Here is a 144,179-nt window from a genome sequence, read left to right as displayed (position 1 = left end):
ACAGACTGCAGTTATAAAGACCATGATCCAACAGAGAGCGCCTTATACACACTTGAGAATTTTTGTGCAGTGTGTTCCTATGCAACTTTCCTCCAACGTAAGCCCCACTGAGTTCAATGGAGTTTACTCCAAGTATAGTGTGCATAGCAGCCTCTCCCAACCTGGCACCCTCTGAATGTGATCGAAACCTTGCATCATCCCCTGCCATCATGGCTGAGCATGATGGGGGCTGTAGTCCAACATGTCTAGAGGGTGCAGGGTTGGGCGAGGCTGTTGTATAGGATTACAGCCATAGTCCCATTAAGCATGCTTTGATGTCTTTCAATGAAAGAAATGCAATTTAAAATAAGTGCTCCATTTTGACAAGACCACGCCTAGAATTAAGCATGTGTAAGTTCATTGATTTCATAGGATTTAAGTGTGCATAACTGAGCACTGGAGGCATTTGCACTTATTCTTTAGTAACTGTGTTTAGGACTGAGAAAATACATTAAGGGTGCAAACCTATGCATGTTTAGACAAAAAAAAAATGCAGAACATTACGCTCTAAGAGGTGCTTCCAGACAAGCTCTGATCATGCAAGTCATCTGTTTCACATAATTTTTTTTAGGGGTGGTGGTGGTTCCAGACCGTTGTCTTCCAGTTATAACCCTCATGGGTTTTCCCACCTATTTCTCTTTCCTCGCACGCACACACACGCACACACATTTAAAGAGCAAGACAGCATTTGATTGGTAATGCTAGCTGTCCCTCAAAGCACCTGAAGTTTTAGTATCGTAATATAAATGCCTGTCAAGGTGTTAGAAGAATGTCAGTGTTTCATACAGAGCCCCCCAGCTGACAAGGGCTGGGCTGTGTGGAATCCTAGTTGAAGGAGCACGTTTTACCCTGGATAAGTCACACTGGAGACTCTAGCTCAAAGGTATAAGAAAGCTTGCATTTTATTGCAGGAAATGCATGTTGTATATAGGAGGGTCTGCAACCCAGGATGGAGGGAAACCAAAGGAGATATCTCCTCTCTGAGAGACAAGAGCATGAAGAAGTAGGAAGCAGGAAATGAGGTCAGTAACCCTAAGAGTATCAGTCTAGCATCAGAAGGAAGGTCAGTACAGATTAGAGTACAGTCTAGAAAACTTGGAGGTCCTCTCTCTCTCTCTGTTTTTCTTTTGAAGCTAAGTTGCACATACACTTCTAACACCTTCCACTATTTCCATATGCATAATTGCAACATGAGCATTTCGTAACGGTACTCTGGGATGTGCAATACAGACACTTGTCTTTACCACTTATTCCGAAGGAATGAAAACTGCGAATCCAGCCTAGAGGGCAATGGGACTGGAGAATTACGTTACCTTGGGGCGAAGAGACGTCTCTGGTCAACCAGGTAGACCAACCCTCCAACATGAGGCTCCCATTTTAATCCACACAACCACCCTGTGAGGTAGATTAGGCTAAAGGAGAGTGACTGGCTCACGACCACCCAGTGAGCTTCATGGCTGAGCGGGGATTTGAACCTAGATCTCCCCAGTGCTAGTCTGACTCCCTAACCACTGACACTGTCTTCTACATAGCTGTTAAAAATACAACTGGTAACTCCCTGGCACCAATCACTGAAACAATATTCTAGAATGTTCTGCAGGGCCCAAAAGAAAGAAAATGTTAAATTATTAACTGGGTCTGGCATTAGATTATTGAGGGGATGAAGTGAAGTGATCTCTTGGGCCCCCAAAATTCTAGGGGTTTATATCTCAAGGGTACTTACATCTGTGAGTCACCTTTCTTTCATTCCTTGCTATTGCCCCGAGTCATAATGACCTCATAGGCAGCCACAAATAATTTTGTGAGAAATTTCGCAACAATTTGCACATTACATTTAGCATAATGTCCCCCATTCCATTCGACTATTTTCCAGCATGGCATATGTCTTAGCAGAAACATGCATACATTTATTTATTTATTTATTTATTTCATTTACATCCCGCCTTTTTTCCTCCAAGGAACACAAGGTGGCGTACATAATCCTCCTCCTCTCCATGTTATCCTCACAACAACAACCCTGTGAGGTAGGTTGGGCTGAGAGTCTGTGACTGGCCCAAAGTCACCCAGTGGGTTTTCATGGCCTAGTGGGGACTAGAACCCAGAACTCCCGAATCCCAGTCCAACACCTTAGCCACTACACCACACTGGCTCCTGTGAATGAATTTGCATAAATTTGGGGAAAGAAAAAAACAATCCGGAAGTCCTCAGACTGTGCAGCCTGAGGAGGCTGATCCATAGCAGATTCTGCAAGTTGCATTCTTAGAAATCCTAACTCATTTTACTCCATTTCGGTTTTCTCCAGCATGCCCCCTTGGGAGTAAAAGAAAGGGTCAGCTTCAGGCTACCAATTTAACACATAATATAGTTTGACTCTAAAATTACCTAGCTGCACTACTATAAGTATGGCCACATCCCATGATGCTTCCAGTCTTCCACTGACTGTGCCTCTCCCAAAAACTACTACTTTTATTTTTATTTCTTTACACACACACATATCCTCTTAGGTTCGCCTCTTCCCATTAGCTGGGGTGGATCGGAGTGTGTCATGAGGAACAGCTTCTTATGAAAATGCCACACAATATGATCAAACTGCCCTACATGTCAGGGAAGGACCACCACTTTTGGTCGACAGGCCAGATCATACCCACGGACCAAGTGGGTGGGTGTGGATGATGTCAAGGGGGTGGAGCCCCACCCCTCCAAAGACATCACCCGCCCCACCCACTTCCTAAAAAATAAATTCTCCATGCAGAGAGAAAGGAGAAAGGACCTTGGCGGAACTTGCAGAAGCTAGCTCTGGCTTTGGTCGAGTTGGGCTGCTCCTTCCTGCACTGCTCACATCCCCGACTTCTTTCCATTCTCTGATCCCTTTGTGCCAATCACTTGGGTTGGTGGGTGGGTGGGGGAGAGGAGGGGAGGGTACCAACTATCCATGGGCCAGGTTGGGCCCCAGGGCACGATGGATTAAGTCTGCAGGCCAAAGAGTGCCCTCCCCTGCTCTACAGTAGGGTGACCATATGGAAAGGAGGACAGGGCTCCTGTATCTTTAACAGCTGTATAGAAAAGGGAATTTCAACAGGTGTTATTGGTATGCATGCAGCACCTGGTGAAATCCCCTCTTCATCCCAACAGTTAAAGCTGCAGGAGCCCTGCCCTCTTTTACATCTGGTCGCTGTACAAAAGAGGGCAGGGCTCCTGCAGCTGTAACTGCTGTGATGAAGAGGGGATTTCACCAGGTGCTGCATGCATACAAATAACACCTGCCGAAATTCCCTTTCCTATACAACTGTTAAAGATACAGGAGCCCTGTCCTCCTTTCCATATGGTCACCCTACAGTATAGGGTTTATGTCAAAGTGGATTAGACAAGGTAAACTCCTTTGCGTGTATTTGTTATACTGCTACACCAGGGGTTATGGCAAATCAATAATAGTTGTCCCATTGAAAACACACCAGTTCTTTCATAACCATTACATGAAGTAACATTGGCCAGTCATCCTTTCCCATTAATCAGTAATTTGCCTAACAAAAAGATGCCCTAGCATCCATGAAACAACCCAGGTATTTATATCAATTTAACAGTACAGTTGAAATCACATCCAGCCTTATTTGGGAATAAATCCTAAAGAACTCTGAAGAATTTAATTTTGGATAAATATGCCTGAAGACTGCATCCATTGTCAATCGTATTGAAATGACAGTATTGGGGGAAGGCAGCATATAAATACAACAATAATAATTAATAATAATAATAATGTATCATTTATTTATTGTGGAACAGTACAGATAGTGGAGGCTGGTGGCTCTGATATCAGTGGGGTGGGGAATGTGCTCTGGATATCGGTCAGAACCCTAAAGGACCTATCCAAGTTGCAGTGAATCCTTTAAAGTTCTGGCTGGTTCTGACTGAAACCCGGAGCGGATTCACCACCCTACTGGCATTGGAGCCAGCAGCCTCCAGCTCTTGCAGATCTGCAACAGATGTCATTTATTTCAGCTCTGCAACTGCCCTTCTGTTGGAAACTATAATCTTGACATTCCTGGACGCATCAGAACTTTCTGAGCTGGTGGATGTTTGCTGTTGTTTTCAGTTTTAGGAGAGAATAAACATTACTGCCACATGATTACAGATTAACAGTCAGTGTGGGTTGTTTTGTACTGTGTGTGTTTTGAAGGACACACACACACACACACACACACACACACACACACACACAGAGGCTTGTACACTTGGGAAATCCCCACCAGGTGACTCATGCAGAATTACCAGTCATTCATGTCTCACTATAGCCCAAACTATTTCACAGTGTTACATCTGCACAGCACGTTTCGCACATATTGCAGCATATGGAAAGGAAAAGAAAGAACGAGAAACACACCCTACCACTCATCCTTGGTGTTTCAGAATTTGCATCATAGTCAAGGCATCCATGAAGGGTTTTGTTTTTCACTTATTCCTGTTGCTTTAATGTTTAAGAAGCGTGGAGAATTAACCCAAGGGTGCTAACAGCAAAGAATCCAGTTCCAGGGACAATAAGGGGATTGCAATGTCGGACCACAACAACGTTCCCCCACCCCCATTTTTGAACAACAAATTGCACAAGGGAAAGGGGTGATGAAATGTTTAGGCAAGAGAGCAAGTGTTGCGATGATGGGATCCGCTCAGATCCATGGTGCCGTTTGAGGCGGGACATCACAGTTACGCTGCTATCAGGAGATAAGAAATACAAGCCTGTTACGGCAGTGTTCTTCTATTGATTTACGGCATTTTGTACCCTTGTACTCTTTAGCCAAGACAGACTCCTAAGGCTCATCTACACCAAGCAGGAAATTGCACTATGAAAGCAGTATATTATTATTATTATGATTTATTTATTTATTTATATAGCACCATCAATGTACATGGTGCTGTACAGAGTAAAACAGTAAATAGCAAGACCCTGCCGAATAGGCTTACATTCTAATAAAATCATAATAAAACAATAAGGAGGGGAAGAGAATGCAAACAGGCACAGGGTAGGGTAAACAGGCACTGGGTAGGGTAAAACTAACAGTATAAAGTCAGAACAAAATCAAGTTTTAAAAGCTTTAGTAAAAAGAAAAGTTTTTAGCTGAGCTTTAAAAGCTGCAGTTGAACTTGTAGTTCTCAAATGTTCTGGAAGAGCGTTCCAGGCATAAGGGGCAGCAGAAGAAAATGGACAAAGCCGAGCAAGGGAAGTAGAGACCCTTGGGCAGGCGAGAAACATGGCATCAGAGGAGCGAAGAGCACGAGCGGGGCAATAGTGTGAGATGAGAGAGGAGAGATATAAGAGGCAGGAGCCACACTACTGCTTTATAGTAGTATTGAAGTGCATTGACCACTGTTGGGGCCCATTGGCACAGACCATATGCCGCTTTCATACTATTATTATTATTATTTATTTTTATAGCACCATCAATGTACATGGTGCTGTACTGCTTTCACAGTGCTATATCCTGCTTGGTGTAGATGTGTCAGTGGGCCCCAACAGTTGTCAGTGCACTTCAATACTGCTGTAAAGCATTAGTGTGGCTCCTGCCTTTTATATACCGTTTTCATACTGCTTTCATAGTGGAATATCCTGTTTGGTGTAGATGAGCCCCTAGAGTGGCTAACAAAGTCTAATAATAAGACAGCACCTGAGCTCAGGCGTGCAAGCGAAAAGACACAACACAAACGGAAAAGAGATTGGGAGGGAGGAGGAAAAAAGAAAAGCAAAAGTTCTTAGTTAGGGTGACCACATGAAAAGGAGGACAGGGCTCCTGTATCTTTAACAGTTGTATTGAAAAGGGAATTTCAGCAGGTGTCATTTGTATATATGGGGAACCTGGTGAATTCCTTCTTCATCACAACAGTTCAAGCTGCAGGTGCCCTGCCCTCTTTTAAATCTGGTCACTCTAGTATAGCTCCTGCAGCTTTAACTGTTGTGATGAAGAGGGAATTTCATCAGGTTCTCCATATATACAAATGACACCTGCTGAAATTCCCTTTTCTATGCAACGGTTATAGATACAGGAGCCCTTTCCTCCTTTCCATATGGTCACCCTATCTTAGTTCTTATAGGTGTCCTTTCTGGCAGGGAAGGGGAAGGGCAAGCCCCCTGCAGCTGTTCCTCCTCTGGCCGATGTATGGGGTCAGGTTGGTCTTCCCCTGGGTATGATAGTCTTCCTGGGGAGCAGAGAGTGCAGCCTTCTCAGGGGGCCTTGGTTTTTTGGGCAATGGATGAAGCCAGAGTCTGCAGTCCCAGGGAACTGTCAGCTGGAGCTGCGTATTCCTTCTGGCAGGGAGGAGTGAAACAAGCTCCATGCAGCTGCTCCCTCTCTTTACTAAAAAACAACAACAACACTGCTGTGAAAAGAGATGTACAGTCGTGTGAAAAAGAAAGTACACCCTCTTGGAATTGTATGATTTTACATATCAGGACATAATAACAGTCATCTGTTCCTTAGCAGGTCTAAAAATTAGGCAAATACAACCTCAGATGAACAACAACACATGACATATTACACCGTGTCATGATTTATTTAACAGAAATAAAGCCAAAATGGAGACGCCATGTGTGAAAAAGTAAGTACACCCTTACTGCTTCCATAGGAATTAAGACACTAAGTAGCAGACAGGTGCTGCTAATCAAATGCCCGTGATTAATTGATCATCAGCAAGTATGACCACCTCTATAAAAGCCAAAGTTTTTTTTCAGTTTGCTGGTCTGGAGCATTCGGGTGTGTGTTAACATAATGCCAAGGAGGAAAGACATCAGCAATGATCTTAAAGAAGCAATTGCTGCTGCCCATCAATCTGGGAAGGGTTATAAGGCCATTTCCAAACAGTTTAAAGTCCAACATTCTACAGTGAGAAAGATGATTCAAAAGTGGAAAACATTCAAGACTGTTGCCAATCTTCCCAGGAGAGGACATCCCAGCAAAATCACCCCAAGGGCAGACCGTGCAATGCTCAGAGAAATTGCAAAAACCCCAAGAGTTACATCTCAGACTCTATAGGCCTCAGTGAGCAAGTTAAATGATAAAGTTCATGACAGTACAATTAGAAAAAAACGGAACAAGTGTGGTTTGTTTGGAAGGGTTGCCAGGAGAAAGCCTCTTCTCTCTAAAAAGAACGTGGCAGCACGGCTTAGGTTTGCAAAGTTGCATCTGAACAAACCACAAGACTTCTGGAACGATGTCCTTTGGACAGACGAGAGCAAAGTGGAGATGTCTGGCCATAATGCACAGCGCCACGTTTGGCGAAAACCAAACACAGCATATCAGCACAAACACCCCATACCAACTGTCAAGCACGGTGGTGGAGGGATGGTGATTTGGGCTTGTTTTGCAGCCACAGGACCTGGGAACCTTGCAGTCATTGAGTCGACCATGAACTCCTCTGTATACCAAAGTATTCTAGAGTCAAATGTGAGGCCATCTGTCTGACAGCTAAAGCTTGGTCGAAATTGGGTCATGCAACAGGACAATGATCCCAAGCACACAAGCCAATCTATAACAGAATGGCTGAAAAAGAAACGAATCAAGGTGTTGCAATGGCCCAGTCAAAGTCCAGACCTCAACCCGATTGAAATGCTGTGGCGGGACCTTAAGAGAGCTGTGCATAAACAAATGCCCTCAAACCTCAATGAACTGAAGCAACGTTGTAAAGAAGAGTGGGCCAAAATTCTTCCACAACGATGTGAGAGATTGATAAAGTCATACAGAAAACGATTACTTCAAGTTAATTGCTTTTAAAGGTGGTTCTACAAGCTATTGAATCATAAGGCGTACTTACTTTTTCACACATGGCTTCTCCATTTTGGCTTTATTTCTGTTAAATAAATCATGACACGGCGTAATATGTCACATGTTGTTGTTCATCTGAGGTTGTATTTACCTACTTTTTAGACCTGCTAAGGAACAGATGACTGTTATTATGTCCTGATATGTAAAATCCTACAATTCCAAGAGGAATTCCAAGAGGGTGTACTTTCTTTTTCACATGACTGTAGTTCAGTGATAAGAGCACATGCTTTGTAGGGAAAAGGTCCCAGGATGGCTTTAATCCCTGGCATCTCCAGACAGGGCTGGAAAAGACTCTGGCTGGGTTCACACAACATGCTAACCTACCTGGTCATTGTGTTGTCTGAATGCAATTTTCCACAGGGTGGGTTACCGTGTTGTTGGAATGCAGAGCTTTTCCCACAGGTTCGGTTATTGTGTTGCCAGAAGGCAGAGCTTTTTCCGCAGAGTGGGTTATCATGTTGTCAGAATGCAGCTCGTTTTCCACAGGGTTGCTTGTTAACCACCCTGAACAACCCAACAAGCCATGGGTTCTCAAGGTGGCTTGTTAGAGAAAAATAAACCACACTGCATGGTTAACCTGCCAGAAACACGCTGCGTTCAGACAACACGTTAACCCACCCTGCAGAAAAAGCACTTCATTCAGACAATACGGTAACCCATGATGGGTTAGCATGTTGTTTGAACCCCTGACCTGGTTCACTCAACACAACAGCCCATGGTGGGTTAATATCCCCTTGAGGAACTGCAGCATGTGCTGGCTGCCATTGCAAATATACAACTCTCGACTGCGGGTTGTTGTGTCATGTAAACCTGGCTGGTGGAGGTTATTTGAGGGCTATACAACCCTGGTATAACCCTACAACAGACGGCTTGCTTGAAGGCTTTGCTGTGTCGAACAAAGGGCTATCCCACCCCTGCAAAGCTGGTTCTAGGGTGTAGTTCAAGGGACAGAGTTATACGCCTGCTCACTCTTCCCTGTTGGAGGGCAAGGAAAGAAAAGGGCAGACCTCTTCCTCAGGGGGCCATAGGGATGCACCACGCTGTGGGCTGTGACCTGGGGTGCTAGTGGGCATGGCCTCCCTCAGATGGAGCAGGCATAATGTGTCCAGATTTCATCAAGAAAAGAATTAACCAGCTTGCCATTCTAGGAGGAAGTTAGGTGCAATAAGGGCACAATCCTATGGATATTTGCATGCTGGCTGGGGATGCTGGGAGTTGTGGGACTTTTTTTCTGTCTGAACACACATAGTATTGTGCCATCAATAATTGGAAGCCCCTGAACTTGGAGGCTTCTGATCATCCAGCACAGGGTGGGAGCAGCAGAGGAGGCAATTAATGCCTCCCCGTCCTCCCACTCTGCAGATTTTGCTGGATGGGCTTTGTAGCCCATCTAGCGACGTCGTTTCCGAGAGAGAGAGAGAAAGATCCTGGAAGAGGCTCAGCATGGCTCTCATCCTGGCCTCTCCAGTCTCCTACCCTTCCACCAGAATACTCGGACTCTCACTTCTGAGGCCGGAGTGCTGTCTCTGACCTCAGAGGAGGAATCCCCAAGTATCTCAGAGCCCCTCAGCCAATACCTAGGGGCCATAGGATTTCTCCCTAAGAGTGTTTCTTTTAATGTGCTGTTTCAAGCTGGATGCAATGTTCACTTTTAGGAAGGCTTCGTGCCATTTGTATTGCCCCAGAACCAGATCATATTCAAAAATTCCTCTTTCCCCACCATGTCTTCTTTGCCTGACACAACACATTGTGGCCACCAGAGCCACAACTGGGGGGTGCCCAGTTCTGCCTGCCCTGCATCCTCCTGTTCTGATACGAGGCAGGCTGACGTGATTCAGCACAATGTGATGGATCACTTGACTTGTGGAGGGGAACAATGTGCTGTAATTAAGGAATGTTTTATTTCCTCATTCTCTCTCTCTCTCTCTCTCTCTCTCTCTCTCTCTCCCCTAATATCAAAGAACACGTTCACATAACTTCATGCTGGGTGAAAGGGACCCAAGAAGAGCCTGAGCTACATGTAGGAGACCTTTTCTTTTTCCTTACCTTGTGGCAGTTTCAGTACAGCTGGGGAAAAACTGCCTGGTCTTTCTTTGTAACTGACAAGCCTGGCATAGTCACACAACTGTTGCCCTGTTGATCTCAGGTGGCCTTCCCCACACTGGGCGTCCTCCAGATGTGATGGACTACATCTCCCATCACCCCTAGCATGGCTAGGGATGATGGGGGCTGTGGCCCGAGATATCTGGAGGATGGACGGTTGCCAAAGTCTAATATGAGCCTTTAAAAGCCGCAGCTTTTAAAACTCAGCTAAAAACTTTTCTTTTTCCTAAAGCTTTTAAAACTTGATTTTGTTCTGACTTTATACTGTTAGTTTTACCCTACCCTGTGCCTGTTTACCCCACCCTGCGCCTGTTTGCATTCTCTTCCCCTCCGTATTGTTTTATTATGATTTTATTAGAATGTAAGCCTATGCGGCAGGGTCTTGCTATTTACTGTTTTACTCTGTACAGCACCATGTACATTGATGGTGCTATATTAATAATAATAATAATAATAATAATAATAATAATAATAATAATAATAATAATGTTGATAGGTCTGCCTGCTCTGAATGGGCTGGGTTTTGGATGTGAAACCAGAGGTTACAGATAACCTGCAACTTCGTGGGTTGGGCAGGGCACTCTCCTGCCTGCATGGGGTGTGTCAGCTCTTCATATGTGTCAGCCTCTGCCATGGAAAGGGACTGACTCAGGTGGATGAGCAGCGCTCAGGCTGGAAGCACAGCAATCCCAGAAGCACGGCAATCCCAGAAGCACAGCCCGTAACCACCTCTGGCTTCTTCCCACGTGGCCAGTCAGCTGTGACATGGTGGGCTGCATATCCAGTCTACGATGCCTCGGCCATGCACTTCCTCCACCTTGGATAGCAGCACCCACCCTGTTCTCCATTACTGGAAGGAACGCTTCCATTGAACGGGAGCCTTCTACTCGTCCAGTGTAAAGAGCAGACAGGCAGCCCCAACCAGCCCCATCCAGGAGAAAAGGATGACAGCCCTCCTCCCTCAACCTGAATTTCGGGCCCCACCCTCCACGCCCATTGTAGGTACTTCTTAAAGCAGTTCACCCAATTGTGAATTGCGTGAATGATGTCGTATTTAGCTTGGCGCAAAAACCAGGTGCCTTAATCAAAAACGAAACAATAGATACCAAAGAAGTTATTATTATAATAAATAATATTTAATACATAGTGTGATTTTAATATTAACACTTCATATAATTTTCAGAGAGCACGTTTTATACACATTCAATACTGATAATATAACAAAAACCGTGCTCAGGGATCACAATAAGCATATTGGATATGCTTATATTGGGTATGTCACTTACCAGTCCTGTATTCGTTTATTTTAAAACTCGAGAGAAATTCTAGAGCCCCAGAAGCACCTGAAATCTGCCGCTGAAGGCAGTAGCCCCTTCACCTTACCTGGCGTTGCACAGATCATTGTACTGCTTATCTCTGTATTAATGATGCTTTCAAAGGATCTCAGACTATTCCTCCATCCCACCTAAATGATCTGTTCTGATTAGAAGCAGCTCTCCAGGGTCTCAGGCATGGGGGGTGGGGGTTATCTTCCATCACCTTTGAACTAACACTTTTTTTTACAGGAGATGCCAGGAATTGAACCAGAGGTCTTCTGCATGCAAAGCAGGTGCTGTGGCACTGAGACATGGTCCCTCCGCATACTTAGGGATTGCATCTTAGAGACCACCTATCTCAGCATGAACCTGCTTGGTTATTAAGATCAGCAGCACAGGGCCTTTCAGAGATCTGTTGCTTTCAGAGTTCCATATGTAAGGAAAAACCTTTCTTTGAATTGCTCCCATACTCTGGAACACCCTAGCTTTGAACTTGCGATTGGTCTCTCTGGGTCAAGACATACCTTTTAACTTGGTTTTTTACATCGTTGATATGGTTATTATGGGGGGTTTCCTGGACTTTTTTTTTTCTTTTAGAAAAATTACTGTCTTTTTATTGATTACAGGTTTTATGCCCTGAAATCTTTGCAAACCACCTTCATTGGATTTGCAAAGGTAGATAGTGTAGAAACACAATAATAAATAATAACTAAATTATTCAGAAAAGCAATACACTGTGGAAGCAATATTGTGGAAGCAAAATGTGTACAATGTGTTTCCGTGTTTGAGTGTGAAAGAACTTTTGGCATTGTTTTGTTTTTCTAGATATGCATATAAAGATGAAGCAGCGTTCCCCAATATGGTGCCCTCCGGATGTTTTGGACTGCAATTCCCATCATTCCTGCTTTTGGCCATGCTGGCTGGGAATGCTGGGAAATGTAGTTCAAAACCACTGGAAAACACCGTGTTGGAGAAGGGATACCATAGAGTTTACCTGGATGTTTTTCTCACTCATCTATCCTAGGTAATCAACACTTATTGAAATGAAAAGAGCACAGACTATAAAGAAAATCTCAATTCTTTAAAACTAAACTAATTTTGCCACTCTCCCACCCACACCAATAAAATCTATCCTGTTTTTTTTAAAAAACACATATCACTTCTTATATATAAATTAGGCCATTTACATCATGAGGTGCAGCCTCTTTAATTTTTAATTGAAGATGCATTTTTCTGGCAAACATGAATACCCTTCCAATAAAATGAACCGGCACGATATGGTTAGCAGTAGATATGTGTTTTCACTTTCATGATCCATTTCCATCCACCTGATTTAGGGTTAGGACCGAGCCCTTCAAGTGCAGTGCGGAAGGGGGCTATGTAGGTGCTGGGTGGAAGGGCAGCTGTCTCTACACCGCTCCAAAGACCACTGCTCTGTGAAGGCATTTTTATACAGCGGAGGGCGATGCCTGCAATTTCATTGGGGATGTGAATCCATTCTGGGTTTCAATCAGAACCAGCCAGAATTCTAAAAGAACCTGTCCAAGGTGCTGAACTTGTTTTGGGGGGGATTGGGATCCGGCACCTTGGAGAACTCCTGTAGCATTCTGGCTGGTTCTGACTGAAACCCAGAATGGATTCACAGCCCCACCAAAAAAGGAGCCACCAGCCTCCACTGCTTTCCTATCTATCCAGATATAAATATCACTGCTGAATGGAGGACATATGAGCTTGTTGGCTTAAGCATAGGACTGTTGCTTTGGGTGCAAGAGATCCTGGGTTCAATTGCCAGACAAGCCAATGGATCTGGGAGGGTCCACATGTTTAGCATACACGATTCCCATTCTCAAGAGCTGAGTTCATGTCTTGCTTTGTACAGCGTCTTGCCCGGGATGGCTGGCATCTTTAAGAAAGTAATGGGACCCTGGATCAGTGGTAAAGTGCACACACTTTGCAGGCCAAAGGTGCCAGCTTCAGTCTCTGTCATCTCCGGATGGGGCTGGGCAACAGTTGGCAGCTGGTGGCTCCAAAGCCAGTGGAGTGGTGAATCTTCTCTGGGTTTCAGTCAGAATTCTAAAGGAGCTCTCCATGGTGCCCTGCAGTGTCAGAGCCACCTGACTCCACCACTGGGAAAGCTCCCCCCCCATCTGAAAACTTGGAGAGCCATTGCCAGTCAGCGTAGCCCAGGGTCGTCAACTGTTTGGGGCCTGTTGGCACATTTGAAAAGCTGTCTTGGGTACCACCACAAAATGGCTGCCATGGAATCATAGAATAGCAGAGTTAGAAGGGGCCTACAAGGCCATCGAGTCCAACCCCCTGCTTTGTGGCTAGTCACAAAGGACAAGTAACCTGCCCAAGCGACTGTGTACAAGACAGCAGAAGTCTGAGCCAAAACACACAAAACAATGTGTTTGAATCTATATTTTTCAGTGCCTTTTTCTTTTCCGCTTCCAGCTGGGCGTGTTGCAAAGGAAAGCATCAACTTGCAGCCACCCATTGTCTTCGTTTCTTAAGAACGTCTCTGAGCCCTGCCACGGAGCCCAGAGGCATTCATGGGAAATGACAAAGGTGCAGCGGCAGGCCCTCACTTTGCTTAGAAGGGATCCCAGCTGCCGGTAAGAAAATGAGTTAATTTTTTTAAAAAAAAGTTGGGAGAGTTCGGACACATCAGCCAATGCCAAGAAAGGTGTCTGAGTACATTCGTGCCTCCAGGCACCATGTTGCCTACCTCCCCCCTGCTGTAGACATTACTGAGCTGGATGGATGACTCAATCAGTGAAGGCTGGTGGCTCCAATTTCAGCAGGGCTATGAATCCTCTCCGGGTTTCAGTCAGAACCGTTCAGAACTCTAAAGGAGCTATACAAGATGTGGTGAATTGGCTGACTGTATTTTTCCAAGGCCAATTCAACATGCTGGTTTTAACCTATAAAGCCTTACACATACCTGAGGGAGCACCTCTCCAATCCCCAGCTGTCAATACTATTGTCTTGAGTCACATTGCCCTCTAGTGGCACAAACGTGCCTGCACATTGCTCCCAGCAAAAATCAAAGAAGATGCTTCAGGTGCATTCTTTGTTCTGATTCCCAAAGCAGAACATTTCACTTTCTTCACTGACACCAGATGCTTCCGATGACATCAAGTGCTTCCGACACATCTGCACCAACATATTTTCCAGTAAAGCTGATTTAACATTGTGCTTTGTGACATGACCCTGATGCAGAGATCAGTATCCAACATATACTGTAACTGCGCTAAAAAGATTACAAATTAGGGTGACCATATGGAAAGGTGGACAGGGCTCCTGTATCTTTAACAGTTGTGTAGAAAAGGGAATTTCAGTAAAGAGTCATTTGTATACATGCAGCACCTGAAGGTGAAATTCCTTCTTCATCACAACAGTTAAAGCTGCAGATACAAAAGAGGGCAGGACTCCTGCAGCTTTAATGGTTGTGATAGAGAGGGGATTTCACCAGGTGCTGCATGCATGCAGATAACACCTGCTGAAATTCCTTTTTCTATACAACTGTTAAAAGATACAGGAGCCCTGTTCTCCTTTTCATATGGTCACCCTACTACAAATATGCTTAAACCCAGTTTCTTCATAGAACGTAATTGCAAATCTGTCCTCCTCCCCCTTCCATTTCATATCCACCCAACATTAATCACTAGCAAATTCCTCAAGAATTCCTCACGATCCAGTGTCAAAAGCCAGGGGGAGATTACGAATAAAAAAGGATCACAAGCCCCCAATCTATGAAGACTTTGAAGACTGCCAGGCCTGAGTGCAATGAATCTAGATAAACGACGTCATGCAGGCCCACCTGGAGTTGCTTCACCACCACCTCCTTGTCCAAGAGGGGCAGATTAGTTCCCAGTGTTTGGAAAGACAATCATATACACCTACCATTTGTCTGGGTCTGAATGTAGATGTGTGTACAAGGACAGCTGGAATGTAGAATTTTTGGATTTTGAAGTCACTGCTGTAAATGTGCTTCTGCATTTTTATCTTATCTGTAAATAAATACATTATTATAACGATATAAGCTATGCCAGGCTTAAGGCATTTGGGGATTTTTAATTAGTGAGGTTGAGTTACGAAACTTAAGGAACAAAGAAACAATGAAAATTATAATTACAGGAGCTTTTCTAAGTTTGGCACAGTAAATAAGACGAGATCTACATGACTGCTTTATAGTGGTATTGAGGTGCACGGAAAACTGTTCAGGCACATTAAATGTTCCATGTTATTTATTTTATTTATTTATTTATTTATTACATTTTTATACCACCCAATAGCCGGAGCTCTCTGGGCGGTTCCTTTTTATTCCACATTATCCAAAATAACGCAACAAATGGTAGTGTGTGTCCTACGAGATATAAATTCGTAAGAGGGATACAGTACTACCACGAAGGGGGCGTAATGATTTGACATAAGGTACAGATCTGGCCCAGAATTCTGGAGTATGCAACTGCAGGAGGTCCAGGGGGCATTTTTGATCCTCCAGCTCTTCTCCCACAAGCTGCACTGGGTAGGAGTTTTGTAAAATTATAATAATACAAAAAATCACAACGGTTTATTGCCGAAATGCGGTGGTAAACTGCTTCATAGCACTCAAAGAGTTAAATTTAAATTTGGTGATTTGCAATGTTCTTGGGCCACAAACCCTCACAATTGGCTTCTAAGGAATGTCTCAGAATATCTTCGCAGCCGTTGTGTTCAGAAATGGGATTAAGTGCTCTGGACATTCCATTCCATGTATGATCTCCTCCTTTTGCAAAGTTGAGGCCTTGAACTGAGCTGCTTGTGCTGAGTTTCGCTTGCACGAAGCAATGCAAATTTCTGCTCTGCCAGACCTCTTGAGAGAGGAAGAGAATCTATTCTGCTGATGGGTACCTCCGACTTTAAGGGCTTGTTCCCATGAGCAAAATAAAGCATGCTCGTGGCTGGCCATTCCCGGAAGTTCACGCCTCCTTTTGATGATGTCAGCATCAGCCAGGACATCTCCCATGGCTCCACCACCACCCCTTATTCCGTTTATAAAATAGATCAAAGAAAAGCCGGAATAAACCCTAACAGTGTGCTATGAACTTGCCAAGGAAGGAGTTTCCCGTGCCTGCGAACGGGAAAAGAGAGTAAAATGCTTCTGTGCAACAAAGGGAGGCAGATCTGATCCTCCACCCCACCAAGATTACCCCTTTAAGTTCAATGGGGTCTTATGTCTCCCCAGAAGTAAGTCCTGGCTTTCCTGGGGGCTTTCCTGGGGGCTGCAAGAACAGCAGACGTCCCCTCGCCTCCTTTGCACACAGGCCAGGGAAGGAGGGAGGCGCTCCCTGGATCCAAACCTTTAAAGGAGTCAGCAGGATCTTCCGCCTTGTCTCCTCTGGTGTAATCGGCTCATATCAGTCACGCCAAGAACCAGGAAGCACAACAGTAAACAACACATTTTCCCTTCATGTGGCGAAACTCTAAGACTGCAACCCTATACGCAGTTCCCTGGGAGTTTGTCCCATTGAATTCAATCAAACTTACTTCAGAATAGACCCATACAGGATTGCACTGTAAAATATATATAAGCTCTGGGGCACAGAAGACGCCCTCTCCAAACTTACAGAAAACGATACAAGATTTGTCACATCACCAAGTAGCCCTTTGACGGTACGTCAGACTCTGTCAAAGGACTGACTAGACCACCTTTCTCCAGCCTGATGCCTTCCAGATTTTTGGACTAAATAATACCCATCATCCTTGATCTTGGCCCAGGCTAATGGAAATGGTAGTCCAAAGCATCTGGTGAACACCTGGCTGAGCAAGACTAGCCTAAGCTCTGCTTCCGTTTACTCAGGGATGGACTGTATAACAGAAGAGGCTCTAGCTCATAATGGCCCAAGTCACAAAAGGCATCTGCATTACACAAACGTGAGAAAGGTTCGAAGTGGCTGAGTGAAAGGGGTCAGTGTTATCTGGAGACTAGAAGCGGGCTACAAAGGAACTCGTCATCTTATTTATTTATTTATTTATTTATTTATTACATTTTTATACCGCCCAATAGCCGAAGCTCTCTGGGTGGTTCACAAAAATTAAAACCACAGTAAAACACCCAACAGTTTAAAACTCAATTACAAAATACAGTATAAAAAGCGCAACCAGGATAAAACCACACAGCAAAGTTGATATAGGATTAAAATACAGAGTTAAAACAGTAAAATTTAAATTTAAGTTAAAATTAAGTGTTAAAATACTGAGTGAATAAAAAGGTCTTCAGCTGGCGACGAAAGCAGTACAGTGTAGGCGCCAAGCGGACCTCTCTGGGGAGCTCGTTCCACAACCGGGGTGCCACAGCGGAGAAAGCCCTCCTCCTAGTAGCCACCTGCCTCACTTCCTTTGGCAGGGGCTCATGGAGAAGGCCCCCTGTAGATGATCTTAAGGTCCGGGTAGGTACATATGGGAGGAGGCGTTCCTTCAGATAACCTGGCCCCAAACCGTTTAGGGCTTTAAATGTTAATACCAGCACTTTGAATTGGGCCCGGACCTGGACTGGCAGCCAATGAAGTTGTAAAAGGACTGGCGTAATGTGATCTCGCCGGCCAGTCCCTGTTAATAACCTTGCTGCCCTGTTTTGCACCAGTTGAAGTTTCCAGACCGTTTTCAAAGGCAGTCCCACGTATAACGCATTGCAGTAATCCAAACGAGAGGTTATCAGAGCATGGATAACTGTAGCTAAGCTATCTCTGTCCAGATAAGGGCGCAGCTGGTATAAGCCTGAGCTGATAAAAGGTGCTCTTTGCCACTGAGTTCACCTGTGCCTCAAGTGACAGTTCTGGATCAAAGAGCACCCCCAAACTACGGACCCAATCCTTTAGGGGGAGTGCAACCCCGTCCAGGACAGGGCAAACATCACCTCGCCGGACAGAAGAACCACCCGCTAACAGTACCTCCGTCTTGTCTGGATTGAGTTTCAGTTTATTAGCCCTCATCCAGTCCATTACCGTGCCCAGGCACTGGTTCAGAACAGCCACTGCCTCACCTGGGTTTGATGAAAAGGAAAGGTAGAGCTGGGTATCATCCGCATATTGATGACACCTCAGTCCACATCTCCGGATAACCTCCCCCAGCGGCTTCATGTATATGTTAAACAGCATAGGGGATAAGATAGAGCCCTGTGGAACCCCATGGCTTAGGTGCCACGGCACAGAGCAATAATCCCCCAGCACCACCTTCTGGAATCGGCCATCCAAGTAGGAGCGGAACCACTGCAACACAGTACCTCCAACTCCCAGCTCAGACAACCTATCCAGAAGGATACCATGGTCGATGGTATCGAAGGCCGCTGAGAGGTCCAGGAGAACCAACAGGGTCGCACTCCCCCTGTCTCTCTCCCGACAGAGGTCATCCCACAGGGCGACCAAGGCAGTTTCCGTTCCAAAACAAGGCCTGAAGCCCGATTGAAATGGATCTAGATAATCCGTTTCATTCAAGAGTGCCTGGAGTTGTCCTGCAACCACCCGCTCAAGCACCTTGCCCAGGAAAGGGATATTAACCACCGGCCTGTAGTTGTTAACATCCTCCGGGTCCAGATTAGGCTTCTTCAGGAGTGGTCTAATTACCGCCTCTTTTAAAGAGGCCGGCACCACTCCCTCTCTCAAGGAGGCATTTACAACCTCCTGGACCCAGCCGGCGATCCCCTCCTTATTTGATGTAATGAGCCATGAGGGTCAAGGGTCAAGCACACAGGTGGTCGACCGGACTTGGCCAAGCACCTTGTCCACATCCTCGGGCCTCACTAACTGAAACTCATCCAATAAAACTGAGCCGGACGGCGCTCTGAACACCTCTACTAGTGGAGCTGCATTAAGTGTGGTGTCCAATTCATGACGAATCTGAGCGACTTTTATCTTCAAAGTGCCGTGCAAATTTGTCACAGCGTGCTACCGAGGGTTCCACCATCTCTCGCCCTGGCCCAGAGTGTAACAGGCCGCGAACCACCTGGAAAAGCTCCGCCGTACGACACTGAGAAGACACAATGCTGGTGGAAAAGAACTGCCTCTTTGCCACCCTCACCGCCACAGAGTAGGCTCGATAGTGAGCTCTAACCCGTGTTCGATCAGACCCAGCACGAGTCTTCCTCCACCTGCGTTCTAGCCGTCTCCCCTCTTGCTTCATTGCCCTCAGCTCAGGTGTATACCAAGGAGCTGACCGGGCTCTGCTCAGAGGGAGAGGACGCTTGGGTGCGATCGTGTCAACCGCCCGAGTCATCTCTGCATTCCACAGAGCAACCTGGGCTTCGACAGGAGCACTGGCCATATCAGCAGGAAAATCCCCCAGAGCCCTCTGGAATCCATCAGAAGGATTCCAGAGGACCAGCCAGATTGCACTGGAGGCCTCAATACTTCACACGCTGGGCTGAAATTTTTAGATTAGCTGCTGTGAAGGCTAGAATAAGGGAACGTTCTTATGACTTCGAGATAGACTTGATGCGGGATGGGTGGGAATAGGATAATTCGGATTCCTGGATCCATCGTCAGAGACTGTGCTCCCCCGACTGTGGATCCAGGAATCCGCACTCCCCTTTGCAGCCGGCAAGAGAAACATGCTGGTGACCTTGGAGAGGGGGTAAAGGGAGCGGGCCAGTGGGCAGGGAGAAGACGTATCTCAAGCCCACCCTGGCCTCCCACTGCAATGCATTCAGCTAGACAGGCAAAAAAGCCCGTCTAGCCAAATTACAGAGTGGGAAGAGTGCAGAGGCAAAGACTGCTTCTGCCGCTCCTCTCACTCTGTGTAGGATCACAGCCTAAAACTTTTTTGTTGTTGTTAAGCAGGAAACAGCCTGCTAAGAGTTGACTCAAAGTGCTTTTGAAACCAGTCAACAGTACAGCAGCATAGGTGTATTAGGGGAGGAAGAGAGGCTGGAACGGAGCTTGAGATACTGCATCTCTAAACAAAGCGGGGAGTGAGAACATAAGAAGAGCCCTGCTAGATCAGACCAAGGGTGTGGCTAGTCCAGCACTTTGTTCCTACAGTGGCCAACCATCCGCCGATCAAGAACCCACAAGCAGGACACGGTGCAACAGCACCCTCCAACCTATGTTCCCCATCAACTGGTGCATACAGGCTTACGGCCTCTAATACTGGAGGTAGCACATAGCCATCAGGACTAATAGCCATTGACAGCCTTCTCCTCCAGGAATTTATCCAACCCCCTTTTAAAGCCATCCAAATTGGTGGCCATCAGAGTTTTGAGAAATACAGTCAAGGTGACATTGGAGAAAAATACATCCAAATGCACAGATCTATTATTTCTTTGGTATTCCCCAATGGTCCTTAGAAGCTTACTCCAGGTTTCTTAGGAACCCAGAATGAGAGCAAGGTGCAGGTTTAGTACCACTAGTTCCTACCAGGAGAGGGCAAAGAACAGTAGCAGCCCTTTGTCTTCCACAACATCTAGTTCCACCCAGAGAGAAGGGAGGCTGGCCTAAAGCCCCTTGGCGAGTTTATTGCAGTTCTGAGGCGTGCCACATGGGGGCAGCAGCACACAAGAGTTTCAGCTACCCTGCCTTGGAACTTGAGACCAAGGCAGGATAGCAGCAGAGCACGTGCAGAAGGCCTCAGGTTCAAGCCTTGGCGGTGGAGGCTGGTGGCTCCAAGGACAGTGAGGCTGTAAATCCGTTCTAGGTTTCAATCAGAAACAGCCAGAACTCTTAACAGTGCTATGCAAAGTGCTGAACTCAATCCCCAAACTAGGGGTTGGTTGATCTTTCAGGACGTGCCCAGGTGGCTTTCATGATGAGCATCAGCATGTCAACATTTACCACGATACTCTGGCATCTCCAGTTAAAGCACAGGCAGTCAAATCTGGCACCTTCCAGATGTTTTGGACTGCAACACCCATCAGCCCCAGCCACCAGTTAGGGATTGTGGGATTTGTAGTCCAAAACATCTGGAAATTATTATTATTATTATTTATTTATATAGCACCATCAATGTACATGGTGCTGTACAGAGTAAAACAGTAAATAGCAAGACTCTGAGTTAAAGGATCAGTTAAAGGTGATGGGAAAGATCAGGTAGTCGGGATAGGTGCAGGCACGGCTCCCTGACTCTGAGCAGACGGTGGAAGACCGAGCCAGCGAGGAGAGCTACCCCAATGAAAACCTAGCAGTGTTTACAACCGAATGAGATTCGCTGGCTTTCCTAGAAGTAAGAGTTTGATGTATTTCCAGTGTATACAACCTTTTAAAAAGTAAGTTTCCAATACTCAGGCTATTTTTTTGCTGAAATTTTCAAAAGGTCTCACAAGGTAACCAAAAAACCTCCCGGAACATATTACTTTAAGTCAGACTTTCCCAACCTGGTGACCTCCAGATGTGTGTTAGGATACAACTCCCATCACCCCAGCCAAGCTAGCTGGGAATAATGGGATTTGTCATCCAGCACAACCGGGGACAGTAGGTCAGGAAGGCTGCCCTAGGGTACAACACTTACTTATTTTCATTTATCTAGTGTCCTTAGTGGTATGTTTTTCAACCGAGTGTACGAAAACCCTTGAGAGGGACGATTGAATAAATCATTTTACTCTTTGAAAGAAAGCAGCGAGTGGCTTAATGCAACAGAACAAATTAACTTTGGAGAATTGGGAGCGGCTGCTCAGCACCATCCTGCTAATTCATCCTGTCAGGTAAATCAACATAACACGACATAATCTCCTTAGGCTACTGCGGCGAAGACTCCTCCGTGGTTGGCATCAATTTGTCTAGCAGAAGCATTAATGTCCCCCAGTAGCTATGCAAATTAAGGCCTGGGAGATTTGCTAACAGGAATCTGACAGACGGATAAGGGCTTGTCTTCCCTTGGTAGAAACTGGAGATAATGTAAATGAGGTTAAACAGGAGCAAAAACAGAAGAACACACAGGGCTTTCTCCCCAGGGAAGTAAAGTAAATAAAACATGACAAGGCCATAGAGATGCAGTCGTAAAGCAGAGGCCCCAACGTGGCATTCTGTGATGCTGTGTAGTGTTTATAATGTTGTGGTTTCTATTTTTGGGGGAAAGTTATGAATCACTCAGAGAGCCTCAGCTATCGGGCGGTATAGAAATAAAATGAATAATGATGATGGTGTAAGGTTACAAAATCTAAATATACTTAAACCAGGCCCACGGGCCAAATCCACAGGGGCCCAATCCACCTGTCCAGGATACCCTAGATGGCTTTGCTATCTCCCTCTTTTCCCACCCCCCTGTCCCTGACTATCATTTATTTATTTATTTATTTATTTATTTATTTATTTCCAAAATTTGTATACCACTCCATATCTAAAACAAATACCGAAGCTGTGAACATGAGAAGTAAAACACACACACACACACGCACAAACTTAAAAGATTAAACCACCATATTAAAATTATACTTTTTAAAAACAGAATGCCAATAAAAACCACAGGCTGTCAGTTACAGAATACTTCCTGGAATGGAGCTGTTTTCAGGAGGCACCAGAAGCAGCCTAGAGTTGCTGCCTGCCTGACTCCAGGGGCAGGGGGTTCCAAAGAAAGGGGGCCATCACACTGAAGGCTCTTCTCCTGTGGATGCCAGTTGGGCCATAGGTCCTGGTGGAACTACCAGGAGCTATGCTCTCTAGTGACCTCAATCACCAGGCAGGATGGTAGGGGAGAAAGTGCTGTACATTAGTCCCAAGCTGTACATTGGTACCAAAACCTTAAACCAGGCCTGGTAGTGAATAGGCAGCCAGTGCAGTTTCCTCAGCAAAGGAGTTGCTTGCTGAAAGGGGGCAGCAGCCGGGCTGCTGCATTCTGCACTAGCTCCAGCTTCCTTAGCAGCCTTAAGGGCAGCCCCACATAGAGCGCATTGCAGCAGTCCAGTCTTGAGCTTACTTTTAACTACTTTGGGGATATGGTTCAGCACCTTCGAGAGCTCCTTTAGAGTTCTGGCTGGTACTGACTGAAACCCAGAATGGATTCACAGCCCTGCTGAAATCGGAGCCCTCAAAATTGAGAAAAATACACACCACTATAGGAGCAGGCTATGATTTGATTTTCGGGTGTTCTCCCTGTTGGCAGAAATACAGCCAGGGTTTGTCTATTTCCAGTTGGAATCCCTTGATGCCTCGGACTGCAAAGTCATTGGTCAAAACTCGTCCTTAATGGTGAAATGTGGCTGATCTTCAGGTTTGAAGTCTGGATTGGGGCTGCCATCTTCATTGAGAATTCTTCGGGCAGTGTAGCCAACAATAGGATATTTCGCTTTGTAGACATTATTGAAGGTCTCGTCCAGAGATTGCAACTCTTCTTCTGCGAGTCCCATCTCAAGGAAATACAATTGTGTAAAGAGAGACAGATGGGCGGGGAAAGAAAGGAGAGAGAGAGAGAGAGAGAGAGGAGGGTAGTGATAAATGTTGACGTGCAAGTGCCCATCATGAAACACCCCATAGAATCCAAAGATGCAGGCAGGTTTGTTGATCCATTTCATATCAAAAAACAACTTCAAGCAGTCCATCTCCACCATTACCTTTTTGTAAATTGCATGGCTTAGTTCATACGATCGCTGCGTGGTCAACAAACCATGGCAGGCTTGTTAACCCCGCCAGGCACGCCGGACGGATTTCCCAAACAACCCTTGCTCGCCTGGCTTGCCATGTCATCCAAACCTGGGCTGCATGACTTGTTTGAGGGGGCAACAGCCCTCAAATAACCCACGGCCTGTTGTTGGATTATTTGTGAGCTGCTGCCCCCCACCCTACCTCCAAATAAGCCATGCTGCCTGGATTTGGACAACACAGCAAACTGCATCAGCAAGGGTGATTAGGGAAATCCACCCTGGCATGTGCAGTAGGGTAAATAACCCACCACGGTTTATTTCGCTCATAGCAAGCCCGCAAACCGGATCAAGTCTTATTTGTTTATTTATTTATTTATTATAGTTATATACCGCCCCATAGCCGAAGCTCTCTGGGCAGTTTACAAAAGTTAAAAACAGTGAACATTTAAAACAAATATACAAAAATTTAAAAGCAGAAAAACACTGAAAAAATTAATTTATTTAATTGTATTTATTTATTTATTTATTTATTTATTTATTTATCAATCACATTTAAGTCTTAATAGCCGGTTCAAGACCAAGCTACCCCAAACTACTTTGAATTACAACAGGGATAGCTCATAGCAATGTACTGTTGCTGGGAAAATCCATTTCCACTCTTGGTACTGTAAGGACTGCAGCTAAGCTCCAAGGGAACAGAGATGCCTGAGGGAAGTGGCAGATGATACCATCATCCACGCTAATCAAAAAATCCTGGCACTTTGAGCCTGCAAACTCTGACCCCACTACAATACTGGTTCCACGACCATGACTTAATGCACATAGGGTAGAAAGATACATTGATGAGAGGGTTGTTGCTGCCCTGACCCAGGGACCAAGGATTCATCTGCCTTTGGCAGTTCCTTTTTTTGAGACCCTCCCTCGACCACTACCTGTCTCTGGTTCTGCATATATTTGGGCGAGGAGACACCACCAGCACTAAGAGGGCCACATATTCAAAAATGGTTTAAAAATTGGAGGCCTCAGCCTGCAGCACACAGAACAGATCTCTCTCTCTCTTGCTTACTGTATCATGCGTGAGATCCGCTGGATCAAGGGACATCTTTGCGATTCCTCGGGTCGAATCCTTGCCAACCAGGGCATTGTACGGTGCTCCTTTCCCATAAAACTCTGTCCAGGGAGAAGAAGAAAACAATATAGCAATGAAGTCCAAATCAATACACTTCTTAAAACTCTCATAGCACTTGTAATGTTTGACATGATGCCTGGGATATCTCAAAGTTTGACATACTTCATTTGAGGAGTTTAGAATCAGGAAACTGTAAACAATGCTAGAAAAATCTCTAGCATCATCTCATTCCTCACAAGCCTAGAAATTTGACATTTGCACATCACATGTTGGGACTTTTATATTTGGAGGTTTGTTTGGTTTATCCTAGGCTGGTACAGCGCCGAAACCTAAAGATTTATATTCCTCCACCAAAGACCTTGAAACATTTTCTTAGCCTTTTCTTTGATGGTACAATAAGAGTAACATGTACGTCACATCCGCCCTGGTCATGAAAGTGGTAAGCATTGTATTTTATGAGGCACAGTGCACAGAAGGAGGCAACAAGTCGCCACAAGCCAGGAATCATGGACAGGAATCCCCAACCTTTTTGGGTTGCTGGGCGCATTTGGAATTTTGAGAATGTGTCATATAGGCACTCCAACAAAATGGAAGCCCCCAGGGGGATTCTCATTAGAACACTGCACGGCAAAGTAGCCCCAGCAAAGGACCTACGCCAACTCAATTCACTTCCCCAGCTTTAAGGAACTTGGTGTGATGCAATAAAAACCCCTAGGGCAGCAAGTGTTATCCTTGAATTTCTGCTCTGCCTCTTTAAGGCAGCCATATGGCTGAGACTGCACAGCACTGAGATTTCTACCTCTGAACCTGAGCCAAAGTGAGGCTGAAGTTGGGGGGGGGGGGGCAGGCGAGGAGAAAAACATGTTTTGCTGCAGGGTTAACTCACCTTTTCCTGAACTGACATCAAACACCACACCTTTCACAGCTATGTAAATAGGCTGATCCTCCTGAAAAGACATTTTTCAGAAAGTATGTGCTTTTAAGAAACAAGGTATATCGATATCTTTAAAACATTTCCATCATCAATATATTTTAAAGCTATTAACCAGCTTTCCCCCCTAAACAATCAAAAAGTGACTTACAATAAGTGGAAAGAAAGGTATCAGATGCATTAGCATCTAAGGCTAAGCTATGGTTTATGTTAATTATGGTTTGTTCCTTTAGCCATTAGATGTCTTGCAGATGAGCAAACGAATGACAGCTTGTTTTCCTGATTTCTGATTTGTTTCTCTCCCGCCCATTTTGCCAGCCTTCAGAGTAGTTTCATCTTCAGACTACTCTTGCCTCTGTTTCAGGTTGGATGGCGGCACAAAGAAGCCAGGGATATGCCACAGTTCTGGGTTCAAAATCAACACAACTCATGGTTTCATCAAGCCAGATTCTGTAAGTCATCAACAAATCATGTGTCCTATTTGTGGTTTGTAACTAGTTAATAAACCATGATTTGTGGGGATGGATGAGACACAATGACAAACTAGATTTCCACAAACCATAACCACGGCTTACTGTTATGTGTGAACCAGACCATTCTTGTCTATCAGCCATAAAACCAGTCAATATCACTAAAGACCTTTGGCAATGCCCCGTAGTTGCCCCCTTTTGGGAGGAGGTTATAATAAGGATGAACTTTGTACTGAAACAATCTATAATATGGAAGAACGTGCACAGCCTTCTAAATTATCTACCGGTTTCCTGGAAGTTTAACGCATGGTCAGCGCAGATGGATCGTCAGCGCCCTTATGACAGCCAAAAGACTTATATTATCACATTGGAAGGACAAATTTACACCTCCTATAATGCAATGGATCGAGGACCTAATAACATTATCAACTTTTGAACGAGCGTTATATAGACGCAATTTGCAAGAGGATAATTTGCAAGAGGATAATTTGGTCTGCTTTTCTTGAAACCTTTGTATAACTCACTCCCCCTTTTTTTTCCTCCTTCAGTTTATATGATGGAAATGATGATAATTCTACACACACAATCTATGGTGTCCCCCCCTCCAGGGTTTTCACAATGTATTTGTTTTGTTTGTTGATATTCACAATAAATAATAATAATAATAAACTAAAGACCTGCTATAATGGGAAGGTTTGCCCCTACTTATTAAACATAACCTGGGAGACCTTTGGCAGGTTTCCTTTTGGGGTGAAATGCCATAGCAGTGGAGACCGATGGCTCTGATATCAGTGGGGCAATGAATCTGTGCCAGGTTTCAGTCAGAAATCTAAAGCAACTCTCCGAGGTGCAAAGACCTCAGCCTCCGCTTCTCCAGAGCTGCCATGGAAGAGGTCTTCCTCCCTATGTAACCCATATAGCTTCTGTAAGTCACTTTATTAGTTTTGAAATCAAATTACCAAACTGTACACCTTTCATGATTACATACCATGAGCATGCAAATGACTGCTCTGAAATAAGAAGATACACTGGTTCACTTTTGCACAATCCTGCTTTTGGGGTGGGGGGGTGGAGAGAGAACACACTACTTAACATTCTGTCTTTATATCCATACATTAATGTAAAGATCTGAAATTCTTACATATTCAGCTCTGGAATCAATTGCATATGTTACTTATTTATTTTTGGAGGATCTCTCTCTCTCTCTCTCTCTCAGCGCAAGAAACTGGCCTTTTCTAGCCACTGGAGCGTGAATCCGCTCAGCTGCTCTGGCTTGTTCACACATTGAGAGCTCAGTTCCTGTATATGGAACTGAGAGCCAGTGTGGTGTAGTGGCTAAAGTGTCGGACTGGGAGTTGGGAGATCCGGGTTCTAGTCCCCACTCGGTCATGGAAACCCACTGGGTGACTTTGAGCCAGTCAAAGACTCTCAGCCCAACCCACCTCACAGGGTTGTTGTTGTGAGGATAAACTGGACAGGAGAATTATGTATGCCGCCTTGGGTTCCTTGGAGGAAAAAGGCAGAATATAAATGCAAAAATAATAAATTGGTAGACAATGGACACCTTTAATATGCTGAGCCACAACATCCCCTGTGATTTTAGAACTGTGTCCCAGGGAATCCTGGCTATCCTTAGAAGTTTATCAAGGATTCTTCAAGGGTAAGCAACATTAGGCAGGTTTCCACAAAGGACAACGCACCCTCAGTGGAGGCTGGTGGCTCTGTTGTCAATAAGGCAATGAATTTGCTCTGGGTTTCTGGTTCTAACTGAAACCTGGAGTGGATTCACTGGACTACTAACATCGGAGCCACCAGCCTCCATGGCTTGCCCTCCATGATCATATCCTGCAATATCTAACCACAAGCACAGGAGCATAGAACGCTGCTGTATTACTGAGTCAGACCATTAGTTCATCCAGCCCAGTATTGTCAACACTGACTGGCAGTGGATCACCAAGGTTACAGGGAGGGATTTCTTTCCTAGCCCAACATGGAGATGTGGGGGATTGAACCTGGGACCTTCTGCATGCAAAGCAGGTGCTCTACCACAGAGCCACAACCCTAAGTGAATGTTAGGTGTGTTGCAGGGTCTCCTCCCGGAATAGGTGTGATCATAGAATCATAGATCATAGAATAGCAGAGTTGGAAGGAGCCTACAAGGCCATCGAGTCCAACCCCCTGCTCAATGCAGGAATCCACCCTAAAGCATCCATGACAGATGGTTGTCCAGCTGCCTCTTGAAGGCCTCTAGTGTGGGAGAGCCCACAACCTCCCTAGGTAACTGATTCCATTGTCGTACTGCTGTAACAATCAGGAAGTTTTTCCTGATGTCCAGCTGGAATCCGGCTTCCTTTAACTTGAGCCTGTTATTCCGTGTCCTGCACTCTGAGAGGATTGAGAATAGATCCTGGCCCTCCTCTGTGTGACAACCTTTTAGTGAGGGGGTGGTGAGGTCCAAGGAGCACCCAGAATATGCAAGACATAGGGGTTCTAACCCTAAAAAGTAAGAACGGTGTGGAAAAAGGTTCACAGGAAGTTTGTAAAATCACTGCTCTATTCGAACACAAGTGTGACATGAAGCTTGGACAAAATGTAATTCCGCAGGATCTACAAAGATCTGTGGCAATTACATTTTCACACTTTAATCCAGCTTCCCCAATCTTGTGTCCTCCACTTGCGTTGGACTGCATCTCCCAGAATTCCAATGGCCATACTAGCTGGGAATGATAGGACTTGCAGCCCAACATATCTGGAGGGCAGCAGGTTGCAGAAGGCTGCCTTAGCATACAGATGTGTGAAAAGAGTAACAGGGAGCATTTTTTTTAGTTTACCTGTTTGGTTGATCACAACAGGTTTAAGCAGGAGAAACAGCTGCAATATAAGTTTCACCGGCAGTATTTTTTCTAGAATTCCTGATAGAGTATAAAAGGCCCCAAGTTTCAAGGTTTAATGCTTGAAATACAAGGCAGTTATGCAGAACTACAAAAATGAGGGAAACATTGTGAAAACTCCCAAAGAAGTCAATATCTGAAGTCAATATTTTCACTCTCCAGAAGAAAGGGGTGGGTGAGGGAGGAATCCTGTTCTGTCCCAGAGTTTGTTTAGCTAGAAAGGTATGTGTGTGGGAGTGCTGAAGAGTTTCTGAACAGCACAACCAAGTTCCTACTGATATAATACTGAAAAGGGCCACTCTGAATCAGTTGCTTTGATTTTCTTGTACATTCAACAGATGAGGAGCAACAGCAGCTGGTGACAAAGGCAGCGAGAACATAGATTCACTGAAGGAGGAAGATGTCTTCCTCAAGGGCGTTCCAACCTGGAGCTGGCACCAAGGAGACTCATTGAGTTCAATGGGATTGCCTCCTAAACAAGCATGCACATCCAGTGTTAGTCCTATGTAGAGTAGACCCAATGAAACTAATGAGACTTCAGTCAGTTGTGACTCACTTAACTCCCATTCATTTCAATGGGTCTCCTCGATGTAAGACTAACCCTGGATATTACCCCGTTTCCCAACAGGCATTTGAGGCAATCACATACTTCTACCGCTGCATTCCCTTCTGACCAGGATACCTGAGAGAGCACCTTGTCCCTTACCAACCTGACCAGTTACTGAGCTCGCGCTCCTAGTGGTTTCACATGGACCGTTGACCTGATTGGAGTCCACCAGGAGAAGAGCCTTTAGTGTGGTGGCCCCTTCTCTTTGGAACTCCCTGCCCCTGGAGGTCAACACTATGCTGCTTCGGGTGCCTCCTGAAAACAGCTCTTTCCCAGGAAGCATTCCTCAACTGACCAGCCACTGTTTTTATTGGTCCTTTATTTTAAATTAGACAATTTTAATTTTCTGTTTTTAATCTTTTTCTGTTTCATTCTTATGTGCACCGCTCAGGAATCTAAGTTAGATATGGAGCGGTATAAAAATATTGTAAAATAAGAAGAAGAAGAAGAAGAAGAAGAAGAAGAAGAAGAAGAAGAAGAAGAAGAAGAAGAAGAGGAGGAGGAGGAGGAGGAGGAGGAGGAGGAGGAGGAGACAACAACACGCTGTTGCTCGAGTCCGACTTCGACCAAAGGTGCAGACTTTTTCGTTTAATGGCGAGCCCTTTACTTTCTCATATGAGTTGGAGAGAGAGAAAGTTTGGCGCGCGAAGTGCCTGCGAACAAGACAGCACAGAGGTGCTCGCCTCAGTCGCCGCTCCAACGAAACGGCACAATCCGGTTTCCGCGTCCTCAAGAGCCGCCTCCGCCGCCAACCTTGCGCGTTAGCAGCAGCGGCAAGCCGCTCCCTGCCCCACTGGCCTGGCCCGCAAGGGGGCAGCCCGCCCCGGCCGGCCTCGACTGGCAGAAGCCTCCCCGCACCGTACCTCCTGCCCGTCGTATCTGGCCAGCTCGGATTCGGTGAAGAGCCGCACAGGCCTCTCCCGCGGGGCGGGCTTGAAGCGGAGCTCTTGCTCGCCCCGCGTGTCCTGGGAGCCCGCGAGGGCCAGCGCTAGCAGGGCGAGCGCCAGAACGAAGCCGTCGGCCATGACGCTCTGCGGGCGGGGGCTGCTGCCGGGTCCTCCGGGGCGGGGACAAAGGAGCCCGGCGAGGCTTGCTGGAGCAGATGCGATCTCTTGGAAGGAAACGCCTTCCGGTCACCCTTCGGGCTTGCCTTGCGGCCCCTCCACGTCCTGCTTCTTATCGCCCGGCGCCTTCTCCCAGTGTCTTTCTTTCCTTTGGACGTTTCCTCAACCCCCAATACGTAATTTCTAAAATGAGAGCTACTGGTTCCACTTTCTGCCCTAGACTTAGCCTTAGTGTGAGAGACTGTTGGTTGTGGCTATCCAATAGTGGTGGTTGTGGGGGGCACTCTGCACATGCACCGAAGAGCAAACATTTCCTTTATATTAAGGTAGCCAGTCATGATAGTGAGTCATGGGGACTGGTGGCATGCCGACTTGCTCATAAACTTGCCCTTACATACAAACAAAATGCACATTACCATTTAGGTGTCATAAATATGTGATTTTTTTAATTGTCCGGTTAAAACACACGTACACAAATAGAATTATGAAATTTAGTATCTACCAGGGCAGATGCCTTATGTACCATAGTAGCAGTATCCTAGACAATTGGTACGGTTGGTAGGAAAACCCCAGTTTTCGGACTTTTGAGCGAAAAACGGCTGAATTAGAATCAACAAGTTTAATTCTATTGCCATAGGCTTGAACTGGAAGAATTGGTTTTTGTCACACTACATGTTAACTGGCATACCTAGTGCCCAAGTGTTGGTGTAATCAGCGGCAGCTACACTGTAAATCACTTTTAGTAATGTGATTGTTACCATCAGTACTTTATGTGCTGAATTCTGACTTCACTGTTTACAATTCTTCCACCCAACACCAAAATATAAAAGATATGAAATTCTCCATAATATCACATGCATCTGATGAAATCCACGAAAGTTTATGACAGAATACATTTGTGGCTGCCACAAGACTTGTTTTTCCAGTTTTACGATAAAAGGCTAAACAGATGGCATGTGTGAGAATCCAGGCTTCCTGTGTTTCCACACCGGTCACCCTTGGTGGCTCCAGGCATAAAGCTTGATGTATCGACTGAATAAAACAATCCATAGCTTGCAGCTCTAATAGGTAGTTCCTTAGGCAAATATAACGTTTAGCTGTACTCTTTCTTGCTGGCTGTGTTGGATAAAGAAATGGCTTGAGACATATTGGCACTTTAGGCAGCAAATGCAAAGAACACTCCCAGGGTGGTAGAAATATAATATTAAACTTGACTATTTGCTTTCATAGTACTCCAAAAATCTGCCCACCTGCCCCTTTCATTGGGTTACTGCATTTTTACTTGCTGCTTAGTCATCTCAAGAGGAACTGAGAATTGTAATTTCTCAGATGGCTCTGGTGACCAGGCGTAATCATTTGTAATATTTAAATCTTTAATAATAATAATAATAATAATAATAATAATAATAATAATAATAACTTCTTACCCACCTCTCCATTCTGATTGAGGCGGGGAACAACAACAGACGATAAAATACATAATACTCATGATAGTGTAAGGCTTATTTCTCGAGATCTGCCAGACCGATTTTGCTCTTTTTTGTTTTAAACTTAAGCTTGAGCAGTGCAGACAGGCAGAAAATTCTGAAAGTTCAAAGAAGTTCAAAGCTCAGATTTTAATAGCAATTAATTTCTTCCATGCCAAACAGGCAGGGCAGCCCCTCTGGCAATGGGATGATGGACAGCCCTGCTCGGCCAATCACTGGAATGTGTATACAGGCCCTGGGCACAGTCGCATGGTAACACTGTCACCTTCAACAGGGAGGGAGGGAAGGAGGGAGGGCGCAGAGTCATACTGCATGCTCATTCAGAGGGGGATTCACTATGCATGAGCCATATCTGCATTATTCATGAGCCCCTCTGTAGTGAGAGAACTGAAGGGCCAAAAAGCAGGAAAGGAGCAGGACTTCTAGCACCTATGGTAACAAGGGCTTTACACTTATATTTATAATATACTCCTTGTTTTTGTCTTGTTTAGCCCTTTCAGGATTTGTTAATAAATATTGTTAATGAATAAATGTTAATTTGGTCAAGTCTCTTTTTGTCTGTAAACTACCAGAGTGGCTAGTCAGGGAGCCATCAACCTGGCCACATCAGAAGGCCCATTTTCATTAAGTGTTGCCTTAATCTTAGGCTGTAATCCTATACCTACTTATCTTGGAGTAAGACCAATTAAACTTAGTGGGGTTTACTTGTGAGTAGACATGTATAGAACTGTACTGTTGGTTGATTAAACATATTAATAATATACACAGGAATGGGGGTGTGCATGTTTGCAGGCCTATTTTTTAAATGCTGTTTTACTCTGAACACTAATCCTTGATGCCTGAAAGTTTAGAACATTTTAAAAGTCAACTTCTTCCAAGGAGAGGTGTGTTAATTTACAGTGTAATCCTCTGCATGTCAAAAGTAAGTTCAAAGCGAGTTTACTCTCAGGCCGGTGGATATACTAGGATTGCAACTTAAATCCAAATATATCCAAAAGTGGAAGATTTACCTGGAGTAAGCCCAATTGAACACAGTGGGACATTCTTCCTAATAAAGGTGCACGGGATTGCACTGTAACAGTGCGTAGTCATTTGTTCAAAATGACTTATTCCCAGGTAAGTTGGTATAGTATTGCCTCTGTAATATGTGCAACATCAATTTGTTCCCCTGCCCCCAGCAAAGATATCCATGTTGATCATAAGAAAACATCCAAAATCCAAATTAGTATAATACCTTTATTAGATTAGCCAAAAGATCACGAAAAATGTGCAAGCTTTCAGAACTCCAAATCTCTTCAGACCTGCAGAACACAATTTGAATGTCTTTAGAGTTGAAGGCCAAAACATCTGAAGGGCCACAAGTTGCCCACTCCTGAGGAATGTGATTCCCAGTAACTTAAGTCGAGCAAATTCTGCCTGAAAATAAACTACATTTCCCAGCATGCCATCCTCTCAGGCCCCGTTGCTTCTCCGGCGTGCGTAAGTAACCGATCGCTCAGATGCAGAGCCGTGGAAGGGGGCAAAAGTTAGCGGTATTTAGCGAGTCGTGTGCGGCTGCGCTGTATGCAGCTCCCGGCCGGAGAATGTCTGTGCACTTGACGAAGCTTCTGATGTGGTCGGCGTGTTTGCGCCGCCTGCGCTTTGATCAACCGGTCGTTTTCGCGGAACTCCCGCGCCAGCTTCTTGTGTAGCTACTGCTGCTGTTTGATCCAACTTCTCCGCCGATGCCATGATCAGGGCCGAGATCTCGTCTTCTTACCAAGAGGTATTGGGAGAACGCGCGTCATGGGAAGCTGAGTGACTTGGGGCTTCTCTAGTTCCTAAGGGTGCAATCTATGCACACTTAGACTGGGGGGGGGGGGGAAGTCCCACAACTCCTACAATAGCCGGCTGCGGGATGCTGGGAGTTGTAAGACTTTTTTCTGTCCAAACTTGCGCCCTAAATTTCCATCGTCTGCACGCGAGGCGTTTAGGCATCGACGCGCTTCAATTGTATTGCTATTTTGCTGAGCAACTTTAGTTTGTTTGTACCATGCACCGGAAAGACAATTCCTCTTTGCGGCTGGGACTTCAGTTGCAAACAAGACCTTTGAAGGCAACCCGATTTTGTGCAGAGTTTTACTGCACTTAATAAGTCCCATGAAGTTCAGCGAGGCTTACTCTCGAGTAATAGTGCCATCCCTTGACTCGGAAATAAGACTCGATGGCTTAGACTAGGGGCTTAGTTGCACCTTCGCATCACAGTCCTAAACAGGCTTACGCGGAATTAAGTCTCACTAACTTCTGTAGGGTTGCTGGTGCATAAATCCATTGGAATCGGTGGCTTGAAGTGAGTCTAATTCTAGTAAGAGTGGCAGGCTAAAAAGAGGAAAGAAACTGCTACATGCAACCAACCTATGCAAGTGTTCGTAGAATCATAGAATAGTAGAGTTGGAAGGGGCCTACAAGGCCATCGAGTCCAACCCCCTGCTCAATGCAGGAATCCACCCTAAAGCATCCCTGACAGATGGTTGTCCAGCTGCCTCTTGAAGGCCTCTAGTGTGGGAGAGCTCACAACCTCCCTAGGTAACTGGTTCCATTGTTGTACTGCACTAACAGTCAGGAAGTTTTTCTTGATGTCCAGCTGGAATCTGGCTTCCTGTAACTTGAACCCATTATTCCATGTCCTGCACTCTGGGATGATTGAGAAGAGATCCTGGCCCTCCTCTGTGTGACAACCTTTCAAGTAAATTCCATTGAACACATTGGGGCTTACTTCTGAAGAAAGATGCATAGGATTGCACCATGTAAAGACCAGGCACTAAATGTCCTATGCACATTTACTGAGAGATAATTCTAAATATGGTAAGCAGCATATACATCTATTAAATTAAATTAATTAAGGGTGCATATACATCTATTAAATTAAATTAATTAAGGGTGCAATCCTATTGCATGTTTAGACCCAAAAAAGTCCTTTACGGTCTTAACATGCATAGGATTGTGCCTTAAGTTAAATGGGCCAGTCACAGACTCTCAGCCCAAATGACCTCACAGGGTTGTTGTTGTGAGGATAAAACAGAAAGGAGAATGAATTATGTACGCTGCCTTGGGTTCCTTGGAGAAAAAAAGGCGGGATATAAATACAATAAATAAATGACCTGGGAGTTAGGAACATGGGAGTAAGTCTCATTGAACTTGATGGGATTTATTTCTGAGTAAATATGCATAGGATTGGGCTGTACAAGGCCATCCATCCTGCCCGTTTTCTAGTCAAGATGAAAAGAATCCAGAAATGGGAGCTCAAACCTGAAGAAAATACAGTCAGTTCATTTGTCATTGGCAATTAATAATCTAATCAATAATAATACCGATAAGCCAAGTGCTATCCGAGGACATAATGGACTCTTAAACATTTTGTATGCTTGCGGTGCAATCTTATATATGTAATAATTTCCAGAGGGGTACTAGCTGTGTTAGTTTGTTGTAGCAAAACCAACCTTAAAGACTGCCAAGTCTATTATGCATATTTTTGTGTGACTCCAATCCATGAAAGCTTATTATGCCATAATTAATGTGAAGTCTTTAAGGGGCCACAAGGGTAAAGCAAGAGGTAGCCACACTGGCCTATTAGAAAAATCCCAGATCCATATTAGGGCAATACTTTTATTAGGCCAATTGAAATGTTATGAAGTAGTGGGTAAGCGTTTCAGTTCTCTAGAATTCTTCATTAGACTAACTAGCTAATTTCCTGCTTTGTTAATGCTAAAACTGTGTAGTTTCTCTCTACTTCTGTTTTCTGTCTTTCAAAGAACCTATTTGTTTTCCCAAGAATGGAGGCAGCTGGATTTTCCATGTCTGCCAACTTCTCCCACCCCACCATTTTAAGACTGTGATCCATGGTTTCAATGCCAGCCATTTTTGTCCCTCCCTCACCCCAAGTTTGTTTATCATCTCGCCTGATGAAGTGTTCTGAAGAACTCAAAAGCTTGCAGGCTATGTTGTGACATTTTGGTTGACCTAATAAAGGGTCTGCATTTACATGTATAAATGGTTTGCATTTACATATATAAATTCTAAATCTGCCAACTTTGGATAACACTTCATGCATCAGATGAAGTGGTGTCTAGTCCGCAAAAACTTACTCCATAATAAATTTGTTAGCCTTTAAGGCTTGCATCTTAGTAAATCCACATAGGACTGTTGCCCTTATTCTCTTTCCAGCTCATAATCTAACCCTTTTGGCCTAGCTTTCATCCTACATCAACTCCGTTTTTACATGTACCCCCAGATCTCTTCATTAATTCTGATTTTCAGAATATGAAGAAGTCAGCTTAATAGCACAGAGAAAGTTAGCTGGCCAGCCAGCTTTAGTGCCAGGGCTGAATTTCAACAATGCCCAGAACGTTTTGTTTCCCTGTGCAAACTCCTGAGTTGTTTTTGCCTGCTTATCTGCCTGGTGGAACTCAGGCCGCTAAGGTACTGCAAATAATTAGGCAGGAAAGGGGAGAAGAGAAACTCTTGATGTGGGCAAACTCTCCCAGATCGCATATTTTAGAAAACTCAGGAAGTTGGATGTGTAGTTTGACTCTGTTGGCATGGGTCTGTTAAAGTGATCTTAGCTATATTGTTAAACTCCCTCTTTGCAGCCCTGCCAGAATTTGAGTCTTGCACCTATTTTGCATATCAATGTACCAGCTGCTGCAACCCTTACTCTGTGCTTGCTTGTCTTTTGCTTCTCCTTCAGCGTTGTAGAGGCTGAGAGTGCTGTTCATTTGAGTTCAAACAGGTTGTGGTTGTAAACAAAAATATCATTTCCTGATTTTGTTCTTGCATTCGCTGATTCCAGAGGAGTACTTGTGTTAATCTGTTGTAGCAAAAAAATAAAATAAAATTGTAGCACCTTGAAAATCAATTATGGAAGAAGCTTTTGCGCTTATTTCTATATATCAGTGGTTCTCAACCTTCCTAATGCCGCGACCCTTTAATACAGTTCCTCATGTTGTGGTGACCCCCCAACCATAAAATTATTTTCGTTCTTCTCTACACGATCCATTGTCATGGGATGGTTTGCTAATGAAAATAATACATAACAATAGCTTTAATAATACAAAAGATGATACATGACATAGTTCAGTCAATACAGTTTCCTAAACCATCGGAAATATGTGTTTTCCGATGGTCTTAGGCGACCCCTGTGAAAGGGTCATTCGACCCCCAAAGGGGTCCCGACCCACAGATTGAGAACCGCTGCTATATATCAATATACATATCTTTATATAACTGTGTTAATCTTTATGGTGGTACGAGACTCTTTTGTTTTTAATTCACCAATGCAGATGAATAATAAGTAGTGCAGATTATTATTATGTCCCAGGTGTAATTATTATTATTATTAATAATAATAATAATTACACCTGGGACCTGCAACAAAATGTTACAGCATGTAGTGCTCTTATTCCAGATTCTAGCTAGCCCGCCATGCTCTCTTTTAGGGAACTCCATTCTATTTCCCCGTCACACCCCTACTTTTCTCTTTTTCCTTTCCAACATTCTATGCCCACTGAGCATGGTCAGACCTCACTGAGCTGGGGGAATGAGGTGTGTGTGTGTGTGTGTGTGTGTGTGTGTGTGTGTGTGTGTGTTGAGGTTTGTGGGAGATGTCTTAAAGATTTTTAGTAGTTCTGTAAATCTTAAAGAGTTTCCCCAAGTCTGCTTCCCACAAGCAGGGGAAAGATCCTCTTGTAGGAAGGCTGCGTACTTAGAAAATGAGTTCTTTATTACTAAACACAAATTGAAACTGTAACAAAATGTTACAGAGTAAAGTGCTGGTGTTTCAGAATATTCCACTCCATTCCCCTACCCATCAGGTTCCACCCTCCCCGCCACCATGGTCAGTCAACATTCTGTGCCCACCAAGAACATTCATTTTTCATTGAGCTGTTATTTTCATTTCCCCACTGGCATTTTCTTTTTTCCTAAAAATGTTTTTTATGTTTCTGTGAACCTTGGGATTTCTCTGAGCTTGTTGATACCTCCGTGTTGCGAATGGATGATGATGTTTGGGCAACGTAAGGAACAGCACTCACCTCTGAACATTACAAATAGTGATGATGAGTCAGTACTCTTCAAGCATTCGAAGTGATTCCCATGAATCCTCTGAAATTAACCATATGGCAATAGCTTCTAGTATCACCAGCTCACAATCACAAAGAGGTGAGCAAGTTTTTGAATTCACCCAAAGTTTTGATCAGGCTAGCCTGCAAAGCAAAGTAACTTAAGGGGTGGGGAGGGGGGAAGGGAGGGAAAGAAAAGGATATTGCTGCTTGACGATATTAGGGATGGGGGGGGGGGAAATGTCTTGCCTGCAGACCGCAATAGCCTTAAAATAGAATGGGGAAGTGTTACACAGACTCTGGTGTGAAAAAGATCTCAAGTTGCTCAAAAGATGAATGGGACAAAGAAGCAATGGCTAATCTCGCCATGAAAATATTTAAATTAATTAGTTAAACTACTTTTAAGCCACCTTTAAAGGGAGAGAGAGAACAGTTACTCAATTTGATCGGTAGCACTAATATGAACACAGAGTTCAGAGTATAGACGTCTTTAAAAAAAACCACCTTTATCTCAGTAATCCTTACAACAGCTTTGAAAGGAAGGCCAGCATTGTTGCAGATAGCCATGCCAGCTGGGAATAATGGGCATTGCAGTCCCAACACATCTGGAAGGCTGCTTTAGAGCATTTCTCAAGGCTAATTCATAGGATAGGCCTTAAAATGTTTTATCTGTTCTTCTCTTCTTCACGCTACTTTGGAAAGTTATGGTTTGCTTTTTTCAAATATTTTTGCCATCGCCTTGCACTTCTACTTTCAACTGTTTCAATCCTTAAAATTTTGGGCCAATTTACCCAAACTGTTCTTGTGCTCTCTAACATGGATTAGAACTCTACAACACACATGCTCCACCTGTTTCGCTTCCCTCGAGGGGGTTAATGTGTGTTTAAGGGCTAGCTAATCTATCAACGATTTGATTTCTCTTTTTCTGAGCACCATTCATAGAAGCAGCCCTTTGGCTACTTCAGCCGTGACTACTGATTGCAATCCTGTGTATTGCGTCATGCTAGGTGGCAGTTATACAAAAATGACCCCAGGTATAACAGGAGAATTATAGTTCTCTTACACTTTTAAAATTCATTTGAACTGTACACATAAAGTACAATTCAAACAGTATGTATCTGTGCGGTTTGTATCTGCGCAGATACAAACACAGAGCCGTGTGTTTGTATCTGTGCAGTTTTAATTGTTTTACTGCTTTTAAATTATATATTGTTTTAACTTGGTTTATGGTTTAATTTGTTTTTAGCTGTGTATTTACTGTTTTATACTATATGCTTTTATCTGTATGCCACCCTGAGATCTTATTGATATAGGGCGGGATATAAGTGTTTTAAATAAATAAATAAGTCCAAAGTCTGCAATCTCATGCATACTAATTTGGAATTAACTTCTGTCTAATTAAGTTGGATGTATTAATGAGTAAACATGCATAGGATTGTGCTATAAGGCCAAGGGACTGAGCCTTGTAAGCAGCGGAGGCTTCTGTACCTTGGATAGCTCTTTTAGAGTTCTGACTGAAACCCGGAGCAGATTCACTGCCCCACTGACATCGGAGGCACCAGATTCCACTACTTGTAATTTATAGGTAGGGCAGTGGTGCAGCTAGATCTGGACCTTGGGGCATATGTCTAGAGCCCTGAGAATGTGGTGGTGGTGGGGAAATAACCACCCTGAGGGTGTCACGGCAGCAGAAGCAAACTCCATTTTATTCCTGTATCCATGTTGGTGCTATGATTTAAGTGAGTTTAACATTTTGAGAGAGTGATGTTTCAGGTTTCTATAACTACAATGAAGAGGGGCAAATTGCAATCACTCTAGAGACAAATGAAATAGATACTTAATAGAATTTACTTAACTTTGGAATGTTTGGTAAGTAACAACAATAAGAAAATGATAAACCAAGAACTCAAACTTTAGGCCACAGTTCATTGTAAAGTGCAGTGCTACTCTTTATAGGCCAACAACAGTCTCTTATCCCAATTCCTTTAGCCTTTTGTTGCAGTCTCTGTTGTGGAGGTTCAAGCTTCTTCTACCTGAAGAATCTGTTTCTTTCTCTTCTTCACCACACTGCTGGTTTCCCTGAATTCCCTCATCCGCACTCCTCCTTCCCTCTCCTGCTGCCTTCACCTCTTCCCTCCCTCAGCCACCTTCCCCTTTCCAAATGGCTGCCGTGGAAGGGATGTTGCCCATTCATAAAATGGCTGCCATGGTGGACATGGCTGGTCACAGTAGACTCACTTCCCAGAAGTCAAACTGGCAAAGCTAAAAGAAAAACAACTTGCCCCAAGAACAGAGTTGGAGGGTGAGCTCTGAAATGCAAAACCACTCTTTTGAACCAAATAAAGATAGCCCTGTAGAACAGCATATCACTTTGCAGCAAGCTAGTCTCCCAGTGAAAAATAAGAATAAGAATAAATAAAATAAAATAAAAATCAGGAGGGTGAGGGGGCTTGGCTGGCACCACAGATAGTATTGTTTGTCGAGTGCCAAGCCTCCAGTTGTCTTTGTAGTCACACAATGATGACAGTTTCTTAGTAAATAGCTTTTATTATGCAAACCAGAGCCAGATCAGCCAAGTTTCAGGTTACAGATGTAATATACGTATAGCAACACAGAGCTAAATTCTCTAGTCAACTTTGCATAATACTAATTAGATTATAAGAAGCTAGCTTTAATGAATACAATATGATAAGAAGTTGCAGTGAAACTGACACCAGCTGATAGTATGAAACCTGAGTAACTTTTCCAGGCCCCGTCTTGATGGCAGCGCTTTGGTGCCACAAGGTGCCTTGCTCCCACACTTGCTTCCTTCTCAGCATCTGCACGGGAAGGAACACAACTATGAACTTTAACGCTCTGTAAAAGTAAAAAAAAAAAAAAAACTGGGGCGGGGGGAGGAGAGGAACTGGGCTGTTCCTCCCCCATCTTTATTTTATTGTCTGTATCTGCGCAGCTGCGCAGATACAGTTAATTATGACACCTAAATGGTAATATGCCTTCTCCCTTACCAACCTGCCCGGTCACTGAGGTCATCCGAGGGCCTGCTCCTGGTGGTTCCACATAGATCCATCCTCCGATTGGAATCCACCAGGGGAAGAGCCTTCAGCGTGGTGGCACTTCAGTTTTGCCTTTAATACCATTCCCTCAAGTGAGCAGTCTGGCTTTATTTCCTGGAGTATGGACTGGTTTGATCTTCTTGCAGTCCAATTATTATTATTATTATTTATTTATATAGCGCCATCAATGTACATGGTGCTGTACAGAGTAAAACAATAAAATAGCAAAACCCTGCCACATAGTCCAAGGCACTCTCAGAGTTTTCCTCCAACACCACAGTTCAAAAGCATCTATCTTCCTTCGCTCAGCTTTCCTTATGGTCCAGCTCTCGCAGCCATAGGTTACTACGGGGAATACCATTGCTTTAACTATGCGGACCTTTGTTGTCAGTGGTATATATATATTCTAAATAAATAAGTAAATACATGATAAAATTTAAAAAGGTGGGGAGGAACGGCCCCATTCCTCCCCTCCCCCCATTTCTATTTTTATTTTACTTTTACTGAGGTGTGGGGCTGCCCCCTTCCCTGCCCAGCCCATGGCGACCAATCAGAGGGCGCCATGGGTTGTGACAAGCCTCTGCTGCCCAAATAAGTCAGGGTGAGTGCCCTACTTTTTTGAAGCGGAGTTTCCAGGGTTTGCTCCCAGATGGCTTCGCAGTGGTGGCTGTGTCATGTAGATGATGTGCCGCTGCTGTGAAGCCACCCCAGGGCAAACCTTTCAGGTAGACATGCCCCCAGTCCCGCTCTCAGAGAGGGTCTTCCCTTAGGGACCTCTTTTGAGTGGCCAACTTTTTAGAACACCTCATGTGCTGAAGTTATTCCTCCCTCCTCACCCGATGTCTGATTCCTTGGTCCGTCATTCCCAACTCCTCTCCCACCATAGGAGACAGCAGGTTGAAGGTCCCCATGTTACGAGGTTAACAGTGTTTTAAAGTGCTTGACACAAGGCAAAGCAGAACACATTCTTTTCATGCCTGTCACAACAGAAGCAAGCCCCAGCTACAACCTGCAGGGAGAAGAGACGGCACAGCCTGATGTAAGGGATGGAGCACACTACAAAGGAACGGTGTCCCAAGACGGATGAAGGCCTGTGATGGTCCTTTCTCTTTGTGGTTCAGAATCCTGGCAGGTGGACCTTACCAGAATGTAAACACTGAGAGAATCTGTGTCTGAAGCTCTTTTTGATCAGCTTCTGTCATACAGGTTCCAAACATCAAACTGCCTTGAAGCACTGTTGGCTGAGCAGACCGCTGATCTGGATAGAAGTTTGCATCCAGTTTTGAACAGGGTTGCACTCACTTTGGAGAGCTAGATTAACCATCTGGGGATTCTCCTGGACCCGGCGCTGTCTATGGAGATACAGATGGCTTTGGTGGCCAACTGCATCCTTATGCAGAGAAAGTAGACCTCGTTCAGTGATGCAAGCCCTAGACTACTGCAGTGCTCTCTTTGCGGGGCTGCCTTTAAAGATAGCTGCATTCCATACTGGTAGTTACCAAAATGTCCTACCTGGATGCTTGTAGGAGGTAGGCGTTCTGATCTTCTTGCACGAGTTCTGTGCCAGTTGCATTGACTACCTGTTCGTTGCCAGACTCAACCTAAAGTGTTTTGAAGCTTTGACTGGTTTGGGACCAGGTTATTTGAAGGACTGCCTACCCAGACTCTGAAATTGACCACAGAGAGTGTGCTTTCTGCCCTGCTGCCAAGCACCATCTGACTGTAAGATACCAGGGGCAGGGCCTTTTCAGTTGGTGGCCCCAAATATTAGGAATTCCCTTGCCAGGGAACTGCACATGACCCCTGCATTGGTGATCTTTAAGGGGACCTTGACAAAAAAAATGTTTTATTGTTCTTTTGATTGCATTCCATGGTTGTGATGCTGGTTGATATTTAACCAGCTATTTTTTAAAACTTTTTTCAGTTTTATCAGCTTGTCTTAATTATTGTTTATTTGATGTGCATTTGCTGTTTTGTGTAAGCTGCCTTGTGAGGGTGTATCCTAAACAGCAGCATATAAACAACAGCAACAATAATAAAAATTGATTAAATGCTTAGGCCTGGTTCAGACATATGCATGACTTTTATGTGACAATGGGCCATTAGAGGTGTAACACAACACAATTTTTGTGAACCACCTAGGGAGCTTTGGCTATTGGGCGGTATAAAAATGCAATAAATTAAACAAACAAACAGAACTTCTATTTCACCTCTCAAACAGAAGGTTTTTTTCAATGGAATCAATTGACATGTTCTACACAAGGAATGATGTACCAGATGTCCATCCCTCAAGCTTTTATGCTCAGACTCCTTGCAGGTAATGTGAATTGATACGTTGAAGTCGCTTGCAGATCACAGCTTCTTTTTCTTGTCTGATACCTGAGTAAATGTTGAAACAGGAGACACCGAAAAATGATCTGATGATAGCTATACCACTGTAAAACAGCCTTCCCCAGCTTGGTGCCTTCCAGATGTGGGGGACTGCTGACTGGGAATGATAGGTGTTCAGTGGAGGCTGGTGGCCCCGTTGTCAGTGGGGCGGTGAAACCGCTCCAGGTTTTAGACAGAACTCTGAATGAACTATCCAAGGTGCTTCCTCAGACACCTCTCTTGGTGCCCACCAGGTTCCATGCCGCTTCTGATTTTAATTTTACTTCTTGTTTTACTCATATATATTTTTAACTGGGAGGGTGAGATATTGCAAATCAAAGTGCTGCCCTCAAGCACTGTCTTTATTTGGGTTCCAAAGCGTACTTTTGTGTTTCACAGTTCAGACCGCCACCTGTGCCTTGGGCAAGAGATCCCCCCCACCCTTGCAAAGGAGAAAAGCCATCATCAGTCTAGACCTCAAAAGGAGGTGATCTGACCAGGACAAAGGGACTGATTCACTCCCCCACCTTCTGATCACCATCCCCATGACTAGCTAAAAAACCCAAATCTAGTTGCACCGATGACATGTTGGGACAGTCCCATGGTGGTCATGGAGGCCATGAAATCCTGAGCTGCCTCAGAGAAGGTGCCCTTGGCATGAATGTTGATGTCCCCCCAAACCAGCAGCCTGAGGGACCTTGGCATCACCTCTGAGGCCCCCTCTGTCAGGTCAGGTAGGGAGATTGCTGGGTAGCGGGCTAGGCGGCACACCAAGAGAATCCCCAATCTGTCCCTCTGGCCTAACACAAGATGCAGACACTCCAGACTAGTAGTCAGATGGAGGGGGTGGGGGTGGAAAGAGAATTCTTGTAGATCATGGCAGCCGCCCCTTCCCTGGCCTTCAAGTCTACCCTGATGCTGAACCATGTAACCCGGTAGACACAACTTGGAGAGGCCAACTCCTTCCTGTTTGCCCACCCAGTTCTTGCTTATTCATGCCAGATTGGCTATCACTATTGAATCAAGGATAAGGGAGGTCTTATTATGCATCAATCTGGCATTTAAAAGCAGCCTGCAGAGATCTGAGGGCAGGCTGATAGGACACCCACCCAACCTGTGGATGCTGAGAGGACCAGAACATGGCACAGTTGTTACCTGTCTGGGTCGCCTTCCCCTTACCTGGCTAGTCTTTCTCCCAACGCCATTTGGAAGGAAAGGAATGCCATACCTATGATCTGTAGGGCTGCTTCGGAACGCCAGGAAAGGAAAGAATGCAGAGGGAAGGAACAAAGGGAAACTGCATCTTTCGTGATACGCCTTTAGTTATTTCCCTTCAGTTCTGGGATTACATGCTGTGCGGCATGTAAGGATAATGTCGATCAGATGTGACAAGCTTGTGACATTGACAAAAATGTCCTGGCAGTTTGGGCCCTGGGCTTTGAATGCTGGAACAAAAAAGCATCTGGTCTGTATTGCTGCTTTGAAAGGTGTTCAGTTATTTGTTATTCTGGTCCATTGAGTGGAAGGATAATGAAGCGTTGGACCATGCATTTTCCGTTGTTATTGCTGCTGTTCATTTTGTGGTGACCGGGATGAAAGGTGTTGTGCTGAATTAACTTGAGAGTCCGAGGAATGTGTAGGGAGAAGGGCTGTTCATACAAAATACACTCAGTAGTTGTTGTTGAAATGTGGGTTAAGCATGTTGTCTGAACCCAGGACATTTTCCGCAGGGTGGCTTGTTAACCATGCAGTCTGGCGTGTTAACCATCCTGAACAACCCAACAACAAACATTCAAGAAAAATGCCACACTGCATGTTAACAAGCCACTTTGCAGAAAATGTCCTGGGTTCAGATAACATGCTAACCCACAGAGTGTGGGTTAGTGTGTAGTGCGAACCCAGACAGAGTTTAATCCAGCCTGAGGCCCTCCAGATGTTTTCAACTCCCATTATCCCAGCCAGCATGACCAGTGGTGGTTAGTTGTAGCCCAAAATATCCAGGGGCACCAGGATGAGGGAGACTAATTCCACCCCTTGACTTCCCCCATTGGGTTGAGGGGTCCTTCCATTGGAGCATAGTCCTGTCTAGTTTGGCATGAAGGTACTCACTTATTCCCACATTACAAATGAGGCCAAAGGCTACTTTGCATGTTAGTGCTGTCATGTGGAAGCCATTTGTTATCACCTCTGTGTGATGGCTTCTTTCTGCAGTATCCATTACATGTGGTGCAGCTAGAGATGTCCAGATTTTCCGTCCCTCATGTGTTCATGGACTGTGCAGTGTCGTTTGGTCCAGTGTCTGTTCACAGACAGATTCAAATTCCCCCCCCCCCCCGTTATGTGGAAAAATACATAAATGATTCCATAAGAAAGTTTGCAACAATTTACAGTTTAAGTTAGTTTGTAACATTTAGCGTGTTGTCCCACATTCTGTTCAACTTTTCCCCATGAATATTTTCCAGGATGGCATATGTCTCATGAGAAACTTGCGTATTTTCCTGCAAATAAATTTGCGTAAATTTCAGATTTATTTTTTTAAAAAAACCTGCAGCAGCTTCCGCACGTCAGATTCTTAGAAATCCGAACTCCTTTTAAGTCCATCTAAAATTCCTCCAGCTTCCCTAGTTGCAGTTCACCCCAGTCATTTAGACAGTCTTCATGTCACGGGCTATTCCCGATACCATCAGGCAGTGATGTGGAGCTCTTCTGTTTTTTCATTCATTTATTTAGCTCATCTATATTACACCTTTCTTCCACCATGGAACTCAAAATGGTATCCAAGGGATTCCCAGGTGGTCTCCCATTCAGACACTGACCAGACATATACCCCGCTTAGCTTCAGCAAGGTAGTTGTAACCTGTATCTTCTGCATGTTCCAGTCACCATGTAGAATGGCCGCACCGTGGATGCTGGAATATAGGGCTGTGGAACCTGTGACTCTCCAAATGTCATTGCACTGCAGTTCCCATAAGCCCCAGCCAGTGTATCTGGTGGAGAGGTGTGATGGGCATTGCAGTCCAAGAACATCTGGAGGACCATGTTACCCATCCCTGTGGTAAGATGTGGAGGGAGAATGGCCCACTGAGTTTGTGGCTTCACATTGACTCTGATCCCACGTCGAAGTCCATCACTGTTTGTCCTCCACTGACCTGATAGGTGATCGGTTTGCATTTTGCATTGGCAGCTGAGTGAAGATGCAGAGCACTTCGCTGCAAACGCAGATCCAGCAGAGGAACAAGCAGATGAAGAGGATCAGGATGATGCCAGCTCCTCTATCCTTCCAGGTGAGGGCTGATGGCCCTGGGCAGTTGATTATATATATTTGGTGGTATGAGAGTCTTGGGCTATTGCAGATTCTCCCAACCTACTGCCCTCCAGATATGTTGGACTACAACTCCCAGCATGCTGGAAGTAGTAGTCCAACATATCTGGAGAGCACCATGTTGGGGAAGGCTGCCCTGCTCAATATCTTTTTCATTTGTCAAGGGACAAGCAAGACAGGTAAGAAATAGTAGCTCTGCCTACAATTCTTCAGGCATGGTAGAAACCAGCACAATGGAGGAATGTCTTTTCCCATGAACGCTGTGGCTGGCCTAGGACATGCACCTGAAGGCGCCGTTGCCTGGCATGGAAGTGGACCTTTGGAAAATGGAGGAACTATACTTGCTCACTCTGTAACCTCCTCTTTGTGCATAGGGAAAGCAGGTTACTGCCTCCCGCTCCTGGTCAAGGTTTTGGGTTCTTTCTTCTTGAACACAGGGGTGGGGAGAGCTTGAAATTCAGACTGAGTTGCGATCGTAGATGAATATTTTGTTCGGCCCTAGACAGCAACAGCCCTTCGATGCGCTTCAGCAAGTCCTGCCTGAAGAATGTCTTCTCGGTCATTCTCCTCTTCATATACCTTCTGCTGATGGCTGTCGCTGTTTTCCTGGTCTACCAAACCACTGCTGACTTCAGGGAGAAACTTAAGCACCCGGTGATGTCCGTCTCTTACAAGGAGGTGCCTTCATATGACGCTCCAGGTAAGGCACGATGTGGAGCGGCATGTTTTTGTGGGGAATTGGGTGGTGGTGGTGGTGTTGAATTCCCACAAATGTACCATTGACTGTTGCTCAGCTTTACCAGCTCTCAGTCACACTCTCTACAAGGTTAAGGTTCTGAGTGGTTCTGAGCAAATTCACTGCCCCACTGACATTGCAACTACTTAGAGTACATTTGAAGGTGGTGGTGATTAGCAGTGAAGAGGTCTTTTCTTCTCCTAAGAAGTCCTCAGAATCACACGGTGACTCTTTTTCTGAGTGTTCTATGGATAAAATGACCGTCATCCATTCAGACTTGGGTAACATATTAGATACTGAGTTCTTGGCGGTGGCATCTTGCATTGGGTGAGTTCCAGTTACTGACACATGATGATGGGGGAAATGTACTTGGACTTGTTTGACACCGTTCCCATCACTGGCAAAGGTTTGCTGCGGGAGGCCATTAAACTAGCTTATGCTAATTATTAAGACCATTTTAAGACTGTTACTGGAGGTATCTTTACTTGATCCCTTGGTGTTGGATTATAGATTTCAGTGATCAGCTCCAGGATCTTTTGGATGAACCCAATTATCTCAGTCCATTTCATTCAGGACTTAGCCAGATTCAGGAAGGAAACTGCCTTGGTTGCCTTGGTGGATGACCTGTATCAGGAGAGAGGCTGTGGGAATGTGGCCATGTTGAACGTTACCATTGACCATAGCAGCTTTCTGGGCTGCCCGTGCAGGAAGGACAGTGTGGGGATGAGGAAGTGCTGTTTTATGGTGTTTCCACTCTTACCTGGTCAATAGGTTCTAGAAGGTGGTGCTGTTGTGTCCCTTTCTCAGCAGCTAGAAAAATGAGGGCATCACTTGCAGAAGCTTAATGCTGCCCGTGGGTTTGGTCCTCTCTCTGTAAAAGCCAATTCCAAACATTCTGTCCCACCCTAGCATGATCAAGAAATGGAACCCAGAATGCACAGAGATGACCTGTGCTTCCTGGGGGTCTTGCCTATATAAAAACTCTCCCTCCACAGCCATCCCACTTATCACAATGATGGTCATCTTGTAGATAATTTGGGACAAGCTTCCCCATCCTGGTTCCTTCCAGATGTGTTGGACTACATCTCCCATCATGCCCAGTCAGAATGGCAAAGCTAGTAGCTGCAATCCAGAGCTTTCCTGGCTTTCAGTGGCAGCTGTGTCAGGACAGGGGTTTGTGATCAGGAGAGCATGGCTATCAATGGGAAGCCCCACTTAACAAAGACGGCTTTTCCAGCTCATACCCTTTGATAAGACCTTACATTGGGAAGAATTTTAATGTCCCACTGATGGAAAGGTCAGGTAGAGGTGTCTATTTTTCACCCCATACCTTTCTATACTACTCTAATCTTTGATGTTTTAAACATTTTAGTGCATAGTATCTCTTGGGAGATAGGTCACTAATATGCCCATTTTACAGATAGACTGAGAAAGAATGTAGATATAACAGCACCTACAGGTATAAGGAGCTGCCTTATATAGGGTTCCATCAGATGGGGGAAATCACGCTTCTGTACCGCCGCTTCTCCCTGCCCCTGTTTTTGTTGCTCATTACTTCCTCTTTTCAAAGAGGAAGTAAACAACCTGCACGAGGCCCATTCAGTTGGCTGTTCTAATCGTGCTGCTTCTGCTGCACACAGCAAGAGATTCCAGCAACATCCGTGTTTAAAAATATATTGGACTTTCTGAGTTTTTTCTTGTGGCGCGAGGAAGGCCAGAACTGGTGGGAGGCAGACCACATGAGAGGGACCCATGAAAATCCGTGAGTGCCCAGCAACGAGCGTGCAATAAAACGCTCATCTGATGGAGTTCATAATTAGTCTTTAACTGGTGTGTTAAGACTCACAAGTGAATCATGCCCGTAACTAAGGAAAGTTGCTGTAGCAGCTCACTATTTTGTTGTTGTTAAGGATGTTTTTGAACATGTCCCCCCAAAAAGGAGTCTTACATTTCTTGTATTGCCTGTTCAAATCAAAGATTGACTCCCTACTTAAAAAGACTGAAGACCAACATTAAAACTACCTGAGACTCATGGTCAGTTATGGAAAGTTAATTGGATATGAATGGAGTAGGATAAATGAATGGAATATAGATGAAGCAATCTCCGTATTGTAGGGTATTGATGACAGATGGTAGTCAATGTATTCCCAAGTTCTCTTATTGTTTATTAATGTTGTATTTGTTAAAAAAAAATCAATAAAAATTAATTAGAAAAAAAAGACTGAAGACCACTGTCTTACACTATGCCAGACCATTAGTTTTATCTAGCCAAGTAAGGTCTTGGCTAGATAAAACTAAAGCAGCACTCTGGATGTTGGGCAGAAATTGTATTATTTGTTATATTTATTAAGTTTCTGTCTCACCTTTCTGCCAATAATAGCACTTGAGGTGGCAGACAATAGTAAAAGTACAGAATTAAAAACAAAATCTTAATTAAAACATAGCAAAAAACAAAACAACCCAGTCAATTAAAATCACAGTTAAAACAACAACACAAGAAACAGACAACACAAATAGACGGGGAGTTCCCACCACTGGCCTTTATGAAGCCATAGATGCAGTGGACTGAACTTTCTACATGTGACGCATTGAGCTGTATGGCTACATTCAGAGTTAATGGATAAATCTGGCTTTCATGCCCTGATTCCCAGGTCCAGATGAACTTTCTGCCCATTCTAGCTTTCATATCATATGTTGTTTTAAGCAACGGCGTATGTCAGTTGCAATGTTGTGTTTGTGCTGGGTTTATATAGACCTGTGACTGATCCAATTTATTAGAAATATAATCCTGTCCTTCCACGATAGGTATAGCCCTTTTTCTGGGCAAGGCTGAACTGCTGACGTGCAAGCATCACTACTATGACTACATTCCACCACTGGTAAACCCAGGCCAGCCAGGAAAAATTGAATGTGTTACTCAGAGAGTCAACTACACAGGTCCTTTTACTAATCAAACCAAGGTAATAATTAAATAGAGGACGGGCTGAAGTCTGTTTCACGCATAGCTTCAGTGTCTGAGTGTTAACCAGGAACTACTGTGAAATTTCTCTTGCTCTCTTTTTTTTGTTTGGCAAACTTTACTTGCAGATTTTTTGAAACAACCTGGAAAGTTTCTTTTACTTGGCAAACCCATTTACTACACTGTGTGAATAAGGCTAAGCAAAGCAGTCTGTTGCTTATAGTGCATGTGAATCATGCAATCATAGGTGTTGTTCACACAACATGCTAAACCACACTTAGTGGTTGAGTGTGGGTTGTTTTGAAGTGCGGGTTGTTTGTTGAACCATGGGTAAGTGTGGTGTCTGAATGCAGCACATTTTCTGCAGGGTGAGTTATTGTGTTGTCCAAACACAGCCAGGGTGGCTTGTTAACCATATGGTGTGGCTTGTTAATCACCCTGAACAACTCAAGAACAAACCATGAGTGCTCAGTGTGGCTTGTTGGAGAAAATAGGCCACATTGCATGGTTAACAAGCCACTCTGGCTGCGTTCAGACAACACACTAACCATGGTTCAACAAACAACCCCACAGTTCAAAGCAACCCACACTTGACCACTGTTGGAAGGGGGCATTTATGCCACTGAATCCAACCCCTTGCTCAGAGCAGGAATCCAGTTTAAAGCCTCTCTAACATATTCCAATCTCTGCTTGAATACCTGCAATAATTAAGAGCTCACCACCTCCCTAGGCAACTGGTTCCATTGCTTGACTGCCCTAACCGCTAGGAAGTTTTCCCCGGTGTTTACCCAAAATCTGCCTTCCTGTAACTAAAGCCCATTATATCTGATGGCAGAGAACAGGATGTGGCCATCTTCTGTCTGACAACTTTTCAGGGACTCCCCCCTCAGTCTTCTCTTCTCCGGGCTAAGCATAGCTGATATGATACATCTCCTTCTCAGAATGCACTTTTTAAAGTTGCCCTTTGCCTGACATTGAGGCTGGCCCTCTGAAAAAGGGATGCTGATTCAGTTGTTGTCTACAGCGGCCGCAAGTGTGCATTGGCTAGCACCTGTGACAACATATGTGGGACTGTGAAGACATATAGGGGTGATAATAGGAGTGTTGACATCAGTGTTCAAAGCACCCATGAAAGTTTTTGGGGTTGACCCACATAAGCCACTCCTGCCATGCTTGCTAGCCATGGCCCCCACCAGCATGGAGGGTAGCCCTGGGCCAGTGAGGATTTCCCTTTGGGTGGGGAACCCTATGCACATAGGAGAGCCAGTGTGGCCTAATGACTAGAGTGTTGGATTGGGATTCTGGTCCCCACTTGGCCATGAAGCGGATTGGGTGACTTTGGGCCAGTCACAGAGTCTCAGCCCAACCTACCTCACAGGATTGTTGTGAGTATAAAATGGAGAGGAGGAGGAGGATTATGTATGCCACCTTTGAAAAAAGGAGGGGGGGAAGGTGGAATATAAATGTAATACAAAAATAAATAAATATGTTGATGTATATGGAGGGCCTGTTTCCACTGTTATCAAATGGTAAGAGGTGTGGCCAATGCACACACATGGTTGGCAGGGGCAGGGCTAGTCAGCGCAACCCCTTCAAATGAGCTGTAAGCAAGTGAGTAGGTTTGTGTGAACCTCCCCTAATAATAAGGACCTATTGTAGAGAGATATTGTAAGGGTTTCCATGGTAACATCAGTGAAGCGCCTTCAAAATTTGAATTGCTTTATATAATTATTGTTTTCAGGAGTTCCACTGTTCACTCAGGCAATTGCCTGATCTATTCCAAGCATCTCCTAGCTTGATGTGTCATCTGTTATTCAAGACCTGCATGGAACAGAAAATGATAGCACATGTATTTTATTTAGGTTTTTCCTCAACGTATTTTTGATTATTTTTACATAGAGCAACTGTAGGCAACCTGGCACCCTCCAGATGTTTTGGACTAGGACTTCCAGAATCCCTGACCATTGCCACGCTGGCTGGGGTTTATGGAAGTTGTAGTCCGAAACATCTAGAGGATACCAGGTTGTCTACACAAGAAGAAAACTGGAGGAGTAGAGAGCGAGATTATTATTTTTGTTATCATTATATTTCTTAGATACCTTTTTCAAAAAAGACTCAAGGCAATTTACAACAAAATTAAAGCATACAAAGTTTAAAATGGCTTAAAAAATATCCGCTAAACTACTTCTACCCCATAAAACTATTTAAATGTCAGTGACGACCATAAACAATTGAATTGATGTATTATAGAGCCCATCTTATGCTATCAAAAGTCTGGAAATAGAGGCAAGTCTTAACGTGGCTCCCAAAAGATGACAATATTGGTGCAAGGCAGGCCTTGCTGGGCGGGGTGCTTCAAAATTTGGAGGAGCCATCAATGAAGAGGCCCTCTCCCCTGTTGCCATTCTCCAAACCTTTTGTGAAGATTTAAACCCCCAGAAAATCTCTTTGTCCTGATCAGTCCAATGAAACACATGTTGACACAGGATGGAATGATTCTCTTTAGCCTGTATCACTCCTCTTCTGACTTCCTTTCTCTGTTCCTTGTTTTCACAGAAACATGCTGTGATTGTGGAAGGACCTCGGGATGTGAAGAAACGAGAACTGGTCTTCATGCAGTTCCACCTGAATGAGACAGACCTCGATTTCAGTGCAATTGATTACCTCCTTTTTTCTTCGTTCCAAGAGTTCCTCAACAGGTACAGCCCTACCCATAATTTCTACCCATTAAAAAGTTGGAGGCTTACTGAGAGCCAGTGTGGTGTTCTGAAGAGGGTTCAAATCCTCACTCAACCATGAAGCTCACTGGGTAAACTTGGGTGAGTCACTTTCTATCAGCCTAACAGGATTGTTGTGAGGAAAACATAAAGTGGAGTAATATGTGTACCTCTTATTCCCACCCAGCAAATCCTTATTTTGGAGGAATGTGAGACCTGGATTCAAAGGGTCATGGGATGGATGAAGGGGAACAGTGCCAGGGCCCCAAAGTAGTATGAGGTACCTCCAGCCTTCGACATTCCTTGAATGTACATCAGGATTGGGGGGACCAGTGGGCAAGAACAGAATTGAAGAAAGCAAGAGCTAGGATATCTTTAACATGGTGAGGAAGAGAAGGAAGGGAACAAAAGAAACAACTCCGATACGTATTCAATCTAAGATAAGTCTCTAAGGGAACGTTCAGAGAGCATCCCAGGGATCACAGGATAGTTCAAAGGGAATGCCCGTAGCCTGTTTGTTTCCTGCGCTTCCAATATATCGAGGAATAGTGCAACCAGCCAAACATTAAGCTTCCACTTGTGTGTTATAAATTGGGGAAAGGGTAGGGAGGCAATACATGAACTGACATGTCTGTTTCCATTGTAGTAAGTCAGGCAGGATTTGTCCACTGTGCACAAAAAGAAATTCCTTGTAACTCCTCTGCTGAGGGAACTGCACTAGCTGCCAATTCGCTACAGGGCCAGGTTTAAGGTTCTTGTAGTTGTGTACAAAGCCCTAAACAAGTTGGGACCAGGATACCTGAGAGAGCGCCTTCTCCCCTACCAACCTGCCCTGTCACTGAGGTCATCTGAGGGCCTGCTCCTGGTGGTTCCACATAGACCCATCCTCTGATTGGAGTCCACCAAGGGAAGAGCCTTCAGCATGGTGCCCCCCCCCCCCGTGGAATTCCCTGCCTCTGGAGGTCAGGCAGGCGCCAACTTTGTATCCCTTTCGGTGCCTCCTGAAAACGACATTATTCCAGGAAGCCTTTTCTTAATGACTAGCCACGGTTTACTGTACATTTTGCATCTTTTAAAATCTATTTTAAAGTGTTTTATTCTGTTTTTGTTTTGTTTTATCTTGTACGCTACTCCGAAATTTTCAATGGGGAGCAGTATATAAATATTGTAAATAAATAAATAATTCCATCCTGCTAGGAAACAGAACAGTGGTATGTTTAGGTAGGCTGCAAAACCGGCCTTAAACTAGGCAGTTTGAGAGGCTGCATCTTAAGTGAATTCTGGGTAATTGCTTGTTTAGAAGCTTTCCATATAAATTAGGTTTAGCGTGAATCATACTTTATAATCCACACTTCTTTTTTAGGCTCTCCACATAGCATACTTGGCTGCCGTGGTAACCCACAATTAGCCAGAGTACGGAGAGGCTTTCAAACTCTAGTGGGTAAGATTGAATAATTAAGAGGCCCAGCCAGGCCTGGTAATGGAGCTAAAGCAGCCTTGCAGACCGTCTATGGAAAGCATTCATTCCAGCTCTAATCATATTTCCATCAGAAGCCTCCTTGAGTAAATAACTTCCATGGAAATTAAAAATGTGCGTGTTGGCGGGGGGGAGGGGGGCTTAAAGCAACGCCTTTGCAATAATATTAATAAAGTGTCTTTCCAAATTATGGGGGGTGTTTTGGGGGGTGTTCAATGCAAAACAACAATAGCAGAGCAATCATTCAGTTGTTGGCAAGGATTTCAAAAGTCTGTCCTCAAGGAAGTTCTTATGTGGCCAGAGGTGGTTACATTTTCCTAGAGCAGATATATCAAAAGAAATACATGCTGGAAAGATGCAATCTCTTCCCTGTTCCCTGCCACAGCTATTGCTTTTGTTGCTATTACGAATCCTGTACAGATGGTGGCTGTGCTGTATCACAGGTACCTATTGGACAGTGATCCCCCCCCTTCCCGGCAAAGTGGTGGAACTAAGGATGTAGTTTATTCTAAACCAAAATGTGACGCGTTTCAGACCCTAAGCGACCTTTCTCAAGGTAATTTGATAAATGCAAAATATTACTTCTATTTCGTACCCATGGTCGCCTATGCTTTGCTAACTCCAAGGAAAGACTCTGGGTATTTGAACACACAGTCTCTTGATGTTGCGGTAATGCTTTGAAAAAAGCTGTTTCCAATTACTGATAGAATCATAGAATAGTAGAATTGGAAGGAGCCTATAAGGCCATTGAGCCCAGCACCCTGCTCAATGCAGGAATCCGCCTTAAAGCATCCCTGACAGATGGCTGTCTAGCTGCCTCTTGAATGCCTCTACTGTGGGAGAGGCCACGACCTCCCTGGGTCATTGGTTCCATTGTCACACTGCTCTAACAGTCAGAACGTTTTTCCTGATGTCCAGCCGGAATCTGGCTTCCTGTAACTTGAGCCCATTATTCCGTGTCCTGCACGCTGGGATGATTGAGAAGCGATCCTGGTCCAGCTTTTCAAGTATTTGAAGAGTGCTATTCTCAAGGCTAAAGATGCCCAGTTCTTCCAGTCTCTCCTCATAGGGCTTTATTTCCAGACCCCTGATCATCCTGGTTGCCCTCCTCTGAACCCCCTCCAGCTTGTCTGCATCTGTCTTGAAGTGTGGTGCCCAGAACTGAACACAGTGTTAAAGATGAGTCCTAACCAGTGCCAAATAGAGGGGAACCAGTACCTTGTGCAATTTAGAAGCTATACTTCTTTTTATGCAGCCCAAAATAGCTTTTGCTTTTTTTGCAGCCTCATCACAATGTTGGCTCATATTCAGCTTGTGATCTTACTGTGTGTTCAAATACCCGGCACCTTTCCTTGGAGTTAGCAAAGCGTAGAAGACTGTGAGTACGAAATAGAAGTAATTATCGAATTACCCTAAGGATCCGAAACATGTTGGATTTTGGTTTAGAATAAACTACATCCTTAGTTCCACCCCTTTGACTCTGGCTTCTTTTGGCGGGGGGTGGGGGCATCTCTATTGGGGTTTTCCTTTTTTTGGCTTTTACCTATTGGACAGTGCCTGTATCATCCAACTAAGCAATATGAGCTAGCTGGACCAAAGTTGTCATTTCCTACAAGGCAGGTTAATATGTTCATCCCTAGGGACAAGCGAGGCAACTCCTTCATCGCTCGCGGCTGCACTGTTTGGTATACAATCACAGAACAGTCCTACCTTCAGCGTCAGAGAGGAAAAGGCTGCAGAGGTTTATGTGAGGGCTGGAAGGGGTCATCCCATGTTGGATCTCCCCTCTGAGGGCAGCTGCCTCTTTCTGTTTTCAGAGGGGTCAAGCCAAAAAATCCTTTCGTCCCGGGACACCTTCCCAGGGGCCATTGGATTGCAGCCTTTAGAAAGTATTTTATTTTTAATTTAATTTAATACATTTATATCCCGCTGTTCCTCCAAAGAGCCCAAAGTGGCTTTCATGGTCCTCATCCTCTTCACTTTATCGTCACAACAACCCTGGTCCCTTTTGGAAGAGATCTGTAGCGTGTGTGTGTATCCCCCTCCCATCCCCAGACAAGAGATCTGTTTGGGAATCCTTTCCTGGACACCTCTTTGCCCTGGGAAATGGTCCGACCTTTCCATGGGCTGACACCAGGCCTGTTGTAAGGTACAGTTGAGGGCCCTACTACAGCGCAAAGCTGGGGCTCAGTCCCAATTCCTACAGCTTCTGCGGTGCCAGCACAAGGAGACGTATGCCAGCAAAGACAGAGGACTCTGCTGTTACTATTTCAGCTTATGAAATATGAGACTCATGCTGTTGGTGTCTAGGCTTATTACTCAGCAATGGAGATATATGGAGTTACACTAAATGCCTTTGAAGGAAACAGAATGGAAATTTTAGTTCAGATGTCACGGATGTTTGAATGGCACAACGTTTTCTTCCCTGCCGTTGATGTGTCAGTGACCTTTGTCTCTTAACATATTCCCAGAAGCCATTGTAGTTAACTTCTCACACAGAGGCTGAAATTGAAGTAAGACCTATACAGCGATGGCGGAGAATATGCTTTGGCATTCATACAGTTCTGTATTCAATATGAGACAGCTTTATAGTTTTATTTCTATGTGATTCCAATTCCAGAAACTTTAGACCTGGTTGTGGTTATGCAGGCATAAGGGAAGGCACTCTGCACATGTTTGGAGATGTTCTCATTAAGTCACATGTTCTAAGGCTGAGTCCTGCCATTTTGAAGAGTTGCTGGAGCCAAGGCCTAACTTAAATGAACTCTTAGGAGCTTGGTTTTTTAAATAATTCAATTTTATTTGATGGGAAAATTCCACTATGGAATTACACTTCAGTGTGTGTGTGTGTGTGTGTGTGTGTGTGAGAGAGAGAGAGAGAGAGAGAGAGAGAGAGAGAGAGTAAGTGACTGTATGTATGTATGCATACAATACATGCAGTTCTATATTCAATATAAGGCACCTTTACATGTTTAGATCTATGCAGTTTCAATTCTAGATACTTTAGACCTGGCTGTGTTATGCAGACATAAGGGCTGACACTCTGCGCATGTTTGGAGGTGTTCTCATTATCAAGTCATATGTTCCAAGGCGGAGTCCTGCCATTTTGAAGAGTTGCTGGAGCCAAGGCCAAGGAGCTTGTTTTTTAAATTCAATTTTATTTGATGGGAAAATCCCACTGTAGTATTACATTTCAGTTACACACACACAGAGAGAGACACACACACATATAGCCCAGCAGGATCAAAAAGATGCTAACAGTGCAAACCTGTACAAGATGTAAGCCCCACTGAGTTCACTGGGATTTACTCGCAGGTAAATGTGTTTAGGCTCACAGTCTACACTGTGAATCATGAAGTACCCAGATCTGACTTCTTATGAACTCAGTAGATAGCCTTAGGCAAAAGCAGCATTTTCTCAGCCACTGCTTCTCAATCATGCATCTGCACTATGGGGAGATTCACACCAACCTAAAATGGTTGTTGTACATGCTGCACTGGAAGAATAAAGTGTTTTGCTCAAAACAGCTCTATAAATGCAAAGTGTTATTCAGTAGGGAAGCCTTATTTATTTATTTATTTATTAGATTTTTATACCGCCCAATAGCCGAAGCTCTCTGGGCGGTTCACTTCCCTTCCCTGGTGCCCTCCATGAACTTCAACGTCCATCATCCCCAGCCAGGAACCTGTGGGGGAGTTGTAGTCCAACACAACTAGAGGGCACCAGGTAGGAGAAGGCTGAGAAGGGGGGTCTTACAACAAAATCAGTCAACCAGGGCAGCTGCGTCTAAAGCCAACCGCACCACACACTAATTCCCCCCCAGGAAAGTCTTAGTAAACAAGCCATGTTGACTTTTTCCCCCCCAAAGTAATGCTACCTCTTCCCACCACAGTCCCAACAAATCGGAGTTTATGAAGGCGTGCGAGAGCTCCTATTCCAGCTGGAAGTTCTCTGGCGGTTTCCGGACCTGGGTCAAAATGTCTTTAGTGAAAACGAAAGAAGAAGATGGGAGGGAGACAGTGGAATTCAGACAGGAGGTAAAGTGCTCTTGCCAGGCTTCCTGACTTCAGTCAAATCACACTTTGGGTTGTTGGAGGAACCGTTCACACCGTCTAGGGCTTCCTACACAGCAGTGTGGCTGGCTATAAACTAAGGTGTCACCTTGCTATGCTTCTATTTTGCTATTCTGGCAGGTCTATCCAGTGAAATTTTAGAATGTTTTAAGGATGTTTTGAAGATGTTTTAATCACGTATGGTAATCCGTTTTTAATGTGTATTTTATATCATGTTTTTATACTGTTTGTTTTATACTTTGAATGGTTTTAGTTTTTGTGAACCGCCCAGGGAGCTTCGGCTATTGGGCAGTATAAAAATGCAATAAATAAATAAATAATAAGCAGGACAGTGCTAAAGGCTTCCTGGAATGGCAGAGGGCACAGTATACGCTGTGCTTTACTGACTCTTCATCTTGCACATTTTGCACCTTCTAATGCATTTCCTACTTCCCTGAGCTCTAAGAAGTCCAGGGGCAACAATTACATGGCATCGTTTCCTTTGGATGAGGGTGAACACTGAAGACTCCCTGGGGGCTGTCTTCACGGCGCTGGGTCGGTGCCACTCTGCCACCGAACCCTGCCATATCACTTGTGGGTGGCGGCGGCAAGTTGTCCTTATGAGGGGAGGCACCATGGGCTTTCCAGTGACCATTAGGCTCACCGGGCCCATCCCCTCTCACTCCTGTGGCTTCCGGCGACCAATAGGAGTTGCCTTCTGCCCAGGAACACCCCCAAAATGGCTCCAAGCGGGGACAGACCGGTGGAAGAGCTGGGCTGACCTTGATCTGGCTGGAAAAGTAGGGTAAGTCCCTGACTTTTCAACCGTGCATCTTCGCCTCTTTGCCCCAGAGTGGCTTTGAATCTGTGGCTGCGTCATATAACTGATGCAGCATGGATTTGGAGCCACCCCGGGGCAAAGACAACATCAAGACTGCCTCTGCTGTCTTTGTAAGATCTGCACATTGGAAGCAAGCAGACCCTTAAAGCAGGTAGCACAATCCTCTAATCCTGCATCAGATTCCCAAGAGCAGCAGTTGCACCTAGTTTTAGAATTCACTGCTCTCTTTTTCTCTAAATGCAGACTGCAAGTGCTGTCTCTTTACCCCTTCAACTTGCTGAAGGCAAGAAAGATATTCTCAGCCATTCTACAAAGCCCCTACTCACCCAGATAGTTCAGCAGACTGTAATGACTGTAGGTTGCTTGCAGCACTCCATACTGGAATGGAAAGCTGGGGTTCAAATCCCAAAAATAAATAAAAGAGGCAGCTGTGAACAGCAGGGAACTATCCCTTCTACATGTCCAACTTGGCACTCTGGATGGGTAGGGACATGTATTTGCTTTAGAAGCCGCATGTGCTTCCAAACAAACTAAGCCATGGTTAGGCTGCTAAACCTTTTGCAGCAAATGGTTAATGAGAGTGTTTAAACTGTGGTCATGTAACCACCATTGTTAGGAATGGTTCACATGAAACACTAACGCATGTTTCACACGACATGCTAAGCCATAATGTTTAGCTCGAAATGCTTAACCTCCGTGGCTTAGCATTCATCTGAACAGGGTCATTGTAGTGCATGAGGGATCAACTTCTGGTCCATGGGTTGCCCAATCCACCCCCTTCCCATAAATAGCATCCTCTCTCCAAGCCCCTCCCCTTAGCCAGGGGATTGGAATGCCCTTATCTCTGACCAGAGGTTGGAGATAACAAGATGATGCCCCCTCATTTGGCCAGTGCTTGCAAGCACCAGCCAAGTCCCTTCCTGCCCCACTGGCACCCCAGTTGGAAGGAGACACTTGCCCCAGATGGAACTTGCCATGTAGTATGTCTGGAAAGAATGTCTTGCCTTTTAGAAGAATATGTTGCAATCTGCATTCTTCATTCCAATAAAGTACATGGCAAGAGTCAAGGGATTATTAGAAAGGCGGGGAAAGCAGTATCTGTTTTTGTACATTGAAAAGGCGGGGAAAGCAGTATCTGATCATCGTTGGTGCATTTGGAGCCCCAGCCCTTTCAAGGGAAGTGCACTCTGGAGTGGATTATATGATAGTAATGGCAGAAATCTCTCTCTCTCTCTCTTTATCCTACTGTCAGATCAGTGTGGTTAACTACATTGAACGGACGACAAAAGCAGGAGGTGACCAACTGTTTTTTGTGGTATTTGAATGGAAAGATCCTTTTATCCAGGAAGTTCAAGATGTGAGTAAACTTTGATCATTTCACTTTGATGTAGGATTTCCAGTCACATCGAGTGATCGGAAAATGATTCGGTGCCTTATTAGAGTTTGTTAGTACTTTTCCTGGCAATCATATAGCTATAGAAAAGAGGGGTTTTTATGGGTACACCTAGGAAATACATTAAGAGCCAAGCCTAATCATCAAAGTCTCTCGACCCTGGGAGGGACCCTAGCTCCGTGCTAGGGCATGTGCTCTGCATGCATGCAGAAAGTCCCAGGTTCAGTCCCTGGGGTCTGCAGTTATAGAAGAACCAGGTCCCAGGTGATGGGGAAGTCATTTGCCTGTGAACCTAGAGCAGCCTTGTCCAACTTGGCACCCTCTGGATAGGTAGGGACTACAACTCCCATAACTCTCATGCTGGAGGGTTGGAAACATTACTGGGCTAGATGAACTAATAAACTTAATCTGGTATAAGGAAACCTGCTATGTTCCAGGGATTTTTCAAATTGGGCTTTCGCTATAGCCAAATGAATGGTTGTCTTGATTGTAGACCCCTTTCATACTCTCCATACAAGGCAATAGAAGAAATACCATTCCACTGACCCACAGAGAAAGGGGGAATTTTGCAGTTCTGTAAATCCAAGCAATGGGGAAGAGAACCACACTTACCTTTGACCCAGACTGTGCCATCCCCAGTGTGCGTCGCTCCACTACGTTGCTCTCCTATATACACCAGTGGCTGGGGAACATGGGCGGGATGGTGCTGTTGCACTCAGGTCCCGCTTGTGGGTCCCTGGTCGACAGCTGGTTGGCCACTGAGTGAACAGAGTGCTGGACTAGATGGACCCTTGGTCTGATCCAACAGGGCTCTTTTTTATATTGTTATGTCCTGCTTCATTCATTGCTGATGCAGTTGTCCTCCTATCTTCTCACTGTTTTCTGCCTTGGCTTAGTTAAATGCAAAGGTTAGTCCACCTCTCAAAATTGCTGAAAGTGGTTTTGAATAAAAATCGTAAATAAAAATGGACATGGACAGCACAAAAGCCACTGCTAGTCAAAACCACAACCAGCAAACACTATTCTCTACTATTAGCCCTACCATTTGATAACCTTGAACAGCGTGAGAAGTTCAGCTTCCCAAAGTTTCCTATTTTGGGAGCTTTGCTGGGAATTTGGGGAAACAAAAATAATAACAAGGCTGCAACATTTTACTGGTTAATGTGTAAGGAGGAGAATGAATGAATGTTGAGTGTCTTTTTTTCTCCCTTTGGTTATTTGTGGCAGGCTTTGAAGATACAAGCAGCCTTCGCACATGTTAGCTGTGAACCAAGGAATAGTCAAAACATATTGTAAAGAAAGTCAAACAGTATCCCTTTAAAAATCCAAACACAAGTTTGATTTCTTTCCATAGATTGTCACTGCAAATCCTTGGAACATGATTGCTCTTCTGTGTGGTATTTTCCTGGCTTTGTTTAAAGCAGCCGATTTTGCCAAACTCAGCGTGAAGTGGGTGATAAAAATCCGAAAACGGCACCTCAAGAGAAGAGCTCAAGTGCTGAACCATATAAGCTGAGGCCGAGTGCTACTGAATTTTCTATTACACTGAAGAATAGAAATGGACAAAAAAACTACACCAGTACAACATTTGTCTTCCACAGAGAACCTGCATAGACAGAAGGACTGTTTGTTTGCTGGAGTATAATGAACCTGACACTTGAAGTTTTAGAAAACTACTAACTGTATAAGAACTCCTACTAAATCCATGCTCTTTTCCAAAATGATGTGCTCCTTTACAAAGCTACTTTTAAGTAGTCGATTCCTGAAACAATATTTAACCTCTTGTAACAAAACTCGAATATAGACAGATAAGGCCTTCATGTAGTAGTGAAGCAGGTGACATCTTTTTAAACCCATTTCTGTCCATGTTCATGGAATTTAATCGAGTTATGCGTTTAGCTAATCCTCTTCTTGCTCAAGGCACAGGTTTGGTCTCTAGCAGTTGCAGTTATCTCAGGGAAAATAGCAGGAGTCTGTAGCTCAGTGGTAGGGCAACTGCTTTGCATGCAGAATTTACGAGGTCCAATCCCTGACATCTCCAGGTAGTGGTGGAAAAACTCCTGCATGGAACTCTGGAGAGCAGCTGCCGGTCAGTGTGGACAATACTGGATTAGATTGGCCAGTGGTCTGACTCAATCTTGTGGCAACATCTTACGGAAATGTTCCAAGCATTGCTCTGACACACTCCAAGAGGTAAAAGTACATTTCTAGTAAAGGTCCACACAAGTTGTGCATTGGACACATACTGATTCACAAGTGAATCACAGGCAGTACTGCAGACGAATTTGAGCAATGCAGGTTGGCTACACGACATTGACAGCAATTTCATCCCTCAGTGTTCATACCTGAAAGTATTACATCCTCTGTTGGATTCCCACTCCTCTAAATGTTCAACCTGTGGTTACTAAAAGGAAGACAGTAAGCCTAAAATCAGCTCAAAAGTACCCATCTCTACAGGATAGAATGCTGAAAGCACTGGAATTTTATCGAACATTCTTATTTGGTTAAAATTTATTTGATTGTGTTGTTTTTCAATAAAATGACATCTGTGTGCATCTTAACTTCTTACAAATATTTTTTTAGCATGTTCGAAGGGGAAGGTTCTCCAACTTTCAGACTCCTTCCTGCCTATGCGAAGGCAAGACAGGTACAATCCAGCTCCATTAAAATTAATGGGAATTCTATCACCATGACAGAACCAAGATTGCACCCTTAAAAGCTAGTAAGTACTAACCTAACAATTTATCCTTACTTGGTTCTAGAACGACATACGCCTCCAAATGTCTACCAAAACATTTTGGATGCTTTCAGCTGTACACCGTCATGAGAAATCCTAGTACAAAATCCTTGCATGTTTCCAGTTGCATCTAGGATGACTGTGATAAAGAAACATACAATGGCTGGTCCCCATTTTAGTAAAAATATTTTAGGTGGCATGCTAGGTTAAAAAAAAAAAGGGCAGTAGAATCCAAACTGGGTAGTTACCTCCTCTCACACTCCATGGCTTCATCATCAGCCAGCTACTCTCCACCCCCCCCCCTTTTTTTTTAACCATCAGAACTCAAACATTTTAACAGTATTTTGTGGCTTTTTATTTGGCCCAATAAAGGTATTGCCCTTCTGAAATGTTGGTTTTTGGAATTTCTTATGGGGCTTTTTTTTAATATGACATCCAAAATAAAGGAAGGGGAGATACGGCTTTGATAGCTTCAAGATGTATTTAGGATATAATTTGAAGCTTTCTGGGATGCCCCAATTTCTCTTCCAGGAATTACAGTAAACTGGATCATAATTCCAAATGCAATAAAAGGAGAAGAGAAAACATATCAAAAATTATGTATCTATGTTTTGTTTTGTTTAATAAAAAAGTGAAATGGAACAGGAGAGGGGCTTGTTTGTTGTTTTAAAAAGAGATCCATTATTCGTATTTACTTAAAACAGTTCTATACCACCCTTCAGTTCAAAATTTTCAGAGCAGATTACAACACTTTATAGGATTGGGGAAATTGCCTAAATGATGTTAATTACTACTCTCTATTAAACATCTGCCACCTACTGAGGCAGCCTTGATGTTCTATTCCTAATCATATGAAACATGGCAAAGCCTATGTTCCCATGTGCCAGTGGTATGTGCTTGCTGTTGATGCCCATATGAACCCCAATTCCACATATCTGTAGATTTGAAGTTGTCTGTGTAACTGCAGTATACACCCAATTTATTCTTAAGTATCAATATATTACCTACCTCCAACGAAGTAGAATCCACTTATGTTTTAGAAATAGATTTGGCAATGAAGTGAAGGCGAAACAAAGGACAAATTGACCTGGTTTACAGCCACCCATCATTTAAACAGCCCATGAGTTGTTGTGCATGCACACCTGCCACTTTTGCTTTTTCTCAGCAACCTATGATCAGCTCTTTTATAGTTTGCCGAGCATAATGTTCAAACCCAGACGGCTGGGTTGTTTAGGGGTGAAGCAAGCCAACGGTTAATCTATGGTTTGTTGTTGGGTTGACTGCTAGGTTGTTTAGCCCTTAAACAACCCAGAGGTCCACTCTCAGCAACCTAGCAGAACTGGCATGTGCACTGCAGACTTGCCCCTGAGAGCCCATGGGTTGTTTAGCCTATGGGGTGTTACATGTGAAAGTAGTCAGAATGTAGGAACAGCCTTTCTCAATACTGGGTGGAGTTCAATGGTGTCTGTCCACTGGTAGAATATATTTCCTCTCCCGCTGAAGATCTCCCACATCTACCCCCAAAATCTTCCATAGAGTGCTGCGGAACCCTCTGGAGCTGATCTGGAGGGTGTGCTGGGGGTGGGGGGGAGGAAAGGAGTCATGTCCCACTGCATGAGCAGGAATCTGCTCATGTGACATTGGATGTTGCCCATTGTTTTCCACACAAAAGAGCCCATCTAGCCTAGACCAATTTTATTTACCAACTTCTCTTCCTCTGTTTGACAGCCAATACTTGGTTTAGTCTTGTACTTATGGTTTCAACACTTCCATTAAATGCTGCATTCATTTTCATATGTTGTTTGAGAGCCCCCACATAACCACAAACTTCTGTTCAGCATAGTTAAACTACAAAGATGGTAATATACAGCACTAATTACAAACATAAAGACTTTATTGAATGCTGCGCAATCCCTCAATCTTTCAGTACAAAACCATTTTCCACACAGTTGCAATTTAAGAGACTGGAATGGTACTCTGATAGGAAGATCTGCAAAAAAAAATGCTCCACCTGATCAAATGAAAACAGACAAAACTTCTAACATCAGCTTTTGCCATCTTAAAGAAGCACACTGTATTTTCCTTAGAGAACTGTTGCATCACATAGATGTTCCTATACCTGGATAGGAATTGCTCAACCCAAGTTTTTAATGAGAAGCTGGACCATCTTGCAGAGCCAGGTTGAAAGCAAGAGCTGCTAGGCTCTACAAGAACCCTTGAACTAAGTTAGGAGTATCATTGATAGGCTCCAATTCTCAGGTGTAGGACCTGAAACATAACTACTGACTCCTTACTAGAGAGAGAGACAGACATAAGGGCTAAGTGGGCAGCAAAGGCAATCCTAGAGTAGAAGCTGATGTTTCTTTGTTATTCAACCAGAGCTCATGTGTGCTACATCATTTGTTGTACTTGTGTTTTATTTAAACCCGTAAGCCTTATGCAGGCATTCTTCCCCCTACACAATTACTATCACTTGGAGCAGGATAAGATGGTTGCTCCCACTTCTGTGTGTCATCGCCATTTCTGCAGCCGCCCACCTTGATAATTGTGGGGGTGGAGAGGACAGAATGCCTGAAACAGGCTACCCTCTCTACCCCATGGCTCTTTCCTCTCTGGAACACTCTATGCAGCAATAGCTCTGAAAGCTGTGGTATCACATCCAGATTCAGATTTCAAACCAATCCAATGCATGTATACTCAGAAGCAAGCTCCACTAAGTTTAATGGGGCTCACTCCCACAGGTCAGCATAAGATTACAGTCTGTTTTATTTGAAAAAATACAGCAAAGCTACAAAGTCTCTTCCAGAATCTCAGCCCAAGCCTGCAGTAATGTGAAAAGCACATAGGGGGGAAATGTAAATAGCTGACCTCTATGCCTATGTGCAACACAATCAAAAAAAGAAAAATTCAAGTCATAATTTTCACCACTCCCATAATTAAATCACACACATCATGGATGATAAAATTCATTTCTGTGAAATGTCAGAAGTGACAATATAGCAATGATTAGAGACAAATTTACAATATGCTGTGGTAAATAATGTCACATTCAATTATTGTATTTCAGTTCAAAAAATTTCATTTACATTTTGCCAGAGGAAAAAAAAATGGCCATTTCAAATATACTGATGAGGTTTCTCTTTTGCATTTTTTACATATTTAAAAAAAACCTTGTCTATAAAAGGTCTGCCTCACAAACAGAGGCTGTGGCTCTCATTTGGCACTTCATCATTTGGTGTATTTATCATGGAGGATGCATTACTCAGCTGGTCAGACTGAGCTTTCAGTAGCTTTAGCTCTTCCAGCTTCTTCCACAGTTCTTCACGTTCAAGCTCTTTCTTTTTCTCTCTGTGGAAAAGCAAAATAATGTGCGTCTTTGGCTACTGTGCACTATAAACCAGATTGATAAAGCAAGAGCATCAGAAGTGTTGCAACATCTTGGAGATTAACTGCTCTATCCTAGCATGAGCTTGTGTCTGCTACCAATCAGTACAGACAATACTAAGCCAGATGAGGACTGACTTGGTATAAGGCAGTTTTCCTGTTCCTAGGGTCACGAGAGCCTACTTAACCAAAGGGACACTGAAGGTAGTGGGTGTGAGAACATATATAAGGCTTTCAGGGAATAAAAAAGAAACCTGCTTGTATTGTAGAGCTACGAAGTGCTGAAAGATTTCGAAATAGAGACAGTTTAATGCAAAAAAATACCCCTCAGTCTTGTTACCAGATACCCTTGTTTACATGTATGCAAACTTGAATGTGTCTATGTACCCAACTAACCTGAAAATTCTTTTGTAGAGGTATGGTTCATGTACTGGAGATCCTGGACTGTACTCCCAACAAAGTAAGGCAATTAGCTTACCGACAAAGATGAAATAATACATCTTTATTTGGTGATAAATGTTTACAGAAAGTTAGATTAGTACCCCCTGGTACTAGACTTTCTAACAGCAGTGGCAGAGAGAGACAGAGAAAGTCAGACAGACAGATCAGGAATTAGCTGGGGAGGCTATACGCTACAGGGGCGTTTTTGAATTTTGGTGGCAATGGCTGAGTTGACAACATGTCAATCCACACTCAAAGTTGAGTACAGCTTGAGTGTACATTGTCATTGAACCGTAGGTGGTTGTGTGAACCCAGACACACTTAACAAACCATGATTTGTTAATCACGAACAATCCATAGTTCAGAACCCAACAACAAACTATAGGTTCTCTTCATAGGCTATTCATGGTTCATAAATCATGCTCTAAGCTAATTGGACAGTAATGAAGGGAGAGATGCGTGAGAGACCTTTGGGGTGTCTTTCCATTCCACCGCTGGGAAGGAAACCTGATATTGGCACCTGGCGCAGTCAAAGGCAGTTCTGCTGCCATGGTTTTCAGAGTTCTTCTCAATGTTAAAGAAGGGGATGCCCCAGAAGCATCTCATCCCTTTTAATGTTGAGGAGGTGGATAAAATGAGTATCATGCCTGGATTGTCCAGCCCCCAGGCAGCTTTGTTGGAGAGGAGCTATCCTCCTGGGTGGAGAAAGTTGTATAGATTAACACTATTTGTATTATTGTGTTTAGGCCTCTTGTTGTTGTTGCCAAAAAGGCCTTCCAGGTGGTTTACAAGGTAAACACATACAAAAATTCATAATCCAAATATAAAATAGGCAGATAAACTAAGAGAGCAACAAAAAGCCATACACAGCAACAACATCTGAACAGCAAAAAACAGAGAGGTTAAAAATCATTCTAAACCAAAGCCCATCAAGACAAAATGATATTGAAAGCCTGCAGTGTGTGTGGGAGGAAGGTGTCACATGGCTCTCCTAGAGGAAGGATATCCACAGCCTAGGAGCTGCTACCAAAAAGGCCCTGTCTTGTGTTTCTGCCACTTCACCTCTGATGGTGGCAGGAGATGTAATAAGAGCACTGCTGATTATCTCAGTTGGGAACAGGCTCATGTAGCAGAAGATGATACCTAAAATACCCTGGTCTTAAACCTAGACAAATCAGCTAAAAATAGAAATATTAGATAAGGAAGCCGTGCTACAAATTTTAAAAATAAATACTACCTAATATTGTGCAAAGTACAGTAGATGGTTTACACAAATCAGAGAGCCTACAATATAAGTAGAAGTCCTTGCTAAAGCAAAAGTGAAAAGGGAAGACAGAATTGGATAAGGAGTAGAAATGACTTATTAGCAACAGACTATACAGAAAAGCCAAACCTAAGTAATCCCAGCCAGAAGAAATGGGTTTAAAGGAGATTTATTTTTAGGAGGGAAAGGATTTGCTTTATGTCAATAATGGAGAGAGATCCATTCAACTACAACAACTGTAACTTTATCATATCAAATTAGCATTAACACAGAGAATGCTTTTTATACTGTTGTTTTTATATTTTTTGAAGATTTTTAAATTTTGTATGCTTTTTTTTAATGTCCACTATTTTTAACTTTAGTAAACCGCCCAGAGAGCTTCGGCTATGGGGCGGTATATAAATTCAATAAATAAATAATAAATAATATTATCTACAGTCAAAATGGGAAAAGGGATAAATACCTTTGTCTTTCTGCTTTATAAGAGCTCGTGAGTTCATCAAATAGTTTCCCATTCATCTCCATCAGTGTTTTCAGCACATTATATACTAATGCTACAATGGTCCTAGAACAAAAGGAAAAGTAGCACGAATTAAATTAAGAGATGCAACTGTTACGTTCCAACATCTGTTCTGAAGATTTAGCTTTTGTTTTTATTCTGTAGCCTATTTGAACAAAATAAGGAATACCATATGATTTTAATGAGTTTTAAAACAGATGCTTTTCCCTTGCATATATGGAACGAGGACTTTTAACATGTGCATTGCTATATTTGCTTTTGATTAATCGAGCTGTAACACAATGGGATGACTCCACCTAATCCAACCAAACTGTGTTACTATTGAAATATTAAATAGCTCAAAGACCATAAGAGTCTGGAATAAATGAAATGCAAGGGTCACAATGTAACATTAAAATACGGAATGTCATTTGCTATTATGTTTTTATGAGAAAAAGGTGTCATTTAGATATAAAAAAAATCCACAGCTGCAAGAAATTGATCGCTTACAAGTACTCAGTTAAAAAAACTCCAGAGGGGGAGCCGTTAGTCTATAGCAGGAAGAACAATGAAGAGTCTTGTGGTACTTTCAAGACTAACAAATTTATTCTGGCACAACATTTTGAACACTGCCTCTGATGAAGTAGACTGTGTCCACAAAAGCTTATGCAGAATAATTTTTTTTAGCCTTTTATGGTGCCACAAGACTCTTTGTAGTCAAAAAAATTTCTACCAAAACCACATAAAAATGAGAATCAAGTTCTTTGTGCTTTCTGAACAGAGAGATTTGTCTACAAATTCAAATATGAAAATTTGTTAACAATGAGTGTAATCCAGCGAAATTTTTCCACACAGAGAACTGCTTCTGACAGCAGAACTGGGCTCTCCACACTGCAAACTGTTAAAATCTGCTTCAGAGAGCTGAAGAGCCTTCAGAGCAGATTAGGGGTGGTTGCAGGGAGTGGGGGAGGAAAGAGGAGAAATCCCCACTAGTTGAGCAGACTTCCATTCTCATAGTGTTGGCTTCCACCCAGGATGACACCCAGCTATTTTAACTAACAATAATACATATTTAACTTTACTGTGCCTCTGATGCTGTGAAGCTCCTTCTAGAGATATTTTTTCCTCAGAAGTGTTCTTTTTTCTTAGATGTTTACAGCACTCACTGGCATGATTAAAAATTACTTGCTGCCCATGATTCCTAAGAGCACAAAGCATCACTTTGGGCATAGCTAGATGAAGAGGGTAGAAGAGGACATCGCGCCCACCGTTTTTTAAAAAAAGGAACAGAAGCTGGAATGCACCAGTGCAAAGGTAAGTCTCTATTTAAAAACTAGCAAACCCCGACCCCGCTCCCCCCTCCGATGGGCACGGAGCACTTGCAGAGCTCCGTACCCAGTTACCTGCATTCACTTGCGAGGAGCCGGGACAAAAATGGGATGCCCGGCCACACGTCCCAGGATCATCCCAGGACCACGGGAAAAGTCGGGATAGAAGGGTAGGGCGATCATCCCTCCCTGCTCCCGGAATCCCCTGTGCATCATGTGGATGCACAGGGATGATCCCGGGGCGATCCCCGGGATATCGCCCCATCTAGCTGTGCCCTATATCTCATTTCAGTGCCAACTCCTGGTTTCTGAGCACCTTTAGGGGAAATATTCTCTAGGGGTCCCCATCCCTCAATGAGTCTACCTTCTCACAACCATTATCACCAGCTGCTCTTGCTCCTCATCCTCTCTATCATCATTGCAAGCAAGGTAATAGCATTCACTGCTCCCCTTACTCACCACCACCAATGCCTGGCACAGAGCGAGAGGCAGACGACAAAGCAGGTCGTTCACCTACCTCGTTCACAACCCACTTTTTTTTTAGTAGATTATTGGGACATGTGATCTGGACCACTGAATAATAAATTATATTTCTATACCATTTTCAGGAGAAACAAAACATTACAGATTCCCTCAAATAGTACCTAGATTGGAAAATACTTCGAAAACCATACCTACATTGATGAACTCCGTTTGTTTGTTTGTTTGTTTATTTATTTATATGCATTCAGATAATTTATAACTTTACTTCTTCAGCTAATGAAGAAGTATGCCATAGACATTTTTGTATGACTGATGCAAGAGGCACTAAATATGAAACCTGGCAATGATCCAACCACTACTTTATACTTCAAAAGACTACACAGCTAACCCCATCTTCATAGTGCCTGGATAAAGTGGTCTGGAATGAGCTGTGAAATCTTATTCAAGAGAGACATGATAGAAGTGTTCAAAATTTTGCATGGTGTGGAGAAAGTGGATAGGGAGAGATATTTTCTCCCTCTAATACCAGAATCCATGACACCAGCCTCAGCAACCCCCAGTTGTAGTTGCATATTCATAATGGTGGCCAGCACGTACCACAGTTCCTTGAGGGTAAATTAACCCTTGATGGACTGCTGTGTCATGAAAACTGGCCCTCTTTTTAATAAAGGCCAGTTATTTATTGAATTTTAAAAGGTATTTATGGGCTTATAAGTTTATAAATTAAACTTTCTCTTTTAATTAAATGTGCTAAAATATTTTTATGAGGATATTACATCAGAATTGCTCAAAAATTACCACTACAGGTTTAAGGGCAACAAATTCAAGAATGACACTATTTCATTTATAGAACTCCTTCTCTTAGGGAGTCTTGCCTGACGCCACCAGGTTTTTTAAGTTCTAAGGGTGAAATCCAATGTTGTCTGTCCACTAGCAGAAAACTTGGGAGAGGATGGGAAGGCACAGGGGTTGCAGAGGGAAGGGGAAAATCTGTTCATGTGATGTTAGAGGTCACCCAACATCTTTTAAACTGTTTTACCTGGGCTTTTAATTGCTAGATTGTATTCTATTTGATTGTACCACAGTGATAGTTTGTATTTCATTGTGAACCCAACTCCCCTGGGATCAGTTTGGCTGAAGACAATAAATAATTTCAAAACATATTCCACAAGTCACAATGGCTGTCAGCACCCATACTTCTGTGCAGGAGCAATTTCCTTCCTCTTCACTTTAATAAAAAATATTAATTCAAAATTTTTTAAAGCATTGCTTTTTCAGAAATCCGGAGAGAATGCATATTATGCCATTACACTGTATCCACGACTGCATTATTTTTTTTTATCATAAATTGGATCTCTGTTAAAATAGAACTATCTACTTCAGTTAAGCTTGTTAGTGCTATCCACCAGAAGAATTAAGCCAGATGCTAATGCAGTAATATATAAAGGCACTTTAGAAGACTGAATGATCAAGTGTACATACGGATTCCAGTGTTCTTTGGAAATCTTGTATAAACTACCAAACATAATTGGCAGAATTTTATCAATGTTCTCCTCAATCAGACCAAGAATGTATTCATTATTCCAGAAGTACAAAGCCCTTTCTGCAACCTGAAAATATAAATTTCAGAGTATCAGGACAATGAGGTTGGGTAGCACCAGCTCTAAATTTGAAAATGCCATGTTATACCTGAAAATGTGAACTTGACACACACTTGGCTATCTGTTTAAAGAGAGGCTCTTGTATTTTTTTGAACTGTGTGGGCTCTATTACATCCAGGATTTCTTCAATTTCACCTAAAAACATGACCTGTAACAAAGAAAAGCATTTAGACAATAAATGTTTGTACAGAAAGAACCTTGATTCTAGTCATACCATATCAAAGATGTGGGACAAAGGATAAAATTATTCTAATACAATTTAAAGTAATCTACACTAATACTATTTTGCAAATGTAAAGAATCATTTGTTTGGGTGCAAACAAGTTAAACTGAGACACAACACTAGGTAGATTTTTTTATTGTACATATATATATTTGGTCAGCAATCTGAAGATCTCATATCTCCTGCTATTACATGAGATCTTCAGATTGCTGACCAAATTCTCACCCTTTTAGCTTGGTAATGCTACAGCATCTGGTATTCCAAGACTGCTCACTGGGCCCCTGTATTGGACTGGTTTTTTTAAATCCAAACTAAGAAGTCAGGTCTTATTTCTATAGGGCTTTACATGCATAGATTCTGATTCACATTTAAGGTTACATGGACTGAGTATGAGTGCTTCCGAACACACGTATAATACACACAGCTGGCCTGGCATGAACCAGAACTAAGCAGCAATAAAGTTGAGAAGCATAAGCATTCTGTAGCAGTTTGAATGAAAACAATATATTTTTCAGAATGTCCAATATATTCATAGACTATCACTGACAGAGCTGGTTGACTAACATGACTAAGATTTTGTACAACATGTGAACAGTATTTAAGTATCACCATATCAACAACTCTCTAGTAGTTTTTATTTATTTATTGCATTTCTATACCGCGCAATAGCCGAAGCTCTATGGGCGGTTCACGAAAGTTAAAACCATCAAATATGATTCAATGTATAAAACAAACAACAGTATAAAAGCACAATATAAAAGTACAATATAGAAGCACAACCGGGATAAAACCGAGCAGCAATGCAAACATTTATACAGATTTAAAATACAGATTTAAAACAGCAAAGTTAAAAGACTAAAATGATAAACTGTTAAAATGCTGGGAAAATAAAAAGGCCTTCACCTGGCGTTGAAAAGAGTATAATATAGGTGCCAGGCAAACCTCTATAGGGAGCTCATTTCACAGCCAGGGTGTCACAGCAGTGGTCCCTGTAAGGCTCAGATACCTGTTTTTCCCCTCCCGAAAGAATGGAAGCTGTGTACAGACTCCTCCACAATATCTCCCTCTGGAGCTTATCCAACACGGCCAAGGAAGAGGAAGAGCAGAATAGGGATATTGAGAGGGGCTATGCAGACCTCCCATCCTTTTAATGGTCCATCATGCTGCCTGAAGGCACACCACTGGGTTTGGGTGTGTGTGTGTGAAAGAATCAGAACTGAGCCATACAGAGATCCCTGCAAGCATGGATACTGTGATCACACAGAGAAGGAGCATGCCTAACTGTAGACTTCAATGTCAAGATAATTCTTTTAAACAGACAATATAGCTGTAACACTTACCATGAGCTGTTTTACCCTGAATTCTCCCGGAGTAGCTCCAAAGGTATGCTCTGCCTTCAACTAGTACTGACTGTCTTTCCTGGCTCCTTGACTGGAGGAGAGCATGAACTCAGTCCAAATGCATATCAACCTCACTAGTGCATTCCCTGGACTGATGTCTCCTGAATCTACCCCAAAGCAAGTCGAAGGCAGAGCATACCTTTGGAGCTTGTAGAGGGAAGTCAGGGGAAAAGTGGAATGCTTATTATCAATATTAGGGTTGGGATAGACAGCTTTCAGACTTACAAGCCTGAGTTACATTACATCTTTGTAATTCAATATAGAGAAATTAATGAGACTGACCTCTTTCTGGCTGCACGTTTTTGGCCAAAATTTGAGCAATCCTCTGATAACCTAGGTTGTAAAAATAATTTAAAAAAACAATTGAGAACATATGAGGAGTGGAACATACATATTTAACAGACTACAATGTACTGCAGTTACCAGATTTAAATCTGATTACTCTAATTAAATAATTTTGATCAATGTATTTGACTTCGCAGTGTTTTCAAAAATGATTTTATTCCAGTCATAAATTTATTAGTGTATGTTTAACAGCAATGAATTTTTAAAACGACTCTTGTATGCCCCCTTGGAATTCAATCCACTTGGCCTATTTAATTATATTTCTAAGTCACCCCATAAGCCCAGATCTCTAGGAAATGTACAGTTTAAAAAATAAAATAAAAACCACTAATAAAGCATAGCATCAAATAAACCAATTTAACAATTACCGCATAGACTAAAATTCTGAAGACAAATCGATTAAAACCATAATGCAGCGAGCTATAACATGCGATAGAACAAAATATACCAATCATCATTAGTAGCCAAAACTCAGACAATTAGGATCAAGAAAAAATGGTAAGACATTGATATTATGTTAAATAACTTTAAACCATTAAGAACACTTTTTGGGTGTTACCTTCCCTATTGAATAGTCCAAATAAACTTCGGCATGATCTACATTTAACTGAACACCTATTTTGATGTTTCCCCTCCTCCAAATCACATTATATGAAGTGAATAATAAAATCAATCAATTTGCGAGTAGAATTTCAGGGATAATCTTAGTTGAACATGTTGCCATGTATCAATTATACAGGCCTGCTTCATATCCTGGAACACCTTTGGCAGACCATTGCTACAATATTACCCATAGATCGATCTAAATCAGCGGTTCTCAACCTGTGGGTCGGGACCCCTTTGGGGGTCGAATGACCCTTTCACAGGGGTTGCCTAAGACCATTGGAAAACACATATTTCCGATTGTTTAGGAAACTGTATTGACTGAACTATGTCATGTATCATCTTTTGTATTATTAAAGCTATTGTTATGTATTATTTTCATTAGCAAACCATCCCATGACAATGGATCGTGTAGAGAAGAACGAAAATAATTTTATGGTTGGGGGTCACCACAACATGAGGAACTGTATTAGAGGGTCGCGGTATTAGGAAGGTTGAGAACCACTAATCTAAATTTACATGACATGTAAATGAATTTCAAAGTAACCAAATAAATATTTGTACTTTGTGCTGTCAGTATACTAAATGCACAAGTATTTTGTTTGGTTTCTTTGAAAGCCACGTATGATACATATATAAAAACAAAGGAACAATGCTGGGATTCCTCTTTCCACTATCCTCCAGTGCAAGGGGTCTTGGGAAGGGGTATATCTGTGGGCTGGATTAAACCCGCAAACCAGAAGTTCCCCATCCCTAATTTTAGCACCATTTCAATGATGCTGCCCAATTGGGCTAGGAACATGGCCCAGGAGACTTATGCATTTTGTATGGTTGACACCAACCTTTTGCGTATGTCACTGATGACCGAGGGAGCCCGGGCCTCGCAGAGGAAAGTAAGCAGTGTAACTGTTAAGGAATTATCTCTAAGCTGAGTGGCAATGAGCCAGGGGAATTCTGCTCATGTCTTCGAGGACCTTTAGCCAGGTGTGTCCAACAGTTAGCTAGCATCCCTCCCTTGCCTCTACCCATGTTTTGGTTTTTTCCTTGTATTAGTTAGGGAACCAGGAGACGAATTGCTTTACTGCCCTCCATTCCAAATTCTATTTTTTAACTGCATTCTGCAGTGCTTAAGAGATTTCTAATAATAGTTCAGCGTGCTGTTGGTACCCCATCATCACCTACAGCTTTTTTTAAATGTGTGTTGATAACATGCTGCATCCTGTTAACAATACTGAGAGTTTTCAATTGAATGTGACCACTTTGTGATTCTCCTTCCTCTAAACAGGTGAATACACCCCCCTCTAATTTTATTTTTCTTTCTCGTGTTATCACTCAAAACCTGTCCCTTCTGGCCCTTGTGTGGCCCACCCTGCACCATTAAAACTCAAGGTAACCAGTTGTGCTTAGGCCTCCAAGTACCACTTCAACATATCCCTAGTGCCTTTCTTCCCCATTCCTTATTTGGCAAACCAAAGCTTCCTGCCTCCATCTTCTCTTACTCCATTACTAGCCAGTGTGGTGTAATGATAGAGTGTTGGACAAGAACTCAGGAGAGCCAGATTCTAGTCCCCACTCAGCCATGAAGCTCACTGGATGATTTGGGCCAGACACTGACTCTCCACCTAACCTACCTTACAGGGTGGTTGTGAGAATAAAATGAAGATGACGACGATCATGTATTTATCACTGCTTTTCATTTGGTGAACATATGTAGTACAATAATACTTTGAATGTTTCAGACTTAACTTTTGTCTTTGTCGACCTACATACGAATTCACCCACTTTGTCTAAGCACAGTGTAAAAGATCCTAATATTCCCATGCCAGTTGAGTATGTGTATAGATGTGAGTTCCCCTACATTTCTGAACACAGAGACCTGGTAATACCAGCCTCAGTTCTGTGTAATCATCTGTGGGGAGGAAATGGAGTCTGACCTGGTTCCCATCACATTGCTCCAAAGTTCAGCACAATGTAAGAGACCTCCCCCAATTACATTTACCCAGAATTTAAAAAAAAAGGTTCAAAAAGTTACAACCACAATGCATCACAGGTCAGGAAACAAACTTGGCTTGTCAGCTCTGCTAATGTCAAACTCGACCTGAGGCAGCCTGCCATAACTACAGATAGCTAAGTTGTTCTAACATTTCCTGCCAAAGAACAAGAGTGAAATATTTACAAATCCAGAAGGTTCCCCTACAATTGAACCAAACTATTAAATTTGGAAAATATATACTGAGTTATGTAATGCTGGTAGGCAGAGAAGGTTAGGGTCAAACTAAACACAGAAGCAGCAACCACGTTTGTTTATCTGCCTTGCTGACATATAAAGCAGAGGGTTGCGAGGGGGAATCTGGTTTTTACATCAAAGGCAGCATGTGGATGAAGAGAGCTCTATCGTTTCCTGCTTTGCTTCCCTGCACTCTGCTGCTTCAGACACTTTCCCCCCTGCCCAGCTCATTTCCTGTGTTGAAGCTGGACTGGCAAAAAAATACGTGGGGGGAAATGAGAGCAAGGTGAAAAATGGGGAAAGGGTTAAGTTCTTTGCAACATCTAGAAAAGGTTATGTTTAGTGGAATGTTTGCACAATCCAACTTTTATCTGCCAGCAATCAATGAAGATTTCACTTCAGTCCTATACAAATAGTGCACCCATCTGTTATACATGCTCACAAGTGTTAAACAACTATGTTCATAGGGCTGAACAAGCAAGCTGCAGACCTCCATGTCATCTATGCTTACAACATGGCCCTTTGTTCTGAAGCTGCTGCCATTCCTGGCTCTCCCCTTCCTCACTCCATTATCACAACCTTCATACTGCTGTGTACTAAAGCAAGGCTGGCTTCTGACAAATAGTTTTCCTACCATGTTTTCATGTGAATTGAAATTTTGAATGATTTGGACTTCTTGTGCTAACACACTGTATGTAGTTACTGTATTGAGAAACACAGACACTCGATAGCAAATTCGATGGGGAAGCAAGAGATGAGTAAGTGAGGCAACAGCAAACTAACAGGTTACGTTTAACAGACATTTACATAACAGGGTTATACACTTAAGAAATAGGAGTGGGAAACTTACTTAGCATACAGGCAAAGCATTTCAGTCAGGCAAATGAATAAGCCAATAATGCATTCTGGCCACAGTTCACCATGCACGCTTGGCTAGCATCTTCCATTCATTTCAACAGTATATATGCAAAGTCTTCCAGGACTAGCACCTGGATCTCCTGAGTCTCAGTCGAACACTAACTACCACACCACATTGGCTCTCCAGCATCTCACTGGCTCCAAGGTTCCAATACTATTCATAAGTATGCAGTGGCCAGCTAGCTCTAATTTACTACAAGTTTATATTAAAATGTCTTAATACAAATGTATAAATGCCAACAAATGTTCAAAGTGGACAAAAACAACACTTACCGGTTCTGTTAATGTCATATCTTTCTCCAGGAACTGAACAACACAGTAGGCCAGCTAAAAAAAGGCAAAAAGTTTCATGGTTTTGTTGATACTAATAATATTGTTTACATTTTCATTGATTATAAAAGGCAATTAAGTACCTGATCCACAAACTTAGTTATTAAACTTGTGAAGAGGGCAAGACTCATATAAAGATCTGGCTAAAGTGTTACATTATGACTTGGGAGACCCAGGCCATAGCTAGACCTAAGGTTTATCCCTGGATCGTCCAGGGGTCAAACCTGTTCATCTAGGTGACACACAGGGGATCCAGTGCTCAGGCAGGGGTGAACCCTGGATGATCCCAGGATAAACCTTAGGTCTAGCTGTGGCCCCAGACTCAAATTCATGGGCTTTTATGCTACCCAGTACTCCCCTCACAGGATGGAGGAGTGAACAACTAATCTAGGAAGCATCCATTTAAATAGCACTTGCTCTCAAAGGGTTGGAGTGAACATCCCACATTCAAATAAACGGAGGATCTCCTGGTTTTGTTGTTCATTTCTCTCCTACTCAAGGAAATAAGGTCAGAAGAATGGAAGCTCAAGGAGTGCCTCCAATCTTTCCATGGAAACTATAAAGAGTGGGGGAGAGAACCACCAAAATGGAAGAAGCTGAGCATCACTGTTCATATGGCATTACCATTTAGGCAGCATTTAAATTTGTTGGTACTTGTTCATATTTACTTGGAATATATATTTGAAACATACATTTAAACATCCCAATATTTTTAAGTAACTCCACTCCAGATTTTACAGGTAGGCAAGTATGCCTCATCTCCACATTTCTTCCCTATTTTCATCCTATTCTGGATTTCCAATATTTTTACAAGTCACTGTAACAGCATCCTTGAAGACTCTAAATTCAAGCTGTTCTATATTCAACTATCATCATAAATCTGGATTAGTCTTCAGGTTTTGGGTATAAACAGCCCCTTATGTGTGATTCAATAAATGGATAGCAACATAGCACCAAAAAGGAAGAGCCTTGGGTGGGTGGGTGCATGCCCTTTTACTGTCCCTTACTGTCCCTTACTCATCTTCAGTGCCCTCATGTGGCAGGTAATTATAATTTCTGTTTTATTGGTAAGGAACTTGCTCAACTCATATAGCAAATCCATTGCTAAGTAAGGATTTAAAGCCATGTCCCCCAGGTACATGATTTCTTTTTAAAATGTCAACTGGAACAAATACCGTCAATTCAAAGAACAGTTCAAGTACATGAGAAAAAAACCCTATTTGTAACAAAGTGACTAGACATATTCAGATCTTTTCTTTGGTAAACAGAACTTCTATTACCTGAAATATTTTTAAAACCCTACATAAATTTTAAACTAGAATCAGCTAACTTTTGCAACAAAACAAAAACCAGAGCATGCAATCAAATCTGTTTAGCCTAGAATACTCTGATCAAGCTCTAAAAAGAAATTACCATTTAATATTTCTGCAATTACAAAAAAGATTCCCTCAGACCAGACATACCTGTGCATGAAATAAAGCTAATCCCTTTGCAGTGTGCATAGGAATAAGAACCTTCATAAGGAACTGTTTATGTTCTGCTTTCAGTGGCAATGCAAAACCATTGATAATACTGAAAAAACAAATTAGACAGGAAAGCTTCTTACAGTACCGTATTAAAGGTCGAAATGTACAGTTAACGTTAAAAATGTAGCACAAGATCAATCCTCCAATGCACTAAATTGGACATTTCTTTGGGCAAATTGTGCAATTTCCCTCCAGGCTGTAGGGATCTATTACATCTTTAATCTCACTGCTGAAGATGGTGGCAAAGGGAAGCAAATCTCAGGCTTTGCTTACCAGGTTTGCTCTCCCATCTCAGCAAGCAGTTGCACATCCTATCAACCAAGAAAAGTGTTTTTATTTATTTATTTTTATTTATTTATTGCATTTATATACCTCCCCATAGCCGAAGCTCTCTGGGCGGTTTACAAAGGTTAAAAACAGTAAACATTAAAACCATAAAAACAACAGTATCCTTATAAAATCAGCTATTCTGGGGTCCGTTAAAAACAAACGAACTCAGCTCATGTTGTTAAATGCTGTTAAATGCTATTAATATTACAAAAAATAAACCAATCAAAAGTGGATTCAATGCAGCCAATTTTTGCACCAACTCAGGGTCACTTCAATTGATTCTCTATATAGAAAACATTACAGTACAAGAAAAAACATCTGCTTCAAGATCACTGCATGACAAGGGCACAAAAGTGTATTCAATGGCATGTGCATATCGTGCATATATGTAGTGAGGCATCTCTGGACTACATTTGGGAGGGATACACAACAGAACGTCTCCTTCAGCACTCCCCTCTGCAGTCCCCTATATCCCTCCCAAATGTAGTCCAGAGATTCCTCTAACTCTCTGGGGCTAATTTGGGGGACACAGAGTGGGAGAGGGGTGATCCATTCCACTGTGTCTATTTCACTGGCAGATGGACACTGTTGAATACAAACCCTGTATGTTTTTCCTTTATAGAACAGCTCCCCATGAAGGCAATTCAAAGCAATTGTAGTGAGTGTCAGAGTACTCCTTTCTAGTATTTTAAAAACAGCTTTAAGTACCTAACTTTCTAATTTAAAGAGTGCTCTAGTTATTAATGACCAGAAGAAACCCTCTTTTTGAATTCTTTTGGAAGAAAATTATCTGCTTTAACAGTGCTTAATTGGGGCAATAGTCGAACTAGAAGTAGTGGTTTCAGTGAACTTCCCTCATATATCAAAGGTCTAGAAATGTAACTATAAGTGAATGCTTTGGAGATGGGCCAGCTATCATGGGTTATATATTCAGCCAACCTCTGATCCCTGCAGTCATCTCATAAGCATATCACATGGAGTTTTGACAATTTTAGTTTATGATGGCGAGAATGTAACAGGAAGTAAGGGAAAGGATTCAAAGCATAGCAGTGCAGTACTATGGTTATGGGATGATTGTGAGCTCACTTTGGAACAACGAGTTAATGTATTAGCTGAATGCAACTTGAGATATAAAAGCTAACATAACGAAGTATCGAATGTCACCATTCTGGACCGAACTAGATAGGGTAATGGCAGTGCTCCAGAAGGGCTGGGACAGCCTCAATCTCATAGGGAGAATCCAACTTTAACAACAAAAGGGTAATATTGGTGAAGGGTGCTGAGCACTTGCTGTGCCCACTGTTTACTTCCCCAAAGTATTTCTCCAAGCATCTTCCACCAAGCCAAAGTCACTTCTGGAACTGGGCTTGAGTGAGGAGAAAAGCACTCAGAGAGAAAAGTTAAATGGAATTAAGCTGATGGTGGAGGCCAGGGCTGAAATTCTGTAGTCATCTCCAGCATGCCCCATTTTACTGTTAAAATCAGATTCCCCTGCCACCTCTCTCTGTGCATGGAACTGCTGCCTTCGTACTCAGGAAGCAAAATCGAAAACCAAATGAACGTCTTTTGAATGTAGCCCCAAACAATTTTACCAATTACCCCTGCCAAGCAAGCAAGCACAGGAAACACCCACCACTCTACCTGATTGGCTAACTTACCTTCCTAGTATCTCAAGTAGCTCAGCAACACCATTGAAATGTTCTGTTTCATATATAAACCTGTTAGGATACATATGCAGTCAATATATGAGTAAAATGTAAATAGAGAAAATAAAATTAATCATAAAAAGCTTTACATTTGTCAGCTTCTCTCTTTTTTCTTTTGCCTAAATCTAATAAAATCTAAGGCGTAGCCCAACCCAATTCCAGACTTTAGGTGCTGAAGTGTAAGTACAGAGTTGCACTAAAACAGCTGCAATAGTATCATCATGGATCCAGGACAGATCCACAACTGCTAAACTCTGCCTCATTTTTCTTTAGAAATAAGGGAATCCCTTTATAATACTATATAACACTGCCCTAACAAGTGGTAGGGTTAGGGGTTTAGGATGCATCTAGGGCAAGTGCTTATTGCATTCATGTTCTACTTGTAGGCTTCCCATTGGGACATCTGGCTGGCCACTCTGGGAACAGAATACTGGACTAGACAGGCCTTTGTTCTGATCCAGCATGGTTCTTCTAATGTTCAAAGGCCATTCAGTTCAAGCATTAGAACTGCCCCCATTAATTCCCATGAATTTAAAAAGTGGACAACTATTCAATCATTTTTAAAAACCATGAAGAAAGCACACAAATGTCATGCCAACCCTAGAAGAATGGGTATTGGACATGGGCAGCCACACACCACCCTCTCTCTATACTGTCAAACGCATGCATGGCATACGCCTTGAGTCCCAGTATTGGGGAAAAGGCAGGACAACAATAACAACAACAACAACAACAATAATAATGTGTGACTGACACAGAGAATGTCACCAAAGCTAGCTGTTGCTACTCCATCACAGGGAGCAGGGGCAATTTCTAGAATAAAAGTTGCCCTTCCTCTGGAAGTCTAGCAACCAATCTTAAGCTTTGCTCCAGCCATAACCAGGTTCTTTAATCTCAAGTAATAAGCAGAATGTTAAAGTGTTAACAGAGATGTAGTCACCTTTCTAACCCACTTATACATTTACATTCAGCATTATGATAGTTGTGGTGTGTGTGTGTGTGGAGGACAGTCCCATATATTACCCAAAAGCCTTTATGTATGCCCTCTTTACATAGACACACATTGCATCCTTCTTATGGAGTGTTTGGGGAGGCCAGATCACCCAAGTGATGCCCCCAGTGCAAAGGTTTACGAACAGTATCCCAAGTTGAAGAAAGTTTATTTTGTCCCATAGAATCCAGCTCTCCTATATGTATAGGACGACTCCTGGGTTCTTGGCCTATTTTATATGCATGTTTATGGCTTGAAAGTTAGCACTTCACTGTACACCCGTGGCAAATAGTCTCCAGGTGACTAGGGCTAGTCTAGAGTCTTCCTTTGGCAGCTTATCTTTGTAGTTTGTCCCTTCAAAAAGAAAAGAAACCTCTTGTACATGTTCACTTCACCCCTGCCAAATGAGCTTTCAGTGTCCACACATGAATGACTGAACCTGATCTTTCAGTTTCATACTTAAAGACTCCTGCTTTGTTTTACAAACAGAAATAGCTGCAGCTGCTGTTTCTCTATAAGTTCTTGTGCCTGAAAACTAAGGATGCTTCCAAACGGAGGCCTCAAACACAGAATTTCCACACATCTTCTATTGTAATGTTTCTCCAGCCTCTACCCCATGCTTCCTCCCCCTTAAAGATGGAATGACAAAAAGTCCACTGTCTTTTGATTGGTAGCACTAGGAGCCATCCCTTTGGAAGCATGCTTTGTAATTGCCAGAGTTTGATTATCTGCAGTTTACACCTTAGCCAGCACGCCCCAAGACTGGACGCTAGAAGTTCAGTGGCTTGTTCTTCATATCTGAAAGGAGCTGAGCCATCTACCTTTTAGGAAGAAACAGACTGGAAACTGCTTTTGGGATGCAGTTTATTCATAAGATCCTATGTTCCTATGCACATTTACTTGGATATAAGTCAGGTTTTTAATTGAAATGAAGTGAGAGCAGCGAGGTTGCATGTGTCAGTTTGAGCTTTTTGAGAAGAATATGAAGGGGAGGTTTTTGGTTTTATACCATGCTTTGGGATTATTTTATAATGAAAAGCAGGAAATAAACAAACAACTTCTTTAAAAAGTTACCTCAAGGAAGGGACTCTTAATATTTCCTTAATCCAGCCTTCCCCAATCTGGTCTCTCCAAACATGTTATACTGCACCTCAGCATAGGCACTAGCCATGCTGACTGGGGATGATGGGTGTTGTAGTCCAAGACGTCTGGAGGGCACCAAATTAGAGAATGCTGCTTTAATCTAGTAGCAGCTGAATTTATATTCACTGCTTTTAAGTGAAGGACTAGTAAAAACGTGTGGGCTAGTAATATTTTGTATACATTTTCAAAACTACTTTAAATGTTTTGTGAATAACGATATATGTTATACCTGAGAAAAATATTGTTGATTTGTTTTCTGATGAATGCTCTTAATCCAAGGAATTTGCCATAAATTCGATGAAGCACTGTTTTTAGGAAGTCGCGCTCTCGTGGATCTTCACTATCAAAAAGCTCCAACAGCTATTAATAAAGTATTACATATTATTTCAGTTCCAAGTAACTAAAGCACCGATTGGAATAAAAAACAAGTTCTGTCTTAATTTCCCTCTCCTTCTAACTATACCAAAACTTAGCACAGAACAGCTTCAATGATATGTTGCCAGAAATAATCACTTTACACATGTACACAGAGCAGAGAGGTCTCAAAGTATACCTTCTTTATAAATCAAAACATCAGTAATAGTAATAGCATAAATAGTCTTGTTGGTCTATAGTAAAACCCAAAATAAATAAATAATGATTTGAAAAAAATCCAAAATCTACAGTTAGGGCCATTCCTTTATTAGGACCAACCAAAACTACAGCTTTGGAAGACACTGTGGTTTTGCTGTGTATTGCCCTACTGAAGAGGATCAGAAACAGCATTACTGTCATGTAATAGTTTCGTAATATATTTCCATATTGTAAGACTGGTTATAATTATACATATTTAAGTCCACTTTAAGCCTCTGAAATCAATGGGCCCAATCCAGAAATAACATTGGGTTGTATAAGCAAATTAGACATAATTTAAAATTTTCAGTCACATTATTTCAGTGGGACTCTGGTTTGGCTAACTTACTCTGAAACAAGTAAATAAGCCAAAGTTGGTGAGTTAGCCATTTAGTGTTTTTAAATTAGCTGAAGTGCTCAAATGGCAATATTAAGGAGTTTCTGTACCACACAGTTTTATTTCTTCCTCTACACCAGGGCTGGGGAATGCATTTAGTGGGGGGACAACATTGGCAACCCAGGACCTCAGTGGGCGGGACTGGCCTCTGCCCATTTTGCCTTTCTCCATGCTGAGATAAGCAGAGAGTTCCATGCTATTCTCAGAATAGAGAAAGGAACTCAAGTCAGTTGCTGCCAGAAATAGTCATTCTTCCCAGAGCTGGCCGAGCCTGGACTCTGTGCAGGGCGCATCATCCTCATAGGGTCAGAGCGCAAACAGACCTGGCCAGAGTTATGAAGAGCAGCTACACTTTCTATGATGGCCGAGTCCCCAGCGATACATGACCAGACTCGACCAGACTCCCCATCTGAATTGCTGGCTGCAGCTTTTCTAGCTGCTGCTTAGGCCAGGGACCAACTTCACCTACCCTGTACCTTCACCACTGGAGATACAGGACAGGGAAGCACTTAGTACACCACTCCCCCTCCCAATCAGAGGGAGGAGCAGAATACTATGTAAGGAGACTCCCCCTATAATTTCTGATCTATAATCAGAGAGAACCCAAGTCTCTGCAGGTTGGATGGGGAACTTCTGCAGGCTGGATTAGGCCTGCAGGCTGGAGCTTTCCTCCAGTGCTGCACACAATGGAACATTGGCTTGAATCCTTAGTTCTCCTGAGTGCATCTCTGCTCAAAAGACACTCCTCCCAGCACCAGGGAAAGCAATTTTCACTAATGCACACTGCTCCCTGCAGCCCTACCACCACCACACAAAAATCTACTCTAGAAGATTGGGGTATGCGCTCTAGAAAGGATGGAGCAGGCACGTGAGGCGGAAGGGGTATTTGCAAAAATCCCCTTTCCTCCAGTGGGAGCCTAGATTAAACTGAAAGCCCTTCCATGAAATGAAGTAGTGCTTCCAACCACAACGGGACTCTTAGGACCCACGTCATTATTTTGAGCTAAAATGAATAGCATATTATCTATTTCAGATGAATATTTACCTGCTGTACAAATTTCTGGTCAATATGACGCTTTGCAATACTAGGCTGGAAATCAGGACTCTCTAAAAACCTTAATAAAAATTCATACACCAGCTATGAAAGAATAAAATGAAGACATATTTAGAAAACATACTTTCACATGGTATAAATACACAAATTTCAAAGAAGCAAAGAACTTTAACTATATAAAAGGCCCACTAGAAGAAAGCAGAAGTGTGTTCTAAGGAAAATTCAATGTGCTTGTATAAGCCTATTAAATCTTAAATTGTTCAGGTTGTTAAGAGACCACTTCTTTCCCTGTGCTCTACTGTGATCTTTCAGTCAGCTAAAAGTAGCCTCTCTCAAGTTGGGTGCACATACGGTTTCCTGACTGGGTAAGAGAGCAGAAGTGCTCTCAGGCTTATATGCTCCTCCCATTCCACTTGCAATCTTCTTCCCCTCCCACTCAAGTCAGCTTTCACTTCCCTATTCAGTGCTAACTATGCTCAGCATTACACCTTCACTGACTTCAACTTCAACCAATTAACTTTAAATATAGTTTGAAACCATGGTGAGAAGTGGGTTTCAAACTCTGGCCTGCTAAATTATCTAAATTATCTATATTTTAGGGCCATGTGCTGGCAGCAGGGTGGTATGGAAACTACAGCCAGTGAACTGGATGCAGCCGGGGGCCGGTGGGGTGTCTCTCCACTCCAGCACAACAATTCAGCTTTTTAAAAGAGCTTAACTTCTGCCAGAGGGATTTGCATGATGGATTTTGCCAAGAAAAAGGGTTAACCCATCACATGTGCTGCACACACATCCCTCAAAAATTTGCTTCCCTCATGCAATGTGGCAATTACGCTTTTAAAAAGCTTTTATTTTTATGGAATCAGCATTTTAAAGACATATTATGGGGGGTGGGGGAGGATAAGGAGGGCAAGCAACTGGGGGGGGGTAGAATGGGGAAGAGAGTGTAATGGGAGGGAAAGGGAGCTCTGGTCCTGTCCTACTTTTGGTTCCAGCCTTGTCCACAACTGGCTTGCAGTCTCTGACATTTTCCCAGAGGGAACTCAGCCCTCAAGGAAAGAAAGGCTCCCTACCCCTGGTATGGAAAATCCAAGCTAAGGCATAGAGAGTCAAGCACAACAGGATGGTCAGCTGCACCCAAGGAAGTGGCAATCAAGAAGTATAAGTAAAAGGACTCATAACAAAGCAATTGAGGGCATTTTCAGTGAAGTACAGAGAATGAAAGCCAGGGGATTAAAAAAAGAGTAAAGTTAAATTGTCAGGAAATCGGATGGTAGTTTGAGGAGCAGCATAAATTACATAAGCATCAGTTTAAGAGTGACAATGCAAGTGCATGAACAAAATATACAGTGTTTCTTAGGAATAAAAGTCATGCATTGATTCCACAATTGATGGTGCCTAACATTTCATGCCAATGGTATGCTAACACAAGTGTAGCATGAATGTGAAAAAATAAACTTATATAAAGTTACCTGTATATGGGGCCATGAAGCTTCTAACGTAGGTTCATCTTCTTCTGGATCAAAATCTGGATTTTCACTTGGTGGAAGTGTTCTGAAGATATTAGAACTAATCTGGGGGAACACAGTTAACTTTTTAAAAGTTAAATTCAATTTAGTTTTACTTAATGCAAGACACAAAATATATTTATGATTGCTTGGATCAGCCTTCCCCAACCTGGTACACTCCACTGGCAATGCTGGCTAGGAATCATGGGAGTTGCAATCCAGTACAACTCCAGGTTGGGGAAGACGGACTTATATCTTTATTCCAAAGCTCAAGTGTATGCTACTTCATATACATTTTTGCAACTGCCTTATACTTTCAGACCACTGGTGTATTTACACCAGCAGCACAAAACAGACTGTATAACCTGCTTTATACTGAATCCGTGCATTTCTCATTCTAATGCATTATGAATTAATTAATTATCTTTATTATGGTCATATGACTGATTCACTTTGTGGTCCCTCAATCTGAAGTGTAGAAATGTGGAAGAGTATCCAACAGCTTCTGTAGGTTGAGTTTTATTTAGTGGTAAAATACAACTTTTGCCCCCTAAAACAAGGACACAGAATTGAATCAGTTCAAATTATAGTAGATAGAAAATTAAGTGGTCACTACAGCCTGCAAAAATAACCAAATGACAAGTAAAATGCCCACCTTTAATGGCAATGAGGGAATATAATTATGTGTGTTGTCCCAGCAGTTCCAACTATATGAGATTATATAATGGGGAAGTTACAACCTTATCTGAGTGTTAACAATTCCAATAGTAGATCTTCTTCAAGGAAAGTTCAAATTAGATGGTTTGATAAGGACAGTATTGGTGTGCTAACCTAGTGAGATTTCATGACCCCTTTCTGAAATACCATAATTTTAACAAGTTGATAAAACATAAAGAGGAGGCCTTTATTAATGAAGGTTGGTTGGAATTAGCACAGGCACTGGAGACGTACAATATTATAACATTTAAGAAACTGGTGACTGATAGGGAATTGCTCTTCTCAATAATTTGACTTTCATATATAAAAACGATCTATGTGGGAGGATTTTTTGGCTAGCAGTTCAGTGATTTTGAACTTGTTGGTTCATCTTACCCATTCCTGTTGACAAATGATGAAATTAAGTCTTTTTTTCTTTTTTTTAAAGGCGCAATTTTTTAAAAAAATCCCCAAGGAAAACTTTATTTCACCTAAATAAAGACTTTTTTTGTTGTTTATTCGTTCAGTCGTTTCCGACTCTTCGTGACTTCATGGACCAGCCCACGCCAGAGCTTTCTGTCGGCTGTCGCCACCCCTAGCTCCCCCAAGGTCAAGTCTGTCACCTGCAGAATATCATCCATCCATCTTGCCCTTGGTTGGCCCCTCTTCCTTTTGCCTTCCACTTTCCCTAGCATCAGCCTCTTCTCCAGGGTATCCTGTCTTCTCATTATGTGGCCAAAGTACTTCAGTTTTGCCTTTAATGCCATTCCCTCAAGTGAGCAGTCTGGCTTTATTTCCTGGAGTATGGACTGGTTTGATCTTCTTGCAGTCCAAGACTTTTACTGAATGGTTAACACCAGTATTGACCTTACTCTTTACTTATAAGGACAGTTCAGGGAAGTTCCAAATGAATGGGATGATGTGATACTGGAGCCCATATAGAATTAGGGCAGAAGAGAAAATCCACTCATTTACTCGTTATTGGGGAAGTGCTGGGAGAATGTATGCTAGACAACGACCTGGTTCACAAATAATGCTAACCCATGGTTTGTTGTCCTACTCAAGATTTGTCTAGCAGACAATTGAACAAACCGTGGCTTGTTTCCTTAATCCGAAGGTTGCTTATTTCCCTACTCCTTCCCTATATTCCACATGCCTTTGCAGAACTGTAGTACTGGGATGCAGAATAGCTGGGGGTTTATTTTCTCTACTCTTGCCTGTGACCTCTGTAGACTGGCAATACAACCTATGGTTCTCGGTCACACATAGAGACAATCCATAGTTTAAATCAGTGGTTTTCAACTGGTCCAGACCCGAGACCAACCTGCAACATGGGACCCAGTTTCACAATTTTACAATTGCCCAACATGGTAACAACAGCTTTGCCACGACCCATCTGGACTGATCTCCCAGCCCACCAGTTGAACACCACTGATTTAAATAATACAAAATTCATAACAACAAACCATGGGTTCTCTTTCTGGGTTGTTTGTGGTTAACAAGCCATGATTTGTTAACACAGCTGTGTTTGCACACCACAACAATCCAAACAACTCATGGATTAAATAATGATAGGTTAGCATTATGTTCAAACCAAGTCATCTTGATTTGTGGCATCTTTCAAACATCACCTGAAAATGCACTTGTTCATCCAGGCTTTCCCTAGCTTGCTCCATCATTGCTCCTTGTATTGTTCTTATTGTAATTGGAATTGGTTTTAATATTATATTAAAATGTGACTTTAATATCTATATTTAAACCACTTACGGAGTATATTATATTTAGCAGTATATAAATATTACAAATAAATAATAAGTCAACATCTAGTTAAGAGGACTGGGAAGTAATTAATAATATACTGGCACATGAACAAGCAGGCTTTCAAGCTGCTAGATTTACAATCAGCTTGCTTCCTTTTATATAATCTCATACAAAACAATATTGTAAATTGTAAGTCTTTGTATGAATCCTTTATTAATGCTAGATCTGCATCTGATAGTCCACTGAGAGCATAATTGGGGGGGGAGTTGAAGCTGTAAATACATAAATGTCTTTTATATGGCATTCAAGCTTTCTTTTATACTGCATTCAAGCTGTCAAATACTAACAAATACCGTTCATGGGGAACTTCCTGATTCTATCAAGACCACAAAGGGCAGAGCATTCAACATCGACTTGATTTGCACATAACGGCAACCGAGAGTTTGGGTTGCTGTTGAAATATGAGTTGTTGCTGAACTCTGCATTAACAAACAAACCATGGGTTCTCTTCCTCATTTGTTTGTGGTAAACAACCCATAGTTAAACCATAGTGCAGAGTTTGCACATAACAAAGACCCAAGATTCAACAACCCACAATTCAACAACAACCCATTTTCAACCCAAACTCTAGGTTGCATTATGTGTGAACCAGGACACTGGGGATGTCTAATAAGAAACTCATCCCACAGCTTCTTCATGGGGCCCAGGGGTAACCTTCCAAGAATTTAAGCCCCAGAAATTGTTCAAAACAGGCTTTCACAATAAGTGTTAGTGCTCTCCTCCCTCTTTAGCTCCCTCCAACTTATGTAGAGTTAAACTGGCTACAGCAGCAATACAAATATTACCATATAAATTATGTTCAACTGCAAGAGAAAGTCTCCCACCAGTCCCGCAACCACTCTTTGCATAATCCCTTGCTACAGAGTGTGGGTTGGTGTGTTGTCCGAACCCAGCACCGGGCGCAGTGGATATGGCTTTGTACCCACCCTACAACCCACGACATGCAGTACACGGTGCAGGGTGGGTATGCAATCACCCCTGCCACACTGCGCGCATGGTTCAGATCACATGCCAACCTGAGCTGCATCATGACGGATTATGCAAATTGCAGGTGTGCAGGGGTAGGGGGAGAAGTCATGATGACTTCTTCCCCGTGTTATTGTCTGAACACACCCAGAGACTCTTTGACATCTCTCTTCAGATAAAGCAACTATATCAGCTCTAAAATGCACCACTGTGAAATTTTCCTTTTGTCTTACCTTCAAAGGTAGGACAGCCATTACTAAAGCTCAGTTAAATCTGATGCCTTTGGCTGTTTTAGAAGGAAGATACAGGAATAGGCCATATTCCATGTGTATCTGTCCTCATAGCTTAAAACATTTTGAAGATCTTTCACATATTATATGTTATCCTTTATATAATGTGCTGAGGGAACAATATTTGGCTCAGATTTTAAGGACATATATGAAGAGGCCTATCAATGGGACTATAATCTATCTGCTTTGTGGGAAAGGTAAATTTGCAATTGCAAATCCTGGGGGGAAAGTTAGAGAGAACGTTATGCATTATCAAGGAAATTCAGAATTTTATGCTTTATATATAATTTTATTCAGGTGTGTGTTAATTTGTGTTACTTTTATACAGATATGTAGTTCCTTTTGTTTGTCAAGTTTTTTGCTTATTAATGATCCAAATGCAAACAAAACTGAATCTGCTGGGAGCAACTCTTCTCTTAATCTCCTATAATGGGTCAATTTTGTTAAGACAGTCAAGTCTGAATACTTCATATGAAACTACTTATGATGGTGTTTTAGATTTCCAATACAAAGCAATACACAGTTTTGTATGGCTGGTAAGTAACCAACTCTAAATAATCATCTGTGATTGTATTCTTTAAATATTCCAAGAATTATTTTTGGATCAGATATAATTTTGTATCCAGTCATTTCTTCAATTTCCCTAAAATCTTATTTCAGAAAACCATAAAAGGTCAAATCCAAAACTATTTGTTGTTCTTTTTTATTTATACGCTGCTATATAACAAATAGTTTTCAGGTTTAAATATAGGGTGATACAAAGAAGGGAAGGGGAAACTAAAAGGGTGGAATTAAATTTAGCATTTCTATTGTATTAAAAAGAAAAAAGAAAAAAGAAAAAACAAATAGTTCTCAGGACAGCTCACACAATAAAACAGGTTAAAAACTAAAATAAAAATTAAACACCTAACATTCCAGAGAAAATCTGTTTGCCTGGTGGCAAAAAGGTATCAGTGACTCAGTTTGCATGTAACAGCAAGAAATCATGTGTTAATTATGAATTTTTCTAGGCTGCATGCTGTGAGAGCCACTGTCTCCTTAAATATTCAACCTACAATCAGATGTCCAAATCCAACCCAGAGTGATCCAGTTCTCACATAATAGTGACAAGTCGTGGGTTTATTAACCAGGATTTGCCATGGTACATGCCAGGCACTTTCCTCAACCATTTTGAATACTCAACTCCCAATTGGGGGTTGCCACGTGACTTCTGAACACAAATACTATAAGTTAATTGTGGGTTAAACAATCCACAGTTAACCTAATTACTAATTTATTAACCCACAGTTTGTTGCTGTTATGTACAAGCAGCCCCTTATGGGTTAATTACAGGTTTAACCCAAGATTAACCCATAGTGTCTGGGTTTAACTTTCCTTTGAAATAAAGGTACAAGGTATGGGACCATCTGCTCACAATTCCACCGTATAATATTCTGGTTAGCATTAAACTAACAAGAACAAGTATCTTATAGCCAAAGAAAGTACAAACATGCCAATACATAGAGCTAATACACTGTAGATAAGGGGCAGGCAACCTGGTGCCTTCCAGATGTTTGGACTACAATTCCCATAACCCCTGACCATTGGTCATACTGTTTAAGGCTGATGGGAGATACAGACCAAAAAATTTATAGGGCACCAGGTTGCCTATCCATGCTGTAGATTATACCCCAATGAAACTAAAAGTTGACATTCAAAATAACTACATGTCAAGAAATTTGGAATGGTAAAAAGCTAATAAAGGAGACATTGAAGAAAAGGGCAGGGAATAGCAGATATTACAGATGGGATTTTTCCAGTTTCGTGTCTGTGATCCCCAACACTGAGTACTGTAAATCACACTTCAGTTTCTCCTGGTTTTGAAAACCTCAGTAGACATTGTCTGCATATTTTCAAAACTTAGTTAGAAATACTATTTAAGAAGCTTTTATTCTGAGCCTACAGGAAAGAAAGAAAAATGAATACTGATCAAGGGAAGTGGCAGGTTATGTTGTCATAGATTAGTGGTTGGTATCCAGCACTCTACAAAACAAGTTTTGTTCAACAATAGGCAGCGATCCAGACTATCAGATTACTCTCTTGATTTAGGCATGGTGTTTGTACATGCTTGCTTGCACTTTCCTTATCTGCTAAATTTAACAAACAAGAATTCTCATGCTGCCAGCCTCATATTTTCTTGTTCCACTGAAGTGACAGAAGGAGGTAACCTTCCAGTTTCTATACCAAGACACTTATAGACAAGATGGCTGAGGTTGGTAACCAGCCCAATATCTTGATCGGTTAGGTTAGCTTTTAAATTTCATGGAGGCTTCAAATTTAGAAACAGTCTAGCAGCTGTTTATGTTAAATACAAGGTAGAGATCCAGTGTTATTCACACGCATCATAAGGTTGCACACTTGCAAAGTGAATTGGACAAATGACCTAAAGGAAAGTTGATGAGTTTATTGTTGAGGAACTAAAAGAATCATGATAAGATTGTTTTGATGGTATATATTGGTATATATTTACTATTGTTATGTGTGCACAATGTGCCTGTTTTATGCATTTCAGATTTATAAGAAAGTCCTGAAGTCTATTTTGTCTTTTTGGAAGCTGCTGTAGCATATTTTGGACTAAGGGTAACACAACAAAGTTTTTAAGCATCAGAAAGCTTTCTTGCTACTACTACTAACAATAACCAGTTTCAGCCTCACATTGTTTAGCTGTTTAAGACAGTTGTTTAAATATGTAGGTGAATTACAGATTATTTTCCTACAACCTAGGAAGGACTATAATTTGTTTTCTATTTCTAAACACGATGATTAATTAGCCCACACCACATCACACAGAACAGCAAGTTGCTACAAATTAAGGCCATAGCTAGACCTAAGGTTTATCCCTGGATCATCCAGGGGTCAAACCTGTTCACCTAGGTGACACACAGCGGATCCAGTGCTCAGGCAGGGGCGAACCCTGGATGATCCCAGGATAAACCTTAGGTCTAGCTGTGGCCTAAGTGATATTAGTCAAAATAAACAGTTAATTTTTCATCTTTGGTTGTCTGCCATTGTTACAGACTGACCATAGTTTTCAACCTTTTGTCTATATGTCAAACTGTACCATTAGTGCAAAACTGAGCTCAGCTTTAATTATATTTATAACCCAACCTATTATATGGGCAGCTTATAGCCTGCAGCCATTTTAGTGAAGTTATCATTGTCCCAAAAGGACACACCAGTCAACTAACTTATTAAATATTTCACAAAGCCAAGAATGCTGTGTAGGTGGCACCTTACTTTACAACTACCTTTTGTTTTTTGTTTTTAATAGTTCCTGTTCCTTTTATTTACTTATATTCTTTTAATTATTATTTTTAATTTTGTAACTGTAGTATACCCAACTCTATAATGGGTATCAATGGCTTGAATAAACAAAACAAGTTTAAGGGAAAGTAACAAATAATTCCTTTCCACTAACATTTTCTTGTCCCTCTTACCTTCTTCCCCTAATGGCTTCAAGGCAAAATGTTAAGAGTTTTTCAACATCACAATAATACTCTGCAGTCACAGTCTGCAAAGCTATTGGTGCAAAGTTTCCTTTAAGCATGAACGGAGCAGGCCACATGGTGTGGGTTTTTTAACCTTTAGGACAGCCAAAGTTGAGGACTGCATACAAGTTTGACCATAACTGATACTTAAATTTTCTCAAGTGTACTGAAACTGGGTCAGTTGATTCCAGAGTGCCTGATCAGTTATTGAATCCTGAATTTCAGTCTACTGAACCAAAAAAACATAATGGCTTGATTCCCTGCATGGCCTTCCCTTTTATTTATCTTTCTGAATGATCCCAATAACTGTATAAGAGATGGTGCAGCTTAGATCACACAGATTTAGCCAGTATTGAACCCGCTAAAGAACTAAGAGTTTAGTTCCTGCTTTTTTGAAATCTGTGAAGGGGCTGTTGAAATTTAAAAATTTAACAGGTACATTTTGCAGGCCTTCAGTGTCTCACTAATTCTATAATATTTCACTGCATTATAAATCTTTAATCTTGTGTATAATGTGAAAGCGCACACAAGGGAGCTGGAATCACTCCTGACAAATAATAGTGATACCTGACAAGTTCCAGAGAGGTAGCCTTGTTAGCAGTAAAAACAGTCTTATGGCACCTTAAAGATTAATATGTTGATTATAGCATAAGCTTTTAGTCTTTATGGTGACACAAGACCTTTGCTTTTTTAGATACTTATGTAAGTTACTTTAACCTAGAAATAAAGAAATCGGATGATAGCAATAAGCAATTGTTATATATATTTAAGTGCCACCAAAGCATTTTTTAAATGGAAGAAAAGCATTACTGCAGAATAAGAAGTCTTTTTCTTCCGAACTGTAAATTTTAGATTGGCAAGTCATTACTCTGAAAGCTTCTGAAAACTGGAGTACTGTTTAGCAGACATATGAAATATGTTGTTATATGTTGGTATGTTGGCCAGCATCACCTATCACTGGTCAGACCTTTCCCCATGCATAATGAGCAACTGTGTAATTTGTCCAGTTTCCCCATCTTGTACCTGTCATCAGCTATTATACTTAGAGGTCTTTTTTCCAGGACTATATTCAAGTATGAGTTTTATGCATGCCCAGGCCAGAGTGAAGACAAAAGCCAAACCTGAAAATTCCCATAAAGTATTAGTGTAATCCATAAGCATTAATATCAAAAGATGTTAATTTCCATGCAAATAGACCCCTAGATTTATCTTTCTTGATGAGGCTATGAAACAATCAGGCAGGAAGCTGCCACCCTAGTAATCATTAGTAGCCTGGCTTTTTCTCTTTCATCCCAACTTTCCCTTTCCTTCTTTCCCTTCTCCTTGTCTCTATTATTTCATTTCTGTTTCCTTCTCTCCCTTCACTTTTTCCCCATGCCAGTTTGTTCATTGTTCCCTGCTTATGACAAACAGGTAACAAATAGACATCCAAACATCAAGCAAGATTGATTTATGCCTGCCTATGTTGCTTTGTGCTGCCTATTTTGCACTGAGCCAGAACCTGAGAACTGAATTTACACTGAATTGGGGAAGGGGAGAGCAGTGTTTCTTGCACTCAGTGGCCATGTTCGGACATCACTTTAATTCATGATGGATTAATAAACTACACACAATAGCTTATTTTTTAAATAGTCCACGATGCCCCACCACATGAACTGGCTTATAAGCTACTGTTCATAGCTTATTAAGGAATAGTGCGTAATTTGACTTATCCCCCAACCATTTTACAGCAGCAGTCCTCCCACCTGAAGAGTAACATTGTTTCTCCCATTCGTAGTAGTGCAGCAGCTTCCTCTCCCCACTGACAGTACTAGCCTGCTTTCTCCATTCACAATAATGCAGGAACACTGGTGAGATCCATTATAGTATCGCAGCAGCTTCCTCTCCCCATTGACAGTACTAGTGTGCTTTCTCTATTGACTATAACCCAGGGTTATTAGTGGCACATTGAGTGCCTTCCCATGGGATGGGGGTGGCATGAACGAAGTGTCAGCCCAGTCCTTTTATCCAGTATTTCCTACAGTTACAGTTGGGGTCTGCAGTTGAGCTTTAATGCTGTCCCTTTATTCTGATATGAAAGAGGTTAGAAACATGCACCCCTTCCTATTTCCCAATCAACATGCTTAATTTTAAAGAAGTCTGTGGTGACCAAGCAATAATATTTCGGGGTTAAACAGATCAGCAGCTAAGTCATGTTTTGTTGTTGGGTTCACTTATAGGTTGTTTAGCTCCTAAACAGCCCAGTAGTCTGGGTTCACACATCACGCTCCACAACCTATGAAGGAGCCAGTCATGGCTTGCGGGGTAAAAGTAGAGGAGGCGGGCACACTGCAGGCAATGCGTCCCTCTCTTCCGCTCATACACAATAACCTATTGGTTGTTTAACGAATGGATTGTTGTTATATGCAAACTAGGTCTATGCTTAGTGAGTAGTATTGGATTTCCTTTTAAAAGTCTTCAAAGGAAGAGTAACACTGCAGATGCTTTACTTACCATTTTCACTATGTCAGAATATGCTGATTCAATAATCACTCCACGATTTGTCGAAACATATTCCACCAGTTCATTCAGTGTTGCTCTTTTAATTTCTTTGCTCCTCAAGTCAGACACAGAGTCCATGAAATCAAACAGTACACAACATTGCTGTAACTTCTGACAAAAGAGGTCTTGCTGTTCATTTGAGGTGGCATCTGCGAAAGAAAAATGGTTGCAAAAATAGAATTAAAATGTCTATTTACCTTATAAATTTATAAACATCAAAGTACTTTCCATGGTGACAGTAACAGAAATCAATTATAATTCAAGTGGGAAAATCAAATCCCTTGTTCCATTCACAAACATACAATTAAAGTCATCTTAAGTATAGAGTCCCCCTACCACCTTTCTCTAATCAGCACTGCAGAATATACTTGTTCAACAACTTTAACTGAACTGCTACATATTAACATGCTGAGATTTTTCCAGTTGGAAGAATTGTAATTTAAGTCTGGTCATCTTGTCATGCATGATCCTGAGGAAAACAGTACTCCCAGGCACCAGCAAGAGCTCTTAAATTTGTGCAAAAGAAAGCCAGTGTAAGCTCCCCATGCATTTGGAGAACAAGGGTCCTTTGAGGAAAAATACAGAATAAGCATCCTACTGGCTAAAAAAGCCTTTCCTAATCTAATGACCTCATAGGCGTGTGCAGCACATTTCATTAGAGTATGCATAAAGGACATTTAGATGTGCATAAAGGGCAATTTTTATTAATTATTTATTAAACACCGTAGACACTGATGCCCTACTCTGTGTTTCGCTTGCCTGACCATGAGAGGACCGTTGCAGGTGGGTGGGTGTGGAAATGAGGAGATGCTCCTCAAGCCCCAGCATTGGTGGGGCTTTGTGATGACACTGGCTGAAGGAGGGGCTTACAAGGCGATATTAGCCTTCGGGGCTCCTCCTCCTGGCCTCTTTGAAGCTTGGCTCTTGGCAGAGATGCTCCCAGCAGAGTGATTCCTTTTTGCTCCTGCTGCTGGGAGCAACAGCACACTGTCGGGGATGGTGGCAGCGGAGCAGCTGAGGGCCATTCCTGCTGCGTGGGTGACATTTCAGCGCAGCATGACCTGGTATCATTTACTCGCACCTCTTTTGGCATGACGTTGGTCAGTGCAGCTGCTCCAGCAGAGGCCTAGTGGCTGAGGAGACATGGCTCCCAGCAGAGAGGTTCCCAGCAGAACGATCCCTTTGCGCTCATACTGCTGGGAGGAATGCTGCTCTCAGAGGCAGCAGTTCTTCAGAGGGCAGCCAAAGGACTGTTCCTGCTGCATTTGGATCCACCCCACTGGGTCCCTACTCAATGGCCTCATTTTGGCGCTTATTGCTCAACACATTAGGGTGTGCCTGGGCATATCCAGCACACCCCTTGCGCATGCCTATGAATGAGCTCCTGATGTGGTTGGACTACAACTCTCACTCTTTGGTAGCTATTTAACAAGAGAAAATGGATCTTCAAAAGTCAGTAGACTCCATTTAAATCCAATCATCACACTGAATGGCATACTGGTATGCTAGCAGGGTGGGGGCCTGAAAGGTTCCTGTACCTGTACAAACCTCTGATTCCTGGTCAGACTACATAGTTGTATCCAAATAATCTACCGATTGCTTAATATAAACGAACATACAAAGACCTCTAGCTTTTAAACAACAGATAAATGACAAATTGGTATTCTACTCTTTTCAAACTTTCTCATACTTCCCTTTCTAGTTTGTATCTTAAATACAGAAAGAGGGGGTAATCCATTTATGGTGTGTGTGTGTGTGTGTGTGTGTGTGTGTGTGTAAGAGAGAGGGGGGCTTAGATTTCATCAAGATTCTTTTCTATATAAATACTTAAAGCCTAAGTAGGCATATATGAAAACTTATGACATGTAGTAAGATCAGCAAGGGCTGCCTGGAGCCCTGTCTAAATTAATATTTCCAATGTTTTCTATCAGTAGAGGATACGCAAATTTGGATTTTCCCCTCAAGAAAAAGAACGTAGAGGACAACACAAAAACAAATTTGAGTTTCATATAGTGGCTTTGTTCTTAACAAGGTAGGTATAGGTAAAATCCCTAAAATTCTAAAAATGCAAATTATCTTATGAAATGTTTTTATAGATTTAATGATGTATACTTAACAAATGTGTGCTTTCACAAACAGTCATAGTGACAAATCAACAATTACAATATCAGAAGTACAGAATCAAAGTTCCAATTGCACTAACAAATCAAGCACTAACAAATCAAGATGGTAATTCCAGATTATACATTCCGTTTTCAATCTTCCTCAGTTGTATAACACTGTCTGTATTTTAACAATCTTCCACAGTTGTATATCAAGCCACACAGGAAATGTTTCTGTTTTTAAATCCCTTAAACAGGAACTCTTTTGAGGTATTAAAATAGTATAATTTTGCCAGTCAAATGAGAATTTTACAGGAGGACAGAAGGAAAAAGGATTCAAGGATGGAGAGGACATGGCCAAATCTGGCTCCCACATTTTTAGCTGTAGTTAGCTGCAATCTAGCATCATTGCTACATTGTTTCTGAGAAAAATATAATTCCATAAGAGAACCCCATTTATCAGCCCTCTATATTCAAGCCACAATGCAAGTTTCTTCAGCCTCTAAGGTAAACCTCCATTCTCTTAATTTTGAAGTCAATTGCTCTGGAATTCAAGCCAGTTCATGTATTTTGCCCTAAATATCTCATGATACCCAATCCAGCAACACATACAAAGACAATGAAAGCAAGATACATTTGTGAACCTATTAAAATAATTTCCTAGACAATGGAGCTTGAACAACTAAGTTTCTCTTATTAACACTAAACAAGAAAATATATAAAAGTCTCAGGACACAACTATCATCATACTTCTATATCTTATGCAAAATATCCTCAGTACGGATATCCAGAAAAATGTAGCTGAGACAGGAAGCAATGAAGTACTTGCTGATGGAGAGGAGAGACCAGGAATTCAGAGACTAACCCTTCTCCTTCTTCATGAAGGATAGAAAGTTATAATTTTCTTCCCTCAACGTACTAAGGATATATACCTTTGATACTAAGCATACCAGTCTCAGTCCCTTTCAGGGAATGGTTACTTTTATGGCTATGAGAGGGAGGGATTGCAAGAGCAGGCAAAGCAAGGTCAAAGCAGATCTGTTACAGTCCACTGGGCAACTATCTGGAGCTCAATCTTGGTGGCTCCAGCTGAGAGTGTTTCTCCACTCCCTTCTACTGATGACCAATTCAATGGTAGAGGAAACTTCACTTCAGTGGCGTACATAACACGTTCTGCACAAATGCGAACTCCAGAAACTGAATGCTTAGTAGACACATTTATAGCCATAGGTGATCTGCAGATGACATACTGTTCACTTACAGGAGAGACATGTCAGTGCTGTAGCAGATATTTTGGACTTCAGCTCCTAACAGCGTGAGGCAAGTTGACCAATGGACAGAAATGCTGGCCATTGTAGTCTAATACATCTGTAGGCACTGAACGAACCTGAATTCTACAACCAGACTATCTTATAGAAATTTAACTACATTATTCTACCTGTAGACTAAATCTTAATTTGTAATCAACCCCTGATGCTTGCTGGGAGTTATTGCTAAAAGATTGGATAAGCAGCAGATTGCAAGTAGTAAGAGAAATGAAATTCAAAATAATCTTTTTGAATAATGCATTTTTCCTATTCAGACTTATTACACAGTAAGCTGAATTTTCTCCAGAAATTCTTCTCTGGCTTGGAATGTAAAATGAGACTGTTAGCATTCATCAAAATAGCCACTCAGTGACTCAGAAGGTGAATATTGTTAACCCCACATATACACTCTTAACCACTGAAACTTACTCAGCAGCAAAAAGGGCTACTGCAGCAGTCTTTATTAAGAGGAGCAATGTGGGTACCAAGACCACTGGGAAGTCTCACACACAACCTCATCACTAATGAAGGCTGCAGTAGTAATCCCCGTTGTTGTCACTGCCAACAAGTTAAGCTTTGGGAAATGAGGAAGGGTAGATTGGGGATCGCTCTCAAAATGGTGTTGGAAGCTTCCAGGTCTCACTGGCCCATGGATGAAATTCACTTTATTTATAGTATTTTCATGCCATTCCTCAGCCAAAATGGCTCCTAGAGCAGCTTACATATAATCATTTAAACTGGATAGTCCCGACCCTCAAACTTACAATATAAAAAGACACAACCCACAAGGAAAAAGAAATGGGGAGGGAGGAAATTAATTCTTCAAGCAGGACTGGTGGAATGGCCTTTCTCTCCCTCTCATATCCCTCCATACAGCTTGCTAGAATGGCTGTTGGTGGTGACAGCTGAGGGAGAAGGCTTTTTCATGAAGGTGGTCTCCAGCAGGGTGGGTAGAATGGTCCTGTTCTCCTTATCTCCCTCAGCTCAGCCTTATGAACTACTTTTTAAATGTTATTGTTAAAGAAGATCCCATTCTGAATCTGGCCCAGGAAAGTTAATCCATCGTACAAGTGGGTAGAAGATAGGGATCAACTATTACCTTAGATAGCGACAACTGTCTCATTTGACAGATTATGTAGGAATTCTAAGAACATTGACAAAACACGGAACACTTCACTGGAACGTCAACATCCACAAAACATTGCTAAAAGCGAGGATTTGAATATATAGTACATATTTACAAGAAAGTTAAACTGAGAAAATAAAATCACATGGATACCCTAAATTATGGTTGCAAAGATTCCCATATATCTACACTGAAGCAGCTTGTTACATTCAGTTTCACTAAAATATCATAGTTAATTTTCCAATAATTAAACCAAGTAGTCAGATTATATAGGGTAGCTCATTCTACACTAACATAATAAATACTAGGTTCAAACTGAAACCTCCAGCAAGGGCAAATATGCAAAAATTTGGATGCTAAAAGAACAGAAGAACCCTGGAGTGGAAGCAGGTTATTTTTAAAGTAAGGTTATTTCAACGTGGCTGAAATCAGCCCTGGAGCAGCCCAACACATGACCCATTTTGAGCAGTGCATATTAGTAAGCACACTGTGGTTTACAACACAAGAGCAAAACTTAACCAGCTCAGCACTACCTTGACATGGGCTTACTGAAAACACCCACAAGAGTCTCTTTGCATTACACTCTCTCAAGACTTTTCATGCACATAAACAGATTCTGACCTAAAGGCTGATGATGGCAAAATATAAATAAATAAATATGTAACTCTACTATAGGTTGCAAAAGGAACATATTTTCTCAATCAAGGAAGCAGCAATGGCAATACCAACTTAAGGAAGTATGCAGGGTGGGGATAGTTCACATGTATGTTGAGATAAACAGTACTCAAGCATATCAAAGGTATCAAATATCAGTCTGATTATGCAACAGAGCAGAACAATGGCAGAAAATGCACTGGAATTGTTTTTAATGTTCTTGTTCATTAAGGTTTGGTTTTGCCCTTCTCTCTAGCGCTTCAACTGTCAAAACAGACCACAAAAACTTAGCATGTCTGAAATGTCAGCTAAGTGACTATTATAAGCCTGCCTCAAAAGGTATTAAAGAGTTTTAACAAAGTATTTTTTTTCTGATTGTCCCCACCATTCTTCAGAAAGATGCAAAGTATAAAAGCTAGTAGCTATAAATGACTAAAAAAGGGGATTTGAATATTTCAGTTCCTAAAACTAAAGTTCTGAAAAATACTGTACAAAAGATAGCACACAAAACCATGTTACCTAGACAACATGAATTTTAATACCTGGTGTGTATGCATACTTTGATAGATCTTAAAATGCATCCTGTTCAACTAATGCTGAAATGAAAACAACTCACTTTATTATTTCATACCCACTTTGGCTTCCTAATATTTGTGCTCCTCTTTGATTTTTTCACTGTGAAGTATATTACATGTGTGCATAACAAGTCCTCATAAATAAGCTCAATAACCTTGGAGAATTTTGCCTCATGAATTTCCAGAATATAGTCTATTTTCGGGCAACTATAACTGTGGCCTGTAAACCACATGTGAGATCTTGCCAATTTGAGATGCCTATAGTGCATATACTACTGATATAACAGCCTTCCATTAGAGGCTTCCAAACATAGCCTGGGACCAACAGAGCATGGCAGAACTGCAATACAAGAGACAGACGAGAATTTCATTTGGGTTTTTTGGTAAGAATATACTTGATATTCAGGACAAAACACTTGAAATTTAAACAAACTGAATGTGAGAGAAACCAACTGACAGATTCATCCATTCAGGCTCAGAGCTTTGAGGGCTTAGCTTTTAAGTGTAACTTTGAATCCCTGTGTTTTTAACCATGTTAGTGCTAAATTAGAGTCGTCACTTCTTTGATACTGACAGGCTCCTCATCTTAAACAGCTATACAGCAGGCAGGGACAACACAGTAACCTCCATGATTGGAACAGCTGTACTATTCAAATTTTGCCAATGTAGATGGGTGAGAATTTTGTTTCAGTTGTTTTTTTTAGAAGAATTTACCAGAATTCACAAGTGTCTTTATACACTGGATGGGAAGCATTTGAGATTTCCAAAGTTTGAAAGTGAGAAAAACTGAAACTGATTGTTTCTTCCATCCCTATGAAATACTAGAATAATCCACAAAGCCCTGAAGAATTGGGAAGGGAACTAGGATATCAAGAGGTGCAATCTGGCAGGATACACTGTGCTCTCTCATGTGCAATTGGGGTTGTGCAGCAATAAGGATGTAAGAAGCCAAGTAAGCAACACAATGTGAAGGAAGGAGGCATTTTGTTGCAATTTTTGCTATTGTTCACACATAACTTGTCCCAGACTTGCAACCTATATTACATGCAGACCTGGTTTGCATGTAATGGCTGCAAATTTTCTACTGGTTTACTATCCCCCATGCTGTTTAACATCTACATGAAGCCATTGGGTGAGGTCATTGGGGTTTGGGGTTTGGGTGTCATCAGTATGCTGATGATACTCAGCTCTACTTCTCCTTGTCGGAGTCAGCTAAGATGGTGAAGGTGCTGGACCAGTACCTGGAGGCTGAAATGGGCTGGATGAGGGCCAATAAACTGAAGCGGAATCCTGATAAGACAGAAGCTCTCTGGATTTGTGGTTCTCGAGTCCAGGAATTGGGTAAGCAACCTGTCCTGGATGACGTTGCACTCACTCTGAAGGAGCAGGTGTGTAGCTTGGGAGTACTCCTAGATCTATCCTTGTTACTAGAGGCCCAGGTTGACTCCGTGGCCCAGAGTACTTGGGGTCAGCTTCGGCTGATCTGCCAGCTACAGCCTTTTCTGTACAGGGTCAACCTAGCCACAGTAGTACATGCACTGGTAACTTCTCAATTAAGACTATTGCAATGCACTCTACATGGGGCTGCCCTTGAAGATGACTCGGAAGTTGCAAAATGCAGCAGCTAGACTGCTGTCTGGAACATCATGTAAAGACCGTACTGCACCAGTCTTAAAGGTTTCTGGTTGGAATTTAAGGTGTTGGCGATGACATTTAAAGCCCCAAACGGCTTGGGACCTCAATACTTCAGGGAGTGCTTCTCCCTATATATGCCTGCCTGAGATTTGAGATCTGTTTCAGGAACCCTCCTCTGCATCCTATGAAAGTGAGACATACATTATGGTGGGACATGGGAGAGGGCTTTCTTTGTTGTGTCACCCCATTTGTGGAATGCCCTCCCCTTAGAGGCCCGACTGGCACTGACATTGGCCTCATTTCAGCGCCAAGTTAATGGCTTTTTTAATCATTTGTTTTTAGCTGTGTACATTATTTATTGTTTTATCGTGCTTGAATTGATTTTATCTGCATGCTGCCCTGAGATCCCAATGATATAGGGCAGGATACAAACGTTTTAATAAAATAAATAAATAAAAATGCAGGTTAATATTCAAACTCTGATCAAGTCCTGTCAAATTAGTCAAGTTAGGCCATAGCTAGACCTAAGGTTTATCCCTGGATCGTCCAGGGGTCAAACCTGTTCATCTAGGTGACACACAGGGGATCCAGTGCTCAGGCAGGGTCGAACCCTGGATGATCCCAGGATAAACCTTAGGTCTAGCTGTGGCCTTAGTCAGGTACCTACAAGAGAGAGTGCCTCTCAGTTGTGGCACTCTGTTTATAGAATGCCCTATCCTGCCCAAGCTAGCCTGCCTCATGCTCATATGATTTTCCATGGCATGTGCCCAGCTTGTACTTCCACCATTTTGAATATGCAACCTCCAGTTTGCCCAATCAGAGGTTGCTCCATGATGTCACAATCCAAGCACTATAGGTTAATTGTGTGTTAAACAACCCACAGTTAACCTACAATTAGCACTTAGGTTAACTGTGAGATGTTTAATCCACAATTAACCTACTGGGTTCAGACATCACATAGCAACCGCTAATCACCCCAGTCAGAGGTTGAGCATGCAAAATAGCCATGGAACATGCTCAGCACACACGGTGGCAAATTTTGGCTTAAGACACTCACAATTTGCTTCTGTTATGTGTGAACACGTCTTAGGGTTACAAGTTTTAGTCAATTTTCATCTATTTGAAAGATACGGAAAAACATTCTAATAAAATTGTCATAAAAAGCAACAATGCCATGTGCTCTTGATATTTAAGTATACAATGTTGTCAGTAACCTAGTTAAACTATGCTTTAAAAAATATTTTACAGCATTTGTATATTGCCCAATAGTTAACATTCTTTGGGCATTTAACAGTTTAAAATGTAAAAAAAAATCCTTTCAGTGAGTGGTTAACAGCAACAACTTAAAACTGCAAAAATACAATTAAGTAAAATAAAGAAGACACTGTTGTAATGACACACAGAAAGTACTTTATGTGCCTGCCGTTCCTCTTCAGGACTATAGAAGTAAAAATACAGAAGGAAAACTTTCAAATGTTTTGAAGATCTGCAAGAACTCTACAGTACTGTGCAAAAGTCTTAGGCCACCCCAAAAAAAGTATGTTTAAAGTTATTTATCTGAACATTAAGTGTTTATTTGCTCGGAAAAACGCTATATAATATTAGAATAAATATAAATAAATGATTATATGACGCAGCCATTGATTTGAAGCCATCGTGGGGCTTTTCCCCAAAACTGTATGTTGGACAAGTCGGGAACTTACTCCGACTTTTCCTGAAGAGGCGAGGTCACCATGGCCCTTCTGTCATGTGACTCCCTTCTGGGGTAAATCGGGGGGGGGGGCTTTCCTGGACGGATGGCAACTGGTGATTGGTCACTGGAAGCTGGGAAGAGGGTGGAGGCGGGCTTGCTCCACCTCCACCCCGCAGCAGCAGTTCTGCAGGCTTTCAGGGGGGAGGAGCAGCGAAGTGGCACCATGAAGACAGGCCCCCTCACTCAACTTAATGACGTATTGATTAGTTGATCCAGGTGGGCTGGTGGTGGAATTTAACAAATACGGTACATGGAATGGCTGGAGTGCCTCAGGGAGAAGTTTGGAAATGGGTCAGCTTACACAGTTTGACAGGCATAAAACCATAGTTTTGCATCAACAAGGCAATTCTCATCAAGCAGTAGCCCACTTAAGCAGATTTTCAAGATGTAGTGTTCAAGCTGTCATAAAGAAAGTTGAAGAAACTGGGCAAGTTGAAGACAGAAAACACAGTGGAAGTCCCCAAAAGCTATCTGCATCTGATGAACAGTATTTAAGTACTTACTACCCTGAGAGACAGAAAGAAATCCGGTGAAGTGCTTGCTCAATATCTGGCAGAGTCCGTGGCACCAAAATACACAATTTAACCATGAGAAGAAGCCTTACCAGAAATGATCTTGTAGGTGTGTTGCAGCTAAGAAACCATTCTTATGGAAAAGCAACAAGCAGAAAAGATTGCAGTACAGAAAGACCATAACACATGGAGCGACAACCTGTGGCAGCAAGTCTTATGGAGCGATGAGTCCAAATTTGAAGCCTTTTGTTCACAAAGATGCCAATAAGTCAGAAGAAGAGCTGGCAAGAAGTATACTGATGCCTGTCTGCAACTCTCTGTGAAACACGTTGGCAGATCTCTCATGGTCTGACAGTGTATTGGATCTGAAGGAAAACTACACTACTGCTTTATAGTGGTACTGAAGTGCACTGATAACTGTTGGAACACATTACACATTCCATATACCACTTTCATAGTGTTATTTCCTGCTTTTTATTCCACATTATCCAAAATACTGAAACAAATCTCATTGTGTGTCCTACGAGGTATAAATGTGCAAGAGGGATATAGTGTTACCATGATGGGATCATAATGATTTGACACAAAAGTTGTAGATCTGGCCCTGGTCAAAATCGATGGAATTATGAATGCTGAGAAATATAAACAGATCTTGATTCATCATGCTGTACCTTCAGGAAAATGACTGATGTGGGGACGGGACTTTATCTTTCAGCACAATAACAATCCCAAATACTCCGCAAACATGATTAAGACCTACTTAAGTGGATGCCTGGAGATGGAACACTCACAATATTAGATTGGCACCTCAGAGCCCTGACCTCAACATATTTGAAGCTGTATGGGATCACTTGGACAGAGAATAGAACAAAAAGTAACCAAAGTCAAAAGAAGAGTAATGGCAAATCCCACAAGAAGCATGGAAGAATTTACCACAGGACTACTTGAAAAAAATACACAATAGTCTACCAAAGTGAATTGCTTCAGTTTTGCATTCTAAGGGAGGCCAAATACTGACTTTTTTAAAAAACACAAGAAGTTTTTGTTACTTTTCATTGTATTAATGTTTCTTTGTATTTATTTCAATGTCATATAGTGGGGGGGGGGGGTGTTTCCGAACAAATAAACACTTACTGCTCATATAAATGGCTTTAATTTGCATTTTTTGGAGTGGCCTAAGACTTTTGCACAGTACTGTACATCAAAAATTAACATCTACCTAAGTTAAACTGTGGTAAGACTGAGGTTGTTTACATATAACTGGTGAGTTCTATCCCTGTCTTTAGCTGGTGTGGCACAAACATTTGTGCAAAAATGGCACCATAATGGTTCTATGTAGAGTGCATTAGCAGCCCTGGTTCCAACCTTGGATCCCAAAAACCAAAATGTCCTATGTCCCCGCAGACACTGTCTAGGGCACATAGGATTGCTTCCTAAGCCAAGGTTTAGCATGACATGTACAGCCAAGAATGCGCTACATCAAGTTTCAGACTCACTTGTTCCTCTCTCTGCCCCCACTCCTCCTGCATCACTAAAAGGAGATTGGAAGCTTTTACTTCCACTTTTAGTTAACTACCACTTCCCAAATAATCCAAACTGAGAACTACAGTTAACATTAACTATTTTTAGTTTAAACGAACCAGTTTTAGATACCATAGGTTGAAGTTTGCTTGTTTAAAACGATAGTTGGCATTAGTCACAGCTGGTTGTTCCAGACAAAATAAACCATGGTTAAGGAAAAGGAAAAGCTTCTGAACTCCTCCTTCTGGCTGCATAGGAGATGGAAAAGGGGAAGAACCTAAGTCCAAAGCTAGTTTTGAATTGTTCCTGCTCATGAAAATTACACTACATTAATTGTGGCCAATAGCATTAGGTATTTTGTACAACGTGTTCCAGATCAAGTACCTTCTATACTGCATTGGACTACACTCCCACAAGAATTATCATATTTAAGACCATGAGACTCAATCTCTGCTTCTGGAGAGGGATGGAATGATTCATAGAATGTCTACAGCAAGTGTAAGAACTGATAGCTACTACAGCCAGCCAGAGGCTTCTATATCAGGCTGAGCAGGGCAGAAAGTAGGTCTCCAGATGTTTTGGACTTCAACTCCCAAAAGTCCCTGCCAGCATGGCCCATGCTCAGGAATGCTGAAAATTGAAGTCAAAAGCATCTGGAGATCTTTCTGCTAATCCATTTTATATGAAGGGGCTCCCATGTGAAACAGGTGAATCGGACTTCAAATTTGCAAACAAGCTTTTAAAAAACCTAAGAAATATTACCAAATCTATATTGGTATTCAGCTTTTCCAGTCCTCTCTAGCATAGTTTTATAATTATTCAATTAGATTTTATTCCTCTCTAGGCCTCAACTTAAGAACAGCAGGTTATAAAAAGTATAAATAGGCCTCTGAACCAGATAAAATCACTTAATCTTGAGCAATAAGTTCCATCTTATTCAAAGAATTAAGGTGATTCAATTTACCACCTGCACAGCTAGAAACTGACTCAACTTAAAAGCAATAAACATGGAAAAAGAAATCCAATACTAAGCTGGCACACACGTTGCTGAAGATTTAAATAGAAAAGTTATTCATGTGAAGACTGTCAATGAGAACTATATTTAGCAATTACTGTTCATGAAAATTTATTCTTTTAAAAAATCAAGTGTTCTAAGGAGGTCACTTCTTGAAGAACCTAAGCTAAGAATAGTCTCTCTGTTTAGAAGACATGGAAACTTTGTATTGCTATGTGATTATTATTTTTAATAAAACTGAACATACTTTAAAAGCCTACATATTTTTTAAAAAACTACAATCATTTCCCTTCATCCCCATTTCTAGAATTTATTTTAAGAACTTAGATGCCACTTTCTCTTCCAAAGAAATCAAAAGGCTAACATTTAAATCAAAAAGTAACAATCATAATCAACCATCAAAACATATCTGTAGGAAGACACAAAAAGATATATATAGTCCATCAAAATAATAAAATCAGCAGAGATACTAATAAAACGGGACATAGCCTATTGCAGTAACAACAACAGCAAAACACATAAAAACAGTGTGCTTTCTACAAAGCCATACAAAGGTATAAAACCACACTTGAAAAGGCCTTGGTCTTTCTGAACACCCATTAGCAGGGGAACATGAATGGAGCAGAAGGTGGGACAAGGGAGACTAGCTATGTTACAGGTTATCTTGGTATCTACTTAAAGCGCAATCCTATGTGGACTGCCAGCAGCCTCCATACTTGGAGACAGCCAAATATCCAATGCAGGGCGGGAGGAGAGTGGAGGGGATTTTTGCCTCCATGCTCCAGCTGTCCTGCATTTCTGGTAGACAGGCAATTTTGCCCATCTGGCAGCGGTGCCTCGGATGAGAAGGGAAGGAGGCCAGGGTGGCCACTGGATATGTCGCAGCTACTCCAGACTCCTTCCCTTCCCGCCCCAAGGAATGCCTCCTTTTCCCAATTTCTACACTCCATTTCCCAACCATCGAAAGATAGCCAGCATGGTTCTCTCCAAACTTTGAACCAGGAAACCAAACTATCCAATGCCAAATAGGATCGCTCACTCCACCTCTTTTTCTAGAGTCCCTTTTCTCCTTAGGCTCAGGAGATTTTGAAGCTCTGCCCTTCTTTGACAATTTTATTGCCAAGGACAGTGTCAATGACCGCCAAAATGTGGATGGGTCATGTTGGATCAGAGACAGCCCAGGTTGGCCCATAGCCAAAGTCTGAATGGGGGACGAGGAAGACCTGAAGACTTGTCCACATCAAAGTAAGGATGCATTTTCGACAGAGCTTCTAATTGATCAGTTAATGTCTGGGCCATAGGTTTCTTTCATATATCCACAGCTTCAAGTGCCTTCTTCTACAATACAGCATGAAGTCTGTCAGAAAATTATGTCTAGGCTGCTTCATAAAAGCCTGGCAATGTACATCATCATAGAAACATAGAATAGCATTGGAAGGGGCCTATAAGGCCATCAATTCCAATCCCCTGCTCAATTCAGAAATCCACCTTAAAGCATCCCTGACAGATGGCTGTCCAGCTGCATCTTGAAGGCCCCTAGTGTGAGAGAGCCCATGACCTCCCTAGGGAATTTGTCCCATTGTCGTACTGCTCTAACAGGAAGTTTTTCCTGATGTGCAGCTGGAATCTGGCTTCCTGTAACTTGAGCCCATTATTCCGTGTCCTGCACTCTGGGATGATCAAGAAGAGATCCTGGCCTTTCTCTGTGTGACAACCTTTCAAGTACTTGAAGAGTGCTATCGTGTCTTCCCTCAGTCTTCTCTTTTCAAGGCTAAACATGCCCAGTTCTTTCAGTCTCTCCCTTCTCCAAAACAAAAAAGGCAGAGGGAATGGCCCTCTGTGAGTGGTAGTTTACTTCCACAGTAGACACAATTGCAAAAGTAGGGACATATGCCCTGAGATGATAAAACCATTACAAAGGTAACAGAAATGAAAGAAATCAAATAATAAAACCTAATAGACAGAAAAATTATAGTAGAAAAGAGAACAAAACCTCAACAGTTCGCAGGAATAGCCTACTGAAAGAAGAGAAGTTCCCAAAGAAGCTACCACAATGGCAGTCAAAAGAGAACTGAGGAAACAGGCAGAACCCACTAGGGATATGCCCATTGGGACAGTGGGAGAAGGTTCCTGCCAAAATATTCCTCAGCTATATAAGTTTCTTGAATGGGGCTCTGTACATTCATAGAGTCCATATGTGTGATGCACAGAGACTACAAAGAGCTGTATTTACTGGTGTTTGTAATTGTAAAGTAGGGAAGGGCTGCTAATTTGGACTGGGGACCATATTAACACACACACCCAGACCAAGTCAGCAGGCCAGATGGCATCAAGGAGGTGGGGGCCCACCCCAAAGCACCTCCCCTTTCAAGGACATCATCTACCCAATCCACTCTGTACAGGCACAGAGAATCCAAAGGAACAGGATCCAGAGATTGCACACAATCTACCATATACCCGCAGATGTTCTTCAGCCTTTCCCCTAGAGCAGCTGCCTCTGCAAGGCCCCCAAAAATTGGACCCAAGGGTCAGGAATCCTCCAGAGGAAGTTTCCATGAGACACACACGAGAAGCTGCCACAAGAAAACAAGTCACCGACCCACCGAACTGTGCACACAGGGAAGTGCTCTGTATGCACGTACAGGTCTGCCTAGATCCCCAGCCTAGATTTAGTTCTAATGGATAATCAGAAGTCACATCTTTCTGAAGTTAAAGAGAGGAACTGGTATCTTCCAAAAGTAAGAACATAAGAAGAGCCATGCTGGATCAGGCCAACAGTCCATCTAGCCCAGCATTCTGTTCACACAGTGGACAACCAGCTGTTTACCAGGAACGCACAAGCAGGACACGAATGCAACAGCACCCTCCCACCCATGTTCTTCAGCAACTGGTATATATAAGCTTACTGCCTCTACTACTGGAAGTCTGCCACTAAGATTTCTGATGATTACATTGTTTAGAATATGTAGGAACTCATTAACTGCATTTCACTGAAATATAACATAACACTCGTTTTACAAGTTAAGCTGGTCCAGATGGGTTTGCTAAGGTTGTAAAACAACATTGTTTGATAAGACTTTTTTAGCCACTGTAAAACTATGGCTAAAGTAACTGGTTTACAATTACATCAGAACTATCTCCCTTGAGAATAGAGGAGGTAGAGAACACTTCTGTCACAGACGTTCTTCAAACCTATATTTGGATACTCAAGTTTTTAAATTGGAAAAAAACCAGAGCCTCAATAACCTCTCAAAACCTAAAATTCTTTGGCATACTTCCAATTTCTCTGCTATAAAGAACATACTTTTCCACCAGGAGACAACTTTATTTGAAAGCAAACTGAAGTAAACAGGTTTGATTTTAGTATTTTAAACACATTCTCCTTTTCCATTTCCAAAGTTTAAGGTTTTAACAGTATTTTCACTCTGCTTCTAAGGATTTCCCATTGAATAAATATGCAGTACTTTGAGGCAATCAATTCCCTTATTCAGTCGTATCTGATCTAATGAATGTGTAGTTATATTTAACCTTGCTCTTAATCATGCACCTAGAATAGATTTATATTGTAAACTTCCAGTGTAACTTATTCAGATTGAAACTGAGGAATAAGCTATTACCTATACAGCAAAATACATCTCTAATTTGGGCAAATTTAAATATTGTTATACAAGCAATAACTTATTCCTCAACTATGACTGCTCTTTTCTAGCATTCTAGATAGATTCAGGCTGGAATCCTATTCCTGCTTGCCTGGGAGTAAGCTCCATCAAACACAATGTTACTTACTTTTAAGTAACCTTTCATAGGATTGCATCATAGAGGCATAATCTCTTACACCAGAATAGGTATGAAAGTTTAAAGCAGGGGTGGGTCTCATGAGTGCCCATCCCTCCTAAAAACCACAAGGAAAAAAGATTAGTTATTTGCTTCCAAAATTCAGCAGCAAAAATTGCTGCCACACCAGGCAGCTGCAGCCCATTGAGGGTTCGGGGGAAATTGGCCCTCAGACTGCCCGAAGTTTCCTGTCTCGGTTTAATTTTTTCATGTATGTATTATTATTACATTTATATCCCATCTTTTTCTTCTTGCAAGTAACCAAGGTGGCTCACATAGTCCTTCCCTTCTCCATTTAATCCTCACTACAACTCTGTGAGGTAGCTTAGGCTGAGAGTCAGTGACTGGTTGAAAGTCACCCAGAGAGCTTTATTTATTTATTTATTACATTTCTATACCGCCCAATAGCCGGAGCTCTCTGGGCGGTTCACAAAAATTAAAAAAATTCAAAGTATAAAACAGTATAAAACCATAATATAAAATACAATATAAAAACTCAACCAGATAAAAACAGCAGCAATGCAAAATTACAAATTTAAAACACCAAGTTAAAATTTATTTATAGACTGTTAAAATGCTGGGAGAATAAAAAGGTCTTCACCTGGCGTTTAAAAGCATATAATGTAGGTGCCAAGCGAACCTCCTTAGGGAGCTCATTCCACAGTCTGGGTGCCACAGAAGAGAAGGCCCTCGTCCTGGTAGCCACCTGCCTCACTTCTTTTGGCAGGGGCTCACAGAGAAGGACCCCAGAGGATGACCTTAGGGTCCGGGCAGGTACATATGGGAGGAGGCATTCCTTCAGATAGCCTGGCCCCAAGCCATTTAGGGCTTTAAATGTTAATACCAGCACTTTGAATCGGGCCCGGACCTGGACTGGCAGCCAATGAAGCTGGAAAAGGACTAGTGTGATGTGGTCTCATTGGCCAGTCCCTGTTAGTAATCGTGCTGCCCTGTTTTGTACCAGTTGAAGTTTCTGGATCGTTTCAAAGGCAGCGCCACGAATAACACATTGCAGTAATACAAACGAGAGGTTATCAGAGCATGGATAACTGTAGCTAGGCTATCTCTGTCCAGATAAGGGCGCAGTTGGTATATCAGCCTAAGCTGATAAAAGGTGCTCTTTGCCACTGAGTTCACCTGTGCCTCAAGTGACAGTTCTGGATCCAAGAGCACCCCCAAACTATGGACCCGATCCTTTAGGGGGAGTGCAACCCTGTCCAGGACAGGACAAACATCACCTCCCCGGACAGATGAACCACCCGCTAACAGTACCTGGCCAAGCGAGGACTAGAACCCAGATCTTCTGAGCCCCAGACTCTAACCACTACACCACAATGGCTCTCTTTATAGGTTTAGTTATGCCTACTTAGAAGCTACTGTACATTTAACTACAGCAGGAGTTTATTTATTACATTTATATCCTGCTTTCTTTCCTCAAAGGAACTCAAGGCAGTGTACATAAACCTCATCCTCCTCTCCATTTTAACCTCACCACAACAACCCTGTGAGATAGGTTGGGCTGAGAGTCTGTGACTGGCCCAAAGTCACCCAGTGAGCTTCCATGGCTGAGTGGGGACTAGAACCCAGATCTCCGGACTCCCAGTCCAATACTCTAGCCACTACACCACACTGAGTGTTCAGAAGGAAGGAAGAATGGTTCTGTAAGTGTAAAGTAACAGATTATTCATCCTGCAGTGCCCATTATTGTATTTTCTCAAATCTTCTCCCAAACACACAAAAGCAACCCCCCTTTGAGTTTTAGAGGCTCTACAGAAGAAATTCATTCATTCACCGATACACCAGCACTGATAAACCAAGGAGAATAAGGGGCACATAGTCCACTGTATTACACTAGCATTATGTAATTTGGCAGAATCAAGGCACTATTGAGAGAAGCAGTCAGGTACCTGGCTCCTATCATACCTCTCTTGTATCAAGAACCAATGATCTGAAGCAAACAAACTTGGATTCAGAGCAAAAACAAACTGCTGAACTGCCAACAGGAACCAGCAGTTAAGATTTTTGTCACTCTGTTTTGCCACTTTAGCCCAAATTATATGTTCATCTATATACAAGGACAGATTTCCCAAGTTACATTTGTGATGTGGCCTACAGTAATATTTTCACCACACAGCCAGCCTTCCAACTAGGAAGCAGTGTGAAGCAGCAATCCACCCTGATAGACAGCACTGTCACTCCTGTATGGAAACTGTTTCATACAAACAGCTTGCACACAGGTTACATTGTGCAGAAAACAGACTTTGAAAAAATGTTACATGAATCTGCCCAAACAGAGTCCTTAAAATGAAGAAACATGTTTCACACTATGTTATTAATACTTTAAGTTTCAATAAACAGATATCAATTTAGTGCAGAACCTCTCTCAGAGTGAATGGCTGCAATATGTTCTGCTACAAATTCTTTGCATATACAGCATCTCTCTCAACTCCTTCTTTTGCCATTGAGCACATATAAAATTAGAAGACTTTCTCAGTCAGTCACTATCTACATAGAAAGGAATAGATTATATTTCTCCCATTAATTCCTCCTCAGAGCCCAATTTATATATTACACAGAATGAAATGATAGAATGAAGTGACAGAATCACAATTCTATACCACTGAACTGTATTACTATTTACTGTAGGTTTCCCCCCTTTAATACAGCCTCATAAAGTCAACTGCATTAGTTAAGCAGCATATCAGAATGGATCCTGTAGTAGCACAGGTCAGAATTCTACTAGACAGCTTTACATTTGCACAATTTCAAAACATAATAATGGGAATGCAGTCCACACCAGCTATCCACTTAACTTAGAAACATTCCCAGATTTTAAAAAAATCAATTGCTATACTTTACTGAGGAAAGTTTTCTTTTCCTAAAAATGCATTATTCTATAAAATTAATTAGTAATAAATGAACATATATAATACCAGTCAAATTAGGTAGTTTCAAAATAGCAATTAATTTCTCAGTTGACTACCTCTAGGAAACATAAATACATTAGAAATGCATCTCTTTAAGCATGCTATAGTACATAAATAGCTTATAGTCCTCTTCTTAAACTGTAAATAGTGGGATAAATCCAATGTTATGGAGTGGAGGTCTGCTCAACGGGAATTTCTCTTTCCTGCCACTCCTGCAACCCCCTAGCCTTCTAGAGCAGATCTGGGGAGTATGCAGGGGCTGCAGTGGAGAGGGGGATTTCTTCCACCACATCTGTTCCACTGGCAAAAGGACGATGTTGTATATAACCTAACATGAGTTAACGTATTCTATTGAGTCTTAAAAGAATTGCAATTATTTAAAAACCTCTAAATGAAGTTTTGAATTTGTCTGAATATTTAATCCACATTACGGCGGCAATTCTACAGTTGCTGGGGAGCGGTTGTGTCACAGGGGCCAGGTCTTGGCCTAACAAGATTGGAGAGAGAGGTCCACTCACTTACTGGTTTTAATGGGAAGGAATGTGCAATTAAAAAAAAAAACTGGCACCAGGGAGGGAGGAGGAAGTACCATTTCTGCTTTCTCTCCCCCCCCCCCTTGGAATCATTGGAGGCTCCAACTTCAGAGCTCTCTGCTGCAGGAAATAGGATTTCTCTGCAAATGTGCTGTATTGAACTGTTTCTTAATAAACTTTTTCAGATTGGAGATATTTGGACAGCATGTATTTTCTTTAGTTCTGTTTACTAAATATAAAAGTCAGACAATACTAAATTAGATCCCAACTGACAGGGAAGGAATGGGCAGAAGGATTATTGGGATCTACTGGTACATTTCTAAGTGGGTTTTGGTACATTTCTAAGTAGTTTGAAGTAAATCTGCAAAGATTTATCTCCCAATTGTTTAGCAATGGCAAACAGATAATGACACTCCCCTGCCTACCCCCCAAAAGACAATACTGTTAAAATGAAGGAAGCTGGAGATAACCAGGAATGGATTTGCCTGTGGAAGAACTGCGAGCACACATCAGTTCTTGTAGTCAAAATGAGTTTTTGAGCTCAGAATTCTTTACTTTAAAGTGTATCTCTTTTGCATGTGGCTGTCGTGTTTCTCAAAACCTCTTGCCTTCTTGGGAGACAATAAGGAGGCCTGCTAAGTAATCTACAAAGCTTTATTCAAGCAATAAACATCTCTTCCCACCTGAAGCGAATCTAATCTCTAGGAACGTTCCCCTAGGCAAAACTATGCAAACTTGGGCCATAGCTAGACCTAAGGTTTATCCCTGGATCGTCCAGGGGTCAAACCTGTTCATCTAGGTGACACACAGGGGATCCAGTGCTCAGGCAGGGGCAAACCCTGGATGATCCCAGGATAAACCTTAGGTCTAGCTGTGGCCTAAGTGAGACAATTGCTCTTTCAAGAAGAACAGAAAGCCCTTTCCCAAGACGCTTTAACTTCAGGGAGACTAGAGACACCAGCTGGGCCGACTTTCTCTTGCCTTCCTTTAGCAGCACCCATTTTAGTTTGTGGCGTACTCTAGGATCAGCTAACCTCTCTATGCTCTCCCCTTCGGAAGATTGTTGGCTTCCCACTGACTGTGTATTATTTGCCTTGACGAGATAAGCTCTAGAGAAGGTTCACTCCCAGCTAGTGAAGAGCCCATGAGAGCTTTCTCTTCCACTGGTACAGGCTGGCCTGTTTCTGGCACTGATGCCTCTACTTCAGAGTCTGATTCTGATTGATCACCTGAAACACCTTCTTCCAACCCAGGGGGAGCAGAGCTAGACATGAAAGTGACTGTGGTTGGTGGGTTCCAGTAAAAACGGAATTGGTTCTTGCAAGCCTATGGTCCGAGCACCCCAATTTAGGACACTGGAACAGTTTCAGGGAAATGCACATAATTGTTGTCTGAAACCCTGGAGAGCCACTCCAAGTCACTGTTGACAATACTGGGCTAATGGACTGACTCAGTACAAGGCAATTGCCTATGTTCCTAACCTAATGGTCTCAATGTAGTAAACCCATAACATGCTTGAATAAATTGGTTATTTTCTCAATTTTGACAGCCTGTAGTGCTCATACACTACAGTGCAAATGTCCTCATGTTATAACTTAAACCCCTTGTACTCTAGCTGAATGCAGTTCACCAGAGACTACGTAAACTTCCTGATTTTGCCACTTGCCCAGGCCTGCAAAAACAGAGGAAGTTGCCAAGCACCTGGATGGCCACAATATAAGTCTGGTGAGTTGGATTCAATTTGGTAGATCTTAAATTGTGTAGTCCTGTCATAATGCAAACAGTTTTTTCCCTCTCTCTCTCTCTCTTTTTAATCTCAGAGATATTTAAAGAACTTAATGCATTTTAGTATAGAACCTGCAGGTCAGGAATAAACTCCGCTGCAGATGTGGCTTTTGCATGCATCTGTGGACAAAGTCATTCACTGAAAAAACAACAATGTACACATGAGATTTTATCCACCTCATCAACCTATTTTTTAGTCTATTCTGTCTAAAAACTCATTACAGCAACAGCATATTTAAGACAATCAAGTTCTTATTCTCGTTCAAACCTTCTTTATACAGAGAAAAAAAACCTAACTTTGTAACTTTAGAAGAGAATTTTCCTTAATTCAAGATTTCATTCTGCACGTATGGGTTTTTGCACATGCACAATATCAAACTGCATCTTGGGAGCTGTAGCTGGAAACACATAATGTGTCATGATATCAGGTGTCATCACGTTATGTACCCCTTCTTGAGTGGTTGTTTCCACATGGCCTTTATACATAATTTTTATTCACCTTTGCCAATCTGTATAGAGGAAAGATATATGGATCATATATGGAGTTATATTTATTTATTTATTTATTTAGAATATTTATATACCGCTCCCCATTGAAAAATTTCGGAGCAGTGTACAAGGTAAAATGAAAATAAAAACAGAATAAAATAGTTAAAACAAAATTTTAAAAGAAGCAAAAAACAACAACACAGAAATCCAAGGCTGCATGTTAAAGAAAGGCTTCTTGGAATAAAGATGTTTTCAGGAGGCGCCGAAAGGAGTACAAGGTTGGCACCTGCCTGACCTCCAGAGGCAGGGAATTCCACAGGAGGGGCGCCACCACGCTGAAGGCTCTTCCCCTGGTGGATTCCAATCGGAGGATGGATCTAGGTGGAACCACCAGGAGCAGGCCCTCGGATGACCTCAGTGACCAGGCAGGTTGGTAAGAGAGAAGGCGCTCTCTCAGGTATCCTGGTCCCAAGTTGTTTAGGGCTTTGTACACAAGTACAAGAACCTTAAACCTGGCCCGGTAGCAAATAGGCAGCCAGTGCAGTTCCCTCAGCAGAGGAGTTATATGCTGGAAAGGGGCAGCTCCAGACAACAGCCGAGCTGCAGCATTCTGCACTAGCTCCAGCTTCCGGAGCAGCTTCAAGGACAGCCCCACATAGAGCGTGTTGTAGTAATCCAATCTTGAGGTTACCAATGCCTGTACCACCGTGGTCAAGCTATCCCTGTCCAGGAGAGGCCGTAGTTGGCGAACCAACCAAAGATGGTAAAAGGCACTCCGAGCCGTGGCAGCTACTTGAGCCTCCAACGACAGAAATGGGTCTAAGAGTACCCCCAAACTACGAACCTGTTCTTTCAGAGGCAGTGCAACCCCATCCAGAACAGGCAATGAGCCTGTCTCCCGGACTCGGGAACCACTCACCCACAGGGCTTCCGTCTTGCCAGGATTCAGCCTCAGTTTATTGGCCCTCATCCAGCCCATTACTGAGTCTAGGCACTGGTCCAGGACTTGCACAGCCTCACCTGATTCAGTTGTCACAGGGAGATAGAGCTGCGTGTCATCAGCGTATTGATGGCATTTAGCTCCAAATCCCCTAATGACCGCTCCCAACGGCTTCATATAGATGTTAAATAACATTGGGGACAAGATGGTGCCCTGCGGCACTCCATAGCTCAATTGCCAGGAGGCCGAGGACTGGTCACCCAATGCTACTCTCTGAAAACAACCCCGTAGGTAGGACCGGAACCACTGTAACACAGTGCCTCCGATGCCCATCCCACAGAGTCGATCCAGGAGGATACCATGGTCAATGGTATCAAAAGCCGCCGAGAGATCGAGCAGGATTAACAAGGTTGCATTCCCCCTGTCCCTCTCTCGATAAAGGTCATCCATCAGGGTGACCAAGGCTGATTCAGTCCCGTAACCAGATTGGAACCCAGACTGCAATGGATCTAGATAATCAGTATCCTCCAAGAGTGCCTGCAGTTGCTCCGCCACAACCCTCTCAAGTACCTTCCCTAAAAAAGGAGTGTTAGCAACTGGGCGGTAGTTGCCTAATACCGTCGGGTCCAGGGTGGGCTTCTTCAGAAGTGGTCGCACTACTGCCTCCTTAGACAGCAGGGACCACCCTTCCTGGAGAGAAGCATTTATCACCCCTTGGACCCACCCTGTCAGACCCTCTCGGCTTGCTTTTATAAGCCAGGAGGGACAGGGATCGAGAGGGCAAGTGGTCGGTCGCACTGCTGCAAGCACCTTGTCCACATCATCAGGCCGCAATAACTGGAACTGATCCCACAAAATTGGGCAGATGGTGGCATCGGACACCTCAACTGGAGCTGCACTAAAAACAACGTCAAGCTCGCTGCGAAGAGAAGCGATCTTGTCCTCAAAGTGTGATGCAAAAAGGTCACAGCGGGTCCTTGACGGAGCCAGGGCCCCATTTGCTGGGGAGGATGTTAGCAGCCCCCAGACCACCCGGAAGAGCTCCACTGGACGGCTACTCGAGGACACAATGGAGGCAGCAAAATAAGCCTTCTTTGCTGCCTGCACTGCCACGCAATAGGCACGATTATGCGCTCTACAGCATGCTCGGTCATCTTCGCTTCAAGTCTTGCGCCATTTGCGGTCCAGCCTGTTTCATTGACCGCAACTCCTTAGTATACCAAGGAGCAGAGCGGGCTCTACAGGACTGGAGAGGGCACTCAGGTGCGATCAAGTCGATGGCCCTCCGCATCACACCATTCAACAGCGAGGCTAGGGCCTCGGCTGGATCACCAGCTCTCACCACTGGAAAATCCCCAAGAGCATTCAGAAATCCATTGGATTCCATCAGTCTCCTGGGGCGGACCATCCGAATGGGTATACAACCTACATGGCTGTTTCTTCAAACAAGATTGGTTGGTGGAATGAGTTCAAATGCTAATTTTTACTTAAAGAGCTAAAGTGACATCACATTTCCTCCTGAAAGAAAAGGGTTAAACCAACCAACTCTGTGCATGTGCAGAAAAGCCGTGATTTACACACAGACTGTGCCTGCTCTGAAGTTCGCAATCTACTCCAAAATTAATAAAGAATTCATAGGACAGTAATCCAAGTTCACTACAAAGGTGAGCATCAAAAACACATGAGTTTCGACCAAGAAGCCGAGTAATTACGAAATTTGGCAGATCGCAACAACCAACCTCTCTCTTCTCTTGAATTGCATGGGACATGAAGGGGACTGAAGAGAAAGGAAATATGATTTATTTCCATACTGCTGAGCTTTTGCAAGAGGCACAAGCATTATCTTACTGTTCTTGTAGAAGCCTAACAGAAAGAGAGGGAGAAATCATGCCTCTCTAGAGTTCTCCATGAACTGCAGAGAGTTCAGGTGAAAGGAGGGACGGCGAAAACTCAACCTGAAGTATTATGAAAGAACTCCAGCCCTCTCTGACACAAGTATTGTGCACTATGGATTTCACATTACCCCGACACCTTGGCTGAAGAATCCATTTTGTTTCAGAAGGCATAAGACTGAAAGCTGCCAATATGCTGTTAAGGCTCAGAAACCACTGCAGAGGCACAGGAGCCATCGAATATCATAAAATCATATAACAGTAGAGCTGGAAGGGGCCTATAAGGCCATCAAATCCAACCCCTTGTTCAATACAGGAATCCACATTAAAGCATCCCTGAGAGATGGCTGCCAGCTGCGTATTGAATGCCTCTAATGTGGGAGAGCCCACGACCACCCTAGGTCCTTGGTTCCATTATCACACTGCTCTAATAATCAGGAAGTTTTTCCTGATGTCCAGACGGAATCTGGCTTCCTGTAACATGAGTCCATTATTCCGTGTCCTGCACGCTGGGATTATCGAGAAGAGATCCTGGCCCTGTTTGACAATCTTTCAAGTACTCGAAAAGTTCTATCACCATCTTTTTGAAGAGAGCTGTCTTCCCTTCTCAAGGCTAAACATGCCCAGTTCTTTCAGCCTCTCCTCATAGGACTTTGTTTCCAGACCCCTGAGCATCCTCATTGCCTTCCTCTGAACCCCCTCCAGCTTGTCTGCATCCTCCTTGAAGTGTGGTGCCCAGAACTGGACACAGTGCTAAAGATGAGGCCTATCCAGTGCTGAATGGAGGGGAACGAGTACCTTGCATGATTTGGAAGGTATACTTCTAAGTCTAAAATAGCATTTGCTTTTTTTTGCAGCCACATTACACTGTTGGCTAATATTCAGTTTGTGATCTACAACAATTCCAAGATCCTTCTCACTTGTAGTATTGCTGAGCCAAGTATCCCCCATCTTGTAACTGTGCATTTGGTTTCTATTTCCTAGATGTAGATCTTGGCATTTATCCCTATTAAATTTTGTTTTGTTGTTCTCAGCCCCAGCCTATCAAGATCACTTTAAACTTTGTCTTCCAGGGTATTAGATATCACACCCAATTTTGTGTCATCTGCAAATTTGCTAAGCATTCCCTCCATCACCTCATCCAAGTCATTAATAAAAATGCTGAAGAGCACTGGGCCCAGGACTGAGCCCTGCAGTATACTTGCTTCCTCCTTGAAGGGTATTCCCTACATCTGGGGAAAAGATGCAAATACCTGCCTGATTAGTATGCCACTACCCAGACAAGTAAACCACGAGTGTACCTTTGAATTGGATAATCAAAAGCCCTGGCAGGGATGCTCCAATCCTGAAGCATCCCTACCTCTGAGCCAGGTGAAGCACTACCCGAATATCATTGATGACCAATTTTATTTTGAATATTAAGCTACATCACCATGTAGATGAAAAGTTAATCAAGAGGTGGAACCTCTCTGCGAGTTCTATTCAGCTGCCAGAATAACAACATAGTTCCTTTTGTTTAAACCCATCCTGGGTCCATCCTTGAGCCATCAAGCTCTTTATTTTAAACCCTATAATTGCCTTGGAATTCAGGCAGTTAATGTTCATTCTTTCTGCTCAGGCATCCCTCACATTGGTGCATGTCTCAACTCCGGGGTGCAACTAATTTTGAATATTGTTCCTCATAATTATTTCCTAGCATGATTCTTTGCTCTATTCTAGTACCTATCCTACATTTCCAGGGTCAGAGACCCCTTGCCTGCCTGCCTTATTTGCCAGAGATAGATCCGTTTACCTCATTTATCCAAAGCGAAAACTTTACCCTCTGGTAAAGTACCACACTGTGTCCAAAGCTGGTTTTCATGTGTAACACAGCACAATCTGCCAGCTCTATACAAATGCTCTCCTGCAGGAAGCATAGAGCACTGAAAAGCTAGAGCATGGCTTGGGACCACAATACCTGACAGAACGCCTCTCCCGACATGAATATACCCGGTCACTACGTTCAACATCTAAGGTCCTCCTCCGGGTGCCTACTCCGAGAGAGGCTCAGAGTGTGGCAACAATGGATAGGGCCTTTTTGGTGGTGGCCCCCAGACTATGGAATGATCTCCCTGACGAGGTTCGCCTTTCCTCTTTGCCCAGGCATATGGCGGCACATCTTAATCACCCACATGTTTAGTTTTTCAACGGTTTTTAATGCTTTATGTGTGTATGTTCTGTGTTTTAGAGTTTAAAATTTTGTATACTTGTTTTTATCTCAATTTTAGAATTTCTGTAAACCGCCTAGAGAGCCCTGGCTATGGGAGCGGTATATAAGTGTAATAAATAAATAAATATAAAAATGGCTACCAGAAAGTCTCAAACCGTATGCAAAATTTCTGGTTTAATTGCAAAGACTAAGGGAGAAACCCACCATAGCAAGTATCTCCATCTAAATTTGTTTTGACTAAAATTGTGGTGGCACCAGTGGGAATGGCTTAATCTCTATTTTGTCTCCCTAACATTGATCATCCCAACTGTAGACCAGCTTGAGGGTTTTGCCCCATTTTTTAAATTTCGAACTATGGCTGAGAAACCCGAAGGTAGTCTGGGCTCACATTATTTTTCTAATTTTTGGCAAACAACCAGGAAGTGAAACCCTTTGAGTTCCCTTCCTCTGAAGTCAGGTAATTATAACTGCTTCTGCTCTTTTCTTTTTCTTTTCTTCTCTTCTTCATTTCCACCCACAACGCCCACCATTTTCACTAGCACCAGAGCTTTCTTCCAATCCCTGGCTCCACTACTTCTGTAACAGAATATGCACTGTAGTGTGTAGAATTGATAAGAACTTATTATATTTTGTAGGTGTGACTAATTCTGTATGTATGTGTTATGAGATAATAATGACTAATGGAATATATTCTTAAAAATGGAGGGAGGCTGCCACAAATGGGTCAAGTGCTGGAAGCAGAATATAGTTTAACTTGGCAGGGATATCTTCATCTAAGTGTTACTGGTATCGGTGGCAGAATTAGCTACACTGGCCCCATTCAGACAACACACTAAACCATGCTGCTTAACCACAAAATGGTTAATTGATTCCCTTAACCATTTTGTGGTTAAGCAGCATGGTTCAGCATGTTGTCTGAACGGGACCACTGAGAAAAATAACAATAGTGGTATGACCAGGTCCGAAATGTAAAATGAGATTATAGGCATCATGAGAGTTAAAAAAGACCATGCCTTCATCTGTTTGAGAGAAAGGTCCTAAGAGAACAAGAAACCCACAATTCTTGCTTAGTCTGGTCTTGCTCACCATGCCTTCCATTTAAATAAATATGAACCTTTGATATTGACCGTTAAATTGAGAAGAACTTAAGTTTTACTATGTTAACAATATGCTTCCTACTATTTTCATTATTCTTTTAGTGATTATAACTTTTGTGAATTTAGGAATGTTTGTGACCTGCTTCACCTAAGCTAAAGCTTGTTATTCTCGTAAAACTGCTTGAGCAATAAATATATATTCTTTAATACCATATTTTTGTTGTTTGGTTTAAGAGAAGTTTCATAGACCACTTTAATTGATTCTACATTAATTCTTGAAGCCCAAAACTCTTAGTAAAGATTTATAAATCTATCACTGAGTGGAGTCTGTCCTTTAAAGCAATTATATTCTCTCAATCTGGTGAATCTCAGGCCTTAGCTAGACCTAAGGTTTATCCCAGGATCGTCCTGGGGTCATTCCTGTTCATGTAAATGACACACAGGATATCCTGGGAGCAGGCAGGGATGGCCCTGGGATAAACCTTAGGTCTAGCTAAGGCCTCAGATACACCTGTTCCAAGTTTGAGAAACAAGCTAGTTTGATGGAGTAAGAAGTTACTTGTCTCACTTCCATACTACCACCTTGCACGTATTTGGTAAATGCTAATTTCCCTAATCTTTGGCCCTTTCTACATCTAAGGATTATCCTAGGAAAATGGAGGGATCGTCCTTGCATGCTCCTGGGATCCCCTGTGTATCATTTGGATGCACAGGGATGATCCCAGGACAATCCGGGGGGGGGGGGGAAGGCAGGTGTAGAAATGGCCTTTGTCTTTTCCTATCTCTTCTGCTAGGCCTATTAGAACTGGTATACTGATCAATGTACAGGATTGGCTAATAACCAGGTTATTTTTCTATTCTGCAATGAATGGGCATGCATGCATTTTTGATAACCAACATTCTGTAAAAATAATGTTCATGTTTTTAGATTTTGAATTAGAGTTTAATCTAATGCCCCCATTTTAGAAGTAGCTAATCCCCATTTTAGTAAGAACACAGTGCATAAATCCGCTGGTTGCATGTCCATGTGAATGAGGATGCACCGCAACAGAAGGCAGAATTACACTCCTTCCCCACAGTTCACAGAGAACTCAGGAGAGTGGATCTGAGTGCAGAATATGTGGAAAGGAAGGCACTTGCCACTGGCAGGCTGATTTGTGAAAGACTAATATACTATCTTCCTTTTATTTAAGGAAATATTATAATTGTCATTTTTCAAAGAACAGACTGTAAATTCTCTCATTTGTTGGTTTTCATATGTTTCAAATTAAGAGGTGAAATCCAACATTACATAAGTAGAGCAACAAGACTTTCCCCTCCTTGCTTCTCCTCTTCCTGCTGTTACCAGCACCCCCTTAGGATCTGCTCCATCAGGTACCCCAATCCTCCAGGGGGCAGGAAGATTATAACCTCTTCATTCCACTGACAGAAGCCGTTAAATGGACTCCACCAAAAGTTTGCCATATCATATGCAATACTAAAGGACTGCTTGAATAGTCTGAAAATATTAATTTAAAGATTAATTTCAGACTAAAGGGAAAACAGCTGCAGCATTAAAAAAAGCATTCATAAGTATTTTCATGAACTTGAACTATATTTTAATATAATTATTCATTAGACCTAACTCCTCTTCACACATTTACAGTGACCCTGTTCAGGTGACATGCTAAGCCATGCTAACCCTTTTGCAGCAAATGGCTAGTGAGCATGTTTAAAACGTGGTTATGTAGCCACCATAGTTAGGAATGGTTCACATGACACACGAAGTCATTGTTCACACGATATGCTAAGCCATCATGTTTAGCCCAAAATGCTTAACCACTGTGGCTCAGCGTGTCGTCTGAAAAGGGTCAGTAAATGACTGGGTACACATCAAATTTAGTGTGCATCCACTTCAACTGCATAGAAGTGGTTCTCTTTCCCTGCTCTGTATACATCATGGAAACATACACCTCATCAGGCCAAGACCAATAGTGGCTCCATGTATCTTTCCACATTTTATTTACCATATTTCTTCAATTCTAAGACACACTTTTTCCCCATATAAACATCTCTAAAAATGGGGTGTGTCTTAGAATCGCGGGTGCGATTATTATTCTTAGAATCAAAGCTTTTTTTCTGTTGGTGGTACTGAAATTAGTGTGTGTCTTACAATCAATGGCATCTTACAATTGAAGAAATACGGTATTTATTTATTGCATTTCTATAATGCCCAATAGCCGAAGCTCTCTGGGCGGTTCACATGGTACATAGCTGAAAGACAGAAGAAGCTGACACATATTACAGGATCAATGCCAGCTCCAGGTTTCTGAGTGCCCTTGAACAAGACACCTTCAATGGGCTCCTCCCTCAGTGGACCCCTCCCTCAGTTTCTGGGGGCCCTTGAACAAGACCCCCTCAATTGCCCCCTCCCTCTCAACACCATTGTTATCAGCTGCTATTGCTCTTTATTCTCTTTCTCATCAGCAGTAGCGTTTCCTTGGTTGACAGGCAGGGAGCCAGGGAGCAAGCAGGTAACTGCGGCTCCTCCTCCTCCTGACCACCACCATTGTATGGGGCAGAGTGAGAGGCAAGTAAACACACAGAATGTAATGAAAAGAAACAACTCCAGGGGCTCATATCAGTAGGCCCCTGCTGTTATTTGGGCCCTTGACATGCCTGCCTTTGATGTCAGTCCTGTACAAGATATAATTATTTATGTCATTTCTTTACTGCACAATAGCTAAAGCTCTCTGGATGATTCACAACAATTCACAAAGGATAGAAGCAAAGAAACACTAATGTATGTGTAGTTATGCTAGAAAATGTGAATCTCCCCGTAATCCCTTATGTCAGCCTTCGCAAACTTGGTGCCCTCCAACTTGATGCATTGGACTATATTTCTTGTCAGCCCCAGGCAACATGGCCAATGGGCAGGAATGATGGGAGCCACAGTCCAAAACATCTGGAAAAAAACAGTCTGAAGTAGCTGTCCTGTGCACACTAAGCCTATGTACATGCTTTCCTTTCCTCACTGTTTCCTCTCTCCTGCCCCTGCTAGAACATAATTTGTATGCTCCTAGGGCAGAAGACCTTATTTGCATATGTGCAATCATCGTATAAACTGGTTTGCAGACATTTTGACCTAATAGAAACTCCTAGCTTATTAGGGGAACCTCCAATTTAGAAATCCTTCCAAGTGCTACACAATCCCAACTGGATTTTAGTGCTATCATCAATTTCCATGAGCATGCAGTATACACAGTCACTGGTGATAATCCTGAATTCCTTATGCACTATGCTAAACATATACCCCCTCCCCTTCTCCCTCCAGGAACATATACTCCAGAGGGTAGAGAAAGGAGTAGAGTAGAGAGATAAAGCTGAGACACTGGGGATGGTCTTAGGCCTCTCTTTTCTGCTTTTATTGGGCCTTCCACTCAGCTACTAGAAGGTTATTAAAGTATTACCATCTGCTAGCTTGTACTTGAAAGTGTAGTATCCCCACAGCACTGGAGTTGATAGATTGTTGCATGGGATGATATCCTTTCAAAAGGCACATAGGACTTTCTTCAAACTCTAGCCTTGCTAGTGCAATCCAGGAGTCTCAATACTGGCAATACTGCAAAGATTTTTTTAAAAAAAGAAAACACACAGAGATCTCCTACAATCATACCAAAAATGTGAGTTCCACAAACACCTCCCCAACTTTAATAAATGAATTACTCTTGCATCCCACTCTTTCCCTTTCATGCTCAGAAGGGAGGGATTAAAAAAAATTGATATACAAAACAACACTGGAAAAGCCTACAACCGTTCAATAGATATGTAAGAAACTTAGAACTACTTTGTAAAAGCTTCAGCATTGGTGGAATTTAAACTGATGCTCTTCTGAAGTTTAGTTCCTTACACTGGCAATTACCAGATCAAAACAACACAGATTTTAGAACTGAATCTGTGCCAACTTTCCCAGATCTTGGATTGCAGCCCTGCAAACCTGTAAGAATCTGCATACATTATTAGTACTGAGTTATGTAAAATTAACGATGCTAAATTCCTACATGAAAGTTGAAAGTGACATGCATAGAGATCATTGTGTACACAGCATCAAAAGGCTGTATTGGATGTGACTTCCTTTCAGTAGTACATGTAGCAATTTCTGCATATGTTCCAATTGTCACAATGTTACAACCTCACATAGGAACCATGCAATTTCCTACTTTACTTCCATATAAATACTTGTTAACATACAATGACCCTCAAAGGCTTGATATCAAAGAATATCACATTCCAACAATTACAGATTTCAGAACACAGCATTAATTTCATGAACAATTACAAAAATAAAGAAAAAATATCTTTATTCTATTTTTATAACCTGTGCAAGACTAAAAACAAATTCTTGCAATTACTATTTTAAGTGCAAATGAATCTCATTTGCATCAGCTTCACATAACACATTCTGAAAGATTGAGGACTGTTGTCAAAACATTTTAATATTTAAAAGCTCAGTCCCACAGATACTAAAGTATCTCATTATCACAAGACAAGTGCATATAATTTCTAATCTCACGTTTTCCTACCACTGACTAAAACTACAGCCATCATTTTTAAATATACACATTCTTAAACACATTCATTTAAAACGTTTACTGGAATTTACAGCTAGAATTGCAGATTTAGGCCTATAGCAAGCAACAAAGCCCAGGAAAGGGGATAAAGAAATTGACTGGAATACAAACTTGGTAAACAGTTCTTTGAGGACATGGGAGCTTAACTGTGAACACTTCCTAATTCTAGAAACAAACGACACAAAGCTGTAGATTTAAAGCAAAAGCAGCTCGAGCTCTTTTTTAAACCACCAATTCAAATAGAACAAGTAGTACAGATAGGAGAAGGCCATAAGAGGTTGTAAGCACAAGACTTTTGGAACCAAAATGAAAAAAAAATGGGTTAAAACATGAAGGCCTAATTTCTTAAGTTTCTTTTGCAGACTTTATACAATACAAGAACAGTCGTCTCCCCTCACTTGCCCACTAATCCTAGGTGGGGCTCAATACCTTATTTTCTCCCCCCAATACTATTTATTCCTACAACCATCAAGGGGAATTTTAAAACACTAGTTCCTTAGGGTAAGGCAGACAAGCTAATTCCAAGGGCTCAGGCAACAGGCTGTAATCATGAAAAGTGTAATATCCTCAAAACGCAAGGAAGCATTTAATCCCTTCCAACTGACCTGCCCTTCAAATTGTTTAAATGCAAAAGTGTAAATATTTCATAAGAGAAAGGGGGACCAATAGGTGGGGGATAAAGCTGGAGGGCGGAAGTTTCGGGGCAAGAGCAAGACTGGATATGGAGCTGAGGACAGAAAAGCTGGGTAGTATGAGATTAGAGCTGGCAGAAGGAAGCAGCAGCGCGTAGGAGAGGGGCGGGAGAAAGACTCAGCAGCAGCACCTGTAGCCTGAGGCTAGGCGGGCGGCTGCTTCCTTGGCTAGTTTCTCCCCAAGCGAAATTACCTTTGAGCTGGGGCAGCGGGAAGAGCTCCACTTGGCTGCCCTGGGTACGGAACTGCGAGGAGCCCTGCGATCGCTTCTGCTTCTGCGCCTTGCGCACCGACCTCCGCGTGAAGCCATCCACTTTTTCCGCGGCAGAGATAGCCGTCGACATGGCTGGGCGCGGACGAGACACAGGGGGGGTTCGTCGCCTCTCTCTTGAAGCATATAATCACACCAGGGAGGGAAGGCAGAGCAGGCAGCAGCGGCGGCGGGGGCGCTCCTAGCCGAACACCCCCCCCCAAGAAAGGAGAGAAAGACGCACTATAATCCAGTGCCCCAAGGAAGGGGGCTTCCAAATTTGGAGGTGGGGGAGAGATACTAAATCCGGGGGGGGGAGTGTCTTAATCCAAACACCTCCAGGAATCGGGGTCTTCCAAATAAAGGGGGCTTGTAATCCAACACCCCCAGAAAAGGAGGGCTTCCAAAGAAGGGGGGGCACTTAATCCGACATCTCCGTGGAAGGAGGGGGGATATTCGTACAAGGAAAGCGGAGGAGAGAAAGGGTAACTCTTAATCCAATATTCTCCAGGAAAAGGGAAGGAAGAAAAAAAAAACACCCAATATGTGATGAATGGGGGAGGGGGGGAGGAAACACAGCTGAGAGCTGCCCCCTCCCGCGTCCAGATTCCCAGGCAGCGGAGCCGCCAAAATAAAAATAATTTAAAAAGGAAACTTTAGTCCTCCACCACCAGCAGCAGCGTCTTTTCTGCGCCCGCCCGCGAGCAGCAAACTTTGGCGGCGGCGAAGGCAGCGGTGCGTGCAGGCTCCTGAAGCGAAGAGGCGGCGCTGTTATTCCCTCCTCAGCCGGGCTCGCTGTCGCCTGGCCCGCCCCGCCAGGAGCTCGCTGTCATGAGCCGGAGCTTATCGGAGACTTGAGGGAGAAGGACGGAGGGCCGGGTTGAGGGAGAGGCGGGAGGCCGGGCTGTGCAGCCTCCTCAGCCACCGTCGGGAGCTCCCCGCGCTTCTTCCGCCAACATCTCGTCACGCCGGCGCCCCTTCCTCCTCCTCCTCCTCCGTGTGAGACCGACGCCGCTTCCTCTTTCGCGGAGCTCCGTCCGCGCGACGTAATAGCGAAGAGGGAGGGGGGAGCGCGAATCTTCCACTCGAGAACCGGCGCGCAACTTGCTGGAAGCGAACGAGCCACAAGGACGGGAGAGTTCCGACTCGAGAGGGGGCGGGGCCAGAAGCGGCGCCAGAAGTAGGGAAAGGGGAGGAGAATAAAACCCTGGGAAGGCGGTTGGAACAACCGTTGGAGGAGCCCGGCTGAAGGGTAACTGACAGGAGTGAAGTAGCCAATCCGGTGACACAGAGGCTCCCCGAATTACCTTAGAGGGTGGGACCCCAGGAGCCAGCGCGACCTGAGGGCGGTGGGAAGAGGAGGCTGAGCGAGTGACACCACAGTTGCCCAACGCGAGAGGGTCAAGGGCGGAGTGTCGGCGAAAGGCGATTGGGTCTGGAGCCCTGGGGGTGGGATGAGCGGGAAGCCAATTCAGAGTTCGGGAAGCGGTTGGAGTCAAGAGGGCGGGGGAGAGGTTTTGATTTCACGTTGTCACTATTCGGAAAGACAGAGCTGAGGGGGGTTTGGGGGAGTCCCAGGTCGTGAATGTTGTGATTTGATGGATTGAGTGCGATTTCCGGGAGGGTCATCGTCGTTGGCTTTAGTGGTTTTCCCCTCGATGGTTTCGAGAGACTTCAGTGCCCCAATCCTATGCCTGTTTTACTCATAAGTAAGCCCCACTGCCTTCAGTACAGCCTACCCTCAGGTAAGCCTAGACGGGTTTTCAGCTGGCATCTTCTAAGAGGTTGAACATTTACCTGGAAGTAAGCGCCATTCAATTGGGTGGGTCTGGTTGCTGTTATATAAATTGTTAAATTTATATAACGGCCAACTGGCAAATGACCCTGGGGCGGTTTATAATAATATAAAACATCCCCCAAAACGGAATAACAACTAAAACCATAAAATTTAATCACTTAATATGAGTAGTGCAGGGTTGTAGCTCCATAAGCTGCGAACCGCATCTCAGCTAATTATTTTTGAAAGACTGACAACATTTATATACCACCCACCTGCTACCAAAGCTCTACAGAAGATGTATAGGTTATAAGGCTGTGCATGTTTAGACAGAAAAAAAGTCCATTAAAGCAAGTAATGCTATTCAGTATTGCACATTCCATAGCTACTAGCTGTGTTCAGCCCTCCTTAGACTGTTGGAGGGGGGATTCCCCATTATTTGTTTATTTTAAGACTTTTTTTTTTACTCCTGCAAACCTCAGAGTTCCCCCAAACATGTGGATATTCCCCTGCTGTTTCTTGGTGGCCCTATTTTGGTTACATAGTTCATCTGAGGTTGCTGTTAGAGAGATGGTTTATAAAACAAAGGTGCTTCCAGAGGGAGGCTCCTAGTGCTTGACAATCAAAAGGCTTTGTGCAGCTATTCTGTTTTTCCTAATGGTTTTTTTCTGGCAAGGTTTTTTCCTCACCTGGCATTTTCGGCATGGAAGGGCTACAAATAGAAGACGACAACATCTGGACCTACTGTAAAATTCCATGAATGAGCCAAGCAATTGCGCAATAAAAGCCAGGAGGTTGTAAATGCCTACTTGAGAGAGGGAGTGGTGCCTGCCTCTTTAAAAGAGGTTATCCACAGATGTGGACTGAGGTGTCATCAATAAGCGGATGATACCCAGCTCTACCTTTCCATTTCATCAAACCCAGGTTAAGGCAGTGGCTGTTCTGAACCAGTGCCTGGGCATGGTAATGGACTGGATGAGGGCTAACAAACTGAGACTCAATCCAGACAAGACGGAGGTACAGTTAGCGGGTGGTTCGTCTGGTGAGGTGATGTTTGCCCTGTCCTGGACGGGGCTGCACTCTCCCTAAAGGATTGGCTCCATAGTTTGGGGGTGCTCTTGGATCCAGAACTGTCACTTGAGGCACAGGTAAAAGTGGTAAAGAGCACCTTTTATCAGCTTAGGTTGATATACCAACTACGCCCTTATCTGGATAGAGATAGCCTAGCTACAGTTATCCATGCTCTGATAACCTCTCGTTTGGATTACTGCAATGCGTTATACATGAGGCTGCCTTTGAAAAACGGTCCGGAAGCTTCATCTGATACAAAACAGGGCAGCCCATTTGCTAAGAGGGACTGGCTGGCGAGATCACATTACGCCAGTCCTTTTACAACTTCATTGGCTGCCAATCCAGGTCCGGGCCCGATTCAAAGTGCTGGTATTGACATTTAAAGCCCTAAACGGTTTGGGGCCAGGTTATTTGAAGGAACGCCTCCTCCCATATGTACCTGCTCAGACCTTAAGATCATCTACAGGGGCCCTTCTCCGTGAGCCCCTGCCAAAGGAAGTGAGGCAGGTGGCTACTAGGAGGAGGGCTTTCTCTGCTGTGGCACCCCGGTTGTGGAATGAGCTCCCCAGAGAGGTCCGCCTGGTGCCTACACTGTACTCTTTTCATCGCCAGCTGAAGACCTTTTTATTCTCTCAGTATTTTAACACTTAATTTTAACTTAAATTTAAATTTTACTGTTCTAACTCTGTATTTTAATCTTATATCAATTTTGCTGCCTGGTTTTATCCTGGTTGTACTTTTTATACTGTATTTTGTATTTGTGTTTTTAACCTGTTGTTTTATTATGGTTTTAATTTTTGTGACCTGCCCAGAGAGCTTTGGCTATTGGGCAGTATAAAAATGTAGTAAATAAATAAATAGTCTAGAAGCACTGTAACCCAATAATGAACATCTGACTTTACAAATCATAACCTGGTTTTAGTTAATTAAACATTTTGAAACTTCATTATTAATGTGTTCAGAACAGCCATTGCCTTCTCTTTACCATTTAGGATGCGTTTAAATGTCTGTTTTGGGGGGGAGGGGCTGTTACTAATACAATGTACATGTGATGGGGGACTTTAAACATATGAGTCCCTCTGCATGGTGGAAGAGAATGTCACATTTGAATGTCATATTCAAAGCAGATGGGTGAAGCTTCCCTAATTCTGTTATTTAAAGAACACTTCATTAAGATCCAATCACAAACATAACCTGCTGCATGTAACTGCTCAAAATGTTGTGTGATGGTTCCACCATGAACCTACCTTGGTTTTGTATGCATTCCATCCATTAACCCACTTTTGGAAGAACGTATGCAGAAATGTATACAGCTGCAGTCCAGGCCTGTGGTAAAGCTCTAGCACAGCCAAGCAAACTATGATTTGCGTTGGAAAATGTGGTCTATAGTATATTTAGGGCACAATCCTATCCATGTTTAAACAGAAAAAAGTCCTACAATTCCCAGCATGTACCTACTTCAGATTCTATCCTGGACTAGATCCAGCTCTGGAACAGAGACACATGCTCCTGATTCTTTCATGTGGTATCACAGTGAGGTTGCATCAGTGGAACATTCCTTTCTTCAGAAACAGGCTTGCGCCCAAATTTATTTCCTAGGACCCTGAATCTATTCCACATTGCCTTGAATGTCCATTGGTGCCCATGGAAGGGTTTTTTCCCCCTCAGCTTAATTGCCCTCATTTCAAGAGGGTTGCATCTGAGAAGGATTAACTCTCCCCATCCCATATGCTGCAACTCCCCCCACCCCGAATCTTCCCTTGTCTGGCAATTGCTGAAAAAAAAACTTTGCTCACTTGAAGTGATCTGGATCTTAATAAGATGATTGGCTGGCTTTGCCATCTGTGAAGTTTAAATACACCCTAATAATAATTTCTAAATTAGCATACACAAATTAGCATATGCAAATTTGTACCCTATGGGTTTTGCCCCCGAATCTTCTAAGTGCTCAGCAATACCCCTGCTCAGGACTCTTAATGAAACTCTCAGATGAAACCTGAAAATGCTGTTTCTTGAGGCATCCCCCTCAAGTCTATGTTGCTGTGGTTTTGCATAAGTTGTTCATTATTACATGCCATATCCTCTAGATTAGCCTTCTCCAAGCTGCTATCCTCCAGAAATGGTGGACTGCACCTCCCATCATTCCCAGCTAGAATGCAGAAAAGGCAGCTAAAATGATCAAGGGGCTGAAGGAACTCTCCTATGAGGAAAGGTTACATCTAGGACTGTTTAGCTTAGAAAAGAGATGAGTAAGGGGAGACATCTATGTGTACAAATTAAGCATGGTGTGGAGAAAGTGGATAGAGAGACATTTTTCTTATAATACTAGAACCTGGGGTCATACCTTGAAGATGATTGGTAGGAGATTCAGGACAGATCAAAAGAAGTACTGCTTCACACAGCTCATAGACAAACTATGGAATTCGATACACAAGATGTAGTAATGGCCACCAATTTGTACGGCTTTAAAAGGAGATTAGAGAAATTTGCCTTCTAGTCCTGATGTCTCAATGCTACCTCCAGTAATCAGAGGCAATAAGCTTATGTATACCAGTTGCTGGGGAACATGGGCAGGAGGGTGCTATTGCACTCCTGTCTGGCTTGTGTGTTTCAACAGCTTGTTAGCTGCTGTGTGAACAGAATGCTGGACTAGATGGATCCTTGGTCTGATCCAGAATAACTCTTCTGGTGTTCTTATGTTAATGATGGGAGTTACAGTCCAACACACTTGGAGGGCACCAGGTTGGAGAAGGCTGCTCTATATTTTTCCCTGGTAGAACTGGCCTTATTAGAAGAAATATAAAATCTTGTTAGATGAGGATGGTTCCTAGATAGTTTAGTAAGGAAGATCCAGCAAAGAATATCTTATCCTAAACATAACTGGCATTTAATCTTATGAATACCATTTCCCCCTGATGCCGCTATCTACATAATTGGCCCCAATGTACTGGTGAAGTCCAATTTGCCATTGTCAGCAGCATTTGATTCCTCATGCCCTATTTAGGGAGCAACTCTCCAAAGCTTTTGTGCATGTGATTGCTCAAACCTGAGCTATTCAGCCGTGACACCAATTAACAGTAGTTCACAAGGTAACTAAACTGTACGTGCAGTTCTGGCATACTAATAGATGAGTTTTTAATCAAGTCCTGGGTTTGCCTTATGGTTGTTACTTTAAAATTGTTTCAGATATACAGTATGTTTTCTCTGTGTGTGCTGTCTTTATATGTTTTTAATGTGAATAGATATACACTTTGTGCAATGTATTTGTAATGGTTTTTAATTTTTGTAAACTGCCCAGAGAACTTTGGTTATTGGATGGTATTGAAAGGAGGAGGAGGAGGAGGATAATGCACATACAGTATAGTTGTCTTGTGAACTGCTGTCAATTGGTATAAAGATGAGCAGAATTCTTTTTTTCAGGCTACAGCCTTCTACTTCAGCATGGGTTACTTGTGGCCCTCCAAATTTTTAGGCTCCTCTTTCAGCCTCAAGTCCTCTTCTTGGTATATTAATCTCCTATCTCACAAAGTGGTTCTGGGGATTGAGATAATGATTATTGTATAATTACAATAAAAAAACTAGGTAATAAATATTCTCACAATAAATGCCCTGTTTGGAAAGAACTTGCTGAAAGGAGCATGGCTTTAATCTGCTTGCCATAGCGAACATAAAAACATGAAAGATGAGTTCCCAAAATATGTTACAGTGAGTCATTGTTAGTTGAGAAATACAGAAAAGACAGATGCTTGTCAGGCATGATCTCCAGTCAAGCTGATTACTAGGAAAGATCAGAGCTGCATGGGTCTACAAGAAACTTCTCCAAAGTGGTGCGCTCAAAATGTGTTGAACTTCCAAGTCCCATTATCCCTAGCCATCATTTTGCATATTACATTTCTATTCCACGCAATAGCTGAAAGTTCTCTGGGTGGCTTATGAACATTAAAAATACATTATACATAGTATAAAAAACCCATGTACATACAAACATATAACAAACAACACAGACACACATCTACCTAAACAATTTTAAAGTTCAATCCTATCGGATCCAGCCTGAGTACCTGTAAGCCTCCAAACTTACAGATAAAGGAATTTTCACCTGTCCAGCTGAGGCACTGGGGAAGGAGGCTGGGGATATGGTGTATGCCACCTCCACCTTGCCCACCAGTACATGCCCTTTACCTCCAGTCTCCTCCCTGCCTACCAGAACATCCCCTTTACCCCCTCTCTGTGGTCACTTTCCCCCTCCAACCTCGGAGGCCAGTACCAGCTGCAAGGAGGTCAGAGCTCCAACTCCCGCTTCCAAGGTCAGTGTGCTGTATCCAACCTTGGAGGGCCTAATCCCCACTATTTTATGGCCCTTCAGTCAATGTCTAGAGGTCATAGGATTGCTCCCTCTATGTTTATAGGATCGTAGCATAAGTGTGCGTTTGTGTTGAACTTCTCAAATGGCCAGTCGGCTTTCTCACTGCAACCATGTAAGTGTTGGCAAGACAGCAGTCTCATTCATGGCAAACTGCGCTGGCTATTCTGCACTCAGTAAATGTGAGTCTTTAAATAACATAGGAACAATTTGTCTGAGAGACCATCTGTTGTCTCCTCTGCATCACAGGATTTGAGACAGAGGGATTGGAACTGAGATTGGGAGGTAGGAACCTAGGGGCTCACGAGTGAGATCTCTCTTCAGCTTGAGTTGTGTTGCCATCCATTTGTAAATCACAGGTTCATAAGCAAATCAGTTTGGTGTATTTCAGTTTTAGGGAGGCGGATTTGTTAATTACAATTGTGGTTCCCTTTTTAATTCATCGTTACATTTTATAAATAATTTGTTTTGCCACATTCAAAGATTGAAAAATATGTCACGTGCATAAGTAACAAATGTTGCCTGTCTGTCTTGACCCCCTGTTGATCTTACATTTATTTCAAGGCTATGAAATGATTCAAGCTGATTATACCAATGAAGTGTAATTTGAGAACCCATACTGTCATGTTAATAATATAGATTTATTTAACCACAATCTGGTTGATTTAATAACACTGTATTATTCCATTTAGAATGAAAAGTGTATGGCTGGAGTCTCCCAATGTGGTGAATCTAAGTCTGGATCTAACGCAATGATTGCAGGCATCCAATATTGCGCAACACAAAATTGATGTGAAACAAAACAAATGCTATAGATCTCATTAATTAAATCTCCATTATTTAGAATGCATAACAATTATGTATCATTTATATAGAACCATGTTGTTCTGTTCAAATTTCACACCTCTTTATCTGAATGTTCTGGGAACATTTCCAAGCTATTCATATTTATGAAGCTCCAAAGTCTCTGTATATGATGTTTCATGCCATTGATGGGTTCACTTGAAATCATTATTATTAGTACTACTGCAGTTATTATAGATGTACAGACATCATCAGTGGCAAATTGCCTAGATAGCATACCATTTCACTGCCCCATATATAACAGAATTTAAGGCCGGATTTAAAGCTGGTGCTAGGCTGGGAAGAAAAATGTGCACATTTACAAAATTTCAAGGTCTCTGTGCATCACACTAATGGGCTCTGCGCATGCGCAGAGCCTCACATCAGGAAGATTGAAAAGCTGAGAAACGTTTTGTCAGGAACCCTCCCCCACCGCTTCTGTGTGCATGTCTAGTGAGGTTTCCGCCTCTCCCCTCAGTTCCTTTGTGACTGCGGTCGTTGATGTTCTCGTGGGGAAGTTGTTCTTCAGAAAACTTACCTTGTTGATGATTCAAATATTTTTTAGAGCTGAGATTTCTTCATACTTCTACTTACCTTCTTTCTTCTATCCTAAAAACACACCAATTAGATTAATTATTCTTTTCTGTGAGATAGTTTGTATGGCCCTTAAGGCCACCTTTCACAAATGTGTCCGCTGTGGCAGTAAGCTCCCTGCCGCGGATGGGCATTCATTGTGCCTAATCTGCCTTGGAGAATCACACATAGTAGAAACGTGCCCGCACTGCCAATCCTTTTCCTAGCAGACCAGGCGACACAGTTCGGATAGGTTAAAGACATAGTTGTGGAAGAAAGCGCTGGAGGTGTTGGATTGCCCTAAAAAGCAGGCCATCTAAATTACCACCCTCAGCCTCTGCAGTGATGACGTCGGTACCAGCTACTGGGACACCCAGTCAACTGGCCCCTATTACTGCTCCGCCCACCCCAGGACATTTGTTCTTTGTTTCCACAGCTAAGAAGCTTGCCAAAAAGGCAAAGAAATTAAAGACCCCATTAGAAGATCCTCCAAAAAAGAAGAAAATTCACTCTGAACTTGAGTCTTCTCAAGCTCTGACTTCGAGAGGACCTACTCCATTACCTCTGTTAGAAGAGCGACCCTTGGCTGAGGGCAGACCTATTTAATTGCTATCTACTACACCATACAACTATCGTTATGATAGACCTTATGGGAACCTGTCCAGATCACCACAGAAAGACTGGGAACAATATTCAGAATGGTCTTATGCCCCACCAGATCAAAGGTGTACTCACTGGAGGCTAAGACAGGACCACGACCTTTATCTGGAGAGACATGGACAAACTATTATATTCGATGACCGGGGTCAACAATCAGAAACTGCACGGGATGTGCCGCTTCTAGAAATACCTTTAACTCAACCGTCAACATTACTTCTCGTGTCTCGACACCAAGTGACTTCAGCTGTGCCCAGAGACCCTATAGTCGGAAGGGATGAAGGCTACAGAGTGATGTGTCCAACCCCTCCTACATCTGCCGAGGATTACGAGTCAGACTCCTCCTTGGCTCCGTCCATCCAGCCCTCACTACCATCACCTGATGAGATTGTTGGCTCCAGGGATCATGTCTCCCCATCTGAGGATATGGGTACGTTCGCAAAACAGATATTGTGAATGGCACAAGCATTCGGAATTGATGCCCAACCGCCAGTAGAAAAGATCAAAGATCCAGTATTTGATGCAGTATTTGCAGAAGATTCCACTCCAGTGGTGATTCCATACCTACCAACGCTACTGCAGACAGTGAAGCAAACATGGTCCAATCCGTCTTCGATGGTGTCTACATGGAAAAGGTTGGAGTCTATGTACAAGCTACAACCAGGTGAAGTGGAGTTTCTTTTCTCTCACCCCTGACCAAATTCAATAATTGTTGAACTGTCGCAGGGCTGCTCCCAAAGATGCATGCCTCACCTATCAACAAGGAAAGCAGATGCCTGGATTTACTTGGAAGAAGGCTGTATTTGTCGGCAGCACTAGGACTTTGTGTCAAGAATTACCAAGCGTTAATAGCTGTATACCAGCTGTTCTTACGGGACAATATTTGTGACTACCTTCCTGAGGAACATCATGAGCTAGTGAGAGTCTTTCAATCGGAGGCAAGTCGCCTTGCTAAGCTACAAATCAATCCGACTCGGCATCAAACCGATTGTGCAGCTAAACTAATAATGGGTGCGTGGTGTTACGGAGACATGCCTGGCTCAGGTCGGCTGAGATTACATCAGAGGCAAGTTCTCGTATAGAGAATCTACCATTCGATGGTGATGAACTCTTCAATGCCAAGACTAATGAGCAGATGGAATCAGTACAGAAAGCAAAGTAGACAGCAAAGAAGATGGGCTTAGGCCAACAAGGCCCACAACAGCAACAGCCCTATAACAGCTGTCGATGGTTTAAACAACCATCGTATTTTCAAAGACAGAATTTTGACAGGTCTTCTCGTTATCAACCTGCTCAGCAACAACAATGCAGGGTGACTCCATTCCAACAATTTAAACAGCAACGCAAACCTGATGGACCCCCTAAATATTGACTTTGACTCTCCTTTGACTCTGATGCCATTAAATCGCTAACCACTGTTCGGAAATCGACTCAAACGTTTTCAGCCATCATGGAAACGAATAACTACAGATTCTTGGGTTTTGACTGTCGTATGTTCGGGATACAGGATCGAATTTGAGACCCTTCCTCCCATCGGTACTGTGAAAAGAATGATACCATCATGTGTTCTATTACAAGAGACTCTAATTCTCTTCCAGAAGGGTGCAATCCAGATAGTGCCGACTACTATGGCATCGAGGGGCTTCTACTTCAAATACTTCACAGTCCCGAAGAAGGATGGGGATCTCAGACTGATCCCCGATCTATGAGACGTCAGCAAGTTTATCAAGCCCAAGAAATTCAGAATGATCATGCTATAGACAATTCTTTCACGTCTAAGGAACAATGTGTGGTTCGCTTTGGTCGATCTAAAGGACATGTACTTTCATATAATGATCGAGCTGAAACATCGCCAGTTCATACGTTTTGCCATAGGACCATACACCTACCAGTTTCAAGTCCTCCCATTTGGCCTTTCCACAGCGCCCCGTGCAGCATTTCAGTCACTCTCGATCTTCTGGGCAAACTAGGTCTATGCATAAATCGAGACAAGTCCGTTTTGCGCCCAACTCAGAACACTGCATTTATCGGTGCACTGCTAGATGCAGTCAAGGGCAGAGCCTACTTACCTCCAGACAGGCTGACAAAATTGTCCTTAAAAGCAGCATGGCTTTCCACACACCATTGTTCGACGGCATATGATGTGCAAAGCCTCTTAGGGTATATAGCATCGACAGTACATGTCATGGAATGAGCGAGGCTCCACATGAGACCTCTCCAAAAATTGGTTCCTTTGCAACTACGATGGGATAACAGAGGTGAGACGGTACCCCTTGGTTATCCCAAAGGAGGTTCCTCAAACCCTGGTATGGTGGACACATGAGTCGAACCTGTCACAGCGCATGCCTTTCAAACGGCTGCCCCCCTCTCGGGTACTGGTTACGGACGCATCCAGACACAGATGGGGAGCCCACTGCAGACCACTTCGAATCCAGGGGCAGTGGACGCACAGCGACAGGTTACATCACATAAATTACCTTGAACTACTAGCAGTTTGGAAGGCATTCCAATCGTTCAAGGTCTACCTTCAGGGCTGCCATGTACAATTTTTGACAAACAATAAAGCTGTACAGTGGTACATGAACAAGCAGGCCATTCTCTCCATTTTATCCTCACAACCCTGTGAGGTAGGTTAGGCTGAGAGCCAGTGACGGGCCCAAAGTCACATGGTCAAGTGGAGACTAGAACCCAGATCTCCCAAGTCCCAGTCCAACACTCTGACTACTATACCAGAGTGGCCATTCCACTGGCAGCAATGTAGCTCCCACCTCCCCTGGCTTAATTAGGGTATAAGATCCTTTCCAGTAAACACTGCCACAGTTTGCATTTTGGTTTGCAAACTTGTTCTTTTGTATTGCCAGCTTTACACGCTGCTGTTTGTATTTCATGTGACTGTGCTATTTATGGAGGAGTAAATATTGCCGGGGGGGTCTGTTTAAAAAAGCCAATGACCTGGATATTTTTTTCCATTTGAATTAGCTCCAAAAATCAGACATGTTTAACCACTGATCTTTTCCCTTATAGCTGTAGACTATAAGTCACTTTAACATCTTGACATCAGCTTACAAGATTA

The 144,179-nt window shown here is 42.6% G+C and overlaps 3 protein-coding genes across 3 annotated transcripts; 1 reads left to right on the top strand and 2 right to left on the bottom strand.

Moving 5' to 3' along the window:
- Positions 1–22,659: 22,659 nt before the first annotated feature.
- NENF (neudesin neurotrophic factor) lies at positions 22,660–30,869 on the bottom strand. Its single transcript, XM_063125572.1, has 4 exons — positions 30,708–30,869; positions 25,832–25,892; positions 24,883–24,986; positions 22,660–23,582 (listed from the first exon to the last, which is right to left on the bottom strand). Exons 1-4 carry the CDS (start codon positions 30,867–30,869, stop codon positions 23,406–23,408), a joined length of 504 nt encoding a protein of 167 aa, XP_062981642.1. The 3' UTR covers positions 22,660–23,405.
- Positions 30,870–33,905: 3,036 nt separating this feature from the next.
- PACC1 (proton activated chloride channel 1) lies at positions 33,906–63,974 on the top strand. The gene is made up of 8 exons (XM_063125571.1): positions 33,906–34,160; positions 47,101–47,200; positions 47,741–47,938; positions 50,780–50,934; positions 53,490–53,632; positions 59,020–59,164; positions 61,273–61,377; positions 62,768–63,974. Exons 1-8 carry the CDS (start codon positions 34,125–34,127, stop codon positions 62,927–62,929), a joined length of 1,044 nt encoding a protein of 347 aa, XP_062981641.1. The 5' UTR covers positions 33,906–34,124; the 3' UTR covers positions 62,930–63,974.
- A 2,052-nt stretch (positions 63,975–66,026) lies between these two features.
- PPP2R5A (protein phosphatase 2 regulatory subunit B'alpha) lies at positions 66,027–132,931 on the bottom strand. Its single transcript, XM_063124032.1, has 13 exons — positions 131,766–132,931; positions 98,317–98,513; positions 88,488–88,589; positions 87,007–87,099; positions 85,182–85,312; positions 82,771–82,830; positions 80,720–80,828; positions 79,200–79,253; positions 75,116–75,166; positions 73,239–73,358; positions 73,032–73,159; positions 69,703–69,804; positions 66,027–67,498 (listed from the first exon to the last, which is right to left on the bottom strand). The coding sequence occupies exons 1-13, from the start codon at positions 131,914–131,916 to the stop codon at positions 67,342–67,344; spliced, it is 1,455 nt and encodes a 484-aa protein (XP_062980102.1). The 5' UTR covers positions 131,917–132,931; the 3' UTR covers positions 66,027–67,341.
- Between the last annotated feature and the right edge of the window lie 11,248 nt (positions 132,932–144,179).

Source organism: Elgaria multicarinata, chromosome 4, assembly GCF_023053635.1.
Source record: "Elgaria multicarinata webbii isolate HBS135686 ecotype San Diego chromosome 4, rElgMul1.1.pri, whole genome shotgun sequence".
Classification (NCBI taxonomy): domain Eukaryota; kingdom Metazoa; phylum Chordata; class Lepidosauria; order Squamata; family Anguidae; genus Elgaria; species Elgaria multicarinata.
This window is presented reverse-complemented; position numbering and strand designations above follow the sequence as displayed.

Excerpts from the sequence above, each read along its gene's own strand:
- NENF (XM_063125572.1), bottom strand. The coding sequence starts at position 30,869 with ATGGCCGACGGCTTCGTTCTGGCGCTCGCCCTGCTAGCGCTGGCCCTC. Across the intron at positions 25,893-30,707 it reads CCAGATACGACGGGCAGGAG|GAGGATCAGCCTATTTACAT; the intron begins GTACGGTGCGGG and ends ATGTCTTTTCAG. Across the intron at positions 23,583-24,882 it reads CGGATCTCACGCATGATACA|ATGGGACTCGCAGAAGAAGA; the intron begins GTAAGCAAGAGA and ends TATTTCCTTGAG.
- PACC1 (XM_063125571.1), top strand. The coding sequence starts at position 34,125 with ATGATCAGGGCCGAGATCTCGTCTTCTTACCAAGAG. Across the intron at positions 47,201-47,740 it reads CAGCTCCTCTATCCTTCCAG|ACAGCAACAGCCCTTCGATG; the intron begins GTGAGGGCTGAT and ends GTTCGGCCCTAG. Across the intron at positions 47,939-50,779 it reads GCCTTCATATGACGCTCCAG|GTATAGCCCTTTTTCTGGGC; the intron begins GTAAGGCACGAT and ends CTTCCACGATAG.
- PPP2R5A (XM_063124032.1), bottom strand. The coding sequence starts at position 131,916 with ATGTCGACGGCTATCTCTGCCGCGGAAAAAGTGGATGGCTTCACGCGG. Across the intron at positions 98,514-131,765 it reads CCCGCTGCCCCAGCTCAAAG|ATGCCACCTCAAATGAACAG; the intron begins GTAATTTCGCTT and ends TTTCTTTCGCAG. Across the intron at positions 80,829-82,770 it reads CTACTTGAGATACTAGGAAG|TATTATCAATGGTTTTGCAT; the intron begins GTAAGTTAGCCA and ends TTGTTTTTTCAG.